The following is a 105,846-nucleotide window of genomic DNA, read 5'->3' on the forward strand; positions in this document are numbered from 1 at the left end:
ATTGATTGCAGCTGCAAACAGTTGTAAATAACTTAGCCTACACGTTTAGGTTGCTTATCTTATGCAATGAATATATAAGAATAGATGAAGCATATGCATGGATCGAAATCGAATAGCCTGCAGGGACCCAGGCAGCTAGGTTATATAAAAGTTTAGTCTACTACACCGTGTGTGTGTGCGTGTGTGTGTGCATCCATACAGTAGGCCTAGCGATCCAGATATCAAAATGATCGGAGCGCCCCGATCAACTCGGGAGGATTCAGACTTCATATGGAGTCGGGTTGGGGATCTTTGAACACACTACACAATTATTAATCGGACGGGTCGGGTAGTAGTAAATTGGGACCTTATATGTATCCACAACATCACTCCCTCTCCCTCTAGCCACCCTCCCATGCACCGTTCACTCCACTGCCTCCCCATCGGTTTTTATTTTATTTTCCAACTGTTCAAAAGCGATATAATGCGAGTTCAATGCTTTCTAATTAAAAACCTTTTCCGCAAGTGTTTCCATACACTATTTGCGCATTTCCCTTTTTTCGAAAAAGCCTAAATCCGCAACCTCCAAGCGAAAAATGGAGACTTATTCGCACTTTGATGTGTTTCCATCCAGGAGATTTTGCGCAAGAGCCTTAGGCCCTCATTTATCAATTGAGTGTAAAATCTGCCCCAAATTCGAGTGTAGGATTCGTAGTACACCCACGTCGGGTCGGCATTTACAAAGTGATCGCAGACAGCTGTTCCTTCCTAATTTCATTCCTAGCAGTGATAAATGTGACGGCTGAAATCAATCTGGCACGCCCTATAAAATCTAGCCGCGCCCTCGGTTTTGCGACATGAACAACTGCAATACGACCTGGAAACCATGGTTACAGGGGAAAAAAAGTTTCTGCTGCCCCCTCCCATACACACACACACACACACACACACACAGACGCACGCACGCACACGCAACTTGTTGTATCTTAAATAAATAAACCTGCATGAATTAAATAAAGCTGTAGGACTGCCCTGTCTGTTTCTCCTCTCGCTTCGCTTCCCTTCCCTTGCTGCCCACCTCACCCCCCGCACGCACGCACGCACATATCGCAATTTGCAAGCAACTGTCACTGTGTTGTTAGTTGTATATTAAATAAGTCTTTATTCATTTAATATACAACAAGATATATTAGTGAACGAAAACCTGAACCTGTGAACCATGAATTATATAACAAATAGGCGCGCACACACGCTGCTGTTTTGCAAAGTGCATCTCCTGTCCTGTCTGTCTCTCTCTAACTATCACTGTGGTCCGTCCGTGACACCGTGACCAATTGACCGTTCGACAGTCTATGTAAATTGCCTCGCTGTCAACTGTCATATATATGAATATTACAGCCAAACCCGTAGCCTCATGTGGCACTGGACAGTGCGGTGGTGGTGGTGGTGGTGGGCTGCAGGCTGGCTTAGCCTATACTATCTCCGATGCGTTCCCACTTGCGCTGGCACGGCACATTTGGCATTCGAGCGACGCGCCGGGTTTATTAAACGAGGAGGAGATTGCACATACTGTAACTCCAGAAAGACATCGGCCTGCTGTAGATTAGGCTACAGTAGGCTACCCATGTTGGGACTCTCCGCGCTGCAGCACTGTAGGCTACTATACTCTCCAACGTCCCGTCATGGAAATATTTCAGCACAGACAGCCCAAATCCTCGCATGTATGCGCTCATCATGCAAAACACTGTTTAAATGGCTTACGCATCTAACTTGCAACATTGTTTTTAAATGCGCGATTTTAATTGCTTGCTTGTAAAGTTGGAAATCTCCTACTAATTTCATATGACACAAAGACGTATTCCTTTACTTTTTTTTTCTTTTTTACATTTAGCCCATATACATACCTATACAGTTTTATATAAACATTTTAGGAGTGAATACATATGTTTCGATGCCTGTGACAGCCTCTCAGCTGGTCAAACAATGCTGCTCCGCTGTTCTACGACAGAAAAACAGGTGAGGACAAAGCGTACGACAGCTCCCGACCAGACGTGGTTTATGTCTTGGCTCAAGTTCAAAATCAAACGTTGGCGCAAATGGTAAATGCCGAAAATTGCGGTAATTTCGGCGTACACCCATATTTTGGCGTACGCACGGTTGATAAATGAGGGCCTTAATGCGCAAAAAAACGGCTTTATGGAAACGCACCTTCTGTCGCTCTAATTAATTAGTCTAATGTTGCGCAGCTGTGCCTGGATTGGTGAAGCATTTTTTTATCTTTTTTAGATTTTGAAAAAAGTCATACATGCTTTTATCACTACCTGCCTGGATTACTGCAATGCACTTTATGTTGGGGCTAGCCAGGGCTGCATTTATAGATTGCAACTAGTGCAAAATGCTGCTGCACGCCTTCTGACAGGCACAAGAAGGTGTGACCACATTTCCCCCATTTTAGCTTTACTGCACTGGCTCCCTGTATGTTTTAGGATCAAGTTTAATATTTTTTAATATTTTTAAGTTTGTTTTTAAATCCCTTAATGGGCTAGCACCTCCTTATATTTCAGATCTTGTCCCATGTCCCAGAAAGATCATTGAGATCAGCAAACAAGCTTCTGCTGGAGGTCCCAAAGTCCAAACTGAGACTTAGGGGAGATCGTGCCTTTTCTGTAGCTGCCCCTAAACTTTGGAATGAACTCCCCCTCTTTGTAAAACTGTCCCCCTCTATCCCTATTTTTAAATCCCGTCTTAAAACACCTTTTTATTCCCAAGCTTTTACCCCAGAGTGAGATATTTTTTATTTTATTGTTTGTTTTGTTTTTCTTCACCCTGTTGTATATTTGTATCTCTATAATATGTTTGACGATTTTGTGCACTTTTATTTGTGTTTTTTGTTATGTTATGTAAAGCACTTTGGTCAACTCTGTTGTTTTTAAATGTGCTCTATAAATAAAGTTGGATTGGATTCTCCCGGCAGGAGCATCCTATGCCGCAGAAAGCATAAGTGGACCCCAGGCTAATAATGAATTAACCAAACTAAGGTTCCACCAAGATTTGAACTTGGATCACAGGATTCAGAGTCCTGAGTGCTAACCATTACACCATGGAACCCTATTTCTGTTGAAATGGGTGTGGCCTCATCTTCTGGACAACTTTAGTCATCTAAAATCGTTAAAATAAATATGAACAAAACTGAGCTAAGGAGATGACTTTTAGCTTATAAGAAGGTTGTTAATGTGGAAACCTGTATGAAGGGGGCACGGTAACTTTCTATACGTCCGAGACTGTTGATAATTAATGTATTAGCCTCGGAAAACCACAAACATTGATCACTCTCTGCTGATTTCTGATCGTCTGCACCTTTGTTAAATTGACACACACACACACACACACACACACACACACACACACACACACACACACACACACACACACACACACACACACACACACACACACACACACACACACACACACACACACACACACACACACACACACACACACACAGGCCCTTTCTGAAACCAGTCCCTTGACTTGAAGTGCTCTCGGGAGGTTCCCTCAGGAAGTGCCCCTCCAGCTGAATCAAGTTCCCTCTATTAGGGTGCTGGGTATAAAAAACTGTTTGGAAATACACTCGCCCTCCTTGTGCAGAAACAGGAAACAGACACCATCCGTTGCAATGGTTACCATCATGCCATTGTGTTACCTGTTATTTTGTTTGTACAGTTATATTGCATTGCATCGTGTATGTTTGTGTGACATGTGGATTTCATTAATATGGAAAAAGGAAATACAGTGTGACTGTCAAAAATGACATGTCATATACATCCATGGTGTTAAAAGTTGTTTTGTTTGTGGTTTAATTTATAGTTTTTTCACGGTGGGGTAAATAAGGAGCCCTTGTGAACATCAGTTGGAGCGTTGTCTATTCTGCATCAGATGAAGATTGTTTAGGAGCAGTTTATTTATCATTTATTTGTGGTGGTACTTACATTTGTAGGTTGCGGTTTCCATGCGGACAGAGAGCAGGGCTGCACAAGGCAATCGAGTATAGATCGGCACAGACTCGCTCTTGAGGGCTTTATAAGCCACTTCCACTCAAGGCTGCTTGGTTTCGGACGACACTTAATATGGCGCAGCCTCGTGTGAACGCGCATATTGAGGGCAAGTGTGTAGGGCGAGTGGCGAGGAGCTGGTTTCAGAAAGCACACACACACACACACACACACACACACACACACACACACACACACACACACACTCCTCTCTATCTCTGTTGCTCTAATTAATTAGTCTAATGTTGCACAGCTGTGCCTAGATTCTCCCGGCGGATCCTGCCGGGAGCTATACCTATGCCATATAAAGCATAGGTGGACCCCAGGTTAATAATGTATTAACCAAACTATGGTTCCACCGAGATTTGATCTGAGTGCTAACCATTACATAGCGTGCCGCTGTGCAAACTGACTCTGAAAAGTGGACTGGTTAAGTAATCAATTGGCAGGTGTGGGTTTGCCATGGCAATAAATTGGCTGAGTCTGAGAACTCCATATATAGGAATAAAGGAACACAGAGGGGTCCATATATGGGAATAAAAAGGACACAGACAGATGAGTGGAACGGGTCCTCTGACATGGGTGCATTACGTGCATTACAGACGTACAGACATTGAGCCTCAATTGGCTGAGGCAGAGGCTGGAAATTGCACAGGTGAAAGGAGTTGGCCTCATTAGGCCCACTGGCAGAGCCTGACCAGAGCCTTTTGTGGTGGTTCTGGAGAACTGTGGGTCCGACCGACTCTACCGGGCACTGCACTCCCTGCGGGGGTGTGGATCGCGTGTGTCAAATGTGAAGTGGGTGGGTCAAACGGTTCTCGAGTTACGTGCATTACACACGCACGCAGACAGAGACGTGACGCATTTATAGTTATATTTTGTTGTTTGACGGTACCCCAACTTTCAGTAGGTGTCAAAAAAAACCCTAGGGTGGTTGAATAGAAGTCAATGTGGCATATGTTAGTACAAAACCATTGGTGAAGAAAATTATTGGTAAGAAATGTATTCCCAGATTTGACATTATTCTGATAATATTCCCTGACTATATCTCCTTCCTGTGAGAGGACATTTTTGTTCAAATTTATTGTAACGATTTGTTCATGTATTGCTGATAATGATCAAAGTTTTCCAGAAAATGAGGCCACACCCATTCACTAGGGACAGGGTTCCATGGTGTAATGGTTAGCACTCAGGACTCTGAATCCTGCGATCCGAGTTCAAATCTCGGTGGAACCTTAATTTGGCTATTACTGTATCTGCAAGCATGTATATTAAGTTGCTCGGCCCAAAAAACGTGTACATTTCCATTGATTAACAATGTTGTTATAAGCGATATGTCATTCCCGAATCCTTTCCCGTGAGAGGAATGTATGTAACATAACTGGCTGCTGTCGGTTTGTACTGCGGGGACATCAAAGCTAACCTAGCCTCGGTACCCAGGCTTTTATTTCCATTAGCATCCGGCTCAAAAATGAAAGCCTGGAGGAATAAGTCACATTTCCTGGGAGTGGGAGTGAACTAACTACTAAATTCATTTCGCTCCTATGCCACCAAAATGTGGAACGCCCTACCAACAGTCATTAAGTCCTGCGAATCCCTTGACTCCTTCTAAACTGCTCTCAAAGGGCACCTACGGACGTCTGCAATTCGAAACTGGCCCCCGTAAAAATCTGAAACTCTGATGGGTGGGGACGACCCACCCCTTTTCCCCCTCACTGTATATGTTTCTTTTCCATTTTTACCTCCTCTATGATGATTTCCTGTTTTCACTAGTTTTGTATATTCGTACGTCTCTAAATGTTTTGATGAATTGAAAATGGTGGGCCCTATTGTAAACAAGTGTAATGCTTTATGGTGTCGTCCACTCACAGTTAACAGTTTTTTTGTATTGAGTTGTGCTTGAAATGTACTGTAATTCTGCAAACTGCTAATAAATCAACAGGGGGGGGCTCTATACCAGAAAGCATGCTGGCTGGGCCAGGCTACAGTATAACTAACCTGACTCCGCCGGGTGGTGGCGGCATTGATTCACAAGTTCACAACACAGCCTCAATCTGGATTCACTCCCACAGTAGCGACGAACCGCCTCGGCCGCGATTCGGACCAATCAGCGGCAGCTACGGGCGGGATCTGCCAATCACGTGTCAATTAAGTAGCTCGCACACACACAGTCCAGAAGTTCACAGGAAACGTGGCAACAACATACTCAATAGTTGTTTATTAGAGGTGTTGGATAACCTATTGACAGAGTGCAGAATTCAACACCACTTCCACTGGCCTGCTATCAGATGTGCTTCAGTAAGCCTGCTTTACTGCCTCATCGTACCATGGTGTAGAAATGAACCATTAACCACATAAACCCTGACGTCCAATATTTTGTCCATGTCATATAGGCCTATATCTGAAAATGTTCACACGTTTTCAAAAGCGAAAAGGAAAGCTGGAAAGGAAAATCATCTCCATGAAGCTTGTTAACATACTGAAGCACAATGTACTCTAAAAAGATGGCTGTTGAAACCATTGTTAAGTTTTCACTGTCAGTGGATCAACACCAGCATAATATCAACACTGGAAATACTGGAACTGGAAAACACATTTATAACATGTTACAGGATTTGGAAAAAGGAGGCAGAGAGACAGTGATAAACCAGGGAAAACAAAAATTAAACTTCGGAGAACTTCAGAACGAAAATACATCGCATGGATGCACCTGGGACGTATCCTCAGTGATGTATCCCAAGGTCATCGGGGGTTTCGGGTCTCGCGAACATCATACCCCTCACTCGGGTGACCCAAGTCCCGACTTACGTCCCAGTAGCTACCCTCGATCAGACCCACTAGGGAAAGACCATGCAGGGCCACACAATCCGTTGGAACTACTCCGGAACTACTCTGCCGGGACTGGGAGTCACCATTCCGGCGTGTGGAGGACTAGGCTCTGTGGGTTGACTCCTGAAGGACTAGGCTCTGTGGGTTGACTCCTGCCCGGGCCTCTCCTACTCCTACTGCCAGTGTTGTTTTTGGCAGCAAATTTAGATTTTAGTTTTAGTCATAGTCTCTTGAATAGTTTTCATTTAGTTTCAGTCCCCTGGAATGTTTTAGTGTTAGTCTAGTCAACATAAGATTTTAGTCGACCTTATCTACAGTTGATTTACTCGAACAAAATGTATTTTGGCGGGCCTTGATACCGTCCTACTTCACTTGCTGAAAATAGCCGATCTACAAGCCCACAACGTGGCGACTCGTTGTGAGCTTGTAGATCAGCTATTTTCAGCATGCAACCAAGTGTAAAATGACTTATACTGGATCTCTTGTCCTCTAGCCCCTTCCTAACATTTTAGTCTAGTTTTTATTTGTTGACGAAATCGTCAGTATATTTAGTCTAAGTTTTAGTCATCATAGCTTAGTTTTCATTTAGTTTTTGTCAGTGGAAAAAAGGTAGTCGACGAACATTTTTCGTCTTCGTTTTAGTCGACGAAAACAACACTGCCTTACTGCTTAACTTTGCTCTGTCGTACGACATTGTCGCATGCTGAAAATGGGGCAATAATCCACAAGGTCACATGTGTCGTAGACTCGTAGTACAACAACATTATAAATCAGTCGTTCTGTCAACTTCTGCGAAGGGACTGTTAATTACATTGCATTTCATGTATGCCGCCTACCCAGTATGCATACAAAAACATTATATTATAAGGCAGGCTTGTAAAGGTTTTGGTGGCTGAGGCAGTTTGGGGAGCTTGCATGGGACGAGAACAAAATGCATCAAATTAAATGAATAATGAAGATAACCAAGTCTACATGAAAATAAATATCTTAGAAAGAAATAACTAAAAATACATCGCATTGATGCACTTGGGACGTATCCTCAGTGATGTATCCTGAGGTCAACGGGGTTTCGGGTCTACCAACATCATACCCCTCACTCAGGCGACCCAGCCCGGGGTTGATCAAATCCCGACTTACGTCCCAGTACTAGCTACCCTCGATCAGTCCATCAGGGAATGAGCAAGGCCACAAAATCCGTTGCTCCGGAACTACTCTGCCGGGACTGGGAGAACCAGATTCTGGCGCGTGGAAGAAAATATATTATATAGAAATTACTCAAAAGACATTAGTTTGTCAAGTTATTATTTATTATTAAATATGAATACCTCCCCATACACTACAGTATGTTATACAGGAGCATGTCTTTGTTTGGGTGTCAGTCTGTTATTCCTGTAATGACCCATATGGTGTTCACTGGTCTTCTGGGGTGGTCATGGAAGGGCATTTGGGGCGTCCAGAAGACATGTGATTACCCGTGGTGTTCACTGGTCTTCTGGGGTGGTCATGGAAGGGCATTTGGGGCGTCCAGAAGACATGTGATTACCCGTGGTGTTCACTGGTCTTCTAGGGTGGTCATGGAAGGGCATTTGGGGCGTCCAGAAGACATGTGATGACCCGTGGTGTTCACTGGTCGTCTGGGGTGGTCATGGAAGGGCATTTGGGGCGTCCAGAAGACATGTGATGACCCGTGGTGTTCACTGGTCTTCTGGGGTGGTCATGGAAGGGCATTTGGGGCGTCCAAAAGACATGTGATGACCCGTGGTGTTCACTGGTCTTCTGGGGTGGTCATGGAAGGGCATTTGGGGCGTCCAGAAGCCGGCAGAAGGTTTTCCCAGAATTCACGATGAGCTCTGAAACAGATGAAGGCGTTAATCACAGCACCGTCGGGAAATGGAAGGGTTATTGATAATAGTTATGGGTAACCAGCTTGAGTTTTCTTTATTTATTTTTTACTGCCAAGAGGTTTTGTTTTTGCATGTGGTTCTGCCACACTGCCAACTGTGGCAGCAGTGGGGGGGTGGGTTGTGTTGTGAGCTGCCAGTGGAGAACATGCAAGACGTGATTAATGTAAGCAATATTACACTCAACGGCGTGCTTCGTCGTGATTATTGGCGCGGTCAGGAACGAGGCTAGTTGAGGCTTTAGCCGAGCTCCCCAAGCGTCACTGAATTACCTACATTGAAATTTGTATTATTATTTCGAAACATTTTCAAAAAAAAAGGAAAAGCAAGCTTTCCGTTCAGCTGCAATGTTGGTGAGATTAACGTTGTTTAATGCAATCAGATAGGACTTTTCTGTTTGGATGTTTGGGCTGTCCAGGCCACTCAAGTAGGCGTTCCCGCATAACGTCAGGATACGATGATGTCACGTGCATAGCCTCTATTCCAGTGTTGTTTTCGTCGACTAATACTATGACGAAAAATACATTAAAAACGAAATAAAAACTAAGCCATGATGACTAAAACTATGACTAAATATACTGTCGATTTTGTCAACAAATAAAAACTAGACTAAAATGTAATTAGGAAGGGACTAGAGATCCAGTACAAGTCATTTTACACTTGGTTGCATGCTGAAAATAGCCGATCTACAAGCTCACATTTGTGTAAAATCCGCCATTACGACGGCATCAAGGCCCGCCAAAACACATTTTAGTCGACTATATCACCTGTAGATTTAGTCGACTAAAACTAGACTAACATTAAACATTCCGGGTGACTAAAACGTAAATGAAAACTACTCAAGAGACATAGGACTATAAAAACTCAAATAGAAACTTGCTGCCATGCCAAAAACAACACTGCCTCTATTCAGATCCTATAGCAGTATACGTGTTCTTACTTGGCTCTGACCCACGGCTTGGTGTGCATCTTCAGGGCAGTGCCCCAGACTCCATGCTTCTCCGAGGCCGGCGGGAGGAAGCCTCTCTCGGAGGCCAGCTCCTCTGCTATGGCCCTGGTGTGATACGGCTCGAATCCACAGCAGCCGCCGATGTAGCGGATGCCGGCGTCGTAGGCCTCCCTGGCGTACTTGTGAACGTCAAAGCGAGTCAGCCCCCTGGGCTCCATTGCTGAAAAGAAAACAATAATGTCTATGTTGTTATTCGTCACATTTCAGTCAGTGTTGTTGTTTTTGGCAGCACATTTCTATTTTAGTTTTAGTCATAGTCTCTTGAATAGTTTTCATTTACTTAATCACATTTTAGTCACCCGGAAGGTTTTAGTGTTAGTCTAGTTTTAGTCGACTAAATATCATAAGATTTTAGTCGACTAAATCGACAGGTGGTTTAGTCGACTAAAATGTATTTTGGCGGGCCTTGATGCCGTCGTAATGGCTGATTTTACACTTGCTGAAAATATCCGATCTACAAGCTCACAACGCGTTGTGCTGCGACGCGTTGTGAGCTTGTAGATCGTTTGTAGATCGTTTGTAGATCGTTTTGTAGATCGTTTTTATGTAGTTTTCGTCAGTGAAAAAAGGTAGTCGACGAACATTTTTCGTCATAGTATTAGTCGACGAAAACAACACTGGTTTCAGTTAGTTAATTGCAATTAAAAGGCATAGTTTCACCCCAAAAACGACTCATTTTCTATCAATTACACACTCTTGAATTCATGGGCATTTCGGTCTCATTTCCTGAGCCAATATTTTGGTGACGGCCAGAATAGTTTGATTAATCCAAACCTGCTTCGAAGTCGATTATAATCAAAGGGCCATATTTTTGTTCAGTGCCTTTACCCCTTTTCCCTAAACTTCTTTTCCTTTTTTGGGTTTTTTTTACGATCTTGAAAAACATTTAAAAATTGTTCAACTATCCGACACGTTGTGAGCTCGTAGAGCGGCTATGTTTGAAAAATTAAAAATATTAAATTAAACAAAAAGGCAAAGTAGGGGATAAGGGGTAAGGCACTGACAAAAATAGGTCCAAAAGTCTCCTGTCTCCCAGTGTTGATTTCGTCGACTAAAACTAAGACGAAAAATGTTCGTCAAAGTTTTTTTCACTGACGAAAACTACATGGAAACTAAATGAAAACTAAGCTATGATGACTAAATATACTGACAATACCGTCAACAAAACTAGACTAAAATGTTATGATGGGACTAGTGGACAAGAGATCCAGTATAAGTCATTTTACACTTGGTTGCATGCTGAAAATAGCCGATCTACAAGCTCACGCTTGTAGATCGGCTATTTTCAGCAAGTGTAAAAAAAAAAGCAAAAAAGCATCAAGGCACGCCAAAACACATTATAGTCGACTAAATCAACTGTAGATTTAGTCGACTAAAATCTTATGATATTTAGTCGACTAAAACTAGACTAACACTAAAACATTCCAGGTGACTAAAATGTGACTGAAACTAAATGAAAACTAAGACTAAGACTAAAACTAAAATCAAAATGTGCTGCCAAAAACAACACTGCTGTCTCCGTGTCCTGACCAGAACACCATACTGGGTACCTGTACAGTAAAGGCCTATTCATACTCCAGTTCTAGGTGATAACCACCGTAGAAACAAACATATGTGTTTGTGTGAGTGACGTCATGTTGTAGTTTTAGTAGAAACAGACAGATGTGTTTGTGTGAGCGGTGAGTCGCTTAACCACCGCGGCTCAGTGACGTCATGTTGTAGTTTTAGTAGAAACAGACAGATGTGTTTGTGTGAGCGGTGAGTCGCTTAACCACCACGGCTCAGTGACGTCATGTTGTAGTTTTAGTAAAAACAAGAGAGATGTGTTTGGGTGAGCGGTGAGTCTCTTACCACCGCGGCTCAGTGACGTCATGTTGTAGTTTTCGGTGGTCATCTTTATCACAAAAAAAAAATCAGACCCGTCTGAAGTGACTGTACTGTACTGTACTGTACTGTACTGTACTGTACTGTACTGTACTGTACTGTACTGTACTGTACTGTACTGTACTGTACTGTACTGTACTGTACAGGCCCTCCTTCCTGGACTGTGTGTGTCTGTGTGTTAGGCTGTGCAACAGTGACACTATTTTCGCACCACTCAAAAAAATGAGTATGAATAGGCCTTAAGCCAGCTAGATAGTTCAGTATACAATGACAATGAATGAAAAATACCGGTCCATGAGTTAATACCGACCGAAGGGAAACTCTGGCAGACGGAGGTATCCAGAATGGTTGCACTCGGGTGTGAGGAATCCCAGAGGCTGGATCATGAGGTGGGCTTTGAGACCGGCCTGCTCCAAGCCCTCCTTCATCAGCTTCACGGTACGGAGGCACGACGCAGGGTCCAGGTGGCAGTTAATTCCTACTATATCTGCTCCTGTAAGCGCACACACACACACACACACACACACACACACACACACACACACACACACACATGCACGCGCACACACGCACGCACGCATGCACACACGCACACACACACACACACACACACACACACACACACACACACACACACACACATGAGTGTGAGTCTAAAGTCTAAAGATGTCTGTCAAGTTTGTTCATCTGATTGTATTCTATAGTACGTTTTTGAGCTCCCAAGAGTGTGTGTGTGTACCGGTATGTCCGAGTACAACCTATTAACACCCCCCCCCCCCCCCCCCCCCCCAATAAAAGTATACTTGCACCTGTGCAAACTGAGCGGTGCAACTTGCGTTCTTTTTTTTTTCTTTTTTTTTTTTTACGCCATCATTTTATGTATAAATCCCTTTGAGCAATGTGTTGGAACTGAGCGGGCCATGCACGTACCAGCCTTCACCAGCCTGACGGCACACTCTCCAGGCGGGACTCCATCGAGGTCTCCAGAAGGCGCTATGCAGAGCGTGGCTCCGATGGGTTTGCCGCTGGTTTTGAGGACCTCCACTGCCCACACGGCCTCTTCTACGTGAGAGAAGAACTGCGGGAGAAACCTGCAGGTTCAGTTAGAACAACAACTCTTCTGCAAAACACACCAATGCCCTTTTACTGGCGTGTTTGCCTCAATACCTCAATACCAGTCCTGACCTATACTCCCTCTCAGCTGTCCTATACCGTCTGTCTCTCCTATACACTGTCTCCCTCTCAGCATTCCTACTGTATACTCTCCTATACACTCTCTCGCAGCTTTCCTATACTGCATGTCTCCTACACTTTCTCCCTCTGAGCTGCCCTACTTGCCTGTCTCACCATGCAGACCGTAGAAGAGATACTGCAGACAGTGGGGAAAGCTGAGAGGGAGACTGCGAAGGCGAGACAGACAGAGGGAAAGCTGAGAGGGAGACTGTGTAGGACAGACAGACAGTGGCAAAGCTGAGATGGAGACTTTGTAGGACAGACAGACAGTGGGGAAAGCTGAGAGGGAGACTGCGAAGGCGAGACAGACAGAGGGAAAGCTGAGAGGGAGACTGTGTAGGACAGACAGACAGTGGGAAAGCTGAGAGGGAGACTGCGAAGGCGAGACAGACAGAGGGAAAGCTGAGAGGGAGACTGTGTAGGACAGACAGACAGTGGCAAAGCTGAGAGGGAGACTGTGTAGGACAGACAGTCGGTGGCAAAGCTGAGAGGGAGACTGTGTAGGACAGACAGTCGGTGGCAAAGCTGAGAGGGAGACAGCGTACTAGGAGAGACAGACAGTGGCAAAGCTGAGAGGGAGACTGTGTAGGACAGACAGTCGGTGGCAAAGCTGAGAGGGAGACTGCGTACTAGGAGAGACAGACAGTGGCAAAGCTGAGAGGGAGACTGTGTAGGACAGACAGACAGTGGGAAAGCTGAAAGGGAGACTGTGTCTCTGTTATAGAACAGAGACACAGAAGAGACCCTGCAGAGGTAAGAATCATCCATTCAGAGTATTCAAAAGCCAGTCCATCATTCACCTCCACCATTAAGAAGTCGATGTCCTTCTTGACAAAAGCGTCCATCTGTTTCTTAAAGATCGCCTTCACCTCCGTCTCACTGTGGTGGTCGTTGTAGCACGGCGTCTGGGACACGCCCCCGGCCACCAGCGCCCCACCCTCATTGGCCACCTCCTTTGCTAAGTCACAGGCAGCCTCGTTGATTTGGGTTCCCTGTGTGTGTGTGTCAGAAAGAAAGAGAGGTGAGAGGTGGGCTGTTTCTAGGAGCACGGTACTGGAACGGGGACTCTTACAATCTGTCTGTGAGACTAATTCAGTGATGTTGATGTATGTACTATAACCCATTCTGGTGTTTTAAGCATTATGTTATACTATAAAAATAGCAGATCTACAAGCTTGTAGGTCTGCTATTTTTGAAAAATCGTGAAAATGCGGCACAAATCTTTGAATATACTGTATATTCTTTCAGAGCGAAAGAGCGTTTTTAACTAAAATATTTGCTTCTGAGGGGTTCCTGGAATATCATATTTTCAGATGGGAGGGGGGGGGGGGGGTCGGTGGCCAATTACATATCATTTTTGGGGTCCTTGACATGAAATATTGAGCACCACTGATACAGAAAGAAACATAGGTATGTCAGAAAACTGTCAGGATTTAGAATACTTTTTTTTTTATTTCGACGTCAAGACCTTAATGGGATAATGATGATGATTCTACTACTAACAGTGATGTCGCTGACGTTGCCGCTGATCTCCAGCTTGTCGTCGCTACAGTAGAAGGTGAAGGTCTGAAGGACGTCGGCCCCAGCCCTGAGGAACTCCCTGTGCAGCTGACGAACTGGCGGAAGAAAAGCATGTTTTTTGAGTGCTGGTGTATAGGAGAGGATATTTGATGCAGATGGGTTGTAGGGCAGCATGACAACTCTCATATTCTCCACTATAAATAACATAGCAATTGTACAATACAATTATAAAGCAATTATTACACGAGAAAACAAACTTTTTCCCAGTTTCCCCAGACCACATCAACATTATATACTGGTATATGAGTCAAGGACCACCATTTGAAGAGATGTAGCCTCTCAGACCCAACACTGTTCAATTAACAATAATTTAACTCTTGAGAGAGTTAAGGGTCCATTTGGTTACCAACTCTCCGTCATTTAGCTGCATGGGGACCACCAGGAACCCCCTCAAGGACCACTGGTGGTCCCCGGACCACTGATAGAGTATACTACAGGACTACATGTTGTTGGAGGGCATGCCCTGACACGCACACAGTCAATCGTTGACAGATGACAGATTATTATAACCCTAACCCTAACCTTTTGTTTATGTGGTTGGAAAAAGGAAGATAATAGTCAAAACCATCATCATCTGTAAGTACATGATGAGTGGGTATGACAGGATTTAAAGGACAACTATATTAGAGATTTTTGCCATGGGGGGGCGGGGGCATCCAAACATGAGGCTAAATAATGTATTGTTTTACAAAATGTTATAGTGATTTTTTTTTTTTATTATTTACTATAGTCCTACTAGACCCCTCTGGCCAAAGATCACAGGATCTACTGAATGTGAAGGGGGGTACTATATGCCATACTGTTGTATGGCTCAGTTTGTCACCTTCACATATAGTAGATCCTGTGTAATTTCCTGGGGTCTAGTAGGACTATAGTAAACAAGAAAACGCTATAAAATTGTGTAAAAAAAATAGCCCCATGTTCGAATGCCCCGCCCCCCTGTAAAAAATAAATAGCTGAAATTGCTAAAACTAAAGAAAGCAGCAAATGAAAAGTTTAATCCTCATCTTTTACTTTCTCTAATAACAACCTAAAACATGAACCTTGGTTGAAAAAAAACCCCCGAAATTGGTCCTTTAAAGGAATTAATGCAATGGCACAACTATAGTTTAATGCAAGGGCTCCTAATTTTGATCACTTCTAAGTGGAGATACTTCTAAGTGGAGATACTTCTAAGTGGAGATACTTCTAAGTGGAGATACTTCTAAGTGGAGATACTTCTAAGTGGAGACCCCCAAACTGTGGAGGGTCAAGGATTTTATACACGGATGATGATTGTGGAGTGTTATTATTAATTATTATCAGTAATAATAACAGAAAGCATCAATTATTATCAATTGATATACTTTCTCTCAACGGTGAACACCTTTTTCAGCAAGCTTTACTTGTCCAGTTCTGCCCTTGTAGCAAATAGATCCTTCTCAACAGAACTTTTTTTGATCTTTTCCTGCACCATTTCCAACTGTAAATAATTAATAAAATGGGCCACAGACATGGACAAATCTTGCCACATGTTGATGACCGCCATATATAGCGCTTTCATCCAACACACTTTACATAGGTCACCCATTCACACACACACATTCATACACCGATGGCGGCGGAAACCATGCAAGGCACCAACCTGCACATCGGGAGCAATTACAGTAGGGGTTCAGAGTCTTGCTCAAGGACACTTTGAGTCTTCGACACTGACTCTGGGGGAGCCCGGCCCACCCGGGATCAAACTGGGAAACTTGCTCTACTGGCCACTCTACCCCTGCCGCCCTGTGTGTGTGTGTGTGTGTGTGTGTGTGTGTGTGTGTGTGTGTGTGTGTGTGTGTGTGTGTGTGTGTGTGTGTGTGTGTGTGTGTGTGGTACCTGCTTCGGGGTGCTCTACAGCAGCCTCAGGTGTCCAGTGACCTGCCTTCACGTAGCCCCTCTTCTCCAAACTGGGAAACTTTCTCTACTGGCCACTCTACCCCTGCCGCCCTGTGTGTGTGTGTGTGTGTGTGTGTGTGTGTGTGTGTGTGTGTGTGTGTGGTACCTGCTTCGGGGTGCTCTACAGCGGCCTCAGGTGTCCAGTGACCTGCCTTCACGTAGCCCCTCTTCTCCAACGCCCACACATATCCTCCGTCTCCCACAACCAGCTCCCCAGCATTCAGACGCTCCAGGATACCCTGAAGGCAAATGTATGTCAAATGTAGGTCAGAAAAAAACAAACATGCATTACATGCATTCATCTTCAGTAGACTTGACTACTGTACCGTACAATGTCTTAGTTGCAGGTCTCCCTAAAACATTAAATACCGTAGACAGCGGAAGTTGATTCAGAATGTTGCTGCTCTATAGTACCAAGAAACAGTAGCATATAACTCAGTGTTGATTTTGACAGCACATTTTGATTTTAGTTTTATAGTTTCTCTTGAATAGTTTATTTAGTTTTAGTCACATTTTTGTCACCTGGAATGTCTTAGTGTTAGTCTAGTTTTAGTCAACTAAATATCTAAAATGTATTTTGCCGTCATAATGATTATTTCTTTGCATGCTGAAGCTCACAACGCTGCGAAGCGTTGTGAGGAATGTGAGTTTGTAGATCTGCCATTTTCAGCGTGCAACCATGTCTAAAATGACTTAGCCTGGGCAGCATTCTATTTCATTTTGGGTTTATGATCCGGTCGGGAGCGGATGGTAACTTTCGTCATGTTGTAGTCAATGATTTGTAGTCATCTGGCAGGAAACCACCAGGCGGAATCAGTACTATGAATGCGTACTGGAGGTTCACATGCAGTCACACCTGCACTCCATTAATAAACCCTGCCTGTCTCTTTGTTCTCCGATAGATTATATGTATTGTGTCCTCTCCTGCAGTTTGCCTGCATTTATAGTTACTAGACCTGTACGTGCAACGGCCTACTTGAGAACGATGCAACTTGGGAACCTAATAATACCCGTTGTCAACTCATTTTAACTATCTGTCAGTGTCCCTTTTGTGCCCATACTATCTCTGTATCTGTCTGTCTGCCTCTGTCTGTCTAGACTGTCTGGCTGTGCCTGAAGAGTGCAAACTGATTGTGAAAAGTGTACTGGTTAAGTAATCAATTTGCAGGTGTGGGGCTGAGGCAGAGGCTGGGAATTGTCCAGGTGAGGGGACTTAGGCTGATTAGGCCCACTGGCAGAGCCTGAGCAGAGCGTTTTGTGGTGGTTCTGGAGAACTGTGGGTCCAACCAAGGGGCCAGTGAGGCGCTCCAACGTTGAAGCACTGGGCCGGGGGCCCTAGTGGTAAGAGGAAGGACTGCAGGCGGACCCGTGCTTTAACACGTAGGACCATCACTCCCTACGTCACCCACCCCGGACCGGAGGAGGTACTTCCGGCAGTCTTCCGGGTGCTTCAAAACGCCACTGAGCAACTTCATCGAAATGAATAGCTTGGGGGCGGGGCTAGTGCTCCAGTTCGGTCTCTATCCTTTGTATACTCTATGGGTCCGACCGACTCGATACCGGGCACTGCACTCCCTGTGGTGGTGTGGAACGCGTATGTCGAATGTGAAGTCAGTGGGCGAATGGTTCTCGAGTTACGTGCATTACAACCGTACACACACGCACGCACGCAGACACACACAGGCGTGGTGCATTTATAGTAGGATTTGGGTTTTTTTAACACCTGTGCTTGCATGGATTCTGACCTCCCTTTTGCCTGCTGGATATTGGATTTTTTTGCCATGGTTTTTGCTCTCTGAATCTGTTCATGGACTTTAAGTTTTGACAATGTTTAATGTGAGCTGTTGATTTGCAACTAAAACCCTGTTCAACCTTCAACCTGTCGAATTCCGTCCACTTCGGGGTCCAAAAAAAACACATCCTGACACGTACAGAGTTCCATGAGGATGAAAGGTTAATCCCAAGGATTTAACCCATTCTGAACGGGAACCCCTTTGGTGTTTTAAGCACTATGTTATACTTTAGTCCCTGGAAAAAACATTTTAAGTTGGGGGTCTGCAGCCAAATACAGATCATTCTGGGCCTCTGGGGGTCCTTGACATGAAATAGGTTGAGCATAGAATCATTTTACTCAGACGAACCTGGCTGCTCTTCTCTCCCAGTGTACCTTGATCTGCCTTGTTTACGTTCCCTGCTAGGGCAGCCCATTCAGACACAATCATAACATTAGTGTAGTTATGAAGTTGCAATAGTTCAGAATCCAGTCATACAATATTAAAGTAACACTCAAATGAGATGAATACGGAATACAATAAATCAATCAATACATACATGAATATACATTGAATTTACTTTTGAAAATGTAAGCTTTATCAACATTATAAGAACCCTTTAATTAGTTCATATTAAAGGACAACTTTAGTTTTTTTCAACCAAGGTTCATGTTTTAGGTTGTTATTAGAGAAACTAAAAGGTGAGTGTTCATTTTTCTTTCATTTGCTGCTTTCTTTCGTTTTAGGTATTTTAGCAGATTTTGACAGGGGGGCGGGGGCATTCGAGCATGGGTCTAAATATGTATTTTTTTACAAAATGTTATGGCGATTTATTATTTTATTATTTACTATAGTCCTACTAGACCCCAAGAAATTACATCTGGCCACAAAAGATCATGGGATCTATTGAATGTGATGAACTGACATATTGAGCCTATACACACAGTATAAGTCTTCCCCCAGTAGGCTACCTTCACATTCAGTAGATCCTGTGATCTTCTGTGGCCAGATGTAATTTCCTGGCGTTTATTAGGACTATAGTAAACCATAAAAAAATAAATCACCATAAAATTGTGTAAAGAAATACATATTTAGCCCCATGCTCGAATGCCCCCGCCCCCTGTCAAAAACAGCTAAAATCCCTAAAACAAAAGAAAGCAGCAAATTAAAGAAAATGTACACTCATCTTTTACTTTATCTAATAACAATCTAAAACATGAACCTTGGTTGAAAAAAACTAAAGTTGTCCTTTAAGAGGGATAGTGAAAATAGCAGATCTATAGTCAACAATATACGTAACTGATAACAAATCGAGTATTGCTTCAGATATAGCCTTCCACTAAAAAGACATCTTTGACATACCTTCTTCATGTTGTCCTGTCAGTGTCAGGTTTGTGTCTGCTTGCACAACAGCCAAGGCAGCAGGAATTTGCAAGACAACCTGTGCTTTCCTAGAAAGCCAATGGGATTCCTCATGCATGATGGTTATGCAACACGGCCTCTTTGTAATTGGCTGAACAAAAGTAAAAAAAATCACACCCGTGTGAACTGAGTGGTGTAAGGTTTTATATAGCATGATCAGCTGTGGTCTGACGTAATGTCTGACGTTAAAGATCTTTGGCTAGGTAGACTCGTCTTCTGATGTGATGATTTGTGACCATGAAGTTGATTCAGCTGGAGTTTTTGTCCGATGTGAGGTATTATATAAGGTAAGGTATTATATAGCCTGATCAGCTCTGATCTGACGTAATGAAATCACACCTGGATGTGATTTCACAACTGGCTTTTTTTGTGCAGAGAAAATGACCATGGTTGCTACGGTCATCCAGTTCACCCGGGTGTGATTTAATTACGTCAGAAATTATTTTGAACATAGCAACCATGGTCATTTTTTTATGCACACAAAAGCCAGTTGTAGGAGTGGTTTACACCACTCAAAAATGCACAATTAACTTGGTTGGTTGCTCTGGGTAATACAAAAAAAATCACACTCCTGTGAAGTGAGGGGCGCCCACTGTATTTATATTGGCCATGCACATGACGTCTCATGTTGTATTTAGTGCCATAAACACACATTAAAGTCCATAGACTTGGCTGGCAAGCCATTTATGTCATAAGTGCTCTAAACAAACATTACAAATCCCATAGACTTCGCTGCCATGTGACATAATCTTCTGCTACTGTATATGACATAATGTTCAAAAGCCATGCATTGAGCCCTCAAAAAAAAAGAAAAAAATCACACCTGTGTGAAGTGAGGGGCGCTAATATATTAAAGTCTAACTCATGTTGATTAGGTGATGTAAAACAAACGGTGCCAACACAAACTTAAATTCCATTAACAATAAAGAGACAATATGACGTAATGAGGGACAATATGACGTACATTTTCCCTTCATTGTCAATGGCGTTATTAAAACAAACATTAAACCTGTATGTAGGAGGGGCTAGCGACCCTCAAAAATAAAAAACACGCAAGTGACACAGCCAGCTGAGCCAGGTGACACAGCCAAGTAAGAACAATAACCTACGTTGCCCTACAGCTATATTGCAATCTGCTGCCGGTTAGCACTGAATACATTGCGTACAGATACATATGTAGCTGAATAAAGACAAAATGAAGATGCACATTGCACAACACTGCACATGACACATACATGGTCACACAGGGTCATGTCATGCCATAATCACAGATACCCACTGACTGAGCAATAGCTCCCTCTAGTGAAAACTGAAAAGACTGCGCTATCGGTTCAAAGCAAACTGCTCTTATATTACTGAAAGCCCTACATCAGTGGTTCTCATAGGGTGGTTCTCAAGCACTCCCCCACCCCACCCCCCAGCTAAATGATAGTCCCAGAGATAGAAATGCCATTAAATGGGGGTCCGTAGCCTATTGCATATCAAACTGAGGGTCCTTGAAATTAAAATGGTTTTCTTTTCTACTGTAGGCTATACTAGAGACAATGTACCTATTGTTCAATGTCATCACATTATTGTTCTTTATTCATATCTGTTGTTACATTTTTATTATTGAAACTGTGAATATAGATAGCACTATACTGTTTCTAACTGCTATTAAATCAATCAATCAATCAATCAATCAATCAATCAATCAATCAATCAATCAATCAATCAATCAATGCAGTGTGCATAGATAAATAATATGCATAGCTAACCTACCTCATTGGTGCCTTGTGTTTGTCACTCATCGTCCGGCCACCAGGCGGCACTACCGTCTCACTAGCAGAGAGAGGGGGACAACTTACAAGTTACAAACATTACAAACACAACCTCTTCACTTCCTGGCGGGGTTCAGTGATTGACGTCAGCTTCAACCAATGAAACTCATCGCAGCGTGAAGAACCGCCCCTGTAGCCTGGCTATTGGCCAATCAGAGTTATCGCCCCAATGTTTTCAAAATGCTAACTGGCTTCTCACTTCTTAGCAGTGACAGCACAAAAAGTTTCATTTCATTTTTCGAGGTAAGCAGCTTATTATAATTGTTTACATAGGTGGTAATAATAACAAATACGTGCTATTAAAGCACCTTTCAAACCAAACATGCATTAACATTATTCTAATTTCTGAACAACGTAGACAGTGTGACGCAACCTGAATGAATGAATGATGGTCAAAAATGAATTCTTCCAGTATAATATCCCTCCATCCTTTGTTGTCAAGATATCGCCGCTTGCTGCTTGGCACCGTTCACAATATAACTATATGATCAGTGGTTCTCAAAGTGGGGTCCGGGGACCCCCAGGGGTCCTTGGGGGAGTTCCAGGGGGTCCCCAGCTAAATGATAGATAATAGTTGGGAACCAAATGGACCCTTATGGGTCGTCTGTACATGTACAGACATGTGGCAGCGGTGGCCGAACGGATAGCGGCGCGGTCTAGATACCGGAAGGTTCCCAGTTCGAATCAGCCGTCCGACACGTTAAAATTACCACCGCTGAAATGCCCTTGAACAAGGCATCAACCACTACGATGAAATGTGTTCTATGAGCAGGGCCTGGCTGGAAACAAGTTCTTGAGCTTAGCCCAGATACCCTGGGTAAATAAGATTTCATTTCATTTCATTTCATTTCATAACATGAATTGAACATGGTGGACCCTATTGTAAAAAGTGTAATGATGCTTTATGGTGTCGTCCACTGCAGTTAACAGTTTTGTATTGAGTTGCGCTTGAAATGTACTGTAATTCTCCAATCTGTTCAATCAATCAAAGTGTAGGCCTACCTACTACTAAACGGAACCAAATGGACCCTTATGGGTATGTAACTTCTGAGAGTGTACACATGGAACCATGCAAATGGACCCACCTTGTACACGCTCAGAGTTAAATGAACATAAATTGGGGTCCCAGAAAATATGGCGTCCGTCCCTACTAGCCTGATGCATGATGTCAAAGTCAAACTGGGGGTGCTTGAAATGAAAATGGTTGAGATTCACTGCTAGAGCTGTACACATTTGCTGTGCACTGATGGTCCATGGCATGTCCTCTGTGGGCTAAATAAAACGTGTCAATTTGGGGGTCCTTGACATGAAAGGTTTGAGAACCACTGGACTATATGTTACTTGCAACTACTTCTTTTGAAGTAGGTTCAAAGTTGTATTCTCCTGTGTGTCCAATCATGAGTGGTTCTCAAACATTTTTCATTTCAAGGACCCCCAGTTTGGTATTTGGTTTGGGCGTTTACTGGTCCATTTAGTTCTATTCGGTACATAGACTGAGTTATATCAATTTTGGTTCCTAACTAATTAATTTTGATTAATTCTGGTGATCTATGAACTATGGTCATTGCAGGCTTGTACTATTTGACAGTGGTGGAAAGTAACTAAGTACAATTTTGAGGTATTATTATTTATTGTTACTGTAGTATTTCCAATTTCCAATACTTTTACTATATATATATATATATAGACACACATTACATATATATATATATATACACACATTTCGGCCATTTTAAAATAGCAGATCTACAAGCTCACAATGCATTGTGAGGTTATAGATCTGCTATTTTCGAAATATATTTTTTTTGTACATTTGAAAACTTGAAATGGGACATTCTGCATAATGACGTGCATGTTGATGCCAATACTTTTGTACTTTTACTCAAGCACATTTTGAATTCCGGACATTTACTTGTAACAGAACAGCGTAGAATCTACATTTCAGTATTGATACTTACTAGGACCAGTGTTGATTTCATCGACTAAAGCTAAGACGAAAAATGTTCTACCTTTTTTTCCGCTGACGAAAACTAAATGAAAACTAACACACACACACACACACACACACACACACACACACACACACACACACACACACACACACACACACACACACACACACACTAAGACAAAATATATTGACAATTTAGTCAACAAATAAGAACTAGACTAAAATGTTAGGAAGGGACTAGTGGACAAGAGATCCAGTATAAGTCATTTTACACTTGGTTGCATGCTGAAAATAACGGATCTACAAGCACAACAACGCGTCGCATTGTTGTGCTTGTAGATCTGCTATTTTCTATTTTCGTATTGCAACTTTTCAGGAATAGGAATAGCCTGCAGTTTCTATTCGCTTGGATTCCCCATCGATGATGTCACTGGTGGACGGGTTTCTGACGGGTCTCTTCGCAGAATATTTTTTTGAAAAAAATTGTGCAAGTTTATCATGATCATTAGTGAGAACCAATTATATGAAGATATGTTGAAAGGCAGTGAAGTGGTCCATTAAGTAAGAAATGCGAGTACTTTTTTTTCCTTCTGCTAGTAGTATTTGACGATGTTCATGGTCACTAATTCACAGGTCAACTGCGGCTATTTGACAACATGGACCCAACCGATGACGTCCCATCCAGCCTTAACGCCACTGAATCCTCCAATGATGGATCTCAGCCCTGGCAGGATCCCAAAGAACACCACCGCTTGGCAACAGCAGATATAATGACAACAGATGTAATGAGGTGACAGACCTGCATTTTTTTCCTGTTTGTTTGCCTCGTCTTTGCCAGCTGCAGCGCCTGATGGAGGGGAAAGGAACTGGTTGGAATAATGTGTTCCTTCCACGCTCTATACGTCCGGCCGGGGAAACTCCCCCCTGTCAGGTGAAAAGAAGCGGCGGCTTGGACGACTCCTCATGCATAGCAAGGCAGGAAGGAAAGGAAATGGTCACGTGACTGGGCTGCGCCATGACACTTTCATGGGAGCCAAAACTCACACCAGAAGTTCAATGAATACATGGCAGTGAATGGAGCCGGCTGGACCAGCTCATAACAAACATTATTTCTGAACAATTGAGACCTTTGTCATATAATCGGTTCAGGAATATAATAGAAGACATATCACAGGTTGTTTTCTAATCACTTGCTTTTCGATGTGCACAGTATATCATTTTATTTGAGGATCTAAACAGCAGCAGGTATAGTTTCTGGCTCAGAGGTATCGCGAGATTTGGCTGCCAGACAGGAAACGGTGTCGCGATACTTGGTACGTTCAGAAAGGTACTTTGTGCTCTTTAGATACCATACCTCTATACAATTACACGGTGTACACATTGAAAAGCAACACAGCAGGCAATAATGTGTTTCATGTCTTCTGTTATTTTTCCAGAAGCGATTACTTTACAAAAGATCTGAGTCATTCAGAAATAGTGTTTGTTCATGAGCTGGTCACTGAGCTCTCATTGACTCCAGTGCATTCTGCCAAACTTCTGGGTGTAGTTTGGCTCCCATGAAAGCATCCATGAAAGTGTCATGGTGCAGCCCAGTCACGTGACCATGTCCTTTCCTTCTCTAAGCTTCCTTGATGCCTAGTCAAGGAAACATGAGGTCCGTTGCTCTCCCCAGGTTGGCAGAGGAAGTGTAGCGCCCAGGATGGGTTGCAAAATCGTGGGATAGAAAAAAATTGCATTTGCAAAGACGTTCGTTGTATTTATGTGTTTTTCATTGAAGCTGATTTATTGTTTTTCTTCCAGGATGGAGAAGCAGATGTCAAACCAGTGTTTTGAGATGGCAGTGAAGGTGCATGCAGGTAGTGTGCGTGCGAGATGACAATATAACTCAAAAGCCAAATTATTATTATTATTTTTTTATTATACTTATTATTATACGGTAACTAAGAATAAATTATAACAATTCATGTACAATACATAAGAATTCAGAAGGCAACAAATGATTCTTAACCATGTTAACAATCTCCCGACAGAGAAAAACTTCAGTGAGCTCACTGAGCTGGAGGAAGAGAGAGACTTGTGAGTGTCGGACGTCTCCGTCTAAAATTATTTTAATTACTTCCCAAATGATACTTCGTTACCACGATTTACAAGTACTTTCTGTATTTCTCAGGCCTGACATTGTCAGGAATCTGGAAGAGGCAAAGGTGGGAAAAACATCCCTGAACACTGCAAATCACAGGTAGATATTAATCTTGTAGATTTGTGAAAATAGGCTTTCCTCTCTATTTAATGAGTGCAGAGCTCAGTGTAGTGTGTGTACTAGCAGTGGTGGAAAAAGTACACAATTGTTTTACTTAAGTAAAAGTACCAATACTGCAATTTACAACTACTCAATTCCGTAAAAGTACGGAATTGAAAATGTACTTGAGTAGAAGTACAAAAGTATCGGCATCAAAATGTACTTAAAGTACTAAAAGTAAAAGTACTCATATGCAGAATGTCCCATTTCACAAGTTCAAAATGTGTACAAAATCTATTGAAAATAGCAGATCTACAAATGTATGTTTTCTAATCAAAATTAAAATCGCCAAAGTAACTAGTAACTAAAGTTTTCAAATGATTGTAGTGGAGTAAAAGTACAAATTTTGGCTCTGAGATGTTAGTGGAGTAGTAGTAAAAGTACTGGAAATTGGAAATACACAAGTAAAGTACAAATACCTCAAAATTGTACTTAAGTACAGTACTTAAGTAAAAGTACTTAGTTACTTTCCACCACTGTGTTCTAGTAAAGTAAAGTTCCAGTAAAGGGTGACGTTTGTACGTTTCAGATTACAGATGCTGAAAATCTTCGCAGAAAGCCTGTCGGATGATGATCCCTATCGGTGAGCGACTGTATTTCTAGTTGGTCTTAGAGATTATACCATATATAAAAATATATTAATATTAACCAATAAGACGCCCTGAGGGCGAGAAGCGAGCTCGCCCTTTAGGTGCACGCATCCGCCTGAGTGACAGCAGACTGCTGGGCGAGCGCTGGCGCTTTGGCATGCTGGGTCAGATCAACATATGGAATGAATTATGTACTGGCCATATATGGAGCGTTTCTTAAGCGTACAGGGTTTGATGAGGTCAGATCAACATATGTAATGTCGGAACAGGAAGGACAGGTGGGGATGGGTCAACATATGGAATGTTAAAACGGGTCAATCCATATATGGAGATCTTACGGGTTTGAGGTCAGATGTAGAGTTGCTGGCTGGCTCCATATATACAGATCTCGGTGATGATCCAGTCTTCTCCATGTATGGTTATCCAGGGTTAGATGAGGTCAATCTTCATAATGGAGATGGCCATATATGGTGGCGTGACATGGAACGTGGCGTGACCATGAATGGAGGTGTGATGTCACGAGGCGTGACCATATATGGAGGCGTGATGTCACGAGGTGTGACCATATATGGATGTGTGATGTCATGAGGCGTGACCATAATATGGAGGCGTGACTAACACACAGGAAATGCGCGATTCCATAGTTAACTACGACCTGCACAAAGAGCAACCATTATCAACCATAACCTCATATGATAATTGGTCCTCAGCAGTGTTGTTTTCGTCGACTAATACTATGACGAAAAATGTCTGACTACCTTTTTTCACTGACAAAAACTACATAAAAACTAAATAAAAACTAAGCCATAATGACTAAAACTGACTAAATATACTGACAATTTCGTCAACAAATAAAAACTAGACTAAAATGTTAGAAAGGGACTAGTGGACAAGAGATGCAGTATAAGTCATTTTACACTTGGTTGCATGCTGTAAATAGCAGATCTACAAGCTAGATCGGCTATTTTCAGCAAGTGTAAAAACAGTCATTACGACGGCATCAAGGCCCACCAAAATACATTTTAGTCGACTAAATCAACTGTAGATTTAGTCGACTAAACTCTTATGATATTTAGTCGACTGAAACTAGACTAACACTAAAACATTCCGGGTGACTAAAATGTGACTAAATGGAAGCCATTCAAGAGACTATGACTAAAACTAAAATCAAAATTTGCTGCCAAAAACACTGGTCCTCAGGCTGAATGCCACAATTTCAATCTACCATACTCACATGGTGTCTCTGTCTCAGTCCACAAACCTGCCTATACCAGCATTGGCATCGATAGGGATTTCAAGCGTAATTGAAACTGCAGCCACTCTCTGCCCGGAAAGTTACGGTGCTGAAAAATAGAAACAATTGTTCTTCTCGCATTAATGTTATATAATTAAGTTATAAATGGTGTTTTGAAATGGCTGACGCTCCCTGCCTCGCTGGTGGACAGGTTTGTGAACTGTGCACAGCCCTCCAATGAGAGACGGAGCAGTAGTAAACTGAAATGGTCATAATTGTCTTATGAGCATTACTGAGGACCAATTATGACGATCGCTTTGAAATGGGTGTGAAGTGGTCCTTTTTAGAAAATTAAAGCGACCAAGTTTTCCCGCCGAACGGCAGACAATTCTTATCTGTGCGTGCGCATGTACCAAATACCAGAGCCATAGAGTAAGACAGAGTTACGACAACACCGTTCACTTCATGGGGCCAGTCCAATGGCGGCTCTTCTACATAGACTTCTATTGGTTTGTCCCCATTTGAAGGCTTCAAAATTCAAATGGGGACAACTGGAAGATACGGAATGCGCGAGTACACATGAACCACGTGACCAGGTTGTTTTCTGCCCCCTCAATGTCGTAACTGTGGTTCTGCCAAATACGCAAGGAATCCTCCTGGCCATAAACCATGATATTGGCTCTCCTTATCTTTGGTTCTCATTAATGATCATCACAGAATGACTATTCTCAAACCGTCATGGTATATTATGAATCTACCAGGTAAGATTCCTCCGACACTTGAAAGTGACTTATTTCAAGACGATCGAACTTGTGCCACTACAATGTAAATGTAATGTTGGCCAGAATGGCACCCTCACATCTCCAAAGCCTGAACCATCCAACCCTACAAACCCTCCCGCTCACTCAGATCAGCTAACGACACACAGGGAAAGCTGGCAAAACGTCTGCAAAAACATCTGGGGTACCGCTCCGCTCCACACATCCCCAGACTCTTCTCCCTTCTGGCTCCCAAGCTGTGGAATGAACTCCCCATTGCAGTTAGAATTTAGAACTGCAGACTTTTGCTCCCAATCTTCTGCCGTAAAATCTATTCTGAAGACTCGCCTCTTCAGACTCCACCTTAGCCCGTAGCACTTGCCCTAGCCTCTACTAGGACCTTTGAGGCCTATGAAAAGGCTAAAATATAGTTTAAATAGCAGGCTATGTAGACAATGACCTGGCATCCTTTAGTGCAGTGGTTCCCAAACTTTTTAGCCTGCGACTAAGGCTGCAACTGACGATTATTTTCATAATCGATTCATCGGCCGATTATTTAAACGATTAATCGGATTATGGCACTTATTTAGCTATGACATTAAAAAATATATTTTAGGTTATTTTAGACATAATGAATAATGAATAATTCATTCAAAAATAGCCTTAACTATGGTTAAGTGGAAAAACACCCATGACCCCCCCCCCAGTTTTTCTTGTTCTGTGTGTTGTCATTGTATACTGTGTTTCTAGCTACTGTTTTTATTACCTATGCACTGTACAGCACTTTGTGGCAGCTGTGGTTGTTTGAAATGTGCTCTATAAATAAAGTTGAGTTGAGTTGAGTGAGTACATTTGATTAGCTGCTGATTTAGGTGGCTTTAATTAAAATTAATTAAAGCCACTCATGGTACCTTTACTCTTATTCTGTATGCATACATTTGATTAAAGAATAGCTAATTCTCAATAAAGAACGTCTTTCTTGTGCCTGTGGTGTGCAGGCTCCATCCAACATCTACTGAAGTTTCTTTAGCCCAGCACCCAGCCTGTCGATGTGCGTATTCTACGTCCGCTCTAAAGAATAGCTACACATGTGTCAGTCTAAAAGGAACAGTACGTGTTTAAACTCAAATACCGGTAGGTCATTTAAAAATAAATATTCAAGCGGTATGTTTTGTTCTTGATACTATAATCCTGCTCGCAGGTACAGACATACTGTAGTTGTATTGGCTTTAATGGTGATGTACAATAGAAACTCAATCTTATAAATAAGATGTTGAGCGTAAATGGCCTCAGACATTAGATGTTTTTGGATACCATGTGATTCTGCATTGTTATGTGTCATATTTTTCTTTGCAGTCGCTACTGTACATGTGCAACAATCATCAGATTGTAAGGGAAGAGAGATGGCTCACTCCTCTTTACTTTAGTTACACTTAACACTGGAAAAACTATGGTTAAGTGGAAAAACACCCATGATAAATTGCAAAAAAACTCCAGTGGTTAGTTTCCATTTCGATGAATCGATTACTGAATTAGTTGACAACTAATTGAATAATCGATTACGATTAATCGATTAATCGTTGCAGCCCTGCCTGTGACCCAAAAACAGAAATTAGACATTTCTTCCACTTGACCTTACCCCCCATTCCAAAGCGCCAGTGCTCGCCCAGCAGTCTGCTGTCACCCAGGCGCATATGTTGACCTTACCCCCCATTCCAAAGCGCCAGCGCTCGCCCAGCAGTCTGCTGTCACCCAGGCGGATATGTTGACCTTACCCCCCATTCCAAAGCGCCAGCGCTCGCCCAGCAGTCTGCTGTCACCCAGGCGGATATGTTGACCTTACCCCCCATTCCAAAGCGCCAGCGCTCGCCCAGCAGTCTGCTGTCACCCAGGTGGATATGTTGACCTTACCCCCCATTCCAAAGCGCCAGCGCTCGCCCAGCAGTCTGCTGTCACCCAGGCGGATATGTTGACCTTACCCCCCATTCCAAAGCGCCAGCGCTCGCCCAGCAGTCTGCCTGACACCCAGGCGGATATGTTGACCTTACCCCCCATTCCAAAGCGCCAGCGCTCGCCCAGCAGTCTGCCTGTCACCCAGGCGGATATGTTGACCTTACCCCCCATTCCAAAGCGCCAGCGCTCGCCCAGCAGTCTGCCTGACACCCAGGCGAATGCGTGCTTCTCGCCGGCGACATTCTGAAATCATTTTCTCTCCCAACAGACGGCGTTTAATGGCTCTGCTTGACAACATCCAAAGTGTTCAGAAGGTAAGCATTCTGCTCTTCTCTTGTTTCTCTGCACCGGTGGTGTTGCATTCACCGGAGCACACCTTGCAAGTGTGTGTGTGTGTGTGTGTGTGTGTTTTAAAAGGTGATTTATTTCATGTTGATTGACAGGAATCGCGAGAGCTTGAAGAAAGAATCATACAAATTCAGAAGGAGAAACTGGGTATGTCATCACCATTGAGGTGCATGTTTTGAGGGGCGCTAGCCCCTCCTATATATATGTCCTTAACTCGTGTCACATTTGCCGTTGACAATGACAGCAAATGTCTGTCTGAACAAATATATATATATATATATATATATATATATATATATATCTCATCACATAAATTCAGTTGTCGTCTTACATGATCATGGTGAAAAGATGTTTTTTTTTAAAAAACATTGTATCATCATGGTAAAAAGATAATAACATAAGTTGACAAATTAATTCATGAAGTCTATAAAAAAAATTTATTGGACGATGTACGACGACAAGAGCGCCCCTCACTTCACACGGGGTGTGATTTTTTTTAAATTAATTAAATCACTACACGGTGAAATGCTCCGTGTTAATTTAACTCTGATCTCGATATGGTTGATTTAATTTATTTAAATTATAGTTATATTATATATTAGACACAATTTGTCCATGTTTCCCCAGCCCATAGGAGTACATGCTGCCCCAGAGTTGTTTTGGCAGCAGATTTTAGTTTTAGTCATAGTCTCTTGAATAGTTTTAATTTAGTTTCACGTCACATTTTAGTCACCCGGAATGTGTTAGTGTTGGTCTAGTTTTAAACTAAATATCATAAGATTTTAGTCGACTAAATCTACAGGTGATTTAGTCGACTAAAATGTATTTTGGCGGGCCTTGATAAGCACTGTAATGGCTGATTTTACACTTGCTGAAAATAGCGGATCACAAGAGCTTGTGAGCTTGTAGATCTGCTTGTAGATCTGCTATTTTCAGCATGCAACCAAGTGTAAAATGACTTGTACTGGATCTCTTTTGCCAAAATTGCCAATATATTTTAGTCATAGTTTTAGTCACCATGGCTCTTTGACAAAGATCGCCCTCCCCACGGCCAGTTATGTTCGTATAGAATAGATAGAGTAGACACTTGTTGTTTACCCTAACCCCACTATACCCCTGTGCCCCCGGTTCAGCTTCTTCAGAGTTCAATTTTTACGTAGTATGTATGGTATCCGTTTCTAAATAGGTCCTTGTTTATAAGTATGACTATTCTATCCATTTAATTTTTTGAATTATTAATAATTATTTTATTTTTATTTTCTTATTTTCTTTTTAAACCTGACTTATGCTCAAAATGTTCTTGTTCATATATTTTACCTTCATATATATTTTTGTCTTCTCTTTTAACCTATACGTGCAATTAGCGTCGTTGCTTTCTAGGACCACAGTTAAAAATTTAAATGTAACACTAATATCGGAAGATATGTAACTAATAAGCACATTATGGATATATTTGATCATTTATCTCTGCAGAGCTGAAGCGGCGCACACTTGAGAAGCTAAAAGAAGCAGATGATCTCCGGCGAGAGCCAGTCCCCAAGGAGCAGGAGTTATGTCTGCAGAAAGCCATGACCAATCTGGAGAAATACCATAAGATGATTGATGTAACACAGAGTGTCCTACAGGTAAACGCACAATTTAACTGACACAATTTAAATGTAGGGTCAGTGGTTTTCTGTGGTTTTCACTCTATAGCACAGAGTGCCGGAGTCTCCAGCTTTTTATTAAACAGAAAATGCTTTTTCAGGCCAGGATACCAGTTCTATCTAATCAGGATAGGGAAGTCGATAGAGTAGTGGAATTACAAGTGATGACGCGAAGAAATGAGCAGGCAAAATTGGAACTGGAACAATGTAAAAGAAATTAAGCTGATAAATGGCTACTTTCTGCTGATTGGCTGACATGTCCTATACCTGAAAATGTGTTTTCTGTTTTATTAAAGAGCTGGAGAGACCTCACCCACTCTATAGCAATGATTACTATATGGTGATTTAACCTTTAAACCAAAAACTTTTAGTTTTAACCAAAGAATATCACTTACCGAGTCATGTCATTATGCTGTTCTATTAACCACTTTTTGCAGAAATGGCAACATAGGCTCACAATGCAGATCTGTAGATCAATGTTCGCTATATTTGAATATTCTGAAATGTTAAAATGAAATGCCCAAAAAATATCATTATTGAGGGCCGCTAGCCCCTCCTATGCCCAGTTTTGTCTGTTTGTGTGAACACACACACACACGATGATTTGATTGGCTGATCACCACTTAGCGATTATTTGATTGGCTGAGCAAAGTACATATTGAGGATACAAAGTGAGGGCAGAAAGAAACTCTGAATACCAGACGACTCGCCCCTTTACCAACTCGCCCCCGCAAAATGTGTTAATGTAGTTAACAGTTAATTTAGTATTTCCCTCCCTATCTGAAATGATCTTGTATACAGATTTATTTGATTGTATAGTAGTCGATCTCAATAGAGCGTCGCAGTCCCGCCCCCTACCATGGACCAGGAAATTATTCTCCGTTCATTTTCCTCATAGACATTTCAGAAATAATTTATTTAAAGACGTTTACGCCGCGGACAAAGCCAACTCGAGTCGTGACAAATCATGACAACAAACACAATTTTTTGGGCCGAACAAATAATTCGAAAGAAGAAAAAAACGGCAGGTTACAACACTTTTTTTGTTGTTTTTCTTCTTTGTAATTATTTGTTTGGTCCAAAATATTGTTTGTTTGAATATTGTGTCATGAGTTGTCACGACTCGAGTTGGCTTTGTCCGCGGCATAACCGTCTTTAAATAAATACTTTTTGAAATGTCTATGGGAAAAATGCATTGGGATTCATTTCCTGGTCCATGGTAGGGGGCGGGACTGCGACGCTCTATACTCTGTAAAATTAAGAAAGAATAACGAGACAGAGACGGTGACTGCTTAATTAAGTTAATTTAGGACCTTCTACCAGTTGATTTCGTTTTATTAAACACATTTCTTCCATGTAGCCCATGTTTTGTAATGGCATCATCATGCTATTATGCCCGTGGATATACAGTACACAGAGTGAACTTAACAATGATACATTAATATGATCTTAATATATCTTTATATAATCACCAACATGAATTATGTTGTTATTTACAGCTAGGTAGAGTAGTGGGGCGAGATGGAAAAGGGGCGACCGTACCTGTTACCAAAACGCCTAGACCAGGCGTCTCTTCCTCTTTTTTTCTTTCTTTTCTTTTTTTACAGCTGGTAGATGGAAATGACACTTGTGCGCGGGTGGCTTCAATTTGTAGCGTCGGCAGAAAACGCTTTGCGACGTCATTTCAATCCACCAGCTGTTTAAAAAAAACACACCCGTGTGAACTGAGTGGTGCAAGGTCTTATATAGCCTGATCAGCTGTGGTCTGACGTAATGTCAGTGACCATAGTAACCATGCTCATTTTTTTGGGTCCCACGTACAGGTACACACACGTACAGGTACACACATACATAGACACATACATACAAAGCCGGTTGTTGGAGTGGTTTGCACCACTCAAAAAACAGAAAGAGACACCTGGTCTAGGTGTTTTCTTGGCGCTAAAGTGTTCCTGCGCCCAAAGTGAAGGCCCCAAAAGTGATTGGCCGGAATGACATTTGTGATGATTTGATTGGCTGAGCAGCACGAAATGTGATGTATGATGACGTATGTTGATAAAGAGTGCCCCTCACTGTGTGTGTGTGTGTGTGTGTGTGTGTGTGACTGTGTGTGTGTGTATGTGTGTGTTGTGTGTGTGTGTGTGTGTGGTGTGTTTTTCCCTGCAGGGAATCCTTATTGCTTGTAAAGTGAATTGGATGGATGACCCCAACATTCGTGACCTTTTCCTACATTCCCCCCTGCCCTACGAGCACTAGCATGAATGAAGAAAAAAGGGACACAAGTAGCATGTGCTTAAATTCATATTTATTAGAAAATGTTTCAGATGTCAAAAAGTTCTGAGATGATGGAATGGTGATGATGATGATGGTCATGGAAGGGGAACCTTCTAAAAGCTTCATGGGCCTTCAAGCTTCAAGCTTCAAGATAATCAACTTCAAAATCTTTTAAAAAAACGGTCAAAATGACCTCTCCGACATGCTAGTGCTAGCCGGCGCTGTAAAACAAGCGTCCCATCAGCGCCCATCGAAACCCTGGCTCTGCGAAAATGAGACTCCTCTGCCACGGACCAATTAAGTCTTTACCACGGACACATTTGTCTGTGTGCGGACACATCGATGACCCCCGAGTACAAACCTCTGCCCCCTCCTGTACTTTATCTGTAAATATACGCTTCTACTGAGCTTCCAATATGTTTTGTGTATATATATACGCTTCTACTGAGCTTCCAATATGTTTTGTATATTGCATTATAATATGTATTACTGATTAATTGAGTGAAAAGGACCACATTGGAAACATTACGTGTTATCCTTTTAGCATAGGCCTAACCTATCTGTACTGTTAATAAGCATGCTAATAAATGGTTCATCCAATCAATCAAACTGATTATGAAACTATACATTTGATGAATTTTATGTTGATAAATATTCATTTCACCCATAGAGATGAGACTGTGCTATTCACATCTTAAAGGACCACTTCACCACTTTTCAACCTATCTTATAATAGGTCCTCTCTAATAATAATGATACAATGGCACAATCGTTTTCTACTCTGTCTGTGTCTCATAGGAGAGCTGTGGGCAGTTCAGAAACCTGTCCACCAGTGACATCATCGTTGGACAGATTTTTTTTAAACAAGATTGTTTTTACAAAAATGTTTAGATTTGTATTATCGTGAGAACGATGGCTTCCATATTCGCATTGCAACTTTTCAGGACTAGAAAGCCTGCAGTTTCTAATAGCTTGGATTCCCCATCGATGATGTCACTGGTGGACGGGTTTCTGAACTGCCCACAGCCCTCCTATGAGAGTGTGTGTGTGTGTGTGTGGGGGGGGCGTTGAATAGAAATGCAACTCTAATATCGAAACATGTTATATTAATATTTCCTAAGGTGCATGTATATTGTACAAGTGGCTCACACGAGAATCTGTATTATATTTTGTAGCGGACGTGCAGTATTTCCAATACCTTTACTTCTACTGCAGTACATGTCGGATCCAAATATTATACGTTTACTCCACTTTAGCTATGAGTTACTTACTTACTTTGCAGATTTTGATTATTATTAACAAAACATCAATGAAAATAGCCGAGCTACAAGCTTTACAAGATCCCTCCCTCCTTCTCTTCTTCCATTGTATTGTTTCTTGGGGAAAATATTTGAACACGATGGGAACTATTTGCACAAAAACTAATTTGCACCCACCTCTTTACTAAAACAACTGATGCGATAATATAGATTCCGATTCTTTGGTTTTATTTTGAAAGCAGAGAGCTTTATTTTGAAACCGGAAGTTATGTGGCTAACTCCGATCACAACTTGACGCAAATTTGAACAGAACACCTCAGTCTGCATCTTCCTCTGCGACTAAAAAAGAAAGACTAGACTGTCTGCCGCACACACAACAAGTACATTACACACACGTTTATAAAAACACTGCAGTCTTTAAAACTCAATATTTATTTAAAGTAATGTAGAATGGCGTGCGGTTTTGGGAAGATTGTCGTCGGTACTTATGTGGAAATAAAGCGCAGTGATGGTAAGTTATTGTGTGTGTTGTGTTAAGTTGTTAGAGGATCTTTGTTGACCGTTGGTGAACACAGCAACCGTTGTCGTTGACTGACTGACTGACTGTTGGCTAGCATTAGCGGCTACATTAGCATTATTAGCTGGGATGGATGGATGGGGCCCCGCCACCGGCTAAAACCGTTTTTAGCTCCAAAGAAAAGCCCATGTTAACGGACCGACGGACGGACGGGCGGCGGGGGGTTAGCTGGGTGGCTATAACCAAGCTAACGGGCAGCTTCTTGCGATTTCAATCCAATTCAAAGGAGCTTTATTGGCATACATGAGAAAACATACGTTTACATTATTGCCAAAGCAAGTGTCAACATATGATTAAAAAAATCAGTTAAAATGGGGGAAAAGTATGTACATTTGGGATGGTTGGAGGCTTGCTAGCAGGAGATTAGCAGAAGCAAATAATGCCGGCTCCGCAACAGTAAACTGTTTAATATGATCATTTTAGGGCGTCCCTTTCGCTGTTAGCATATTTTGTCCAACCCAGCTTCTTTGAGCCATGTCAGTGTGTGCCAGCTTGCTTAATAACTGGGACGTGGTGGTAGTTATAGGTATATAGCCATATTAGTTATGGTTTTAGTATAGCCCCATTTAATGAGAGAATGCATCAATGATGGACTGACTGACTCCACAAGTCACTTGCTGCAATACAGTAAAACAAATGTTAGATTTAAAAAAAATATATATATATATCACCTATGTATGTGTACATAGGCTGCCACACAGTGGTGTGTCCTGTAGTGTACTCCTGTACACAGAAAATCCACTACATACACAGTCTGTGTCTTTTAGCGAGTGATCCATTTTCCACTCTGTCTGGATGTAATTATGGGGCAGCAATAAGAATATTTTCAGCCACTGGATATGTCTGACTCGGTCAATCTGAAGATGAATGAATGAATGTGGCAGCGGTGGCCGAACGGATTGCGGAGCGGTCTTGATACCGGAAGGTCGCCAGTTCGAATCAGCGGTCCGACACGTTAAAATTACCACCGCTGAAGTGCCCTTGAACAAGGCATTGAACCACTACGATGAAATGTTCTATGAGCAGGGCCTGGCTGGAAACAAGTTCTTGAGCTTAGCCCAGATACCCTGGGTAAATATAGTAATCATTTCATTTCAATCATTCCACCACATACACCCGTTTTTTTGCCAGCTGTATAACCGATTGATTGAGCAGGTCTATGATGCATAAATGCAGAGGGCGTGGAGTCAGTCAGCCCCAGACCATTCCTGGGATCCTGGATGGATATCTTGGAAGATCATTAATATGCACAAGGCAAGGGAAGCACACAAATCTAACGGGCAGACATGAATCTAAAGCATCTTAGTTGGCTGTGTGCCTGACTGCCTGTTTATTATAAATGCATATATTAATTAGACCTATGGCACCAAGAAGATGCTCAATTCAGAACACAGGGAGGACTCTGAGGAGGCTTCCAGTCCTGTTTTTGGTTGTTATGGTGCATAAACACAACAGTCAGTCAGTTACATAACTGAGGAATAGACGAGGATATAATGGAGAAAGGGAGAGGCTGTTCATATGTCTTGTGTTCTCTTGAATGTCCGCTTTATTCTGCCTGTCCTGTCCGTCCTCTCTCTGGAGTGCTGTGCTCCAGGGCCCATGCCATGCACCCAAAGATCTGCCTGTGGAGTCTGTGGACTGCTGTGCTGTGCTGTGCTCCAGGGCCAAATGGCCAATGCCATGCAGCCAAAGATGAGCGCACGGCAGTTCACGTCATCCCCGCTGGCCACCCTGTGCTGGAGAGAGTATGTAGGAAAGAGCTGGAATACAGCAGAGGACTGTGTGCAGTAGTAGTAGCTCTAACCTACTAGGCCTCCTGCCTCTCTTGAAGCAAAATGTCACTTTGGTTGTAGAGGTTTTAGGTTGTGTAGTTGCCTACCTTGCCATGATGATCATCAGGGTTGCCCCTGTTGTTGTGTACTACTTTGTTCATTGTACTGTGGGTTTATGAATAGTCCTCCTGTTGGTGTAGCAGAGTGGCTCACAACCTCAAGCCTGATAAAGGCCTAAAAGTCTAATATCTCCCCTGAATCACAGGGATATCCCTGTTTGGATCAGTGGTTAAGATGTTGGCTTTCCAGTGAGTGTCACACTTTCCTGGGTACGATTCCCGGGCGTTGCAAGGGTGCCGTGAGGCGTGAACCTGTCATCCGTATCAGGTTTCCCCTAGAGAGGAGGTCAAAAGGGGGGTGAGTGTAGCAGAGTGGCTCACAAGTCACAAGAGCCACAATCTCAATACCCCCCCCCCCCCCCCCCCCCAATTGCAGTGATATCCCTTTAGCGCGAGTTTTAATTTGACTTGTTCTGATGTGCACTGTTTGAGCGAGAGACTAAGAGTGTTTTCTGAGGGGTGAGTTGGGGGGGGGGGGGTTGCACTTGCACCAGGGACATGGGCAAAGGGAAGCCAGATTTGGTTATTAAACCACCACCCCATCTGTTGTAGTGATTCTGTCTGTCTGTCTGTCTGTCTGTCTGTCTGTCTGTCTGTCATGTTGGCAGACAGTGTTGTTGTCCTCACATGTGTAAAGTCAAGGTATCCCCCCCCCCATTTTCCATAGTGTTGTTGATATCTACACTCTGAATTATTGTTGTGCTGCCGTCTGTAATATTAACAACTAGAATTGTGTCATCTTTGATATGGGGGGGCAAGGAAGAGCGCATTGTCATTAATTGTTGGTCTGTCTGTAGATATACTTTTTCTTGAAGGAATGTCACAGCCAGGGAGGCTAAGGAAAGAAACCACCACCATACTTAGTTGGTTTCATATATATATATATATATATATGAACTTGTAGGTCTGCTATTTTCTTTTAAATCGTTAAAATGTGCCTCTAATCTTTCAGAAAATTGTCATGATTTAGAAAACTTTTTTTTTAAATTTCGACGTCAGGCCTGATTGGGTTAAACTGGGTTATGATGTCGTTTAATCTTGATGGTGGTGGATTATTTGTTGCATTTACCATGCATACAACAGTGTGACTGACTTGTTTGCGTCTCTCTCTCTCGGAGGCTGTAGTAGAGTAGATTGTGAAAATAATATGTCTACATCTATACGTCATAGTGAGTGACATACTTTCTGGGACCGGTGCCTTTTGTCATTACAGTGGAACTGACGCTAGAGAAGAAGGCCTTTGTTATTGCTGTACTACTCAGGCTAAAGACAGCACAACCCCCACCTTGTTGTGCCACATCAGACAGATGGGAGATGTCTGTCACTCACTCAACTAAGTTTCAGTTTAAGCCGGGGCCAGGGCGCGGGCGCACGCACACGCACGCACACACACACACACACACACACACACACACACACACACACACACACACACACACACACAGTGACAATATTATGTTGACCCACCACCACCACTAGGCAAGGCCCAGATCAGTAGACAAGAAGCCACTGTGGCCCACTGGAGGAGGAAGTTGACTCTGTCTGACTTTGGATTTTCACTTCCGACGGACGTACAGGGAAACGAGATATGGGGGGGAGAGCGAGCGAGCAGTTAACTGTATGTCAATGAGATGAGACTGCTGCTGCTTTATCCATAGGTTTTAACCCATTTTGGGTTAAAACGCTCGCTCTGAAAGAATATATATTCAAAGATTTGCGCCACATTTTTCACGATTTTTCAAAAATAGCAGACCTTGTAGATCTGCTATTTTTCAATAGCTAAAGTATAACATAATGCTTAAAACAGGCTCTGACCACCACAACAGAGGTGTGTGTGTGTGTGTGTGTGTGTGTGTGTGTGTGTGTGTGTGTGTGTGTGTGTGTGTGTGTGTGTGTGTGTGTGTGTGTGTGTGTGTGTGTGTGTGTGTGTGTGTGTGTGTGTGTGTGTGTGTGTGTGTGTGTGTGTGTGTGTGTGTGTGTGTGTGTGTGTGTGAGACACTGATTTGAAAACTGTCAAGTGGCATTTCTTCCTCAGCCTAGTATGCATGCACAGTTTCACCACAATTGGATGCTGCTTTGAGGAGTTGTGGCGATTCGTACAAAGCGGGCTACTCCTGAAACTTTAGAGGCCAATCATAGCCAATCAGGATGGATTATGAGAAATCAAACAAACCCATCTTGATCACATGACTATGGAGAGCATGTGTACCGATTTGCGTGAAATTCGGATAAAATCTGAAAGAGTAATATTAGAAAATGTGTTTTACATATGTCGGCCTCCTTGTGGCGCTATATAGAGCAGATGTGAAAAATTCCAGGCAAAGGTTTTTCCTTGGCCTCTAGGGAGTGTGCATACAAAGTTTTACACAGATCCGTGCAGGTAGAGGTAAATACACTAATTGGCCAGTTATAGCGCCACCATGAGGCTGAGTTAAAAATGTTCCAATGGCATTTCTTCCTCGGCCTAGTGGGAATGTGCGTGCACAATTTCACAGAAATCACAACACATGATTTGCGGCATTTTGTTTGAAACCGTGCACTCCTGTGAACTTTGGTAGCCAATCTTAGCCAATCAGGATGGAGTCTGAAAAATATGACAGAACCGTTTCGTTGAATGGCTCTAGAGAGACTGTGTACCAATTTGCGTGATGTTTGGATCAATCAATCTGTAGGTGTACTGTCCAAAAAAATATTTTGCGCAAAGCGGCCTCCTGGTGGCGCTATAAGAGGCCAATGTGAAAACCTTGGGGTAGAGGTGCTGGAGATTAGCTGTCCACGGACGGACGGACGGACGGACACACACACACACGGACGGACGGACGGACGGACGGACGGACGGACGGAGTGCAAAACATACTCTCTCCCCATGCCTTCGGCCTGGTGGAGACAATTAACAGACTTTGGGTATTGTGGGGCATTGTGGTCCTCTGTATAATATCGGAATCGGTATCTCAACTTTATTTATCTAGCACATTTTACATGACTAGGTCAACCAAAGTGCTGTACAGGTATCGGCAGATATGACCCTGCAAATAATCGGAGATTGGATACCGGTCATGATTTCATAATCTGACACTGTCTGTGAACATTGTCAGGAATCTTGCCTTATCAGAAGATGTAAACTATGTTAGGTTGTCTACTATGTCAGTGTGCCACAAGATAAGTAAGTCCACGTGTACACTTAGGATTTTGTTTACCCACACTATTATTGCGGTACTGTATACAACTTGTACAAAAAGTTTAGAATTATTTTTTTTATCATTTACTAATAGCAGTACTTTGTGCACACTCATTTCCCAATAGAGCGTCGCAGTCCCGCCTCCTACCCTGGACCAGGAAATGAAACCCAATGCATTTTTCCCATAGACATTTCTTAAAGTATTTATTTAAAGACGGTTACGCCGCGGACAAAGCCAACTCGAGTCGTGACAACTCATGACAACACAAACAATATTTTGGACCAAACAAATAATTACAAGGAAGAAAAACAACAAAAAAAGTGTTGTAACCTGCCGTTTTTTTCTTCTTTCTAATTATTTGTTTGGTCCAAAATATTGTTTGTTGTCATGAGTTGTCACGACTCGAGTTGGCTTTGTCCGCGGCGTAACCGTCTTTAAATAAATACTTTAAGAAATGTCTATGAGGAAAATGCATTGGGTTTCATTTCCTGGTCCAGGGTAGGAGGCGGGACTTCGACGCTCTATAGAGAAGGTAAATTACATGTGCATGTGACGTGGATACTGGATAAGGCAGGAAATCAGGAATGACATGCCTTGTTTCTTTGTGGTACTCCCCCAAAACCCCAGTATATGTGTTTTGGTCCGTTATCTAATTTCTCACCTACCCTCTCCAAATAAAGGCTAACCTAGTATTTAACCACCCTTACGGATCCCATAATAAAGATTATTTTATATAGTAACATAATCTTTTGGAAGGAGCTGCATCCTCTTGGCGTGGTCGCTGCTTATGATTCTGGATCTCAACCGGGTTATTTATCATATTACTCACTCAATGTCTCGCCTATGAGAAAGCGCCCTCTGGCGTGATCACAGACACTTTAACCCATTCAGGCCTGACCTCGAAATTGAAAAAAAAAAAGGTTTCTAAATCATTTTCTGAAAGATTTGAGGCACATTTTAACGATTTTTCAAAAATAGCATACCTACAAGTTCATAGCGCGCGCCACCGAGTGGCGCGCTATGAGCTTGTAGATCTGCCATTTTTCAATAGCTAAAGTTTAACGTAACGCTTAAAACACCAAAAGGGGTTCCCGCCCCCAAAATGGGATAATAACACTTCCAGATAATGTATTGGAATGCTACGAAACAAATGGCACTTGGTGTCACATGGGTCGGACCACATCAGAAACGTGCTCCTCTGCAATGCAGGGACCTACCTCGGGTCACAGGCAATGTCAGACGGAGAGAGAGAAAAATGAGGCTGGCACGCAGAACTAGTGGCAAGCAAACGGACACCATCTATGGGAGCCTCAGCCAACCCAGGGCAAACCTTACCATGACGTTTAGCTAATGGTAATGGGCAATCAATGCCCGTGTGCAAGTTCAGATCAATTGCTCAACCCCACAGAGGAGAGCCATGCGGAACTGACTGGCTGTCGCTGACTGACAGAGGTTTCCTTCATATCATTTCAAATAGGGTAGGAGGTAGGAGACATTTGACCTGAGCCCTAGTCCAGAGACATGTATCTGTGTCTACTACTTAGTACTACTGCACCCACAGATGTGAACTAGCAAGTACTGGTGAGAGAGTATTTCCTTTTGTAAGAGTTACAGTACTTTCGGCGGTGGAAATTCAACTAATGTGACGGAAGGAAAAAACGAAGAAAAAAAGCAGTTACCTATGTTATAATTTGGAACAACTAAACCCTTCCTTCCCCAATATTTCCCATACTATACTAAATAGTATTCTCTTGCTGCTGCTTGAACCTAACCTGACTCCGCCAGATGGGGCAGCAGAGAGTACACTGGGTTCCCCCCTCCCATCTGGGAACTCTCAGGCAGACTTGATGCCCGGCCACAAAACGGCCTGGCCAATCAGCAGCAGCTAGAAGCTAGAAGCTGCTGCTAGAAGCTGCTAGAAGCTGCTGCTGGCGGAGTCAGGTTAGCTTGAACCCACCAGCTTGAACCCACCATTTGACAAACACAGGGATGCTTATTCATGTATGTATGATATACTGATGTATGGCTGAAGCTTTGAGGCAATGATGGGTTGATGTGATATGGTATTTTAACCTCCCAACATATCTACTGGTGTTGCAATGCTGTATCTACTGCAACAAGTATCTTGACTCCTACTAAGTGTTTGCTCGGTACAGTGTTCTGAGCTCTACTGGGATTGTCGTTATCTGGGTTATCATGTCAAACAAAGGACTGCTACTGTTTATCTGTTTTAATATTAGGGTGGTGTGGTCACCACTCACCACAAGCCAGCTGCTGTAACATTAAATGCAGACCTACAGTAAGAATACAAAGAAAAAGAAGCGCTGCATGCGTGGAATCTCAGAAAACAGATGCTCTTAGAGGGTTCAAAGTTTAAAAAGCCTTTATTATAATGGCATCAGCTTAGGCAAAAAGACAGTTTAAAAAACGTCAGACGCGTTTTCAGTTAAAGGACCACTTCACCACTTTTCAACTTATCTTCCTATAATTGGTCCTCACTAATGTTCATGATAAAATACCACCATTTTTCCTACTCAGTCTGTGTCTCATAGGAAGGCTGTGGGCAGTTCAGACACCCGTCCACCAGTGACATCATCAATGGTGAATCCAAGCTAATAGAAACTGCAGGCTTTCTTTTCCTGAAAAGTTGCAATGCAAAAGTTGAAGCCATCGTTCTCACGATAATACAAATCTAAATATAATTTAAAACAAATCTTGTTTAAGAAAAAATCTGCCTAATGATGATGTCACTGGTGGACGGGTGTCCGAACTGCCCAAAGCCCTCCTATGAGACACAGACTGAGTAGGAAAAAAATGGTGATGTTTTATCATGAACATTAGTGAGGACCAATTATGTGAAGAGATGTTGAAAAGTGGCGAAGTGGTCCTTTAAGCCTTCATCAGGGTCCAATAGTTAAGGTCCTTGGCTTGCAAACAAACTGAAGTGTTTGTTTCGGAAAAACATATTTATTTTTGCAATGTCATGCAAAGTTGCAAACCCTGCCCATAGTAACTACTACATTTAGACTAGAGGATAGTATGTATGGGTGTAATATATAGGCATAGGTTCCGACATACTAGCAGTCCGACAGTCATTAGTCCGACACCCTAACCCCTAACCTAACCCTGACCGCACGCGGGATGCAACGCATGTCGGACCAACATGTGTGTATGCTTAATAACAAAAAAACTGACCTTTTTTGATTACGGTACTTAGTTTCAACCAGACTTACAGTTAATTAATTTGATAAATGCATTGGATGACAATATCCATTTATTAAATGAATGATATCGCTTAATCAGGCTGCTGGTTATAAAGGTCCTTCTCCAGACAAAGAGCTCTCAGTACATGAACACAAGGGTCCACTTCCTCAATAAAGCAACCATCCTGCCTGCTAGCTTCTCGTCGTCTCACATATCAGATTCCTATCCTGCCATAGCCAGTCATAGTCTTAATTTTAATGTAGCTTTACTCATATTTTAGTCATCTGAAAAGTTTTAGTTTTAGTCTAATTTTGGTCGACTAAATAGTAAATATCATAAGATTTTAGGCGACTAAATCTACAGTGGATTATGTCGACGTTTTCTTTTATTTTGGCAGGCCTCGATGGCGTCGACGCATTTTACACTTGTTTGGTTGCATGCTGAAAATAGCCGATCCGCAAGCTCACAACGCGTCGTGAGCTTGTAGCTCTGCTATTTTCAGAGGGCAACACCCGAGTGCACCCAAACATAAAATGACTTGTCTTTTAGTTCTAGTGGATCTCTTCTCCACTAGTCCCCTCACTAACATGACTTCTGGCTGGTGTAGAACCGTTTTACGTAAATATGTTGTTTTACCCGTCTCTAAAACATCTGCCCTTTCCAGACCATGAATGCAGCATTTACTACAGTGAAATAAATGCAAATGCCACTCCTTTCCATGCCACATACCGGTGTGACAATTTAACTTGTTTCCAAGTCAAGTGGATCCCGACTGGTTTTGCGCGTTCACGAGCCGTCTTTCACAGATGTTGTTTCAGGAAGGGGCGGATCCAGGGGCGGATCCAGTTCAAAACCCTGGTGTTAGCCTATAGGGCAGTGAAAGGAACAGCTCCTTCCTACCTCCGGGCTATGGTCGATGCCTACACCCCTGCCCGACCACTTCGGTCTGCCACCTCGGGGCGACTGATTGCCTCGTCACTCAAGGGTCCTTCTGGCCGATCCACACGGTCACGACTCTTTTCTGTTCTGGCCCCACAGTGGTGGAATGAACTTCCCACTGATGTTAGGACAGCAGAGTCACTGCCCATATTTCGCCGCAGGTTGAAAACCCACCTCTTCAGGAAACACTACCCTTCCTCTCTGCCTGACCTACTTGTTGTTAACTAGTTGTACGAACGCTTGTTTTCTATTGTTGTATTGTTTATTGGATCTTGTTTAGTCGATACACTTAATTGTTTTAGCTCATGCTCATTTGATTTAGCTATTTTGTCTCATCTGTTTAAGGAAATAGGTAGCTGATATATTGCACTTTTACCTTAGCACTAGGTATACTCTTGGTTGCTTGTTTTTGCAGAAAATGCACTAAAGACTTCTGGTGATTAGTAGTTTTTGTTCCCTACCTATGTTGAATACACTTATTGTAAGTCGCTTTGGATAAAAGCGTCTGCTAAATGACTGTAATGTAATGTAATGTAATGGAGCTATTGTAGCGCCGGCCGCAGCTAGAAGAATATGCAAACCAAACGATCCCCGAGCCTACACTATCTTCTCCTGTTCTTTTCAATAAAGATCATTAAATACCCATCCGATTGTTTGTGGAATCTCACTTGTATGAAACAGTGACAACATGCACTTATACACAACACAACAGTTAGAATGATGAAAATAAAAAATAAATGAAAATATCAGTGTGTGTGGGATTCGAACCATCCTCGCAATGAACCAAAAAATACTTGAGGGGCTGTGCTCTACCCATCACGCTATGATGCACTGACAACTGCCGTAGGAAATGGTGTATTTGATCTTATATATGTGTGTCTGTCCAGGTGTTAACGTGACTCGTGTTTTTTTAATATAAGCGCTTCGTTGAACTGATCAATGACTGGCTGTAGAAACAAGTCAATGATGTTGGTAGTCACACCATGAAACAAACTCTTCTGTGAAGTCTGACAAATGCACAATAGCATATTAACGCTTATATTATTTGTTTGAAAACAGCGGAACACAGACAGTCACAACTTGACATGTTGCACTGCCTGCTAGACAACAGCAGGTGGTGCTGTTTTATGCTCTGCACAGTGTTATTTTCTCGATATTTACAAATGAAAAGATTAAATACGCTATTCTGCATTTGTCAGTCTCCAAAGAAGAGTTTGTGTTTCATGGTGTGACTATACCAACATCATTGACTTGTTTCTACAGCTATTCATTGATCAGTTCAACGGAGTGCTTATATTTGTTAAAAACCCAGAGTCACAAGACAACATGGCATGTTGTGACTATACTGTTCCCATGAGTTCACACCTGGACAGACACACATAAGATCAAATAGATCGTGTCCTACAGCAGTTGTCAGCTTATCATAGTGCGATGGGTAGAGCACAGCTCCCCCGATTTTATGGTTCATTGCAAAGACGGTTCGAATCCCACTTCCCACACTGATATTTTCATTTATTTTTATTTTTTATCAAGTGCATGTTGTCACTGTTTCATACAAGTGAGATTCCACAAACAATCGGATGGGTATTTAATGATCTTTATTGAAAAGAACAGGAGAAGATAGTGTAGGCTCGGGGATCGTTTGGTTTGCATATTCTTCTAGCTGCGGCCGGCGCTACAATAGCTCCGCCCCTTCCTGAAACAACATCTGTGAAAGACGGCTCGTGAACGCGCAAAACCAGTCGGGATCCACTTGACTTGGAAACAAGTTAAATTGTCACACCGGAAGGCAGTATTCAGGAGAATTGCTTTTTTTCCCGAAGTCTCCTGAACTTGGAAGTTGGAACACAGCATTTTGCGTTGAACAAATTTGTTTAGAAATCCATGTCGTACACACCGCATCTCCACTAGCTAAAGAGTGCTGGGTTGCGCCCCGAACATAGCTGTCCTACAAACTCTCAATGCGTCGCAGTGCGACGCGTCGTGAGCTTGTAGATCTGCTATTTCCGCTATTTTTGTCCAAAAGTGCCCTCTTGCGGGATTTCACCCCCTGCCCCTCTAAGTTCTAACACTCTCTGCTAAGAGCATCACTGCTGTTTGAATAATGCATAGCTGCGTTCAGGCCTTGGCTACAGCATGGGTGACAATGACAATGTGACATGATAGTCACATCTGACATCTCCATGTTGTCACGTTCTTTCTGTTTGAATTATGGATAGAGACAGAATAACAGAGCTGCGGTGCTCAGGCCTTGGACACAGCATGGGTGACAATGTGACATGGTGATATTCACATCTCCACCATGTTGTCACGCTTTTCTCTAAAACGTTCTTAACCAGAGTCGAGCCCTATTTTATACTTTAACCCATTCTGGGCGGGAACCCCTTTTGGTGTTATAACCCTTCTGGACGGGAACCCCTCTTGGGGTTTTGTACAGTATGTACAGTATTCAAAAATTAAAAATATTTGATGCTGGTATATAAATATTGAAGTTTTTCAGAAAACTTAGGTCAGGTTTTCAAGGCATTTTTAGAATCGGCCTCAGTCCAAAATGGGTTAAAGAAATGTTTAACACATCCACAAGCACAGTCGGGGAAAGAAAGAAACCGCGGTAATGAACCGGCGATATTGCGGTTATTGCACCCAGCCCTATCTGCTATTTTTTTGAGTGGTGTAAACCACTCCAACAACTGGCTTTGTTAGTTTACGTGTCCACGTGTTTGTTCGTACCAAAAAAATGAGCATGGTTGCTATGGTCACTCAGTTCACACGGGTGTGATTTCATTACGTCAGACCACAGCTGATCAGGCTATATAATACCTTACACCACTCAGTTCACACGGCCCGGGTGTGATTTTTTTTAATAACCAACCAACGTGCTATGTTTATCTAGCTACAATCTAAAATGACACGGATGCTTTCCTGGTTTTATGAAGCTACGGTCTGAGATGGAGGGCATTGTAATCGCCACATAATATATAAGCTCAATATCAATAATATTGATTTAATGTAATTGACATTGTACACATTTGATATGAATATGATGCCCACTACTAGCAGCCCTCCCGGGCTTTAGGGAGGCGGCCTGGCCGGCTCAACAGCTGGTGGGATTACAGTGCGCTGACAGGGAGTCGTTAAAGGTTACACCACCACCAGCTGTGTGTGCCTCTATTCCCACTGATGCTGTCAAGCAGGTGCTGATCAGAACCTAATAGAGCGTCGCAGTCCCGCCCCGCCCCTCCCCCCCAGGAAATGATTCCCCATTAATTTTCCTCATAGACATTTCAAAACGTATTTATTTAAAGGACTACTTTTAGTTTTTTTTCAACCAAGGTTCATGTTTTAGGTTGTTATTAGAGAAAGTAAAAGGTGAGTGTATTTTTGAGTGGTGTAAACCACTCCTACAACTGGCTTTGTTAGTGCAGAAAAAATGAGCATGGTTGCTATGTTCACCCTGTTCACCCGGGTGTGATTTCATTACGTCAGACATGATTTTTGAGTGGTGTAAACCACTCCTACAACTGGCTTTGTTAGTCTGTGCAGAAAAAATGAGCATGGTTGCTATGTTCACCCTGTTCACCCGGGTGTGATTTCATTACGTCAGACATGATTTCATTACGTCAGACAGGCTATATTACACCACTCAGTTCACACGGGTGCTTTCTTTCATTTTAGGGATTTTAGCTGTTTTTGACAGGGGGCGGGGGCATTCGAGCATGGGGCTAAATATGTATTTCTTTACAAAATGTTATAGCGATTTTTATTATTTACTATAGCCCTACTAGACCCCAATAAATTACATCTGGCCACAAAAGATCACAGGATCTACTGAATGTGTCAAACTGACATATTGAGCCTATGACACAGTGTGGCTTCCCCCCCAGTAGGCTACCTTCACATTCAGTAGATCCTGTGATCTTTTGTGGCCAGATGTAATTTCTTGGGGTATATAGGACTATAGTAAATAATAAAAAAAGAAATCGCTATAAAATTTGGTAAAGAAATACATATTTAGCCCCATGCTCGAATGCCCCCCCTGTCAAAAACATCTAAAATCCCTAAAACGAAAGAAAGCAGCAAATGAAAAAAAATGAACACTCATCTTTTAGTTTCTCTAATAACAACCTAAAACATGAACCTTGGTTGGAAAAAACTAAAGTTGTCCTTTAAAGACCTTTTAAGCCTCATACAAAGTCAACTCTTGTCGTGACAAATCATGACAACAAACAACATTGTTTTGGGCCGAACAAATAATTAGAAAGAAGGAAAAAAACACTTTTTTTGTTTTTCTTCTTTTGTAATTACCATTGTTTGGTCCAAAATATTGTGTTTGTTGTCATGAGTTGTCACAACTCGAGTTGGCTTTGTCCGCGGCGTAACCGTCTTTAAATAAATACTTTTTGAAATGTCTATGGGGAAAAATGCATTGGGAATCATTTCCTGGGCCTGGCGTCGTCATGAAAGGGGGCGGGACTGCGACGCTCTATTAGGGGTGGGAAGAATCCGGAACTGCAGGCACTGGGTCCAACAACATTGAGGAACCGTCAAAGTCGTACGATTTGTCACACACGTTACCGCAGTGAAATTTGTTCTCCGCATTGGACCCATCTCTTGGAGCGGTGAGCCGCAGCCAAGGAGCTGCAGCGTGCGCTGCGCTCGGGAATCATTTGATTAGTAGATTTGAGCCCCAATCAAACCCATTGATGCTGAGTGTCAAGCAGGGAGGCATTGGGTCCCATTTTTAGTCTTTGGTATGACCCGGCCGGGGATCGAACCCCGACCTCCAAGTTTCAGGGCGGACACTCTAACCACAAGGCCACTGAGCTGGCCACCGCCATCGGTTCCATCGCATTTAGGAACCGTTTCCGAAGACTGTGTTGATCACACTGTGAGAGCTGCCGGCTGGTATAATAATAATAATAATAATGCAGAAGGCCCGGCCGCCCATTGTGCGGAGGTTCGGTGCGGGGGACGGGGAGAAGATGGGTGTTGGAGGAGCGTTTTCATGTGTCTGCTGGCCTATTCACAGTCCAGTTTTCGGCGAGGAGGTGACCCGGTGGTTAGTAAAAACAGTGTCGTGTGAGCGGTGACCACCGTGGCGTGACGCCATGCTGTTGTTTCCGGTGGTCACCTCTTCACCGAAAGCTGGTCTATGAATTGGCCTTTAAGGCTCATACATAGTCTGGATTTTCGGTGATGAGGTGACCACCGCTCCGGTGGTGAGCTGACCACCGGAGCTGAAATAACGTTGAGCGGTGGTGAGTAAAAACAGAGAAGGGCTGGAGCGGTGGCGGTGGTTTGCTCTTCACCGCGGCTCGTGACGTCATGTTGTAGTTCGGTGGTCACCTAACCACCGAAAATCCAGACTATGTATGAGCCTTTAGTCTGCTCTGTGCTGCACAATTACAATAAAGGTGGTTCTCAAAGTTACAAGTTTTACGGTAATTTCAAAAGGACCACCAATTACCCTTGAGAGTGTGTATACTCCATGTAGATCCATTTGTGCACTGTCGGAGTTACAGACCTGTCGGGGACCATTTGGAATAGGAATGCCGGGAATCGAACCTGCGACCTCATGTTCCCCAGGTAGCCTCTACCCTTTTTGTCTATGGCGCGGCCTATACAGGCTGAGGCTGAGGCTGAGCTGAAGCTGTGCTTTCTTTTCTTACTTCTGCCATGGTTGATGCCTAAGTTCCTTGCATGGTTTCCTCTGCCATCGGTGTTGTGTGTGTGTGTGTGTGTGTGTGTGTGTGTGTGTGTGTGTGTGTGTGTGTGTGTGTGTGTGTGTGTGTGTGTGTGTGTGTGTGTGTGTGTGTGTGTGTGTGTGTGTGTGTGTGTGTGTGTGTGTGTGTGTGTGTGTGTGTGTGTGTGTGTGTGTGTGTGTGTGTGTGTGTGTGTGTGTGTGTGTGTGTGTGTGTGTGTGAGAATGTGAAATAGATTGTAAAACTCTTAGATAGAGGCACTATATAAATGCAGTCCATTTACCGTTCCTGTGTTGTTGCTCAAGCACGGCACATTGGTTCTGTTGAAGCGTTTGTCTTGTGACTCGAGCACATGCATGCATCACACAAACGGATCTTTTATGGGCCGCAGTCTGGCCTACAGTTGTAGGGCTTGCTTGTACAAGGCGGGGGTTATTATTATACTGCCGTTCATTTGCAGAACATGTAGGGCTTGTACAAGGCGGGGGTTAGACTACCGTTCATTTACATTTTGGAACTTGGGTGAATTTTCATTTACAGTCTGGTGTCCATATTATTTAGTTTTTTTTAGGGGGCATGTCATTCTAGGTGATCCACAAGCTGGCAATGTGTCACAGTGCAACCTTGTAGATCAGCTATGTTCACTATTTTCCTTTTAAATTTGAACTTAAAGCTGCTATAAGCAATAATATGCAGTGATGTAAATATATTTTCAATGTAATGAGTCACCGGGATGCAGGGATGGTCTTTTAGAATGAGTCCCAGGGACATTTTATGAGTCCCACTTCAACGACGTTAGGAGTCATATTTTTACAAATTGCAGCATTTAACTCTCATTTCATTTTATATGGTTAGAATGTGGTTATATGCATGTAGAAAACGGAATAAGAAATGATTATTATGAAGCTAGCAAAATAAAATAGAAAATAGAAAAAAAAACATAGTACAGTAGTACAGTAGTGCATCCCGTGGATGCAAAGGTCATTGTTTTATTACGTCCCTTAACTATACACTGCGTTTTGGGATGCAAAATGCATTTTAATCTCTGAATATGTCAAAATTGTAATGACCTTTTTATTTTTATTTCTTTTTGGTATTCAGACAGCCAACAATGGGTAAAACGCTTCCAAAAACAATTTAGTCTCTGTGACTACAATTAGGGGCCACAATCTGCATTCAAAGATTTTCCTAGAAGCTTTGTCATTGGTCGATTAGCACATTCCTGATTGGTTAGTCATTTCGACCGGGGTTTTTTTCGACCAATGACAAAGCTTCTAGGAACATCTTTGAATGCAGATTGTGGCCCATAGATGTGTCTCAGAGACCAATTATTTTGGGAGCGTTTTACTCATTGCTGGCTGTCTGAATACGAAGAAATAAATTAAAAACAAAGACACCACTCGCTCAGTGGTGTCTCACGTGGCTCAAGTTTAGGGCCCGCCGCGGTCTAGTCCATTAATATATTTAGGTCTAGTCCGCAGTTGTAGGCGAAAGGCACTTCCGTGTTGGCCACAGAAGCGGGCCGTGGTTTTAAGCACAACCCGTGTAGGGTTTAGAATGTCGCGACTGACACACCTGAGTAAGCGGCGTGTGTGTGTGTGTGTGACTCCTCCCACAGGGCGCATCCACCAGGCGATGGTGACCTCGCTGAACGAGGACAACGAGAGCGTCACGGTGGAGTGGATCGAGAACGGAGACACCAAAGGGAAAGAGGTAAAAGAAACCTAGCCTGGCTAGGGTCGGGCACCATTGACCTTTTGCAGACCGCGGCCATCTTGCCATCAGAGTTTGGAAGCACTCGTTTTCAGCAAAGCAACGTCCTGCTGCCTCCTGTATTATGTGCTAATTCAAAACAGGTGGTACACAGCTGGGCAGTTGAGTGATATCTAACGAGCTCTTCCAAACTCCAGCACTTAGATAGATAATCACCTGCAAGGACAGAAAGTAGCTCATAACATGTCTACAGTGGATTATTATGAAATCACTCAACAGGATAGAAAGATAATAATTCAAGCTTTTCGTACAGCTGCAATGTTGGTGAGTTTGACATTGTTTAATACATTCAGATAGGACTTTTCTGTTTGGATGAATGGGCTGTCTATGGGAAGTTGCACCTAGTTAGCACCTTGCCATTAACTTATGGTAAGATGGCCGCGGTCTGCATATGGAGAATTGGTAAGAGCTGGAGAAATCAGAAAATGACCGGGGGGGCCAATCGGTGATTGCGTTTCACCGGCTGTCCGTACAACAGTGAAAAGCAGCCTCTGATTGGTTCATGTGTATATATGATGACGTAACATTCATGCTGCAGTACTTTCAAAACAGCAATGGCTGCCCTCAACGCAACAAGTTTTAAAGTTTCCACAGAAATGATAAGAACAGCAGTCATTTCAGATATAGACTCTTAACATATATCCCACATATCTCGCTCACGTAGAAAGTAGAAACAGACCCTTGTTGTTTTTAGCGTGGTATCGTTCGTGTGGTGATGTCGGCTTTTTGTTACGCTGATTGGCTAGATGGGTCTGTCTGTCAAGGCAACTACTAACGCCCACTTTTCATGCTGCCAATGGGCCCGACCCCAGACTCTGCGGTATGCAGGGAGAAAGCTTCAGTGAATCCCCGCTATGAGGCTCGCATACACCCGCCTTCTAATGAGAGCGCAAAATCTGTCTTGGAAGAGCCACCCATCGACTAATCTAATATACGGTAACCTTCCCCGTGTTTCTTCACTAGTCCAGTCCAGAAGAACACAGTTTGCCGAGCTGACAATGAGGTTATATCTTCCCTTCTTCTCTGGAGTCCTGCCTCAAAGCAGACCAGAGGTAGAAAACTGTCGTTCCCTGATGTCATTGCTAGGGACAGACACATGCATCAGTAAGCAGGATCTGGGGGTGGCAATGAAGGACAGGGAAGCCTGGCGTGGCATTGTGAAATCCATGATCTCGACCGCGGTCGAAAAATGATGATGATGATGAGGCTGGCCAAGCCAGGCTAGTAAAAAAGTCGTGTGCAGTCTCTTAGCACAGTGCTTCTCAAACTTTTTCATGTCAAGGACCCCCACATTGACACTCCTTAGCCCGCGGACCCCCATTAGAAAATATACACCAAGGACCCTCCATAAGAGAAGATTTTTACGGCTCTAGCAGTGATTCTCAACCAGTTTAATTTCAAGGACCCCAGGTTTGACCTGAATTAGGCTACGGGCCCCCATGTAATGGCATTTATATCTCTGTAGTGTAAAATCAAGTTGTACACTCGTGAGTTACAGACCCATAAGGGTCCATTTGGTTTTCTAAGTATCATTTAGCCGGGGACCCCCTGGAACTCTCTCAAGGACCCCTAGGGGTCCCTGGGCCCCACTTTGGGAACCACTGTCTTAGCAAAACCACGCATGAATAATGCATATCTGGAGAGACGTTCAGGAGACACTGTCAGTCAGCCAAGTCCAAGTGCACACATTGTTTAACATCTCAGCCTGATGACAGCCTCTCCACCCTGACGCACACACGTCACGCTGCCAGGGGTCTGTGACTGGAGTCGCATAGACATCTTGAGGTCAGGATATATATTTTTAAAGAAATGGACTCTGTGTCCTCTTAACACTTTGGCTACTATTCACGATTTGCCCGAGCTAATTAATTGTGGAACACTTTTGCTGCGATTCACGAGTTGCCCGAGTTGTGTTTTCATTGTTTAATCCACGTTTTTAATCATTTTTAAGTCATACGGGCAATCCTACCGGACAGAAAGTGATACGAGGCGCGTTTTGATGACGTCATCCGACGTGCAAAGGGTTATGGGAAATTGAGTGCCTGTTGTATAGCAGCGCGCGGCTGCCCCGTCCTGCCTGTTGCTGTGGTCGGCACTTTGGAATATTTTTCAACACTACAACAAGCGATTACACCGTTTTAAAGTGGATTTTCATGACTAGCAACTCAGCGACGATCAGTGCACTGGCTGCTCTAAGGCAACTTTAAACATATAGGAAGTCTAGCCTGGAAGACGCTCGCTTAATCCCGGCATTAAAACTGTTAACAATACGCATGCCAAGTTTGAAGTCGGGATATGCTGGTGAGTGACACACTCGTATATAGATACTGTACATATACTATAGAAGGAATTATATTATTAGACAATCATACAACACCCTTCAAAAACACTGGTGTTTTGATTTTGCTACAGAAACGGCTGTGATATCTGTGGCTGTTTATCTTTATCTTTACGATTGAATACACTGGGGTTATCGGTGTCTGTAATGATCAAAGTTCTGTGTCGATCAAGGTCTCCTCTCTCTGAACAGATCGACTTGGAGAGTATATTTTCTCTAAACCCAGATGTCGCCCCGGATGAGGAGATCATCCCGAGCCCCGAGACCCCACCGCCTCCCACTCCCGCCGCCTCGGTTAGTAAAATCAACAAAATTGCAAAGGTAAGAATACGCCGCAGTATCTGTCCAGGTATAGCAGTTGCTTTGGTAACCCCCTCTCCCTCACAATTCAATTCAAATGAGCTTGCTTCATTGGCATGAGAAAACGTACGTTTTACATTGCCACAGCAAGTGTCAAAATACAATAAAAACTGTTGAAAGAAATGGGGAAAGTATATACAGTTTGAGGAGGTACCGCATTGGGTAAACAGAGCTATGTCACATTGCGTCGTTATACAGTTGGAGGCCATCGATATTGTCCTTTTCTTTTTGCTGAGGTTTGCGTGATCTGCGCAAAAGGACAGTTAACCCATTTTGGGTGGGAACCCCTTTTGGTGTTTTAAACATTATGTTATAATTTAGCTATTGAAAAATAGCAGATCTACAAGCTCATAGCGCGCCACTCGGTGGCGCGCTATGAGCTTGTAGGTCTGCTATTTTAGAAAAATCGTGAAAATATTTATTTCAGAAAACAGAGCATTTAGAAGGATTTTTTCAAATTGAGGTCAGGCCTAAATGGGTCAAATGATAAGGGACAATATCGGTGGCACCCAACTGTATACATGTTATACAGGGTATAAAGCTTTGAATAACGGCTATCTTTTTTTTTTTTTAATGTTTTTTTGTGGCTTTCGCCTTTATTTTATATATTTTATGGAGGGACAGACAGTAGGCTGACAGGAAATGGGGAGAGAGATGGGGCGGGGGGGGGGGGGGGGGGAGACATGCAGTAAAGGCCGTCGGGATCGGGAGTCGAACCCGCGGCACACTGCCAGACTGGATTACCAGCCAAGGTGCCTGGCCCACTGAGCCATGGCCCAGGCCAAATAACAGCAATCTTTTGCAGTCACTTTGGGACCAATAGCGGCATTCTTTCTCCCGACTATTTGAATAGTATACAAAAAAAAAAGTTTTTAAAGGTAACGGCTTTGTTTACATGTGCAGTATGTCTAGTACAGTTGGGTGCCACCGATATTGTCCCTTATCATTTGACCCATTTAGGCCTGACCTCAAAATTTTAAAAAATCCTTATAAATCCTCCAGTTTTCTGAAATAAATATTTTCACGATTTTTCAAAAATAGCAGACCTATGAGCTTGTAGATCTGCTATTTTTCAATAGCTAAATTATAACAATGTTTAAAACACCAAAAGGGGTTCCCGCCCAAAATGGGTCTTTTTGCGCAGATCACGCAAACCTCAGCAAAAAGAAAAGGACAATATCGATGGCCTCCAACTGTACGTACGTATGTCTACTCTGTGTAGCTAGTAGTCCTTAGGGTGGTTGTATTCCATCGGCTAACCTTATTTTATCGCCACAGTTCACAAATCTTGCTGCTGTGTTGTTGCACATTGTTGTGTTTCTCCCAATAGGTATGGGAGTTTTTTTTTGTGTGTCGTTGGTCATAGTTTCAAACTCAATTTGGGTGTTTGTAATCTGTGGGAAGTATGTGTCTCTTGTTTTAGTGGGCAGGTGGTTAGAAAGTGTAGTTTCCAGTCCACATTTTGGGTGCATAGTCTGTCTAATTCCCTTGGGAGCGCTAGACTAAAATGTTAGGAAGGGACTAGTGGACAAGAGATCACTAGTCCTTTTACAATTAGTTGCATGCTGAAAATAGCAGATCTACAAGCTCACAACGCGTCGCGCTGCGACACGTTGTGGGCTTGTAGATCAGCTATTTTCAGCAAGTGAAAGGCTGTCTGTGGCAGCCTTTCTCTATTCTCCATCCTCACATGGCTTTGCTTGACCCCACAGAGCAGCTATAATTAAGGACGACTCGTGTAGAATGCTTGATTGCAGCTAAACTGCTTTGTCATGCCAAACCGATGGCATGGCTCCACTTGGCGCGGACCTCGGTACTGAGAGTGTTGGATCCTCTTAGGTAAAACGGCCAATTGGACCGCAGTATTTGTGTTTGTCTCGCAAAGATTCCAGAATTTTGCACAGGCAGCACATAACTTTACACCTCGCCGCTGTCCGGGCAGGAACCAGCTAACTCAATTCATTCCGGATTTTTAATTTTAAAAAAGTGCTTCTGACAAAACCACTTGAGCTAACTCCATTGGACCCTCAAACTGTCCGCTAAAGCAGCTAAGCTCCACCACCGCTCCCTCTCTCATGAACGTAATGGACAATACATAAAGTCACAATACCAACTTTGATGAGGGAGTATTGCTTTGTTTTGGTTTGCGCCCGACAGCCAGAGATATGGTGCTATGGTCCTCCTGTGCCCATACCCGAGGCGTGGTTGGCGAAAGGGCCTTTCTGTGTGGAGTTTGCATGTTCTCCCCGTGTCGGAATAACGTGTTCCTCCTTCCACGCGCTACGTCCGGCCTCCTCATGCATAGAAGGAAGCATGAGGTCAGTCCGCTGCCCCCCCCCCCCACGTTGGCAGAGGAGGTGTAGCGTCCAGAATTACATTAGATAATTGACACTGAGTGAAAAAATGGGTTACAAAATCGTGGGATAAAAATGTAAGAGAAAATAAATTACCTTTTTCACAAATCTTCTCTTCTGGGGGAAGAGAAGGCCCTACAGATTTTAGAAGGCATTTAACGGGAACCCCTTTTGGTGTTGGCATCATATTATGCTTTAGCTATTGAAAAATAGCAGATCTACAAGCTCATAGCGCGCCACCGAGTGGCGCGCTACGAGCTTGTAGGTCTGCTATTTTTGAAAAATCGAAGAACGACTGACATAGAAACATAGCTTTTTCAGAAAACTGTCAGGATGTAGAAGACGTTTTTTAGAATCTGATCTCAAGTCAAAATGGGTTAATATAATGACTAATATAAGTACACAACACACAGGGAGCACACACCGCAGGACATTCAGACCGCAGGATCATACGTTTCAAAGCAAGTGTCTAGGTACAACGTGACATTGACAAAATGAATCGACATTTCAAATGTGTAGAAGATGATGATGATGTTATTGTAATTTCAATATTGGAGTTTGTGTTGTGGTTCTTCTCTTGCAGAACCGTCGTACAATAGCACCGTCTAAGAGTGAAGCTCCATCCAGAGATAACAGAGGTATAGCGTTCGCCTCATCTGCTTGTATTGAATTCATCTAAAAGAGACTTAGACCAGTGTTGATTTCGTCGGCTGAGACGAAAAATGTTCGTCGACTACCTTTTTTTCGCTGACGGAAACTAAATGAAAACTAAGCTATGATGACTAAAACTAAGACTAAATATACTGATAATTTAATCAACAAATAAAAACTAGACTAAAATGTTATGAAGGGACAAGAGATCCAGTATAAGTCATTTTACACTTGGTTGTATGCTGAAAATAGCTGATCTACAAGCTCACAACACGTCGCGCTGCGACGCGTTGTGAGCTTGTCGATCGGCTATTTTCAGTAAGTGTAAAAACAGTCAATACGACGGCATCAAGGCCCGCCAAAATACATGTTTGTCGACCAAATCAACTAGACTAACACTAAAACATTCCAGGTGACTGAACACTAAATGAAAACTATTGAAGAGACTAATGACTAAAACTAAAATAAAAATTTGCTGCCAAAAACAACACTGTACCAACTGTAATGCATCAGTGATTGTGTTCCTCCAGTGTGGACTGTGTTCAGAGAAATGGCCGGGGCGACTGGATTGCCGAGTGGTTTATTTTTGTGTGTGTGTGTCGCTTTTTTGATCGCCTTTATGAAATGCGCCGATCAGCGACGCATTCAGACTGTACGACGCGTGGAACCGTCATAGCTAATCCAACCGATGGATCCTAGCGCTTTTTCATTGATTTATCAAACGAAAGAAAAAAACAGTATTCTGATTTTGTTTTTTCTCTTTTTTTGGGGGGGGGGGGGGGGGGGGGGGGGGGGGCCTATCCTCCTTGCTGTTCGCGCATGCGCGTTCTGCCGTTCACTTCCTTGTTTAGCGCTCAAAAAGTAAGGCTCGTCTCTCCTAATCTAGGCAGCTCTCCGTGGTTTTGACCGGATGGGTATACTTCTGTCTTCATTTCTGACTTCAGCATGCCTCTCGTTTAAAATACTAACGCTTCTAGAGAGACTTTATCGTACTGATCGCAAGGTAAGCAAGCAACATTATTGCCTCCCGGTTTTTGTACGAAACGAATAGGGGGGGGTTGGTGGTGTTTCAGAGTTTCTATTTTGAAAGAGATCCCGGCGCTGATTGTGTTAATTAGACTCTTGCTTGTACTGTGGTGTTATCGTCGTTTGTTAGTGGTGGTGACCCGAGCCAGACCGCCGCCCCCGCAGCCTGAGCCTACACCCCCTCCCCCGGCACCCATCCAGCAACCCGCACAGCCAACACAGGCCCAGACAGCACAGCAGCTCCAGAATGGTACGTCATGTTCATATGACCTGTCCTAGGGCCATGATAATGTGTGTGTTGCAATGTTTCTGTCATGTTCATATGACCTGTCCTAGGGCCATGATAATGTGTGTGTTGCAATGTTTCTGTCATGTTCATATGACCTGTCCTAGGGCCATGATAATATGTGTGTTGCAATGTTTCTGTCATCTTCATATGAGCTGTCCTAGGGCCATGATAATATGTGTGTTGCAATGTTTCTGTCATCTTCATATGACCTGTCCTAGGGCCATGATAATATGTGTGTTGCAATGTTTCTGTCATCTTCATATGACCTGTCCTAGGGCCATGATAATATGTGTGTTGCAATGTTTCTGTCATCTTCATATGAGCTGTCCTAGGGCCATGATAATATGTGTGTTGCAATGTTTCTGTCATCTTCATATGACCTGTCCTAGGGCCATGATAATATGTGTGTTGCAATGTTTCTGTCATCTTCATATGAGCTGTCCTAGGGCCATGATAATATGTGTGTTGCAATGTTTCTGTCATCTTCATATGACCTGTCCTAGGGCCATGATAATATGTGTGTTGCAATGTTTCTGTCATCTTCATTAGGGCTGGGTGCAATAACCGCAATATCGCCATACCGCCGGTATACAACGCATACCGCGGTATCGGGTTCGTTACCGCGGTAAAAAAAAAAAAAAAAACATTTTTTTTTTTTTTAAGTTTTTTTTGTCCGTGCTGTTCTGGCGCCCTAGGTTCTAACCCTAACCCTAGTTCTAACCCTAACCCTGGGTTCTAGGCCTAAGTGCATATGGTTGATATGAAATAAAGTGTATCATAATAAACAGTGAGGCTCAGTCAGTCTAATCATATGCCAGCAACACCAGAGGGAGTTCAACAAACCATGTGCAACCCAGATTCGGCACAAACAAGTATTGATTGATTGATTGATTGAACTATTTATTAACAGTTTGCAGAATTACAGTAGCCTACATTTCAAGCACAACTCAATACAAAGACTGTTAACTGCGAGTGGACGACCCAATAAAGCATTACACTTGTTTACAAGAGGGTCCACCTAAATTAATTTCACTCCTACGCCACAAAAATGTGGAACGCCCTACCAACTGTCATTAAGACATGTAAATCCCTTGACTCCACCCACCCCTTTTCCCCCTCACTGTATATGTTTTTCCCCCTTTTTACCTCCTTTATGATGATTTCCTGTTTTTGGCTTTATAGAAGTGTATAGTGTACAAAATGTTATGATGAATTGAACAAGGAGCGGGGGGGGGGGGGGGGGGGGGGGGTAATTATCGCCATACCGGCGGTATGGGGGCCGACAATAACCGCGGTAATAAAAATCCCATACCGCCCCAGCCCTAATCTTCATATGAGCTGTCCTAGGGCCATGATAATATGTGTGTTGCAATGTTTCTGTCATCTTCATATGAGCTGTCCTAGGGCCATGATAATATGTGTGTTGCAATGTTTCTGTCATCTTCATATGACCTGTCCTAGGGCCATGATAATATGTGTGTTGCAATGTTTCTGTCATCTTCATATGAGCTGTCCTAGGGCCATGATAATATGTGTGTTGCAATGTTTCTGTCATCTTCATATGAGCTGTCCTAGGGCCATGATAATATGTGTGTTGCAATGTTTCTGTCATCTTCATATGAGCTGTCCTAGGGCCATGATAATATGTGTGTTGCAATGTTTCTGTCATCTTCATATGAGCTGTCCTAGGGCAGTTGGTTCCCAAACTTGTTCATGTCAAGGACCCCCAAAATGATACTCAATGGCCTCATCTTCATTTGACCTGTCCTAGGGCCATGATAAAGTATGTGTAACCTGACCTCCTGGAACAGCCCTGGTCCTAATAGGCGGCCCCTTTTCCACCAAAATAACTTTGATTCTAGAACTGGTTCCATTCTTTTTTTGTTTTTTTAAACAATATATTTATTGCATTTTCCTTTTTTGAGGGGCACTAGCCCCTCCTATATACAGCTTTTGTCCCCACGCATCTCAATGTATGTCATTGACAATGAAAGGAGAAATTAGGTCAAATGTCCGCCAAATCTGCACGTAAATTTAACCAACCAATCACATGAATTCAGTTGTTCATGAGATGATGTATGATGATGTATAATGATAAGAGCGCCCCTCACTTTTTTTACAAACAAACAAACTGTACAACAGAACAATACCATTATCTTAAAAAGGAGATGGCTGCTAAATGTTTCATCTGGTTGTCACTAGAAAGCCACCTTTTAGAAATGACAGAAGTTCTTAATGAATACAATGGAGTTTAGTGGTAACTGGTAAGGCACTGCTATGGTTAGGTTTAGGCATGGATTTGGTGTGATTTAAAGGGACACTTAACTCTTTTTGCAAAAATATATATGTTAATGACGTTTAGAAGATTTAGAACACATTCCTGGGGGTCTTTGTGTGTGTAATTTGTGGTTTTAGATATATTAGATTTTATCAGTGAGCCCAGTGTCTCTGATGTCATGGACACTGGGCTCACTTACTTCCTGGACTACAATTCCCAGAAATGCTTTGGTGCACTGCTCCTCCTTGTGGATAGGGGGGGGGGAGCTGTTTTACTGAGGCCCAATCCCAATCCACTCCCTTGCTGACTCAATGAGCCCTCACTGATTTAGCTGCGCGTTCATGTGAAGTCTGCGAGGGCTTGAGGGATGTCCCATTTGAAATCGGTAAGTCAGTGAGGGCTCAGCCCCGCCCCTTTATGTGCCCTTTGCCAAAGTCAGCATCGATGCTGACTTTAGCTGACTTTGGCAAAGAAATGACCCACAGTTCATAGCGTTACCAGGGGAATGAGGGGGATCCTCTGAACGTCAATCATTTAACTATGCAAATTAGTTATGTACCGCGGTTAGAATGTCAACAAACACTCAAAGGGAGACGGAATGGAAGGATAGGCTATATATTTAATAACAATAACAATAATAATAATAATAAGGGAAACATGATGAGAAATGACTAATGAGCAAAGTAAAATAATATGGAAATGCAATTTATGATGAATATTATTATATATGAATATTACAACCCCTATCACACAGGAAAGTGTATTTATGAAACTAATAATAAAACGACATAAATGGACATGATAGACATGTCATGCATGTAGGCACTGGCTGTGAATAAGGACAGTTTTTATAAAGTGATGCAAAGTATCATGAATGGCGGACGCATCTTCAAAGTGCTGTCCCATTCCTTTCACAACAATTTGGAGCCCTTGCAGCCTCTCACCCTCAAGCACTTATACAGCTGACGTCACTAAAGTCAATGAGGGTTCAGGGCTCAGGGCTTGAGGGAGGCAATTGGGATTGGGCCTGTGACAACATAGTCCAGGAACTAAGTCCATGACATCAGAGACACTGGGCTCACTGCTAAAATCTAAAATATCTAAAACCACATATTACACACAAAGAGTGTTCTAAATCTTCTAAACGTCATTAAGGGAAGTGTCCCTTTTAAACAACAGGTGGTTTATTTTAGAGGTATCTTTAGCCCATTTTAGAGATTACACTTATGTTTTATATAATATATATTTAAAAAGGTTATCTTTGAAAAACAAAGAAGGGTCCCGCACACTGTCAGAAAACTTGCCAAAAATGTTGCTCTTTAACTAACCCTTTTTTGGCATGTTTTCTGACAGTGTGCGGGAACCTTCTTTGTTTTTCAAAGATAACCTTTTTAAGTATGCTTTATTGCCCTACGCACCTGTCAATAGCCTTGAGGTGTGCATCTGCCTTTTGCTATGTAATATATATTGAAATGTCTTGTCGATCATGTTCATCGCAGAGCCCTCGCATCAGCCACTCTCCAGAAAGGAGCAACTTTGTATGTATCATCATTATTATCTGAACCCCCTAAAACTAAAGCTTCAGGGTGATTCTGTCATATCTGAATGTCCTAAAACTAAAGCTTCATGGTGATTCTGTCATATCTGAATGTCCTAAAACTAAAGCTTCATGGTGATTCTGTCATATCTGAATGTCCTAAAACTAAAGCTTCATGGTGATTCTGTCATATCTGAATGTCCTAAAACTAAAGCTTCATGGTGATTCTAAGGTTCTGGGTTCTGATTAGTTTACATGCTGGATTAACCCATTTTGACCTGAGAACAGATTCTAAAAATGTCTTCTACATCCTGACAGTTTTCTGAAAGCTATGTTTCTATGTCAAGTCGTTCTTCGATTTTTCAAAAATAGCAGACCTACAAGCTCGCTATGAGCTTGTAGATCTGCTATTTTTCAATAGCTAAAGCATAACATAATGCTAACACCAAAAGGGGTTCCCGCCCCGAATGGGTTGACGTGTGGTGTGATGGCGACTTAACGATCTATCATGGGATTGCTCGTTCATACTCACAATCACGGCGGGAAGGGGTTTTGCTTTCCAAAAATAACAGATCTACAAGTTGTTGACCACATACCTATACCTAACGTGACGTCCCTATTCTCGACATGCCATTAATAATCCATTCGGTGACGATAATGAGCCAAACATTCGGCAAAACAAATAGCAGAGCTACGAGCTCACGGCGGCGTGTCGTGACTCGGCGTGAGCTTGTGGATCATCTGTTTTCGGAGAATAGATCTGGTGTAAAGAGACAAAACAAGTAGAGGACCAAGTATAGAGCCCTGGGGTATCCCCGGCGGCGGTCAAACAATGACCTAAGTGGTTAATAATGCATTTCATCGTGGTGTGACTTCGCGATCAGGTCTTTTTGCCAAGCAGTGTTGTTTTTTGCAGCACATTTTGATTTTGGTTTTAGTCATAGTCTCTTGAATAGTTTTCATTTAGTTTCAGTCACATTTTAGTCACCTGGAATGTTTTAGTGCTAGTCTAGTTTTAGTCGACTACATGTCATAAGATTTTAGTCGACTAAATCTACAGTTGATTTAGTCGACTAAAATGTATTTTGGCGGGAAATGACTGATTTTACACTTGCTGAAAATAGCGGATCTACAAGCGGATCTACATCGCAGCGCGACGCGTTGTGTGCTTGTAGATCGACTATTTTATTTTCAGCATGCAACCAAGTGTAAGATGACTTACACTGCAGGATCTCTTGTCCGCTATATATATATAGTCCCTAGTCTAGTCTAGTTTTTTTTTTTTTTTTTTTTGACGAAATTGTCCGTATATTTAGTCATAGTTTTAGTCATCGCAGCTTAGTTTTCATTTAGTTTCCGTTTAGTTTTCGTCGGTGGAAAAAAAGGTAGTCGACGAACATTTAGTATAAATCGTAGCAAACACAAATCCTTCCAGGAGACGGACTTCTGTCTGGACATTAGAGAGGAGGACGGTCCTAAAACCCTGGCTGACATGTACCACTAACATAACTGTGTTATAAATGTTAGCCCAGTTATGAACAATATCCCCATTCATTCATTCCTCTCTGTAAACTCTCATCTCCTCTTGAGTTACAGTACAGTCACACACACGCACGCACGCACACAGAAATGTATCGCACGTCATCAAAATGCTATTGTAATCGTGGTGTTGTTGTCACATAGATTGAGTAATTTGGGTCGATTGTGCCATAATCCATATAAGACCCATATGCACGGGGCGGGCGGGGGGTGGAGCATAAGCTTATGGCACAATGGACCTAAATTACGAAATCTTAAGTGGGAAGTCTCGGAAGTGGGAACACATCAGGGTAGCATTTTTGTGTGTGTGTGTGTGTGTGTGTGTGTGTGTGTGTGTGTGTGTGTGTGTGTGTGTGTGTGTGTGTGTGTGTGTGTGTGTGTGTGTGTGTGTGTGTGTGTGTGTGTGTGTGTGTGTGTGTGTGTGTGTGTGTGTGTGTGTGTGTGTGTGTGTGTGTGTGTGTGTGTGTGTGTGTGTGTCACGTTTGAGCATCAGACTTCAATGACGATCACGAATGGGGCGATTATATTTCGAATAATTTGATGAGGTTCTTGGCTTTGAGGAATCTTGTGTTGTGATTTTGAGGTTATCGAGTCGTGTTTTGGGAGGCATAGGGCTTAATATAGCAATCATGCATGGGTATTGGGTATATGCAGGAAAATTTATATATTGCAAAAGTGGAAGATAATGGTTTTATATATTATAAAGCTTTTCAGGAATAAAATCCTATCGAGGTAAGAGTGACAAAGGACCCACATGTCAGAAAGGCTTGTACCCATTCAGGACGGGAACCCCTTTTGGTGTTTAACCCATTCTGGGCGGGAACCACTGATAACAGAAACATGGGTTATTCAGGAAACATGATTTAGAAGACATTTTGTTGACCTCATTGATAGTCTGGATTTCCGGTGGTGAGGTTACCACCGGAGCTGAAATAGCGTTGAGCGGTGGTGATTAAAAACAGAGAGAAGGGCTGGGGGCGGTTTGCTCTTCACCGCGGCTCAGCGACGTCATGTTGTAGTTTGGTGGTCACCTCACCACCGCAAATCCAGACTATGAATAACGCTTCAATGGGTTATAACGTTGTCAGGCCAGCCTTTAGTCTGTGGCTGTGTTCCTTATTAGCAGTGAGCCCAGCGCTAATCTCAACATCTCTCAGTAACTCATTAAATCATGACCTCTGAAATGAATCAAGTGTCTTAAAATTCACCTTTCCTTACACCTGCATCGAGGGCATTCATTCTCTCCTCACGGTGACGGTTGGGTTTTTGACTTAATGACGTGCCTGTTGCCACTAAATCGTTGGTGTGTGTGTTTATTTTTTTCTGTGGAGATTTGGAACAACACATGCTTTTGATTGAGAATGTACGGGTCCATTCCGTACATTCTCTGCTGCGACGCGTTGTGAGCTTGTAGATCGGCTATTTTCAGCAAGTGTAAAATGACTGATACTGGATCTCTTGTCCACTAGTCCCTTCCTAAAGTTTTAGTCTAGATTTTTATTTATTGACAATTGTCATAATTTAGTCATAGTTTTAGTCATCATGGTTTAGCTTTCATTTAGTTTCTATTTAGTTTTTGTCAGTGAAAAAAGGTAGTCGACGAACATTCTTCGTTTAGTTTTAGTCGACGAAAACAACACTGCATTTTAGATTTGAGCTAAAAATCATTATTTTATGCATTGGCTATTCAAACATCGTGAAAGAATGTGAAAATCTTTGAATATACAGCTCCATCTCAATGAATTAGAATATTGTGTAAAAGTTCATTTTCTTCCGTAATATAATTAAAAAAGTGAAACTTTCATATATTCTCAATTCATTGTGCATAAAGTGAAGTATTTAAAACCTTTTTGTTTGTTTTAATCTGGATGATTATGGCATACAGCTCAAGGAAATCCTATCAACAAATTAGAATAGTTTATGAGACGATGAGTTTTTTTAAACGAGAAATGTCGACCATCTGAAAAGTATATTAATGTATGCAGTTAATACTTGGTCTGGGCGTGGCATGGAGGTGATCAGCCTGTGTTATGGAAGCCCAGGTTTGCTTTGATAACAGCCGTAACACCTTCCTCTTGACGATACAACCTAGATTCTCTGTGAGGTTCAGGTCAGGTCAGATGGCTGGTCAGTTAAGCACAGTAATACCATGGTCAGTACACCAGTTACTAGTAGTTTTAGCTCTGTGGGCAGGTGCCAAGTGCTGCCTGAAAAGGAAGATCAGCATCAATATAAAGCTTGTCAATGTACGGAGGCACAGTGCCTAGCACACAGTAGCCGATCTACAAGCTCACAACGTGTCGCGACACGTTGTGAGCTTGTAGATCTGCTATTTTCAGCATGCAACCAAGTGTAAGATGACTTACACTGGATCTCTTGTCCGCTATAGTCCCTTTCTAACATTTTATTTGTTGACAAAATTGTCAGTATATTTAGTCTCAGTTTTAGTCGTCATAGTTTTAGTTTTCATTTAGTTTCCATTTAGTTTTCGTCGGTGGAAAAAAAATGTTTTTCGTCTTAGTTTTTAGTCGACGGAATCCGACACTTGGACCTTGAAACTGTTCTTCTTTTTCTGGTCTCCTCCCTTCTTCATGGCAGCGAGGAGGAAGTCCAACTGCGTGAAGGAGGTGGAGAAACTGCAGGAGAAGAGAGAGAGACGACGGATACAGCAGCAGGAGCTGAGGGAGAAGAGAGCACAGGTACACACCGAGTCAGACACTGCGTCAGTGTCCTGCCTTGACTCCTCTTTTATCCCATCTTGGGCGGGAACCCCTTTTGGTGTTTCAAGCATTATGTTATACTTTAGCTATTGAAAAATAGCAGATCTACAAGCTCATAGCGCGGCACCGAGTGCCGCACTACGAGCTTGTAGGTCTGCTATTTTTGAAAAATCGTGAAAATGTGGCACAAATCTTTGAATGTATATTCTTTCAGAGCGAAAGTTTTTAACTCAAATCTTCTGGGGGGGGTCCCCCCAGAAGAACATATTTTCAGATGGGTATCGGAGGCCAATTACATATATTTTTGGGGGTTCTTGACATGAAAATGTTTGAGAGCCACTGATGTAGAAACATAGGGGTTTTCATAAAACTGTCGTCCTCAGGTCTAAATGGGTTAAGTAAGCGGAGATAATCCCACTCTGAGCAGTGAGTGCAGCTTATGGAACAGTGATGTAAATAGGTGGGGCGACTGTGGCTCAGGAGGTAGAGCAGGTCGTCCAATGATCCATGGGTCGGCGGTTCGAATCCCGGCTCCTCCTCCTCCTCCTGTCCACATGTCGAAGTGTCCTTGGGCAAGACACTGGACCCCAAATTGTTCCCGATGTGCTGGTTGGTACCTTGCATGAATGTGTGTGTGTGTGTGTGTGTGTGTGTGTGTGTGTGTGTGTGAATGGGTGAATGTAATGCAGTGCCGTCGCTACCTATACGCGCAGTACGCGCTGCGAGTAGGGCAACACGCCGAGGGGGGCAACAAAATGTGCCAAGCCGACCGCGTAATGACGAGCGGCTCTGTGTGTGTGTGTGTGTGTGTGTGTGTGTGTGTGTGTGTGTCCTCACAAACAGTGAAAAGAGACGATCTGCATGAGGAATAGCAGCGCTCTCGTCGGGAGGGGGGAAAGCACAAATATCCTATGAGTAGGGCAACCAAATGGTCAGCTACGGCCCTGATGTAATGCACAATCTATGTAAAGCGCCTTGGATAAAAGGCGCTATATAAATGCACCATTTACCATTTAGGTTTTCAATGTAATGAGTCCCGCGATGCAGGGGATGGTCTTTTTAGATGAGTCCCAGGGACATTTTATGAGTCCCACTTAAACGACGTTAGGAGTCATATTTTGGCATTTCTTTACAAATTAACTCCCATTTAATTTTATATGGTTATAATGTGGTTACATTCATGTAGAAAACAGAAGAAGAAAATATTATTATTATAACTAAAGCTAGCGAAATAAACTACAATAAAGTATATAGTACAGTAGTGCATCCCGTGGATGCAGAGGCCGTTGTTTTATTGCGTCCCTTAACGATAAACTGCGTTTTGGGATGCAAAATGCTCCCTATTTTAATCTCTGCCTGATGCGGTGGAGGCTAATTGCTGTCTTTGCCCTCAGCGCGGTGTGTGCATTGTGTTTTTTTTTTATCATTGGTTTTAATTAGGCCTGACCCCCAAAAATGTGAATATCCGAAAGCTTTTTTCGATGGCACGAAATTTGAACGTGAAAAACATTGCTGATCTACAAGCCCACAACACATTGCAGCATGACATGTTGAAAGCTTGTAGATCTGCTACCCTTCAAAGCCATGTGCGTGAGCTCCATGATTCATGAATCACTGACTCATTATTTAATCCCCCCTCCAGGCCCCGTCGGCACAGAATCCAGCTCGTTTTTAGGGCTAGAAGCTTCGGAAAAAAACAATGGAAGGTCAGCCCTAGTTTTAACACCCCGAACGCCCGAGGTTATTTAATCCATTAAATCAGAGCGCCCATGCAGCTGAGCACATTTAGCGACGGAACCGGATGTTATCCCGGATGTGGCTGAAGTAGCTTGATGTAGCCAAAACGCTCTCAAGGCGATCGACAACAACGGGAGCTATGATTAATTCTCGCGACTAGCGGTGGGCCGTCTAACACATCATCTTTTCTTAGAATTGAACGGAATGATTTAGATCAAGAGTTATTCACGTTTTAAGATTTTCCATCCCGTCGGCTAAACAGGGGGGGGGGGGGGACATTTTCGATGACGTCCCACTGCAACAGAAGCTCCCAGCTGTTGGCGCGATGCAATCGTTTTTTTTATATCAATAATCTCCGTCCTTTTGATCAATCTCCGTGTTGAGCGCTGGGCGTTACTAATTGATAGGGTGGAGAACTCCGTCCTGTGCGCTCAGGGTGTTAATCATTGACTTAATGCCAATGATCAAAATGAAAAGTACTGTTAAGTATTTATTCATATTTGTGGGGCTCTTTAGACATTTTGTTTTGGCACCATCTTCATCAAACTAGTAGGCAAGGCAAGGGCATTTTATATGTAGAGCACATTTCAACAGCAAGGCAATTCAATGTGGTTTACACAATACATCACACTAAGGTAACACAATTATAAAATTGCATTAGGATCCCGCGCACTCAGATCAGCCAACGCAGGAAAGCTGGAAGTACCCTCACTAAAAACGCCGGGACAACGCTCCACACGTCCCAAACTCTTCTCCCTTCTGGCCCCAAAACTGTGGAATGCACTCCCCGTTGCAATCAGAACTGCAGCATCACTCCCAATCTTCCGCCTTAGTCTGAAGACCCACCTTTTCAGACTCCATCATGGCCCATAGCACTTATCCTACCCCCTTAGACAGCACTTTTAGACTTAGATAGCATTTGAAACAGACTTATAGCATGTCATGTAGACAGCACAATAATTGCATTGTATGTAGTCATAGCACATCATAGTACATATGTATAGCATAGTATAGTTTATATGTATAGTTTATATGTATAGTGTCATTATATAGATATGTTCTAGTTATGTTCTTAGCTTACGCATGTTTCATGATAAATGCATTTTATATATGTAATGTATTCCCATGCTTTTGTTCTTGCCTAATGTAAATCGCTCTGGATTAAGAGCGTCTGCTAAATGCCTAAATTGTAAATTGTAATAATTACAGCGCTGAAGTGGAAGAAAACGTTTTAAAAAAAGGAACTCGAAGGCAGCCTCAAACAGAAACGTCTTTAGTTGTGTTTTAAATTTAACGCATTTAGACCTGAGGACGATTCTACAAATGTCTTCTAAATCACGACAGTTTCCTGAAAAACCCATGTTTCGATGTCAGTGGTTCTCAAACATTTTCACGTCAAGGACCCCCAAAAATATATGTAATTGGCCACCGACCCCCATCTGAAAATGTTGTTCCAGGGACCACCCCCCAGAAACAAAGATTTGAGTTAAAAACGCTCAACTCTGAAAGAATATATATTCAAAGATTTGTGCCACATTTATCGGCACAAATTATTTGTGTTCCCCAGAAATGTTGCAACTGAAATCAATGTTAGTTATATGCATAGTAGTCTGTAGCAAGCTGAGCGAACACGGAAAACAGTCAATATTGATGCATATTAATGAACTGGGATCATGAGACCGCAGTTGTCTGGAGTCATCTGAAAATAATGCACACCGTCCGACCATTAAGAATTGAGTATTCTCTGTGGCAATGGTCTAAAATGACCAACTGTATTGTTTCTACGATTATGCAGAATGTATCTCAGCAATGCTATTTATGAAGCAGCAGGAGAGACGTCGGATTCTGTCACTGCATTTCTCTGACTATCTTCCTTGCTATAGTTAGCCAAATGTGTGACCACATCTACAAAATAAATGCTTAATAATAGCTTTAGTATTTCAGCTTTCAGCCACTTTTACAAATGCGATGAGTCATCACATTTGTTATGAGGGCTGTTGCCGTTTTTTTTTTGTGCAAAACAAATGCTTGCAATGTATTCAGAATCATGAAAAACCCCTGGTTTGACCTGTCTCATGCTACTTAAAGAAATTAAATGATGTAATTAAAATGAGTACATTTTGCCTGCGTATAGGTTGTTAACCCATTTAGACCTGAGCTCGATTCTACAAAATGTCTTCTAAATCATGACAGTTTTCTGGAAAAAACCCTATATATTTATGTCAGTGGTTCTCAAACTATTCAAGGAACCCTAGAATTATATTTGGCCTCCGACCCCCATCTCAAAATATGTTGTTCCAGGGACACCCCCAGAAGCAAAGATTTGAGTTAAACACGTTCGCTCTGAAAGAATATATATTCAAAGATTTGTGCCACATTTTCAAGATTAAAAAAAAAATAGCAGACCTAGTGCCGCGCTACGAGCTTGTAGATCTGCTATTTTTCAATAGCTAAAGTATAACATAATGCTCAAAACACAGAATGGGTTTCTTTTTTTTTCTTTTTTTTAATTAATTTTTATCCCACGATTTTGCAACCCAGTTTTTTCACCCAGTACCAATTATCTAATGTAATCCTGGGCGCTACACTTCCTCTGCCAACCTGGGGGGGCAGCGGACTGACCTCATGCCTCCTTCTATGCATGAGGAGTCCAAGCTGCTTCTTTTCACCTGACAGGGGGGAATTTCCCTGCCCGGACGTAGCGCGTGGAAGGAACACGTTAGTCCGACCAGTTCCTTTCCCCTCCATCAGGCACCCCGGCTGGCCAGGGGGAGGTAGTTTTAGAGACCAGGATTACTGCATGTTTTTGTGAGGGTACCTACCCTAGGAGACACGGGGAGAACATGCAAACTCCACACAGAAAGGCCCTTTCGCCAACCCCACCTCGGGTTTGGGCACTGATGACGCGGAGGAGGGAACACACCCCCAGCGCCCACAGCGTCCCCAGCGGGAATCAAACCCAGGACCTTCTAGCTGTGAGGCGACAGCACTACCGACTGTGCCACCGTGCCCCGCCAGAATGAGTTTCTAACCTGACTCCATCAGATTGCGGCAGTATTGAGTTCACCAGTTCCCTCCTCCTGCCTGGATCTGGGCTCTCTCAAGCAGAAACGATGAACCGGAAGCAGCGGGACAAAAATGATGATAATCATTTCGAGTTGTAGTCCTGTTAGGTTGTGTTTACATTTGCACTGTAGCAGCGCTTCAATACACCATCAGTATCGCGTTGATCCCGCCTCTAGCGGCCTCATATCTCTCCGGTCAGAAATGGCTCGGAGTGCATCGTCTCTGCCCGAGAGGGACCAGATGGGAAGCAGGAGGAGGAACTCACTGCTGCCACCAGCTGGCGGAGTCAGGTTACCAAGTTTCAGCAGCTGTCACAAAGTTTCCCAAGGGGAATTGGCTTGAAACAAATTGAGAGTTGATAGATGATGGGTAATAGATTCAAAATGAGTTAATAGCACAGGCAGACTCTTCAAATACTAGAGCATGTCTGAAACAAGTGTCAGAGCTGAAATTGACATGTAAATATGAAATAAATGCTTAAACATGTAGCTAGGTGTAATGGTAGAGACCACAGAAGTGAACCTTTCAAGCCTGTTTTCTCAACCCCCTGTTTTCTGCCAGACATTACTCTATAAGCCATATCTCCAAAACTGGTGGGTCAAGCTGAACAACCAATATGTCAATTTGAAGCTATGATTCCCTGCTTTCATATGACATGAAAAAAAACTAAAATTAAAAAAAAGAAATCCAATGGCAGTCCCTCAGTCAAATTTGGTGAAGGAAAGCTTTTGGTAAACAATATCATTTATTTTAGCAATAGCAGTGTGGTCACAACATTGGCTTAACTTTCCCTATAACTCTCTATGGTCTGCTCGAATGACTGCATAAAGCCATGATACTGCAGAGGGTCACCGTCAAACGGCTGGATGTCTCTTTTAGGCAATGAAGCAATGCATTGCTGATGCACCAACATTGAAGTTATCTCATTTTGTTTTTTCATTATAGACATCATGTCGTTCTGTCCACTGCTGGTGTTTCTAGAAAGAGGTTGCATGTCCTTATGTAAAGACAATGGATGCTCTGTAGCCTCTGGGGCCATGCTCTGTCTCTGTGGGAGCGCTGAGGGCCTCTGGGGAGGTCTGGCTCCATCAGGTGTTTTTTTCCTTTGGTCGTGTGCCTCCAACCTCAGCAGGTTGTCCTCTTCCATCCTTGTGTGGCACAAATGGCTCTGCATTAATGTTGAGGCCCTTTTCAAAGTAGGAGACCATTCCGTCCGATCTCCTAGAAGTGGAGCTCCGCCCCGATTTTCTAGAAGCGGCACTCCGCACCCCTGACCCAGAGGTTCTTAAGACATTCAGTTTTGCCACAGATGCGGCCATGTCTGAATCAAGAGCATGCTTTTGTTGAAGCAACTTTTGCCGAGCCATTAAAGCAGCCACTTCGGCCTCGGCTCTGACACGTGCAGATGTAGTTGAGGACACTCTTGACCTTATGGATTTTGAACCATTTTTGCTGCTTATATTAGATATGCTGTCACATGGTCTAACATCCTCCTGAGCATCATCAACTTGATGTGACTGAGTCACATTTCCCACACCTCCATTTTCCTCCTCAGCAGCTTCATGCTGCAGGGGGCTTTCATTAGGCCTGTCGTGAGCCTCTAGCTGAGGTCCTCTGATTTGTGAGAATTTGAACCAGGCATTAACATCCTCAATGAGACCATCTGTATGTTTGTTAAAACACCTTAGAAGCCCGGAACTATTTAATCCATTTCATCCAGGGTGCCCATCATTTGTAGCGCACGGACCACTTTTAACGGCGCACCGGAAGCTGGTGTGCATGTCTGTGTAGCAGCTAACAATAGCCACACCACTCTAGAGTCAATCGACAACAACGGGAGGTAATAATAAATCTATCGTGACTAGCGACTGGACCGCTGAGCGCCGTCTAACACAGGATATTTTTTCAGAATTAGACGGGATGATTTAGATCGGGAGTTATGATCGTTTTAAGATTTTCGTTTTCGTCAGCTAAACAGGCAGGGGAGATTTTCGATGACGTGTCACTTTTTGACACGTCATCGGATCGGGCAACAAGCGCTCCAAGGCTCTAGAGCGATGCGAACGGTTTTGTTTTCATTAATCTCCGTCTTGTTTATCAATCTCTGTGTTGGGCACTTGACCTTGAACTTGGACGGAGAACTCCGGCTTGGACATCCAAGGTGTTAACCTTTGAGAACCATTCATGTTGCTTTCCTTGTTCGTCAGGTGGGATAAGAGGCATTAAAGAGACATGCAGTTAATTTGAAGTGTGAGACAGTTGCATCAAAACATCAAGTTGTCCTTTAACCACTGAAACGTTTTGTCATCTTTCATGAGGTCTTGGATAGAGGTTGGCAAAGACTTTATTTCATCTCTTTTGCGTTCCTTTTGAATTGATTCAATTTTATTTGCAAGAGCCTTTTCCGTGAGATTTATTTTCCTTTTTTCCTTGTCCTGTTTCCCCACATCACAATGGCGATCCAATGCGGGCCAGTCAGCCACATAAAAACAGCCACAGCGATCGGCGATCGCAAACAACAGCGCACGTTCATTGTTTGACAGTTGACACACAATAGGTTACGTTAGCCCGGCGGGCCGCACACACATCCACAGCGTATTCAACACTGACAGTTTCCACTCGGCGGCGGATCCAGCTCAAACTGTTCCAAACAAGCCAATATGAGTCCACAGCAGAACGAAATGGGTCGGGTTGTTTGTGTTACGTTACCGCCTGTCATTTGTGATGCGCTCCGGTCCTTGATGTGTGATTGATCATTCCATTGTTTTGCATGTCGTTTGCTCCGCGTCCAAAGTGTGACTTGTCGGGTCCTTCTGTGGCTCCAATCCTTACGTTTTGTGTCACTCTTCGTTGACAAATGTATGGCGTCTATCTTGATAAACGTATAAGACGCCGAGAGGCTAAAGCGGGGAAACGTTTAGCTGTCAGACTCGCTGCTTTAGTCGTCGTCTGCATGAGAATCACTGCTCCAGGCCAGAGTACTGCTTTTGTTATATTTTATTAAAGTTAAAACAGTTCATTACCACAGTGAATCATAGCATAGGAAAGCGATTGCGGTCAACGAAGTTGGACCTTCCCCGTTCACCCCCCTCTCTCCTTCCATTCATGAAATGCCGCCTCGCGAACAGCTGACTTTACTATGAGTGACGTAGGCTAGTAGCACGTAGGGCATTCACTTCTAGTCATTTTTACTAGTTGACTAGTTGCCTAGTTTACTAGTCGACTAGTTGTTTAACTACCTATTATGTAAAAAATAAAATAAATTAAAAAAATTTACTTATATTTGTACATTGAAAAACTGTGTACATGGTGACTATAACTATAATCTACCTGATCTTGAGTCCTACAAAAAAATGTTTTTATCAACTAGTCAACTAGTACCAACAAGGTCGACTAGTGGATTTACTAGTCGACAAGTTGCTTAATGCCCTAGTAGCACGCAACACCACGTGACCCATATAACTGTCACCAACAACTATGTTTCTGTCTCCTTCTCCTCTACAGGAGGTGGACACCACCGTACCCAACTACGAGATCCTGTACATGATCAGGGACTTCCGAGCCAGCCTGGACTACAGGCCGCTGACCTCGTCCGACCTCATCGAAGATGAGCACAGGATCTGCGTGTGCGTGCGGAAGCGTCCGCTCAACAAGAAGGAGCTGACCATTAAGGACCTGGACGTGATCACCATTCCAAGGTTAATAGTTTTGGATTTTTCATTATAGTTTGGTCTTACTTAGTTTTTTGCTTTTTTTTCGATTCCTAAGTCAGTTAGTTTTAATTCGTTTTTTAGAGCGGGGTTTACTAGGTTTCATTTGTTTTTATTTTTGTGACGACGCTTCGTTTTAGTTGAGTTTTTATTACGTTTTAGTGTTTGTTCGTTTGTCATACTTTATTTTATTATTTGTCAGGTGCAGGATTCAAAAAGGTTGAAGAAAGTTGGTGTATTGTGTACTACAAACTCAACAAAAGATTTCAAAAAGATGTATTCATTCAACGAGTTACACTGAAACTAAGTGCATTTTGTCTATGATTTTAGTTTTTTGTTTGTTTTGTAAACACACAATACAGTTTCAGTTAGTTACTGTTTTAGTTGGGGTTTTTTTATCGTTTTTCTATGGTTCAGTTGTCAATGTCTTCTAAATCCTGATCCTGTTTCTATTTCAGTGGTTCTCAAACTATCATGTCAAGGACATCGAGAATTACATGTAATTGGCCGCGGACCACAATCTCAAAATATGTTGTTCCCCCCCCCCCCCCCCCCCCCCAGAAGGAAACATTTAGGTTAAAAATGTTCGCTCTGAAAGAATATATATTCCAAATTTGCGCCACATTTTCAAAAATGTTCGTGAAATATTCTCAATAGCTAAAGCATAACATAACGCTCAGAACACCAAAATGGTGTTCCCGCCCCCAAAACGGGGTCAACAAAAAAAAAAGTGTGTAGTTTTGGTCATTTGGTTTGAGTCTTAGGTAACTCTACTTAACCTTGTGGTCACAGTAAGGACGTGGTCATGGTCCACGAGCCCAAGCAGAAGGTGGACCTGACGCGCTACCTGGAGAACCAGACGTTCCGCTTCGACTACGCCTTCGACGACTCCACCACCAACGAGATGGTGTACCGCTTCACCGCCCGGCCGCTGGTGGAGACCATCTTCGAGAGGGGCATGGCCACCTGCTTCGCCTACGGACAGACTGGGAGTGGGAAAACGCACGTGAGTAATATAGCAGTGTTGATTTCGTCGACTAAAAAAAACTATGACGACAAGAATGTACCTTTTTTCCAACTGACGAAAACTAAGCTATGACTGAAACTAAGACTAAATATACTGACAATTTCGTCAACAAATGATAACCAGACTAAAATGTTAGGAAGGGACTAGTGGACAAGAGATCCAGTAGAAGTAATTTTACAATGTGTCGCGCTGCGACGCGTTGTGAGCTTGTAGATCGGCTATTTTCAGCAAGTGTAAAATCAGTCATTACGACGGCATCAAGGTCCGCCAAAATACATTTTAGTCGACTAAATCAACTGTAGATTTAGTCGACTAAAACTAGACACTAAAACATTCCGGGTGACTAAAATGTGACTAAAAACTAAATGGAAAACTATTCAGAGACTGTGACTAAAACCTAAAATCTAAATTTGCTGCCAAAAGCAACACTGGACATTGGGTAAGACGGTACAGGACAGGTGCAGTCTTCGCTACCCCCGGATCACTACTTTTTTTTTTTCTAATAATTTTTATCCCACGATTTTGCGACCCAGTTTTTTCACCCAGTGCCAATTATCTAATGTAACCCTGGGCGCTACACTTCCTCTGCCAACCTGGGGGGGGGGGGGGCAGTGGACTGACCTCATGCTTCGTACTATGCATGAGGAGTCCAAGCTGCTTCTTTTCACCTGACGGGGGGGGATTTCCCTGGCCGGACGTAGTGTGTGGAAGGAACACGTTATTCCGACCAGTTCCTTTCCCCTCCATCAGGCGCCCTGGCTGGCCAGGGGGAGGTAGTTTTAGAGACCAGGATTACTGCATGTTTTTGTGAGGGTACCTACCCTAGGGGACACGGGGTGAACATGCAAACTCCACACAGAAAGGCCCTTTCGCCAACCCCGCCTCGGGTATGGGCACTGATGACGCGGAGGAGAGGACACGCCGCCAGCGCCCACAGCGTCCCGAGCGGGAATCGAACCCAGGACCTTCTAGCTGTGAGGCGACAGCACTACCGACTGTGCCACCGTGCCTCCTCCCCCGGATCACTACTAACACACTAATGTCGATTTTGACAGAAATGTGGGGATGCTCCGATCAGGTGTTCCTGTGTGTGTGGGGAGGGAGGGGTGAATGTTTAGGCCTGTCACAAAGATGCAAAATGATGTTATACTATTGTGTACTGTACAATATATACAGTAAACACGTACTATTATAACATAATGTTGTTCCACCGTTGAAGTGTGTGAAGGTAATGTGGAGTATGTTGCGAAGCACAGATCAAAATGCAGTTTATAGTTTGCATCCACGGGATACTATGCTGTACTGTTTTTTTTTATTCTAGTTTATTTTTCTAGCTTAGCTTTAGTTATAATAATCATTTCTTCTTCTGTTTTCTACATACATCTAACCACATTACAACCATATAAAATGAAATGGGAGTTAAATGCTGCAATTTGTATTAAATATGACTCCTAACGTTGTTGAAGTGGGACTCATCAAATGTCCCTGGGACTCATTTCTAAAAGACCATCCCTGCATCCCGGGACTCATTACATTGAAAACCTATTTACATCACTGGCGAAGTTACCTTCCTCTACTTTAGAAATACTGCCGGTGCCAATACCATGAACATGGAAGCGGTATTTCCGATATTTCCCTCATCATTTCCACACCAGATGACGCCGGTATTTTATTGATCTCCTGTATGCCTTTGTGTATTTCAGACTATGGGTGGAGATTTTTCTGGAAAGAACCAGGATTGTGCCAAAGGAATCTACGCATTAACTGGTGAGTTGACTGTTCTCTGCTCGGGTCAGCTCATCAAGTGTTTGGTGCTTTTATTTTGTGCCATTTAAAGATGGAGTGCCACGATTTTTTTCCACCCTAAAACATGATCATCAGGTATTATTATAATATATAAGGAGGAAGAACTTTTCCCAAAAAGTGTACAGTATTTGTTAAAATCATGCTTTATTGTGGACACGCCCACCAGTTCATTAAGTATGCCTGGTTTGCCTGGTGGGTGGTGATCCACCTGAACAGCTGTAGTTGTATGATAAAGGGGGAGGGGTTAGGGGAGGGGCTGATAGTGGGATGTCACTATATTACTGTTTATTTCATTGGCCCGTTTGACTGTCAATGGTTCAGCCTTCAGGAAGAAACCCTAAATACAAAGTTAATACACCATTGCACATAAAAACGACTCCAGGGTGTCTAATGAAGTACTGTCACCTCATAGACACATGAAAAACTGGAAAAATACAAACATTGTGGCACTCCATCTTTAACGCAGTGGTTCCCAAACTTTGTCACGTCAAGGACCCCCAAATTGACACTCATTAACCCGCGGACCCCCATTTGAAAATATATGCCAAGGACCCTCCATAAGAGAAGATTTTCACGGCTCTAGCAGTGATTTTCAACCATTTTCATTTCGAGGACGCCCCGGTTTGACCTGAATTAGGCTACGGTCCCCTATTTAATGACATTTCTTTCTTTGGGAACCCAATTTATATTGTAAAATCACTGTTAATTTAACTCTGAGTGTGTACAAATGGAACCAAATGGACCCGTTAGGGTCCATTTGGTTCCATTTGTACACTCTCTGAGTTACAGACCCATAAGGGTCCATTTGGTTCCTAACTGTCATTTATCTGGGGACCCCCTGGAACTCCCTCAAGGACCCCTGGTCTGAATAGGAAGGAAGTCGGCATGTTGTCGAACATTATCGCCACCGGTTGCTGCATTTACCAAATGCAAATAATTTCATGTCATCTTTGTGGAAGAACTAGTAGGGCTACGTGCAATAGGCCTGTCTCACAGCCATTCCCCGCCCCCTTTCCAGACCTAGTGGTGTTGACGTGACGTCACTCCATAGACATTACATGTTAAAAGACCTACATTCAGAAGCCATAAACAACGCTTTTTCTGAAGGTAAACTTTATTCTATTTGGTTTAGCGGTCTTAACATCTGGTTTTCTTCATAATAATATTGGTCTTTTACATTTTAACATTTGGAAACGGCCTTCAATGGTGCAGAGAAAGCAGGTAGGGAATTAGCGCTGGTCCATGAGTAAGGCTATAGAACATATTTCCAGATGGGGGTCGGCGGCCAAATACAGATAATTCTGGGGGTCCTTGACATGAAAAAGGTTGAGCACCTCTCTAGGTCGTCCTCAGACGAGCCCTCCATCCCGAAACTCCATACATCTGGCCAGTTTGTTGGTACTTTGCACTCCTGTACCACTGACATAGAAACATAGCTTTTTCAGAAAACGTTTAGAAGACATTTTTTTTAAGAATCGTCCACAAGTCAAAATGGGTTAAATCACACGCTGGTGTCGGATCGGTGCTCTGTATCGACCGATATGTTATGGGAATCGGAATTGGTATCTGGATGGTACAAATGTAACCTACGTCTCTACCCAATACATCTGAGCCCCAGGGTCGTTACAGTGATAACCTAATACATCTGAGCCCCAGGGTCGTTACAGTGATAACCTAATACAGCTGGGCCCCAGGGTCGTTACAGTGATAACCTAATACAGCTGGGCCCCAGGGTCGTTACAGTGATAACCTAATACAGCTGGGCCCCAGGGTCGTTACAGTGATAACCTAATACAGCTGGGCCCCAGGGTCGTTACAGTGATAACCTAATACATCTGAGCCCCAGGGTCGTTACAGTGATAACCTAATACAGCTGGGCCCCAGGGTCGTTACAGTGATAACCTAATACAGCTGGGCCCCAGGGTCGTTACAGTGATAACCTAATACAGCTGGGCCCCAGGGTCGTTACAGTGATAACCTAATACAGCTGGGCCCCAGGGTCGTTAGAGTGATAACCTAATACAGCTGGGCCCCAGGGTCGTTACAGTGATAACCTAATACAGCTGGGCCCCAGGGTCGTTACAGTGATAACCTAATACAGCTGGGCCCCAGGGTCGTTACAGTGATAACCTAATACAGCTGGGCCCCAGGGTCGTTACAGTGATAACCTAATACAGCTGAGCCCCAGGGTCGTTACAGTGATAACCTAATACAGCTGGGCCCCAGGGTCGTTACAGTGATAACCTAATACAGCTGGGCCCCAGGGTCGTTACAGTGATAACCTAATACAACTGGGCCCCAGGGTCGTTACAGTGATAACCTAATACAACTGGGCCCCAGGGTCGTTACAGTGATAACCTCTGTGTATTATTCTCCGAGGGTATTGATTAATATTCATATTCTGTGATGCAGCTCGGGATGTATTTCTCATGTTGAAGAAACCCAACTATAAGAAGTTAGATCTACAAGTGCACGCAACCTTCTTTGAAATATACAGTGGGAAGGTGAGTAGTTTTACACAAACAACGCAACATTTACACTACATATATTGTTTGTTATAAGACGTTGCCTAGTCATTTCACGCACGTGCCCGCCCGCGACAACCGTTGAAATGTGTTGTGCTACACCCTGCATTACAGTGCGTCACATGAGTGTAGTAGCAGTGCAAAAAGTCCAAAAGAGTAACGCAGGCGTCTGAAAAGACATCCAACAAGTCAGTACTGCTGTATGGGGCCGAGACATGGACCCTCAGTACTGCTGTATGGGGCCGAGACATGGACCCTCAGTACTGCTGTATGGGGCCGAGACATGGACCCTCAGTACTGCTGTATGGGGCCGAGACATGGACCCTCAGTACTGCTGTATGGGGCCGAGACATGGACCCTCAGTACTGCTGTATGGGGCCGAGACATGGACCCTCGCACTACAGGAAAAAGCCCTGGATGGAGTGATTGATTGAATATTTTATTAGACAACACACAAATGCAAACAGCACAATGTACAGTCAAGCATCTTGTCCAAAAGGTTTTTGTCCTTTTTTGTTTTTTCACTTTGACCACTTTCACTTTCTCACACATTTGCACTGACTGAATGGACACTTTTTTTTGGATTGACATTGCGCTGATAATTAGTATTACTAGAGTGGTGGCGGTTGGGCACTTGGAACGATGCAAGTTGGAAATACATGCCCACCCCCAGTTATTATGTCTGTGTCCCTCGTATGCCCATATATGGAGTTCTTTGTCGGGCATGCCCAAATATGGAGTGGGGGTGTGGAGCGCGTGTGTCGAGGCCAACGGTTCTCGAGTTAACGTGGATTACTGACGTCCACACAGAGACATTCGGGGGCACGGTGGCACAGTCGGTAGTGCTGTCGCCTCACAGCTAGAAGGTCCTGGGTTCGATTCCCGCTCGGGACGCTGTGTGTGTGGAGTTTGCATGTTCTCCCCGTGTCCCCTAGGGTAAGTACCCTCACAAAAAAACATGCAGTAATCCTGGTCTCTAAACTGCCTCCCCCTGGCCAGCCGGGGCGCCTGATGGAGGGGAAAGGAACTGGTTAGAATAACGTGTTCCTTCCACGCGCTACGTCCAACCAGGGAAACTCCCCCCTGTCAGTTCCAATACCCTGTCAGGTGTAAAAGGAGCAACTTGGACACTCGGGCATGAAGGAAGCATGAGTTCAAGTCCGTTGCTCTCCCCATGTCCCCCATATATGGGGACTAGGTTGGCGGAACGTGTGCAGAGCCCAGGATCACATTAGATAACTGACACAGGGGTGAAAAATGGGTTACAAAATTGTGGGATAAAAATTATATATATATAAAACAAAAAAAAGAGAGACATGGTGCATTTACAGATGGATAGATTAGTTTTACGACGAGACACTTTGAAGCACTCACTGTGATGGACACTTTTATTTAGTTTAGTGAGCGACTGAATTTCCAGCGGGATAATGAAAAGTATCCATCTACAACACCCATGGATTAAAGTTCTGAGTCACTGAGACTTGATTTCAGTCATTTGGATTCCAATAGAAGCCTCCTGTGAAAGCATGCTGCGCACCGAAAATAGCCGATCTACAAGCTCACAACACGTCGCGCCGCGACGTGTTGTGAGCTTGTGGATCGGCTGTTTTTGGTCATTAGACATTTTTTTAAGATGAAAGAGTATTTGAAGTGATCAAACTGGCAACATACACGTTTTAGAAGCATCTTCCAGAAACATGAACGAATAACAATTTGGTCTCAGAAATGTAATGGTTTCTTCAGCTGGTCGGCCCTAAAACAACGTCATTACATTTTTCTCAGTCTTGAGATATTATTTAGCTTTATTGTGTGTGTGTGTGTGTGTGTGTGTGTGTGTGTGTGTGTGTGTGTGTGTGTGTGTGTGTGTGTGTGTGTGTGTGTGTGTGTGTGTGTGTGTGTGTGTGTGTGTGTGTGTGTGTGTGTGTGTGTGTGTGTGTGTGTGTGTGTGTGTGTGTGTGTGTGTGTGTGCGCGTGCATACATAGGTGTTTGACCTGCTGAATCGCAAGTCCAAGCTGAGGGTGTTGGAGGACGGGAAGCAGCAGGTTCAGGTGGTTGGACTACAGGAGAAGGACGTCCGATGTACAGAGGATGTTCTCAAGCTCATAGAAATCGGAAACAGCTGCAGGTAATAAAAACCCTAACCACACATCTATCAACTCTGCTGCGTCAGAGCAGGGCCACGTTAAAAAAGTATTTATTTGATTGAATTGTCATTCGTGGTACAATTCAGGCATTTAGCACACCTAGGGCTCCATTTTCGTCACCGCTACACCCCTTATCCCTAAACTTCTTTGCCTTTTTTGTGTGGTGCAACCACTCCAAGGAACAGCAGTGTCCGTGTCCGTGTGACACCTAGCCTGGTATCCAGCCTGCTTCGCTACGTTCGGCGGATTTTCTTTTCTCTCTTCGCTTATCAGTCTGGAAAGCCTCCCATTGGGAGGTTTTGCAGAACTACACTAGAACTACATATGTTACGTAGTCAACGTCGTTGCTGATTGGATGTTGTTCCAACGAATGAGAGTAGCGTTAGGCAACCTACGTCATCAGCCAGCGCCACCCTCCATGCTTTCTGTCTGCAGTAGCTGCGCTTTGCTATGACGTCTCACTGGTGCTTTGTCCCGCCCCGCACCACAGACCAATCAGAAGCCACGTTAGGTTTCGAAGCTTTTGGCATGTCCCGCCTCCCTTGGAGATAGGAGGCTTTCCAGACTGATAAGCGAAGAGAGAAAAAAAAATCCGCCGAACGTAGCGAAGCAGGCTGGATACCAGGCTATGTGACACCTATGTGACTCGTGTTAACCTATGTTTGTGTGTGACTCATGTGTGACTCATGAGTACCAGTAGGGGCGCTGTCGTGCCAGAAACAGTGAGAGAGAAATAGTGCTGCACTGTTGCCTGCTAATGAGAGCGAGAGAGAGAGGGGGGGGGGGGGGGGGGGGGGGGGGTGTAAGGGGGGGAGTTGCACCACTCAGTTCACACGGGTGTGAACTGAGTGAACTGAGTGAATTTTGAAAAACATTGAAACAACATATTTTCAGATGTGGGTCTACCAAATTCAGGTAGAAACATAGGTTTTTCAAGTCATAATCCATTTTGTGCCGGAACCCCTCTTGGTGTTTTAAGCATTATGTTATGCCTTAGCTATTGAATTTTCTTTTTGTTGAAAAATCGTGAAAATGGCGCAAATCTTTGAATATATATTCTTTCAGAGCGAAAGTTTTAACTCAAATATTTGCTTCTGGAGGGTCCCTGGAACAACATATTTTCAGATTGGGGGGTCGGCGGCCAATTACATATAATTTTTGGATGTCCTTGACATGAAATATTGAACACCACTGACATGGAACAATGAGGTTTTTCAGAAAACTTTTAGGATTTAGAAGACATGGTTTTAATTTCGACGTCAGGCCTAAAAAATGGGTCTTAACCCATTTTGGGCGGGAACCCCTTTTGCGGTCTAATATGTTCTGTTCTACTTTAGCTATTGAAAAATAGCAGATCTACAAGCTCATAGCGCGCCACCGAGTGGCGCGCTACGAGCTTGTAGGTTTGCTATTTTTGAAAATGTGGCACAAATCTTTGAATATAATGCTTTCAGAGCAAACATTTTTAATTCAAACCTTTGCTTCTGGGGGGGTCCCTGGAACAACATATTTTCAGATGGGGGTCTGTGGCCAAATACAGATAATTCTGGGGCTCCTTGACATGAAAAGGTTTGAGCACCGCTGAAACATGAGTTTTTCAGAAAACTGTTAGCATTTAGGAGGCATTTGTAGAATCGTCCTCAGGCCTAAATGGGTCTTAATGGTTTCTGTCTCTGCGTTCCGTCGTGTCGTCGCCTCGCCACCAGAACGTCGGGTCAGACGTCGGCCAACGCCCACTCGTCCAGGAGCCACGCCGTGTTCCAGATCATCCTGCGGAGGAAGGGGAAGATGCACGGCAAGTTCTCGCTCATCGACCTGGCCGGGAACGAGCGAGGGGCCGACACGTCGAGCGCCGACCGCCAGACCCGCCTGGAGGGGGCCGAGATCAACAAGAGTCTACTGGCACTGAAGGTCAGGAGGTCGGGGAGGTCAGGGGGGGGGGGGGTGGTGGAGTCTACTGCCACTGAAGGTCAGGAGGGGGGGGGGGGGGGGGGGTGGCGGAGTCTACTGGCACTGAAGGTCAGGAGGTCGGGGAGGTCGGGGGGTGGGGGGGTGGCGGAGACTACTGGCACTGAAGGTCAGGAGGTCAGGTGGGGGGGGGGGGGGGGGGGTGGAGTCTACTGGCACTGAAGGTCATGAGGTCAGGAGGGGGGGGGGGGGGGTGGAGTCTACTGCCACTGAAGGCATGGATTAAAGTTCTCAGTCGCCACGACTGATTTCAGTCATTTGGATTCCTGTGCACCGAAAATAGCCGATCTACAAACTCACAACTCACAACTGTTGTGAGCTTGTAGATCATCTATTTTCGGTCCTTAGACATTTTAAGATGAAAGAGTATTTGAAGTGATCAAGCTAGCAACAGAATACACGTTTTAGAAGCATCTTCCAGAAACATGAATTAATTTGGTCTCAGAAATGTCATCATCATTACATCATCATTACATGTTTTTTTCAGTCTTGAGATATTATTTAGCTTTATTCCATGCATTGTGTGTGTGTGTGTGTGTGTGTGTGTGTGTGCGTGTGCGTGTGCGTGTGCGTGTGCGTGTGCGTGTGCGTGTGCGTGTGCGTGTGCGTGTGCGTGTGCGTGTGCGTGTGCGTGTGCGTGTGCGTGCGCGCGTGCGTGCGTGCGTGCGTGCGTGCGTGCGTGCGTGCGTGCGCATACATAGGTGTTTGACCTGCTGAATCGCAAGTCCAAGCTGATGGATAGTGCACCGAAAATAGACATCTACAAGCTCAGATTGGCTATTTTCGGTCATTAGTTATTTTAATATTGGTCCCGTTGCTAGGCAATTGATTTTCATTTGAATTGGTGGTTGTTGGAAAAGCATTGAAAAGGTGTGTCTTCTTTTTTTTTTTTCTGTCCCCACCACCATCCCTATTCAGGAGTGCATCCGGGCTCTGGGACGCAACAAGCCTCACACTCCGTTCAGGGCCAGTAAGCTCACCCAGGTGCTCAGAGACTCCTTCATCGGTGAGAACTCCCGTACGTGCATGGTAAGTTCACTCTCACGCTGTTGGGCACCGCACGCTTACTGTGTGCTTAACCCATTTAGGCCTGACGTCGAAATTTTAAAAAAAAATCTTCAAAATCCTGACAGTTTTCTGAAAAGCCTGTTTGAGCCAGAAAACCCCACACCACAGAAAATCTACTGAATGTCAGTTTTTTGGGTGCATTTGAGCGGAGTCTACTGGCACTGAAGGTCAGGGGGGGGGGTGGAGTCTACTGCCACTGAAGGCATGGATTAAAGTTCTCAGTCGCCACGACTGATTTCAGTCATTTGGATTCCGTGGCAGTAGACTCCACCACCCCCCTGACCTCCCCGACATATTAGACCTGACATCCATTCAGACAGTGGACTACATATTAGACCTGCCATCCATTCAGACAGTGGACTACATATTAGACCTGACATCCATTCAGACAGTGGACTACATATTAGACCTGACATGCATTCAGACAGTGGACTACATATTAGACCTGCCATCCATTCAGACAGTGACTACATATTAGACCTGACATGCATTCAGACAGTGGACTACATATTAGACCTGACATGCATTCAGACAGTGACTACATATTAGACCTGACATGCATTCAGACAGTGGACTACATTTTAGACCTGACATCCATTCAGACAGTGGACTACATATTAGACCCGACATCCATTCAGACAGTGGACTACATATTAGACCTGACATCCATTCAGACAGTGGACTACATATTAGACCTGCCATCCATTCAGACAGTGGACTACATATTAGACCTGCCATCCATTCAGACAGTGGACTACATATTAGACCTGCCATCCATTCAGACAGTGGACTACATATTAGACCTGCCATCCATTCAGACAGTGGACTACATATTAGACCTGCCATCCATTCAGACAGTGTACTACATATTAGACCTGACATCCATTCAGACAGTGGACTACATATTAGACCTGACATGCATTCAGACAGTGGACTACATATTAGACCTGCCATCCATTCAGACAGTGGACTACATATTAGACCCGACATGCATTCAGACAGTGGACTACATATTAGACCTGACATCCATTCAGACAGTGGACTACATATTAGACCTGCCATCCATTCAGACAGTGGACTACATATTAGACCTGCCATCCATTCAGACAGTGGACTACATATTAGACCTGACATCCATTCAGACAGTGGACTACATATTAGACCTGCCATCCATTCAGACAGTGGACTACATATTAGACCTGCCATCCATTCAGACAGTGGACTACATATTAGACACGTGTATTCAGTCGGTAGACTACAAGATACCCGGAGGAGTGCACAAACATTTGCAGCAACAATCTAGAAATATTGTTTAATGTTGCTTGACTGCCATGTTTTATTAATTCACATGTGAATTAAAAAAGGGATCAAGAAGAGAGTATTGCCCAAAAGTAATGCCCGTCGTAATGTAAAAATCTACTAAAAATGTATTGATAGTTGATGTACTGATAATAAATGTTAATGTACTTGTACAGATTGCTACCATATCTCCTGGTATGACGTCGTGTGAAAATACCCTCAACACGCTACGCTACGCTAACAGGTAGGAATGGAGAATACCCAACCAACTTGAACTGACGTTAAGTTTAAAGGCCAGAATACCCAACCAACTTGAACTGACGTTAAGTTTAAAGGCCAGAATACCCAACCAACTTGAACTGACGTTAAGTTTAAAGGCCAGAATACCCAACCAACTTGAACTGACGTTAAGTTTAAAGGCCAGAATACCCAACCAACTTGAACTGACGTTAAGTTTAAAGGCCAGAATACCCAACCAACTTGAACTGACGTTAAGTTTAAAGGCCAGAATACCCAACCAACTTGAACTGACGTTAAGTTTAAAGGCCAGAATATATAAATGGATGGCATTGTATAATACACTCATATTGTTAATGTGTGAGCTGCCTTACTGAAATCAGATGTCGCTGTAATTATTATTTTGTGGGTGTGTTTGACCGCTTTCAGACTGCGTTGCGTATTGTCATAAATACTTTTGAGTCACTTTTGGAAATGTGTATTCGATACATATGAGATGATGCATGTCGTTTTTTTTTTTTTGGACGGACACAAGTGCCAAGGTGCGCCGAGCTGCAACAAATATTTGTTTCCACAGCAATGATTTTTGCAACTTAACGTAAACTACTGGGTTTCCGCGGCAACAAGCGTTTTTGCGACTTGACGTAAAGCGGCGCACACACACACACACACATACACACACACACACACACACACCAGAGCCGGCTAGTTAGTGTGACACAGACACACACACACAGACGGATAACTTGGATGGAAACTAGCGGTTTCTCATGCCAATAAAGAAATCACTTCTTGCACAATGGGGATGCACACCAACGGACCGACATGCGGTAACAACGGTCGAACATGCGCTGCTCCCGTGCTTGCGCTTAGGGTCAGGTTATGGTTGTCGGTCTAATGACAGTCAATAGTTTAGTTTAGACAATGGTATGTCTAAACTAAAGCCTGTACCCGACGCAATGCAACGCCATGCGTCGTTACGTGCAACAGGACATATCAGGCCGCCATCACACGACCAACGTTAAATGGTAAATTGGCATGGTTTGGGCTTAAGGTGTTATTGTACAATCGTTCAGTGTTTTCAACTTAGGGATTCCATCTGATTTCAGTACGTCGCATAAAATGTTGACGGACACAGGATGGTTTGTGTCAGTGGTTTTCAACCAGTGGTCCGGGGACCACCAGTGGTCTTTGAGGGGGTTCCAGGTGGTCCCCAGCTAAATGATGGAAGAGTTGGTAACCAAATGGACCCTTATTAGATCTTTAACTCTTGAGTGTAAAATTAAACCAAATGGACCCGTACAGGTCCATTGGTTTCATTTAGCGCTTAAGAGTATTGTTAAACATCTGCATTTCTAAATTTACAAGAAGTCTACACAATTCGAGGATGTAGAATAATTTTTATTTTGATCAAAGTTTGCCTGTTATCTCTCCTAATGGCACCAACATCAATACAGCATGGAATTGTGGAGGACAAAAATCCAACAAAATATTCTACGTTTTGGCTCTGAGAGGCTAAATGTCGTCAAACGGTGGTCCGTGGCTCAAATGCCAAACAAATAAAACGGGGTTGAAAACCACTGGTTTGTGTGAACGTCTTGCTATACTGTAGATCTCCATGTAGTTTCAGTCTGACACTCTCTCTCCTATTCTTCCCTCTCTTGTTCTCCTACTATCTTTTCCTCCTGTGTGTGGCGCTGTGGTGCACTGTGTCTGTGCAGAGTGAAGGAGTTTGGGATAAGTCCGTCGGACATCCCCTTCTCCCAGGGCGGTCAGGGGACCCCTCGCCCTGACCACTCGCCCACCAACACCTTTGATTACGATGACTTTGCTGAGACCTCTCCCAGCAGGTGGTCACACCTCCTGAAAGCATGCACACACACACACACACACACACACACTCACACTCACACTCACACTCACACTCACACTCTCTCACACACACACACACACACACACACACACACACACACAGAGAGCATGTAACTGTTGATACTGGTAGGCCTGTCACAATGATTACATAATCGCCTAATTCGTAATTATTTGAGATAAATGCCAATACATTAAAAAAAACTAATCGTTGATCTACAAGCTTACAACACGTCACTTTGTGACGTGTTGTACGTTTGGAGATCAACTATTTCCGCTATTTTGTAAAACATTTTTGGAAATTAGAAAAGATGAAATGTGTCGGTGAAGTTATCCGTCATATCTGCCCTGTGCAATTTGTGATTACAAAGCCTAAAAGGCAATGTAACATTCCATTGTTCAATGCAAAAACAATTGTGTGACAATTAATCTGTCAGCTTAAATGTGTAATCGTGACAGTCCTACATGCGTACGGTACACACGCACACACACACACACACACACACACACACACACGCGCACGCAACACACACACTCACACAAAGCATGTCACTGCCTCTCAGCGTTCCCTCCATTGTCTGTAACTACTTGCTCAGCAAACAGCAGCTGCTTGTCACTGACGACACGGTCACCCCAGTTTCCTGTCTGGACTTCCTTCCTGTCATCATCTGCACGCCGTCGCCTCACATCCTGCTCTGTTCTTCTGCTTCCGCTGTTACGGATCCCTTTATTCCGCTTGTTTTTTCAATTGACTCGAGAGAAAAAAAGAACTACCCGCCTGTCTGTGTTGCCCTCAGCACATTGTTTTAATGAATCTGGGTGACCCTAGCCATACACGGTAACTCTCCTGTTTCTGTAGCCATGAGGCCCATGCAGCCTATCTCCTGTTTCTGTAGCCATGAGGCCCATGGAGCCTATCTCCTGTTTTTGTAGCCATGAGGCCCATAGGGGCAGGAGCCTATCTCCTGTTTCCGTAGCCATGAGGCCCATAGGGGCAGGAGCCTATCTCCTGTTTCCGTAGCCATGAGGCCCATAGGGGCAGGAGCCTATCTCCTGTTTCCGTAGCCATGAGGCTCATAGGGGCAGGAGCCTATCTCCTGTTTCTGTAGCCATGAGGCTCATAGGAGCCTATCTCCTGTTTCTGTAGCCATGAGGCCCATAGGGGAAGGAGCCTATCTCCTGTTTCTGTAGCCATGAGGCCCATAGGGGCAGGAGCCTATCTCCTGTTTCTGTAGCCATGAGGTCCATAGGGGCAGGAGCCTATCTCCTGTTTCTGTAGCCATGAGGCCCATGGAGCCTATCTCCTGTTTCTGTAGCCATGAGGCCCATAGGAGCCTATCTCCTGTTTCTGTAGCCATGAGGTCCATAGGGGCAGGAGCCTATCTCCTGTTTCTGTAGCCATGAGGTCCATAGGGGCAGGAGCCTATCTCCTGTTTCTGTAGCCATGAGGCCCATAGGGCAGGAGCCTATCTCCTGTTTCTGTAGCCATGAGGCCCATAGGGGCAGGAGCCTATCTCCTGTTTCTGTAGCCATGAGGCCCATAGGGGCAGGAGCCTCTCTCCTGTTTCTGTAGCCATGAGGCCCATAGGGGAAGGAGCCTATCTCCTGTTTCTGTAGCCATGAGGCCCATAGGGGCAGGAGCCTATCTCCTGTTTCCGTAGCCATGAGGCCCATAGGGCAGGAGCCTATCTCCTGTTTCCGTAGCCATGAGGCCCATAGGGGCAGGAGCCTATCTCCTGTTTCCGTAGCCATGAGGCCCATAGGGGCAGGAGCCTATCTCCTGTTTCCGTAGCCATGAGGCCCATAGGGGCAGGAGCCTCTCTCCTGTTTCTGTAGCCATGAGGCCCATAGGGGAAGGAGCCTATCTCCTGTTTCTGTAGCAATGAGGCCCATAGGGGCAGGAGCCTATCTCCTGTTTCCGTAGCCATGAGGCCCATAGGGGAAGGAGCCTATCTCCTGTTTCCGTAGCCATGAGGCCCATAGGGGAAGGAGCCTATCTCCTGTTTCTGTAGCCATGAGGCCCATGGAGCCTATCTCCGGTTTCTGTAGCCATGAGGCCCATAGGGGCAGGAGCCTATCTCCTGTTTCTGTAGCCATGAGGCCCATAGGGGCAGGAGCCTATCTCCTGTTTCTGTAGCCATGAGGTCCATAGGGGCATATCTCCTGTTTCTGTAGCCATGAGGTCCATAGGTGCAGGAGCCTATCTCCTGTTTCTGTAGCCATGAGGCCCATAGGAGCCTATCTCCTGTTTCTGTAGCCATGAGGTCCATAGGGGCAGGAGCCTATCTCCTGTTTCTGTAGCCATGAGGCCCATAGGGGCAGGAGCCTATCTCCTGTTTCTGTAGCCATGAGGCCCATAGGGCAGGAGCCTATCTCCTGTTTCTGTAGCCATGAGGCCCATAGGGCAGGAGCCCATCTCCTGTTTCTGTAGCCATGAGGCCCATAGGAGCCGGCCTCCTGTTTCTGTAGCCATGAGGCCCATAGGAGCCCATCTCCTGTTTCTGTAGCCATGAGGCCCATAGGCCCACAGCCCCCTTTCCACGCCCCCTTCCGGAGCTAGTGGTGTCATTTAACCATTAGCATTTACACTTTTTTTCTCTGGAGAATCTAAGTACATTTCCTAATGTTAAAATGTCAAAGACCGATAATAATATGAAGAAAACACAATGGTATAACAACTCAAATAAGTAGAATAAACCTTACCTTTACAAAACAGTAGTTTGTGGCTTGTGAAAATACCTCTTTTAACATGGAAGCCTATGGACCGCAGAAAAAATAACACCATTAGCTCCAAAAGGGGGCGTGGAAAGGGGGCGGGGAAATGCTGTGAGATAGGCCTATTACCTGACCTGTGTAACATGAATGTTGGCTCCTCCTCCTCGCCCCATAACCCTGCAGCATCATCATCGTCGTCATCATCATCATCGACCAGGCCACCCAGTCGTGCCCTGCGGTGTGTGTGTGCGTGTGTTGATGAGCTGTCCTCTTTGTCCTCAGGGTGAAGGAGCTGACGGTCGACACCAACCAGGGACCACCCAACATCATCAACGCCAACGTCAACCAGCTGGAGCTTCTGGACGAGGACTGGCTGAGCAGCTCGCCGCAGCGAGACGACCTCAAGCTGCTCTGTGAGCAGAACGTACGTACACGTTAAGCACATTAAGACCTGACCCTGAACCCACAGAGAGTCGACCTCACGCTGCTCTGTGAGCAGAACGTACGTACACGTTAAGCACATTAAGACCTGACCCTGAACCCACAGAGAGTCGACCTCAAGCTGCTCTGTGAGCAGAACGTACGTAAACGTTAAGCACATTAAGACCTGACCCTGAACCCACAGAGTTGAAATAAAAAAAATATATAATAATTAAGAAGTAGTGAAAATAGCAGATCTACACGCTCACAGCTCGCGTGTAGATCTGCTATTCAGCTTCCTTACTCGGATGGTGTAGTGTAGTTCCAGACTCTATAGCATTCAGGAGGTGTAGTTCCAGACTCTATATAGCATTCAGGAGGTGTAGTTCCAGACTCTATAGCATTCAGGAGGTGTAGTTCCAGACTCTATGTAGCATTCAGAAGGTGTAGTTCCAGACTCTTAAGTAGCATTCAGGAGGTGTAGTTCCAGAGACTATATAGCATTCAGGAGGTGTAGTTCCAGACTCTATGTAGCATTCAGGAGGTGTAGTTCCAGACTTTATATAGCATTCAGGAGGTGTAGTTCCAGACTCTATGTAGCATTCAGGAGGTGTAGTTCCAGACTTTATATAGCATTCAGGAGGTGTAGTTCCAGACTCTATGTAGCATTCAGGAGGTGTAGTTCCAGACTTTATATAGCATTCAGGAGGTGTAGTTCCAGACTCTATGTAGCATTCAGGAGGTGTAGTTCCAGACTTTATATAGCATTCAGGAGGTGTTGTTCCAGACTATATAGCATTCAGGAGGTGTAGTTCCAGACTCTATATAGCATTCAGGAGGTGTAGTTCCAGACTCTATGTAGCATTCAGGAGGTGTAGTTCCAGACTTTATATAGCATTCAGGAGGTGTAGTTCCAGACTATATAGCATTCAGGAGGTGTAGTTCCAGACTTTATATAGCATTCAGGAGGTGTAGTTCCAGACTCTATGTAGCATTCAGGAGGTGTAGTTCCAGACTCTATGTAGCATTCAGGAGCTGTAGTTCCAGACTCTATGTAGCATTCAGGAGCTGTAGTTCCAGACTCTATGTAGCATTCAGGAGCTGTAGTTCCAGACTATGTAGCATTCAGGAGGTGTAGTTCCAGACTCTATGTAGCATTCAGGAGGTGTAGTTCCAGACTCTATATAGCATTCAGGAGGTGTAGTTCCAGACTCTATATAGCATTCAGGAGGTGTAGTTCCAGACTCTATGTAGCATTCAGGAGGTGTAGTTCCAGACTCTATATAGCATTCAGGAGGTGTAGTTCCAGACTCTATATAGCATTCAGGAGGTGTAGTTCCAGACTCTATGTAGCATTCAGGAGGTGTAGTTCCAGACTCTATAGAGCATTCAGGAGCTGTAGTTCCAGACTCTATATAGCATTCAGGAGGTGTAGTTCCAGACTATATAGCATTCAGGAGGTGTAGTTCCAGACTCTATATAGCATTCAGGAGGTGTAGTTCCAGACTCTATGTAGCATTCAGGAGGTGTAGTTCCAGACTCTATATAGCATTCAGGAGGTGTAGTTCCAGACTTTATATAGCATTCAGGAGGTGTAGTTCCAGACTCTATGTAGCATTCAGGAGGTGTAGTTCCAGACTCTATATAGCATTCGGAGATTGTGGAATAGACTACAACGCAAGACTACAACAATGAAGATGTCAGCATGATGACTTCCTGTGTGGTTGATGATGACTTCCTGTGTGCTCACCCAGGAGGAGGAAGTGTCTCCTCAGCTGTTCACCTTCCATGAGGCCGTGTCTCAGATGGTGGAGATGGAGGAGCAGGTGTTAGAGGACCACCGAGCTGTGTTCCAGGTACACACACACACACACACACACACACACACACACACACACACACACACACACACACAGAGAGATCCCTCTATATCCTCACATAACCCAGGGGTTCTCAACATTCTTGGCTGGGGAACCCAAGCAATGCTTTGGCCACGTCTCGCGATTCTACAAATGTGACTAATTTTGACTGAGGGACTGCCATTGGATTTGTTTGAAAAAAAAAATGAATTATTTTTTGTCATATGAAAGCAGGGAATCATAGCTTCAAATTGACATATTGGTTGTTCAGTTTGACCCACCAGTGTTGGAGATATGGCTTATAGAGTAATGTCTTGCAGAAAACAGCGAGTTGAGAAAACAGGCTTGAAAGGTTCACTTCTGTGGTCTCTAACATTACACCTAGCTACATGTTTAAGCATTTATTTCATATTTGCATGTCGATTTCAGCTCTGACACTTATTTCAGACATGCTCTATTATGTGAAGAGTCTGCCTGTGCTATTAACTCATTTTGTGAGAGAAAAAAAAAAGGTTTTTCTCCTCTGGAGTTTGCGCGATGGCAGGCTCTCAGTCAAATCTGGTCACAAATGTCTTCAAACAGTTTTCTGAAAAAAATGTTTCTCAAAATGTTTAATTATTTAATAATCTAATAGAGGGTATGCGCATGCATAAAGTGAATGGCAAATCGAGTGGCAAAGTGAGTTTAACATTGTTTAATGCAATCAGAGAAGGATGAGGCTGGCAGGGCACTGCGTCAGGTGCCCAGAACTTGAGGCAAGTAAATTGACCCTATGGGAGCCAACCCAGGGCAAAGCCAGGAGGGGAAAGAAGCGTACCACCTAATGTAGACGTGCTGCGACAGCTTGGCTGACAACACTGCAGAGCTCAAGAGCCTGATGTTGGATAGGAAATTGTGGAGGGCAGCGATCCAGGAATCCCGAGTTGGTGTTGGCTAGACCTCACTCTCGCAGCAACTAACTAATGCAATCAGATAGGACTTTTCTGTTTTGGATGTATGGGCTGTCAAGGCCAGAAAGTATTTTTTTGCCACTCAGTAGGCGTTCCTGCATAACTTTCCGGGTTTGATGATGATGATGTCACGCGCATACCCTCTATAATATTGTTTCCTATTCTGCGTACATTCACCACACGTCCTCCTAAAACACATCCGATTTTTTTTTAAAGCGGCGTGTACAGACGTCCTGGGAACTGCATGGGATCATTTCCAGGACGTCTGTGGACGTCTTGGGCACACATTGTGTTAATTCTGAATCGAGTTTTTTAAACATTAGATTATTATTATTTATTTATTTTGTGCCATCCGCCAGGAGTCGATCCGCTGGCTGGAGGACGAGAAGGTGCTGCTGGAGATGACGGAGGAGGTGGATTACGACGTGGACACGTACGCCACGCAGCTGGAGAACATCCTGGAGCAGAAGATAGACATCCTGACTGAGCTGAGAGGTAAGACCATCCAGAAGATAAATGTCTTCTGAAATCATGACGGTGTTCTGAAGAACCTTGTTTCTGTGTACAGTACAGTGTCAATGGTTCTCAAGACTATTTCACGTCAAGGACCCCAAACATTATTATGTAATAGGCCGCCGACCCCCCCCCCCCCCCCCCATCTGAAATTATGTTGTTCCAGGGACCCCCCAGAAGCAAAGATTTTAGTAAAAAACCTTCGCTCTGAAACTGAAAGAAAAAGGATTTGCGCCACATTTGCGCCAAGATCTTTCAAAAATAGCAGATCTACAAGCTTGTAGCGCGGCACCGGGACGGGTGCCGCGCTATGAGCTTGTAGATCTGCTATTTTTCAATAGCTAAAGAACACCAAAAGGCGTTCCCGTCCTGAACGGGTTAGAGGTACTGGATTTATTGTCCCTTGCAGGAAATTGGTTTGCAGCCAAGTAATAGTGTTTTGAAGGTCGTTTGATGTGTGTATTTTTACTAATTATAGAAGACTAAAACCTAAGAACAGGGCACTAGAGACAGAAAATGCATGACATTCAATGGTAGCACTGCAGCGTCAGCAAAAGTGCATTAGTGGGCAATCTGTGCAAAGAGGCAAGAAGAAAGTTCTCTCTGCTGTTCAGCAGCTGAATAGCAGATACAGTTGGGTGCCACCGATATTGTCCCTTATCATTTGACCCATTTAGGCCTGACCTAAAAAAAATCCTTCTAAATCTTCTGAAAATAAATATTTTCACGATTTTTCAAAAATAGCAGATCTACAAGCTCGTAGCGCGCCACTCGGTGGCGCGCTATGAGCTTGTAGATCTGCTATTTTTCAATAGCTTAATTATAACATAATGTTTAAAACACCAAAAGGGGTTTTGCGCAGATCACGCAAACCTCAGCAAAAAGAAAAGGACAATATCGATGGCCTCCAACTGTAGCACGAAGGACAGTGTGAACCGGTTCGTCTTTGTAGTGGAGCACCCTCAGCCGACGACCTGAGGGCAACCGTTCAAACTCTAACCGAAGTGGGCGATCCGAGACCTCCAGGAGGGAGGAGGCTCTTGTAAAGATCTCTGAGTTGGGCTTGGGTTCTCATGGCTAGGCCTGTCACGGTTATTACATCATTGTCATAATCGTCTCCTTGTTGAAAAATGTTTCTACATTAACAAAGCCGAAATAACAGATCTACAAGCTTACAACCGTGTGTCACTTTGTGACCCGTTGCAAGCTTGTAGATCAGTTATTTCTGCTATTTAGTTCATAGTATAAGATTAATTAATATGTCGGGTGGCTGGCATCTCCCTTAGAGATAGGGTGAGAAGTTCAGTCACACGAGAGAGACTCGGAGTAGAGCCGCTGCTTCTTCACCTGGAAAGGAGCCAGCTTAGGTGGTTTGTGGCATCTCGGGTGTCTCCCTAGGGAGGTCCATGAGGCACGTCCCACTGGGAGGAGACCATCTGGTTAGGATGCCTCTCGGGCGTCTCCCCTAGGGAGGTCCTCGAGGCACGTCCACACTGGTAGGAGACCACGGGGCAGACCAAGGCGCAGTTGGAGGAAACACATCGACTCACTGGGCCTTGGAACGTCTCGGGATCCCCCAGGAGGAAGTTGTTGCTCTGGAGAGGGAAGTCTGGAACACTCTGGTGGAGCTGTTGCCCCCCGCTACCCGACTACGGATAAGCGGTTGAAGATGGATGGATGGATGGATGTCATAATAGGTCTTAATTTACTCTATTATGTGATAACCACCACTAAAGTGTGATTGTTTTATTTGCAAAAGGTGTCTTTAGAAGTGTTTGTATTGTAAACCCAGTTAGTGTGATTGTATTGCGTTCACCCAAAACAATAATACATTTGGTCAGTAGGTGGCAGTGCAAGACCACAGATCAGACCTCCTGAGTGTGTGTCTGTCTATCTGTAGCCTGGGGTCCACCTATGCTTTCTATGGCATAGGCAGCTGGGAGAATCTAGACGCAGCTGCGCGACATGAGACTAAATATTAGAGCGAGGTGTGTGTGTGTGTGTGTGTGTGTGTGTGTGTGTGTGTGTGTGTGTGTGTGTGTGTGTGTTCGGTTATTTGGCGATGTTGTGCCGGGGCTCCGACCAGCCCATGCAGTAGGCAGAGTAAAGTGACTAACACGCACAGGTGAACTAAATGCTCCAATGATAGCTTATATTTGATGAACTCAAACGTGCATTTTATAGGGTTTTTATTAATTCATATTAATTATAAACACTTACAATCATACATTCACACGTTCTGTTCACACTTCCCCCCAACACAAGATGAATACAGTATCCCGGACTCTGGATCACAGGTCCTATTGGTCTGGTTCTATCCTAACTCTGTCGGTAGGGTTTACTATCATTTTACACTCTAAGTCTGTCCCAGATCATGGTAAGCTTAGCTTGTCATTGATGACTTTCAGACTTAGTTCAGTATCATGTGGCACATTAAGTGGCACATTAAGTGGTTTTAAATCTACCTTATCATTCAGTCAATTTCCATGAATTTCCATTGATCAATGGAGAAAAGAAACACAAATGACACTTGGTTACAATCTAAACATCATATTACATCAATTATGAATACTGCACTATTATATATATAGCATATAATATATAGCATATAATACATACCGCTGGTCTCTGCCTAGACATGTATCACGTTCGATGGTATTGGTGAATCTAACTCTAACATTGGGCTACACAGCATAGTCACAGTGGCTCTGACTGAAATCACACCTTCCTGCTAAACACTTTCGGCCAATCAGATGCCACTGACCATCCTGCCTGCTCTCTGGCCACAGCAGCCGGCTCCTATTACAGTCCCTGTAATGCCCAACTACTTCTGCCTAGATTAAACTGTTTAGACTATTACAGGTATTTATCCTTTAGCCTTTTTACCAACCCAATATATAATAGGTTATTAGAACACATTTAAACAATTGAAGAGGAATTAAAGATTGGTTACTTCAATATTTGTATGTTCTAGCTGAGTTGACTTCCCCAGTGAGAAGGAGTCAATAATGGCCTGCCTTACAACAGGAAGAGGCAGTAAAACCCCCGAAACCACCGGTCTGTCAATGCAACTGGAGTGCATTGGAATGTGGTCCCCGGACCTACAGCTACAGGAGAGTGGTACACATTGATCACTCAATCTGACCCAATATATTTCTCATTATGAGTACAAATCTCGCACACCCATAAATAACCAAACTGTGTGTGTGTGTGTGTGTGTGTGTGTGTGTGTGTGTGTGTGTGTGTGTGTGTGTGTGTGTGTGTGTGTGTGTGTGTGTGTGTGTGTGTGTGTGTGTGTGTGTGTGTGTGTGTGTGTGTGTGTGTGTGTGTGTGTGTGTGTGTGTGTGTGTGTGTGTGTGTGTGTGTGTGTGTGTGTGTGTGTGTGTGTGTGTGTGTCAGTGTCAATTTAACAAAGGTGCAGACGATCAGAAATCAGCAGAGAGTGATCGACGTTTGCGCTACTCTATGCCGAATTGAAGTGGACTCGGTCCCAGACTTTTTTTTCTCCCTTCTCCCTGGAAATAAAAACGTCTGGGTTTCCGAGGCTAGTCTGTCTGTGTCTAGATAAGACAGTATAAGATGCAGTGCTAGTCTGTCTGTGTCTAGATAAGACAGTATAAGATGCAGTGCTAGTCTGTCTGTGTCTAGATAAGACAGTATAAGATGCAGTGATAAATAGTGATAAATAGGGTAAACTGAAAGAAAAGGACAATGCAGCAGTAGTCAGACTCAGGGATATTTATTGCAATTGTGAAAATTGAATAAATCCTAGAGCAGTCCCGAGACGTTGCCAAAGCATTCTCGGGGGTCCCCGGCCAAAAACGTTGAGAACCCCTGTCCTAGAGGACAAGCTCTCCGTTCTTCTAACCATTTTAACCTGTTTTCCAAATGCAGGCACAAGGATGTGCACACAATCGACATCATTTACCTCCATAAGTCCATATTTATAACGTGCAATATTGTTACACAAAAGGTCAATGCATTTCAAACACCATTTCTAGCGGCTGTATGTGTACTGTGTGTCCCCTCTTTAATAATCAAAAAAACATTTTTTGAGCGGTGCAACCACTCCCAAGGAACCGCAATGTCCCTATGTTTAGAGTTCCAACAGGGGGCGCTGTTGCACCACTCACTTCAGACTGGTCTGATTTTTTTTGAGTGGTGCAACCACTCCAAGGAACAGCAATGTCCCAACCTATGTCCCGATGTTTAGAGTACCAATAGGGGGTGGTGTTGCACCACTCACTTCAGAATTGTCTGATTTTTTTTTAATCCTCAAAAATAGCTGATATAACAATCTATTGTAGATCATCACAATTTGACAATAGCTTGAAGCTATTAGTATATAGGGCTTAAGCCATTCTGGGCGGGAACCCCTTTTGGTGTTTTAAGCATTATGTTATACTTTAGCTATTGGAAAATAGCAGATCTACAAGCTCATAGCGCGGCACCGAGTGCCGCGCTAAGAGCTTGTAGATCTGCTATTTTTGAAAAATCGTGAAAATGTGGCGCAAATCTTTGAATACATATTCTTTCAGAGCGAACATTTTTATCTCAAATCTTTGCTTTCGGGGGGGGGGGGGGGGGTCCCTGGAACAACATATTTTCAGATGGGGGTCGGCGGCCAATTACATATCATTTTTGAGGGTCCTTGACATGAAAATGTTTGAGAACCACTGACATAGAAACATAACGGTTTTTCAGAAAACTGTCAAGACCTTTGTAGAATCGTCCTCGGGTCTAAATGGGCTGAGTTGTTAAAACCTAATCCAATAATGGCACTGACATACGACTGTTTTTGTGTGGATCTCTCTCTCTCTCTCTCTCAGATAAAGTGAAGTCATTCCGCTCTGCACTCACGGAAGAGGAACACGCCAGTAAGCAGATCAACCCCAAGCGGCCCCGGGCCTTGTAACACGCTTCAGTGCCCTGGCTGTAACACGCTAGGGGCCAGAATAGGGCTCTGGGGCGCTGTAACACGCCTCGGGGCCCTGGCTGTAACACGCTAGGGGCCAGAATAGGGGCCCCGGGGCCTTGTAACCCGCTGCGGGACCAGCCCAGAAGTTTCTCAACGGCACCTGAACAGAAACCAGAACCACTTAGCCTGTCTCTACCAGCTGTGAAATCAAACCCTCTAAAAAACAAAACCTACACTACACAGTTGACCACTTGAACCCTATTTTAGGCATGTTGCGTAGAATTAATTTGTATTAAAAAAAAAAGAAAAGAAAAGCAGATCTACAATCTCACGACGACGCAATGGATTTTGAGCCGGTCGATGTTCTAAATCTCATCAATGGGGCTTAAATGGTTAACATATTGTGTAGGGCGGGGGGGGGGGGCTGTTAATGCTCTTTGCTGGTGTTAGAAAAAAGATAAAACTGTGGAGGGAAGACGTCTGTAAGTTCCCACTTTCTTTTTTTTTTCTTCTTTGAATTGATTTGTATTTTTAATGAAGGAACGTTTTAGGATCTCCTTTCCCCCCCACCCCCCACCACCTTTGTTTTTTATTTATTTTCTTTTGTACTTGTCTTTGTACGTTTTTATTGGGATGGACTGCCTGCTGACTCTAAGCTCAGAGGACGTCCTGACTGAAGAGACTTCTTAAGGTTTACGGTTCAACTCCCGTCATTTAAAAACGTCCTCTGCTCTGGCCCGTCAGGACACGTCTGCTCTGCATGTGAACTCTGCAAATACCCCCGCCCCCCCCCCAAAAAAAAACCCTCTACGACTCAACCTTTTATTTTATTTTTCAACTCAATCAACGCAGTCGGTCGCACTGCTTCTGAGAAGTGTCCGAAACAGTGAGACGAACACACCGTAACGTACCGATATACTGTTCTTTGCGGTAAAAAGGTTTTAAAGTGTTGGAACGTTTACGATCGCCGCCGTCCTTTTCCATCCATCGTTTGGTCTTTTTTTTCTTTTTTTTCTGCCGCCATACTTGTAAAGTCAAAATGTCTTTTTTTTAGGTCCAGTCTCTTGTGTTCCATTTCAAACGGTCTGGAAGAAACATGTCTCAGATGTCTGTTCCACCTTCCTGTATATTAGATCAGTGGTTCTCAACCTGCGTTGAGAACCACTGATGATTTTATTTGGGGGGGGGGGGGGGGATCTCCAGATGACAGTGAAGTGTCAACTTAAGGACTTTTAACTTTTAGATTCCTGGGGAAAGAAAAAAATAATATATATACTATAAAAAACTGACCAAACATTGGCTAAATTGTCAAATAATATAAGAGGCAGAAATTGCTGGAGTTGAGGCATTACATTTTCTTTGGTTCGGATAAGAGATACATATTGCGAAAATAGCCAATCTACAAGCCCACAACGCCTCGCAATGCAAGGCGTTGTGGGCTTGTAGATTGGCTATTTTCACAAAGTGCTAGTCAGGGTTGGTTCAAATACAACAGGTCGTTTCGAGGAAGCAAATCTGATTGGTTGAAACCGCTTTCTAGCCCTGCTTAAACCACGATAATGGCACGGCTAATCACAACAAATAATTCAGCCGTGCCTTTCTCTCAAGAGCGTAGCAGACTCGTTGGCCAGGCCAGCTGGTTTCTTGGGACATTAAGTGGCCGTAGTGGCTACATCTGTCATTGACGAATTATTGTGTTTCGGCGATTATCTTAGTTTTAAGGGTAACTGTTGTATAATTGCAATATTACACTCGGGGGGGGGGGGGGTGTTCTTCATTGTCATTAATGCACTTCTGCGATACCTTTCGGAACTAGGGATGCTCCGATCAGGTTTTTTGGGGCCGAAAAGGTTGAGAACCACTGTATTAGATCAGGGGTTCTCAACGTTTTTGGCCGGGGACCCCCGGAAATGCTTTGGCAATGTCTCGGGACCCCCGCCCCGACCCCCAATATAAATTGACTGCTACAATAACCTTAAACCATTTTGGGCGGGAACCCCTTTTGGTGTTTTAAGCATTATGTTATAATTTAGCTATTGAAAAATAGCAGATCTACAAGCTCATAGCGCGCCACCGAGTGGCGCGCTACGAGCTTGTAGGTCTGCTATTTTTGAAAAATCGTGAAAATAAAAAATTATTATTATTATTATTTTTTTGAAAATAATTTGGGGACCCCCTAAAATAATTTGGCGACCCCCCGAGGGGTCGCGACCCACGGGTTGAGAACCCCTGTATTAGAACACTTGTTTACTAGTCTCGCGTGGCCAGTCCTCCCACAATGCTTGGGGTCATAAAGTCTGGAGAAACGGAAGCTCTGATCCATGCTTCGGGTCATACAGTCTGGAGAAACGGAAGCTCTGATCCATGCTTCGGGTCATACAGTCTGGAGAAACGGAAGCTCTGATCCATGAGCAAGCGGATGTGAAGACTCCTCCCCACTTCCGTTTCGTCTTCAGAGTAAGAGCAAATGTAAGCCAATATAAATCAAAATCATCTAAGCTGTTTAAATCCATAAACGATAGAAAAAAAAGAATGTTCTGCCCCCAGATTTAACACTTTCTTGTAAAATAAAATAAACGGGTATTATTAACACATTTCCAGTGAGTGCTGACATGCGAGAGAGTTCCTTTTCACCATTCGGGCCGGAAAAAAAGGCGGCATCATTTTCCTCATAAATTTCACACACCCCATCATCACATTCCTCCATTCAGCCCGTCCCCTCACCGGTGAACATGTGTGTTGCCCAGCCCCCTTGCACACCCTAAAGCCCAAACCCACACCCACACCGATGGGTCGAGACGCAACAGAACGGTTTTAGCCTTCGTCCCAGCGATGTGGTAGGTACAGTTGGGTGCCACCGATATTGTCCCTTATCATTTGACCCATTTAGGCCTGACCTCAAAATTTTAAAAAATCCTTCTAAATCCTCCAGTTTTCTGAAATAAATATTTTCACGATTTTTCAAAAATAGCAGATCTACAAGCTCATAGCGCGCCACCGAGTGGCGCGCTATGAGCTTGTAGATCTGCTATTTTTCAATAGCTAAATTATAACAATGTTTAAAACACCAAAAGGGGTTCCCGCCCAAAATGGGTTAACTGTCCTTTTGCGCAGATCACGCAAACCTCAGCAAAAAGAAAAGGACAATATCGATGGCCTCCAACTGTATGTCCTGTTGCGATGTAGACGCCACAAGTTGACCCAAGTGATTCAATTAGTTCAATTCAATGGCTGCTTGCAAACTACATGCATCGACTTGCAACCGTTTGGCTGCAAGGAGTACGTTGCATGGGGACCCATTGGTGTGGTCTGGCTTAAGGCGAACACACCAAATCCTACAAAGGGTCCGCCCAGGGGTCATCAGTATATCCGTACACGGACAGACCTGGCCTTGTCCGTGGGAAGTTTTAGATTATTTTTTTTACACACTGCTATAATGTTCTTATTCAAAGACACCCATGATTCTGAGTGTACAACGGGTCCATTCTGTTCCATTTCGTACACTCTCAGAGTTACAGACCTGTTGTGGTCATTCAGGGCTCTTTGTGTTTCTGATTATATTATTGTCCGCTCATTTTGCATGTCTGTGGCAAAACAATATATATTTTTTTATACATAAATGTCCACCACAAGCCATCATGACGACGATGGCCCCTGGGTCCCCTCACATGGCCCCTGGGTCCCCTCACATGGCTGCTGGGTCCCCTCACATGGCCCCTGGGTCCCCTCACCTGGCCCCTGGGTCCCCTCACATGGCCCCTGGGTCCCCTCACATGGCCGCTGGGTCCCCTCACATGGCCCCTGGGTCCCCTCACATGGCCCCTGGGTCCCCTCACCTGGCCCCTGGGTCCCCTCACATGGCCCCTGGGTCCCCTCACATGGCCCCTGGGTCCCCTCACATGGCCGCTGGGTCCCCTCACATGGCCGCTGGGTCCCCTCA

General features: G+C 43.7%; 3 protein-coding genes across 8 annotated transcripts; 2 read left to right on the forward strand and 1 right to left on the reverse strand.

Moving 5' to 3' along the window:
- Positions 1 to 8,238: 8,238 nt before the first annotated feature.
- On the reverse strand, positions 8,239 to 21,897 carry LOC306933459 (betaine--homocysteine S-methyltransferase 1-like). 2 transcript variants are annotated; one of them, XM_079515693.1, is made up of 10 exons: positions 21,779 to 21,897; positions 21,347 to 21,406; positions 19,526 to 19,614; positions 16,498 to 16,630; positions 14,394 to 14,506; positions 13,691 to 13,882; positions 12,588 to 12,735; positions 11,968 to 12,150; positions 9,705 to 9,933; positions 8,239 to 8,713 (listed from the first exon to the last, which is right to left on the reverse strand). In XM_079515693.1, exons 3-10 carry the CDS (start codon positions 19,532 to 19,534, stop codon positions 8,629 to 8,631), a joined length of 1,092 nt encoding a protein of 363 aa, XP_079371819.1. In that variant the 5' UTR covers positions 19,535 to 19,614; positions 21,347 to 21,406; positions 21,779 to 21,897; the 3' UTR covers positions 8,239 to 8,628. The 2 variants fall into 2 exon arrangements, with proteins under 2 accessions (XP_079371819.1, XP_079371818.1); XM_079515692.1 differs by having other exon boundaries at positions 19,526 to 19,676.
- On the forward strand, positions 21,531 to 35,071 carry cenph (centromere protein H). Its single transcript, XM_079515694.1, has 10 exons — positions 21,531 to 21,648; positions 23,990 to 24,146; positions 25,157 to 25,212; positions 25,387 to 25,432; positions 25,527 to 25,595; positions 26,185 to 26,238; positions 30,459 to 30,504; positions 30,634 to 30,685; positions 32,012 to 32,163; positions 34,351 to 35,071. The coding sequence occupies exons 2-10, from the start codon at positions 24,013 to 24,015 to the stop codon at positions 34,438 to 34,440; spliced, it is 699 nt and encodes a 232-aa protein (XP_079371820.1). The 5' UTR covers positions 21,531 to 21,648; positions 23,990 to 24,012; the 3' UTR covers positions 34,441 to 35,071.
- Positions 35,072 to 36,007: 936 nt separating this feature from the next.
- On the forward strand, positions 36,008 to 103,303 carry LOC306933571 (kinesin-like protein KIF2A). 5 transcript variants are annotated; one of them, XM_079515841.1, is made up of 20 exons: positions 36,008 to 36,228; positions 52,828 to 52,922; positions 55,513 to 55,641; positions 58,618 to 58,672; positions 59,842 to 59,961; positions 63,778 to 63,816; positions 67,953 to 68,053; positions 76,382 to 76,575; positions 77,380 to 77,593; positions 79,318 to 79,381; positions 81,833 to 81,924; positions 83,929 to 84,071; positions 85,797 to 86,001; positions 86,977 to 87,087; positions 88,602 to 88,669; positions 90,384 to 90,512; positions 93,529 to 93,670; positions 95,421 to 95,522; positions 96,835 to 96,970; positions 101,818 to 103,303. In XM_079515841.1, exons 1-20 carry the CDS (start codon positions 36,168 to 36,170, stop codon positions 101,901 to 101,903), a joined length of 2,286 nt encoding a protein of 761 aa, XP_079371967.1. In that variant the 5' UTR covers positions 36,008 to 36,167; the 3' UTR covers positions 101,904 to 103,303. The 5 variants fall into 5 exon arrangements, with proteins under 5 accessions (XP_079371967.1, XP_079371969.1, XP_079371968.1 ...); XM_079515843.1 differs by lacking the exon at positions 90,384 to 90,512; XM_079515842.1 differs by lacking the exon at positions 63,778 to 63,816.
- The last annotated feature ends 2,543 nt before the right edge of the window (positions 103,304 to 105,846 follow it).

Source organism: Electrona antarctica (genome assembly GCF_951216825.1).
Source record: "Electrona antarctica genome assembly, chromosome: 12".
NCBI classification, from domain to species: Eukaryota; Metazoa; Chordata; class Actinopteri; order Myctophiformes; family Myctophidae; genus Electrona; species Electrona antarctica.

Excerpts from the sequence above, each read along its gene's own strand:
- LOC306933571 (XM_079515841.1), top strand. The coding sequence starts at position 36,168 with ATGGCGTGCGGTTTTGGGAAGATTGTCGTCGGTACTTATGTGGAAATA. Across the intron at positions 79,382-81,832 it reads AGGAATCTACGCATTAACTG|CTCGGGATGTATTTCTCATG; the intron begins GTGAGTTGACTG and ends TCTGTGATGCAG. Across the intron at positions 90,513-93,528 it reads GCTGAGACCTCTCCCAGCAG|GGTGAAGGAGCTGACGGTCG; the intron begins GTGGTCACACCT and ends CTTTGTCCTCAG.
- LOC306933459 (XM_079515693.1), bottom strand. Across the intron at positions 12,151-12,587 it reads CGTCAGGCTGGTGAAGGCTG|GAGCAGATATAGTAGGAATT; the intron begins GTACGTGCATGG and ends GTGCGCTTACAG. Across the intron at positions 9,934-11,967 it reads TCTGCCAGAGTTTCCCTTCG|CAATGGAGCCCAGGGGGCTG; the intron begins GTCGGTATTAAC and ends TTTTCTTTTCAG.
- cenph (XM_079515694.1), top strand. The coding sequence starts at position 24,013 with ATGGACCCAACCGATGACGTCCCATCCAGCCTTAACGCCACTGAATCC. Across the intron at positions 26,239-30,458 it reads TCGGATGATGATCCCTATCG|ACGGCGTTTAATGGCTCTGC; the intron begins GTGAGCGACTGT and ends CTCTCCCAACAG. Across the intron at positions 32,164-34,350 it reads TAACACAGAGTGTCCTACAG|GGAATCCTTATTGCTTGTAA; the intron begins GTAAACGCACAA and ends TTTTCCCTGCAG.